General features: G+C 37.3%; 13 protein-coding genes and 4 long non-coding RNA genes across 24 annotated transcripts; 9 read left to right on the top strand and 8 right to left on the bottom strand.

Moving 5' to 3' along the window:
• Positions 1-4,649: 4,649 nt before the first annotated feature.
• Positions 4,650-7,284, top strand: LOC137708299 (SNARE-like superfamily protein). The gene is made up of 5 exons (XM_068447344.2): positions 4,650-4,931; positions 5,519-5,632; positions 5,974-6,053; positions 6,662-6,786; positions 7,029-7,284. Exons 1-5 carry the CDS (start codon positions 4,879-4,881, stop codon positions 7,098-7,100), a joined length of 444 nt encoding a protein of 147 aa, XP_068303445.1. The 5' UTR covers positions 4,650-4,878; the 3' UTR covers positions 7,101-7,284.
• A 2,251-nt stretch (positions 7,285-9,535) lies between these two features.
• LOC137749281 (embryo-specific protein ATS3A-like) lies at positions 9,536-12,902 on the top strand. Of its 2 annotated transcripts, XM_088689759.1 has the most exons (5): positions 9,536-10,650; positions 11,217-11,305; positions 11,884-11,997; positions 12,191-12,295; positions 12,548-12,902. In XM_088689759.1, exons 2-5 carry the CDS (start codon positions 11,228-11,230, stop codon positions 12,833-12,835), a joined length of 585 nt encoding a protein of 194 aa, XP_088545885.1. In that variant the 5' UTR covers positions 9,536-10,650; positions 11,217-11,227; the 3' UTR covers positions 12,836-12,902. The 2 variants fall into 2 exon arrangements, with proteins under 2 accessions (XP_088545885.1, XP_088545884.1); XM_088689758.1 differs by having other exon boundaries at positions 9,536-11,305.
• A 4,366-nt stretch (positions 12,903-17,268) lies between these two features.
• Positions 17,269-18,308, top strand: LOC137708368 (embryo-specific protein ATS3B). The gene is made up of 3 exons (XM_068447424.2): positions 17,269-17,483; positions 17,578-17,685; positions 17,844-18,308. The coding sequence occupies exons 1-3, from the start codon at positions 17,322-17,324 to the stop codon at positions 18,114-18,116; spliced, it is 543 nt and encodes a 180-aa protein (XP_068303525.2). The 5' UTR covers positions 17,269-17,321; the 3' UTR covers positions 18,117-18,308.
• A 1,732-nt stretch (positions 18,309-20,040) lies between these two features.
• On the top strand, positions 20,041-27,780 carry LOC137707439 (DEAD-box ATP-dependent RNA helicase 15). 2 transcript variants are annotated; one of them, XM_068446305.2, is made up of 12 exons: positions 20,041-20,359; positions 20,474-20,590; positions 21,327-21,427; positions 22,311-22,483; positions 22,667-22,898; positions 23,009-23,127; positions 23,475-23,531; positions 23,622-23,806; positions 26,760-26,904; positions 27,017-27,100; positions 27,220-27,283; positions 27,552-27,780. In XM_068446305.2, the coding sequence occupies exons 2-12, from the start codon at positions 20,475-20,477 to the stop codon at positions 27,560-27,562; spliced, it is 1,287 nt and encodes a 428-aa protein (XP_068302406.1). In that variant the 5' UTR covers positions 20,041-20,359; position 20,474; the 3' UTR covers positions 27,563-27,780. The 2 variants fall into 2 exon arrangements, with proteins under 2 accessions (XP_068302406.1, XP_088545459.1); XM_088689333.1 differs by having other exon boundaries at positions 20,111-20,359; positions 22,181-22,483.
• Positions 27,781-29,133: 1,353 nt separating this feature from the next.
• Positions 29,134-32,147, top strand: LOC137708948 (putative polygalacturonase At1g80170). Its single transcript, XM_088688513.1, has 8 exons — positions 29,134-29,196; positions 29,845-30,009; positions 30,260-30,283; positions 30,411-30,618; positions 30,818-30,899; positions 31,159-31,207; positions 31,318-31,437; positions 31,764-32,147. The coding sequence occupies exons 1-8, from the start codon at positions 29,134-29,136 to the stop codon at positions 31,989-31,991; spliced, it is 939 nt and encodes a 312-aa protein (XP_088544639.1). The 3' UTR covers positions 31,992-32,147.
• Positions 32,148-39,948: 7,801 nt separating this feature from the next.
• LOC137709484 (RHOMBOID-like protein 5) lies at positions 39,949-42,331 on the top strand. The gene is made up of 5 exons (XM_068448577.2): positions 39,949-40,396; positions 41,009-41,169; positions 41,270-41,451; positions 41,564-41,820; positions 41,957-42,331. Exons 1-5 carry the CDS (start codon positions 40,128-40,130, stop codon positions 42,033-42,035), a joined length of 948 nt encoding a protein of 315 aa, XP_068304678.1. The 5' UTR covers positions 39,949-40,127; the 3' UTR covers positions 42,036-42,331.
• Positions 42,332-46,413: 4,082 nt separating this feature from the next.
• On the top strand, positions 46,414-49,520 carry RBL5 (RHOMBOID-like protein 5). 5 transcript variants are annotated; one of them, XR_011064750.2, is made up of 6 exons: positions 46,414-47,094; positions 47,719-47,882; positions 47,969-48,144; positions 48,263-48,519; positions 48,631-48,745; positions 49,319-49,520. XR_011064750.2 is itself a non-coding variant. In XM_068446892.2 (5 exons), exons 1-5 carry the CDS (start codon positions 46,811-46,813, stop codon positions 48,686-48,688), a joined length of 939 nt encoding a protein of 312 aa, XP_068302993.2. In that variant the 5' UTR covers positions 46,642-46,810; the 3' UTR covers positions 48,689-49,008. The 5 variants fall into 5 exon arrangements, 1 of the variants encoding a protein (XP_068302993.2); XR_011064748.2 differs by having other exon boundaries at positions 46,659-47,094; positions 49,310-49,520; XR_015958158.1 differs by having other exon boundaries at positions 46,673-47,094; positions 49,290-49,520.
• A 59-nt stretch (positions 49,521-49,579) lies between these two features.
• Positions 49,580-51,453, bottom strand: LOC137707947 (Putative thiol-disulfide oxidoreductase DCC). Its single transcript, XM_068446893.2, has 5 exons — positions 51,190-51,453; positions 50,555-50,612; positions 50,241-50,348; positions 49,904-49,996; positions 49,580-49,781 (listed from the first exon to the last, which is right to left on the bottom strand). The coding sequence occupies exons 1-5, from the start codon at positions 51,389-51,391 to the stop codon at positions 49,700-49,702; spliced, it is 543 nt and encodes a 180-aa protein (XP_068302994.2). The 5' UTR covers positions 51,392-51,453; the 3' UTR covers positions 49,580-49,699.
• Positions 51,454-53,131: 1,678 nt separating this feature from the next.
• Positions 53,132-55,056, bottom strand: LOC148689622 (uncharacterized). The gene is made up of 2 exons (XR_015958744.1): positions 54,732-55,056; positions 53,132-54,081 (listed from the first exon to the last, which is right to left on the bottom strand). It is a non-coding gene; the product is annotated as an uncharacterized LOC148689622 (long non-coding RNA).
• A 2,509-nt stretch (positions 55,057-57,565) lies between these two features.
• LOC137749178 (B3 domain-containing protein LOC_Os12g40080-like) lies at positions 57,566-62,332 on the top strand. The gene is made up of 9 exons (XM_088688737.1): positions 57,566-58,404; positions 58,806-59,247; positions 59,455-59,651; positions 59,731-60,013; positions 60,108-60,472; positions 60,629-60,902; positions 60,995-61,359; positions 61,488-61,761; positions 61,870-62,332. Exons 1-9 carry the CDS (start codon positions 58,297-58,299, stop codon positions 61,935-61,937), a joined length of 2,376 nt encoding a protein of 791 aa, XP_088544863.1. The 5' UTR covers positions 57,566-58,296; the 3' UTR covers positions 61,938-62,332.
• A 6,312-nt stretch (positions 62,333-68,644) lies between these two features.
• On the bottom strand, positions 68,645-71,223 carry LOC137708693 (protein TPR3). Its single transcript, XM_088689768.1, is given in 9 exon segments — positions 68,645-68,950; positions 69,035-69,269; positions 69,373-69,500; positions 69,617-69,712; positions 69,800-69,895; positions 69,989-70,062; positions 70,171-70,230; positions 70,349-70,458; positions 70,560-71,223. Coding segments are annotated over 8 exon segments (816 nt in total). The 5' UTR covers positions 70,368-70,458; positions 70,560-71,223; the 3' UTR covers positions 68,645-68,842.
• A 315-nt stretch (positions 71,224-71,538) lies between these two features.
• Positions 71,539-76,310, bottom strand: LOC137708953 (disease resistance protein Roq1-like). The gene is made up of 7 exons (XM_088689767.1): positions 75,684-76,310; positions 74,451-75,546; positions 74,002-74,289; positions 72,559-73,910; positions 71,942-72,042; positions 71,870-71,900; positions 71,539-71,583 (listed from the first exon to the last, which is right to left on the bottom strand). The coding sequence occupies exons 1-5, from the start codon at positions 76,172-76,174 to the stop codon at positions 72,015-72,017; spliced, it is 3,255 nt and encodes a 1,084-aa protein (XP_088545893.1). The 5' UTR covers positions 76,175-76,310; the 3' UTR covers positions 71,539-71,583; positions 71,870-71,900; positions 71,942-72,014.
• On the bottom strand, positions 71,902-112,027 carry LOC137708690 (uncharacterized). Of its 2 annotated transcripts, XM_088689766.1 has the most exons (6): positions 111,340-112,027; positions 110,086-111,178; positions 109,638-109,925; positions 105,376-109,546; positions 72,149-72,169; positions 71,902-72,039 (listed from the first exon to the last, which is right to left on the bottom strand). In XM_088689766.1, the coding sequence occupies exons 1-5, from the start codon at positions 111,822-111,824 to the stop codon at positions 72,159-72,161; spliced, it is 6,048 nt and encodes a 2,015-aa protein (XP_088545892.1). In that variant the 5' UTR covers positions 111,825-112,027; the 3' UTR covers positions 71,902-72,039; positions 72,149-72,158. The 2 variants fall into 2 exon arrangements, with proteins under 2 accessions (XP_088545892.1, XP_088545891.1); XM_088689765.1 differs by lacking the exons at positions 71,902-72,039; positions 72,149-72,169 and adding an exon at positions 103,411-104,801 and having other exon boundaries at positions 105,005-109,546.
• LOC148689621 (uncharacterized) lies at positions 88,567-92,613 on the bottom strand. Its single transcript, XR_015958647.1, has 2 exons — positions 91,466-92,613; positions 88,567-89,346 (listed from the first exon to the last, which is right to left on the bottom strand). It is a non-coding gene; the product is annotated as an uncharacterized LOC148689621 (long non-coding RNA).
• LOC137735319 (uncharacterized) lies at positions 92,853-97,444 on the top strand. Its single transcript, XM_088689562.1, has 11 exons — positions 92,853-92,954; positions 93,027-93,215; positions 93,381-93,488; positions 93,641-93,739; positions 93,924-93,980; positions 94,165-94,294; positions 94,375-94,469; positions 95,406-95,489; positions 95,903-96,047; positions 96,146-96,270; positions 96,985-97,444. Exons 8-11 carry the CDS (start codon positions 95,468-95,470, stop codon positions 96,993-96,995), a joined length of 303 nt encoding a protein of 100 aa, XP_088545688.1. The 5' UTR covers positions 92,853-92,954; positions 93,027-93,215; positions 93,381-93,488; positions 93,641-93,739; positions 93,924-93,980; positions 94,165-94,294; positions 94,375-94,469; positions 95,406-95,467; the 3' UTR covers positions 96,996-97,444.
• A 1,282-nt stretch (positions 112,028-113,309) lies between the features above and the next one.
• On the bottom strand, positions 113,310-114,974 carry LOC148689620 (uncharacterized). The gene is made up of 4 exons (XR_015958748.1): positions 114,752-114,974; positions 114,327-114,426; positions 114,092-114,173; positions 113,310-113,575 (listed from the first exon to the last, which is right to left on the bottom strand). It is a non-coding gene; the product is annotated as an uncharacterized LOC148689620 (long non-coding RNA).
• Positions 114,975-127,020: 12,046 nt separating this feature from the next.
• LOC148689619 (uncharacterized) lies at positions 127,021-127,462 on the bottom strand. Its single transcript, XR_015958416.1, has 3 exons — positions 127,403-127,462; positions 127,192-127,289; positions 127,021-127,118 (listed from the first exon to the last, which is right to left on the bottom strand). It is a non-coding gene; the product is annotated as an uncharacterized LOC148689619 (long non-coding RNA).
• Between the last annotated feature and the right edge of the window lie 12,051 nt (positions 127,463-139,513).

Genomic DNA, 139,513 nt, shown 5'->3' with positions numbered 1-139,513 from the left:
ATGGTATCAGGGCAAACAATTTTACTTCGACATATTACATTGATTAATCCTCCCAAAACTTATGCTTTTGTCATATTTCTAAAGGCTCCTGTGAGTCTCGCACGTAGATTCTCGTAAAAATTTCAAGTAATTAATGAAGACTAAATCGTGTTGGCACTCAATGAGGATATGTATCTTTGGAGCTTTCAGCATTTCAGTGGAATTTTCTGGTTTTTGGAGTATCAAATCCCATGTGCTGGTGATCTACTAGGCTCTATAGGCATAGCCATTTGCATGTTTAACAGGAAAATCATGAGCCAATTAAGCTAGGAATAACCAAACCCTAGCCAGCTGGGTTGTTTTGTTCGTCGATCTTTCATCTGTACAGTGACACATAATTAAATAGCTTTAGCATTACAGTGTGGAAGGCGTTTGAATTTGTTAAAAGTTTAGGTATTTTGTTTCTGTAATAAGAAGTTGGCCTTTGTTGTGTTTTAGTTTGCCCTTTAGCAAAGGGTAAGTCTATTAAAAAGAGTTCCCTTCGATATGTAAAATTGGATCATTCCATTTTTTGAAAGTTATAACCACAAAATTTAAATGAACTGCTAGCTATAAATGGCAAAAGGCCTAACTATACAGCTCCATATATCCACATCCACAAAGTTCTTGCTTAGAGATAAGACCAGGCCTCCATTTAGATGAACAAATTTGAAAGAAAAAAAGGTCTTGATGACAAAGCTAAATTTTGTCTATACAGTAGCCACTTAATACTATGGTCTAGTGGTACTCTTCTTCACCGATAAGTAAGAGGTCTTAGGTTCGATTCTCACCAATGGTGAATTTGAACCACATTATTGCTAACTCATTGTGAGGCTTAGCTCACTTCCCCAACTCTCTAGTGCAAATAATATCGTTTGCTCAAAAAAAAAAAAAAAAAAAATTGTATGTACAGTAAACCCTCCCTACGTATAGTAATAACTAATAACGTTGGGACTAAACGATTTTTACTTAATAGAGGTGCAATTACAAAAAAAAAAAAAAAAAAAGTTTTGACTTATTTATTATTCTTAATTAAAGGTCTGTAGATACAAGGTACTGCATTAATAGTGAATATGTAATTAACAAGGTTCTAAAGGATGCTAGTTAAGCGGCGAGCTGAGGCCTAGCGTTTAGGCACTTAGGATGACTAGGTGAATTTAAGTAAATATATTATATTTTGTGTAAATAAGTGTTTGTTTATACTTAAAATATATATAATTTTATTATAAACTACAAAATAGAATGACATATAAATTAGGAAGTATTGGAACATAATGAAAACATGGGGACCATGCATATAATGTGTATTCATTTAAGTATTCAACAAGTCTCTTATAATTTATTGAAAAAAATAAAATGCAAAATGAAGGTTATCTATTTTCTGTCTAAGTAAGTCGCAACCTAGACGGGTGCCTAGGCGGGTTTGGATAAGCTAGGTGGGTGCCTAGGCGGGTGCCTTAGTAGGTCTAGGCACCCTTTTTTAATTTTCAAATGCCTAGGCATTAATCGGGGTGGTGGCCAACCGCCTAGCACCGCAGGTGCCTAGGCGGGCACCTTAAAAAGTCTAGGTGCCCTTTCTTAATTTTCAAATGCCTAAGCATTAATCGGGATGGTGGCCAACCGCCTATCGCCGCGAGTGGTGACCAATCGCCTAGCGCCTAGGCGGCGCTAGGCAGGAATTTTTAGAACAGTGTCAATTACTAAGACACTAGGAAAAATGAAACACCTAGTCTCAAATGTTAGTGCATGTATGTAGTGATTAGAACAATATTCTAAAAATCGGCCTAGGCAGCCTCTAGGCTCTAGGCGGTGGAGGACCGATGCGATTTAGGCCGAAACATGAAGAAAAATCAGGCAGGGGCTAGCTAGGCGGCCACCTAAGTAGGTTAGGCAAGCTAGGTGGTGGCTAGGCGGGCTAGGCAGTTCTATTATTTTTAAATTTTTTGATTAAGTGAAAGGGTTTTCTGAATAACCTATTTAATTAGTGAATTTTCAAATTTGGTTTTTGGTTTTTCTTATTTTTTGCTGCATTTGTTAGTGAGGATGTCAATATGACTTAGGTTTTAAATTTAACTTTCCTAAATTCTGAATACAGGTATACTTTTATTTTTAGAGTCTAAGTAGACCCTAGTCCGCTGCCCAACTAGCACCTAGTTTTTTTTAGAACCTTGAATTAGAAAGATTTGTAAAAGAGTTTTGTTAAAGATCATATTGACAATTATTATTAGGCAAGTTTTTGACAATGCAACTAAAAAAAATAACTTATTACAATGTAAAGTATATTCTTATATATAATTGGCCCAAGTTGGGATCAAAACTTTCTATGACTGCATGGAGGTTATTCTTATATTGCGTATCACTACAAAGAGGTTTTACTACATCAATACCTATTATTCTAAAAATCTCCACCAAGGCACTAGGTGGTTCCACCACCACGATTAATCTCTAAGCGTTTAAAAACATAAGAAAGGTCACCTAGACCTACCTAGGCACCTGCCTAAGTGCTCGCTTAGCCTGCCTAGGTTGCAAATCTTACATAGACAGAAAATCCCCACATAGGCACTAGGTGGTGGCCACCGCCATGATTAATCTCTAGGCGTATGAAAAATAAGAAGTGGCGTCTAGACTTGCCTAGGTAAGCTAACCTACCAAGGTCGCAACTCTCACATAAACAGAAAATAGATAATTTTTATTTTGCATTTTATTTTTTCAATCAATTGGATACTTGGATAAACACTCATTATATGCTTGTTTCTAATGTTTTCATATGTTTTAGTACTTTATAATTTATATGTCATTTTAGTACTTAATACAATATAAGTAGACATTTATTTATTTGTTATGTAATAAATTTAAAAAGAAAAAAAAAAAAAAAAAAAAAAAAAAAAAACCACCTAGGTCTCACCTAGATGCACCTGCGCGCTGCTCGACTAGAGCGTAGCATCTTTTGGAACCTTTTGAACACTAAATGCATTGGATTGAACGTATATATGAAATGGCTATAGATTGATCCTTTGTTTTCATCATTTTCTTATTATTCAAATCTTGTGATTATGTATTAATGTATCTATTAGATTCTAAATGGAGAATCCCTTGATTCGAATGACCCTAATGAAGGACGTTAATTAATATATGAGGAGTAGTCTAACTCTTTATAAGTCTAACTCTTTATAAGCATATACAAAATTTATTCTCTTCCTGATGTGAAATTCATATTCTCAATATCTAAATGTCGATTAGTACATGATTATACTCTCCAACTGCTCATCAAACTTTGACAACACAAAATCCCAAAGACCTATGAAAAACTTTGTTGCACTCTAAACAAAGAGTAGAGGTTAAGTACATAAGAAATGTGAAGCGTAGTATACTATATATGGATCGAAATACATATTTTCCTAATACGGGGAATAGAATGATACTGTATTGTAGATTGATCAATATTAAGTTTACCCATTTTGACTACGTAGCGTTATGACTTATGAGCTCCAACACGTCGATCTGAAACTTGACATGGATCAGCTAGAACCCTACCGGTTGGCCTCGAACTCAACCCTAATAGAAGCTCAAATTACAAATTTACATAATATCGAATCTAAGACCTTTTTCGAAACCATTTTTAGTTGCAGTTGCAGCATGAATTATTTGCGCAGGATCCTTCACTGTTGCACATATAGTTATATTTAAGGCAACTTTAACGAAAAACTTCAGGCACTGTTCACTTTAATGAAAAATCACATTTTTACACTAAAAAGTCAATCCTGGTACTATTCACTTTATCCTTTATTTTGTCCTTATCGTTAAAATTCAAAATTTTTAAATTATTTTTATTAATTTTTCTTCTATTTAATCAAATTTCCCATTATTGTTGTGCGGCCTATCATGACGGTTGTGCAGGCCTCGTATTAATTAAAATAATAATGCTGGTGTTCTTGCGCAACAACAATGGAAATTTAACCAATTGATGGAGTGTACTGCTAGGGCTAGGGCTAGGGATGGATACAAAACGAATAATTACCAAGGAAAATAATACACCTTCCATATAGAGATTAGAGATAGAAGATGGTGAAACCATCAATCTTATACGACAAATCTTCTCTTCTCTAGCAAAACCTTTAATGCTCAAATCAACAATAGGCCTTTGATTCTATTTTTTTAGGATCAAATGCTTACTATACATACACGTTCAATCCATTCGTCTCTTTTGTTAGAATTCAAGTTGAACACTAACAAGTAATCCTCGTTCAACAATAAAGTACGAAATTAGGATAAAAACTGTGTTTCAGTCCTATATCTTCTATGCACTAATTTGAATCAAATTAGTTGATTATTACATACATTTTCATGCTCGTATTCTAACATATGAATAGTGCTTGCATCCCCGTAAATATGTACTTTCACCCGCGTGAATACTCTCTCTCTCTCTCTCTCTCTCTCTCTCTCTACAATAACAAAATGTAAGCCGACAAAATCATAGAAATAAACCCATCTAGGCCCACAAAATCATAATCAACCCATAAACTCATAGAAATCTGTAGAAATAAACCCATCTAAGCCCACAAAATCATAAAATCAACCCATAAAATCACAGAAAGCTGCTCTGACCCAAATGGAGTCAGCCCAGATAATCAAACAAAGCCCAAAAGGGGTGGCCTTTGCTTCTTCTCTGAAGTCTGCAGATCTTTCTACCCAAAAGCAACCATACCAACTCCCACCGCAGCCTGAGGTGACCACAAGCAGTGAAAATTCCAATTTCGTATAGAAAATTTGACATTTTTTGTAAACAAGTTCATCGCATCGGTAATTGTTGGTGTTCCTCCTCGATCCTACCTTTTTACAACTCAACTCAGCGAGCGAGCTATGATACTGGCAGTGTTGTTCGCCAACTCGGAAGGCAACATCCTAGTTGAACGGTAAGCGCAGATCTCCGCCGTCCTTTCATATATCCTCATGGTTTTGAATTGCTTTGCGTTTTTGGCTTAGAATTGTTGATTATGTTATACCCTTTTGTGGGTTCGGTTAATCTAGCTTGGAAATATGATGGATTGGATCTGAATTGTGGTGTTGGGTTTTTCATTTCTGTGTAATATGTTGTTTTCTTTTTATGTATGCTCGGTTAAATCGGGTGGACTTTGATATGCTAGGATGGTTGCTTATTTGTATTATATGGGTTTACGGGGAAACGTCGAATTTTAAATGGTACCCTTCTTGTTTCTATCTTACGAGATCTTGTCAGATCAAGATGTGAACAGGGTAGGCAACAATTTACAACAAATCATGTTTTGTGTGTAGACATGGTATAGAGACGATTTTGCATTTACTATAGAAACCTCATCATTGTGCGTCGCTGTATGGTGTGTATGCAATTGCAATCTATATGGCGTATATCGAAAAGGACTGATGGTAGTGCAGTTTTGAGTTGATTGCTTTGATGTCTTTTTGTACTTTGGTTTGCTGTCTTCTTGAAGCATTGACGCATTGGTTTTATGTCTTATTGAAGTTTCAACGGAGTTCCTGCTGAGGAAAGGCTGCATTGGCGATCTTTCCTAGTCAAACTTGGGGCAGATAATCTTAGGGGCGTGAAGAATGAAGAGCTCCTTGTTGCTTGCCACAAGTATGTATATTAGTTTCTATTGTTTTTGTGCGGATATAATGCATAATCTCTACGTTTAGATTGCCTTAGTATTAGATGACTAGTGTAATGGCATATCGTGTAATTAGAACTGAGCTGGAGCCTGATTTTTGCCCCAGTGAGAATATAATGCTGGAATGTGATGAAAGATGTAAAATTTATAAGCTAGAGCTTGAAAATTGGTTTGTGAAGGGATTCCCTTTTTGGCATTGAGTATTCTGCAAAGAACTCCATTGTCATCTGTATTTATATTAATAATAGAAACGTGACTCAGAATCTGGTACCATTTTACATGATTTGACATGTGTTCATGTGTTTATCAGGTCAGTTTACATTGTTTACACTGTGCTTGGAGATGTCAGCATCTATGTTGTGGGCAAAGATGAGTATGATGAACTAGCTTGTAAGTATTCAGTGCTCCATTCAATAATATGATGCTGGTTTGTAAAAAACGACGGGATGAAATTAATCAATGAAAATCCAAAGTTGGACTTCACTGTTGTTGGGATTAAAGTTCTGGACCAGTTGTTTTGCACACCTCTTCAATACCTTTTCATCGGTAGTTTAGTTAGTTGCAAATATGGGCTTTTCCATTTTAGATGAGTAACTTTTACATGCCTTCCAAAGTAGTTTCATGTCATCAACCATGCACAAGGCTCTCACCTATTACAGTGGGTCAGTTCAGTATTAGGGAAGGTTGATGACTTTGCTTAGAAGAAACAAGCAAAAAAAGAGTGCTATATATTTCCCCCAAGATGTTTTAGTAGGACCGAATCTGATGTACTGCTTGGTGCAATTGGCCAAAGGTAGCAATTGTTTTATTTGTTTTTCGGTGGAAATTTGATGCCATCACCTATTGTCAAAAAATGCAAAATGATAACTTTTTTAGACTCTGATGTGGTGCTTGCTGTGGTTTCGCCATATTTTGTCAATTGCTTTTAAATGGGAGAGATGATGTACTTGATTTTATTACTGGTATTGCTTTGTTAACCCTGGATGGTTTCTTGCTAGTGTCGGAAGTCATCTTTGTTATAACATCAGCTGTGAAGGATGTATGCGGAAAGCCTCCAACCGAGCGCCTTTTCCTGGATAAGTACGGAAGAATTTGCTTGTGTCTGGATGAAATTGTTTGGAAGGTGAGCTGCTGGATAACTTTTTAAACAATTAGAGCGAAAAATTCTCATCATAATAACATCACAATCAAACCTTACATTTCCTTTTATTATTCGGGTTGATGGGAAGACTTGCTTTCATCCGTCGTTTCATCTCACATTTACTGGACTCCATATTGCACAACAGTTCTATGTTGCTGCCCAGCCTTTTTCTTTATAATGATGAATTTTATCTTCTTTGACATCTGTTTTCCTGTACTTTGAAGGGATTGCTGGAAAATACAGAAAAGGATAGAATCAAGAGACTGATAAGGTTGAAGCCTCCAACTGAGTTCTGAATCAAGCTTCCTACTGAATGTTGAACCGAAAGCAATGTTGAATTCATCTCCGGTGTATTTTCAGGCTTTGCGATAGCCAGTATGTTTTCAAACCTCACTTGCATTAGATAATATGAGAACAGGTAATATTTTTCTACACTCCATGAGATTATATTTTCTATACTCTCAAGATTATTCTTGTCAATACCTTGTAATATTTATACTGTCTTCCCAAAACAATGTGTAGCGTGTTCTTCTCAAAAAACAATGTGTAGCGTGTGTGTCGCCGTGGTAAATTTTTTGCCGGAGAAAGACACGGTGGTTCTTTAGGACGATTTGCGATATAAGTATGCCCTCCACTGAACTCCATGTAGCCCCGAGCTGTGAATGGATTAGGGATCATTAGATAGCTAGAATCAAGAATAACAGATAAAACTAGAGCGCTAAGAGTAGTTTTTACTCTCTACAATTTTATAATAGCAAAGTTTTAAAAAAAAATAATAATAAAATCAGATTGGTACCAAGCATAAAATCCAAAATTTACTATACAAATGTTAATAATAAGAGTTTTTACTCTCTACAATTTTAAAATAACAAAGTTAAAAAAAAAAAAAAAAAAAAAAATCGGTCATGAGTAGCCAAGTTGACTAGAGCTTAGGGTTCTCTCTTTGCAATTAAATTTAAATCCGTCTATGTATGGTTTAAACAAACGAGGAGTTGGTAAAGATTGTTCTCTTTACTAAAACAAGGCTTAGGTTCGAGTCTCATTGTCGATAATTTCTCTTGGTGGTTGATCTGTAAAAACCAATAAAGAGGTTAAGACCCCTTCTATAATTTCACAAAGAGGCTTGTGGTATATGCCCTGACCTTGGAATGGGATAGCCTTCCCTCCTTCAAAACTTTTTCTTACCAAAAAAGAAATTTAAATCCCTGAGAAAGTCATACATTGATCACAAAGGAGGCAAATTGTATAGAACAAAAGTGCTTGGTAATCGAACATCATTAAACTCATTATTTAAATGACATGTCACTTAAAATTTTTGGAAAGCCTTTAAGTCTTCGTACTCCCACGTTTACTATGTTCTGACAGGAATGCAACTCCGCCGAATTCTTGCAAAATTGGTGTACTTTGGCTCCGTAGAAAATTTTGAAATTTCGACACAATGATTTTAGCCTCTTAGGTCCCATTTGGAGGTATTTTTTCACCAAAAACTACTACTTCAAAGTTAAGCAATAAATGGTAAAACAAAACATCCCGCTTAGTTTTAAAACAACCACCTTCAGACAGCAGCTTTTAAAAGCAACATTCAAAAAAGACAAATTTGAGTTTGTACATGCATCAGCTTGCTAGTATTAGAATACACAGCAAGAACCTTATAGAGTTGCTATATGCAAGTGGAAAAACTAGTTATATACAGTGAGTGAGTAGGTGCATAATTGTTTGACCAAGACAACTTGAGAAGAACCAAGAGGACGGCGATGAAAGGAGAAGGCTTGTGGAGCAAGTGTAGGTACGGAGAAGCATGATGCCAATCAGAGTCTCTTCGGAGGCAGTCTCCAAGAACACGATGGTGTTCTTCTTAATTGCTGCTTCCATTGCTTCTAGCTGGTAACTGCAAACAATGACAAAATATAACAGCTTGACAAACCCAACCCTTCATATTGAATTCAAAATTGTTTATAATTTTAGCAACCAAATAATCAAGGAGATAAATGGGGAGTGAGAGTAGCAACCACAATCTGCTTATGAAGTGAATGAAATTGTATTTTGTAGTCTTTTTGGTTTTGTCAGCAACCAAACAATGAAATTATGTGAAAGGAGGAATGTCTCTAACCAAATAACATACATTTAAAAAGATTAAAAGAAGGAAAAACAAGACAATACCTTCTGGCAAATGGGAGAGGATCAAGGTCAGCATATAGTTGGGCTCCGTCAATCTCCATAGCAGCTGGTTTTGCATCAGCTTCTCCACTATTGGCATCACCATCATACTCTTACAATTATTGTTTCCATACCATCACCATCACCGGCTCCACAATTACCACCACTGCTATTACCGCCACCATTGCCATCGCCATCGCCACCACTGTCGTCGCCAGCACCTATGATTGCAACCACCAACATTATCCCACTGCCACTATCACCACCACTGTCTTTGCCATCGCCAACAACAATGCAATTGCCACCATCACCACCGCGACCACTATTGCCTCTACACCCCAACCACCACACCCTATTATTGGCACCACCATAACCCACCCACACCCCCCCCCCCCCGCCGCGGCGCTGTTGGCGCTGCCATCACTGCCACCACCCTGCCACTGCTGTTGTTGTGACCACGGCCATTACTACGTGTATTTTTGTCATAGTTTATCTTTTGAAAATATAGTTTATCAAACGCTCAACCCTTTTATTTTACAACTAGTTACTCTTTAAGCGCAACATAAGCGGTTTTAGAAGAAAAAAACGTCAATCCCAAAAACTGACCCTTAGTTCTATTCTCTAATTGGCTTTGCGTCAAAAAGCCTCCAAAAAAAAATTTCATCATTAAAGGCTTCTTTGTACATATTAGCCGAAATTAAAAATAAAATAAAATAAAGCTCTTTTAAAACCAATTATTTAACAAAATCTGGGGTGAAAATGATGTAAAATAATAAGATAGAATGCACTTATTACTAATGACACTAATCCTATTCGATTCCCAGCGGGGATTTGGTTCCCATCCGGATCCAAATTATAGGGATCCTCGCACCTTAATCATTTATTGTACATCGTACGGTCATAAATCATTTGAATTTTATTATTCAAAATTAAACACAAATAGTAATTAAAAAAAACTAACCATACGATGTATAATAAACGGTTAGGATGTGAGAATCTCTAAGATCCCCACAAAAAGGATCCGGAGAGGATCCTCATCCTCCAAGGGGTACTAAAGGTTAAAGTAAAAGCGTACAAATACGAATACAAAACAACCTTTTAAGCGTGATGGGTTCCTAAAATGTATTCTGAAATTGACTGAATTTGTGGTGGTTTTCATATTTAGTAATTGTTAACAACATGGGATAAAGAGATAATGGTACACCTAATCTCATAACCAGATACCACAATTATAGAGACCGATATATTTTTCTTTGCCTGATCTCTTCCTAATTAAGAAAAAGTAATTTTCACATATCACTTATTTCCTCTTAAGCACATTTATTTATTTTTGGCTTTCATATTACAGCAGTTAAAATAAAATTAATGAAAAAAAAATAAGCAGATATATATCAAAAAAGAAAAGGTGCGAGAAAATCATTTTCCCAAATTAATTTATGCTTGTCATGGTAAGCAATGCATCTCTATACATATAATATCCCACATATTTGTCTTCAGTTGTCCCTTTCTCTCCTCCTCAAAACTATAGTCTATTGAAAACTTGTTATGGCAATAGCAATGAAGGCTCGGGTGACTTTAATTAGCATTCCTCCATTTGGCTTTCATCCAAGCAACTTGAACCAGTCCACAGCTACAACACCAACCCCACCCCCAGCCTCTCACTTCCTTCAAGTTTCAACACACACACAGGTCCGTCTGTTAAGAGTGTTCACCTGTGTACGTTCAAAGTTCGATTTTCTCCCTCCTCCATATCACTTGTGTCAAAAATAAGCTTGCATTGCATTCATTATTTGATGATCGTAAAGTTCTATGTTTGTTAAATTGCAATTGTACATATGAAAATAATTAACTAGAAAATACTAGACAGACAAAAATTGCTTTGGTTTATACATAATTGTATGCTATATCTTACGCAAGAACATTGATAAGTATGGCTCTTGTAGAATGTAAATTTGTACGTTATGTAAATAAAGATTGTACTTCACCTCCATATATACTCGAGATCATATCGGAATTAAAAATTTGGTGATGCTAACGGCCATAATTAAGGTACTTATAATTACTTCCCTTCAAATAGTACTCGTGTTAAAGATTGTGAATCTGAATTACTCATTAAATAAAAGTATTTTTGTTTATTATTTTGGATATGTTGCCTAGATTGATACTTTGACATATTACAAAAAAAAATGGTGCCTTGCCAATGTAACATACTAAATTGTACGTCCGGGACATGCATGTTATGTGCATCTTTATAGGGTTGGAGACAATGGGTGGAATGAACAGAGCATGGCAAGACGGTATAAAGATTAAAGTGAAAGATGCAAATATGTGCACTACAACATTGGTTAGACTGAATGTGCTCTTCTATGCATTTGAGTTGGAATCCCCCTTTCGTAATTTAAAAAAAAAAAAAAACAATCATAATACCACTGGTTTAAGAAAGTAAAAAGATAGATTATTGTTATTTTTTACAAATGCTAGATATAATCTTTTCTAAACTCAACTAAATATAAGAAGAAAGATAGTTTGAACTTGGAACACGATGAATTAAAGAGGTATGTCCTATCTCATCAAGACAATCCATCACTTTCCAAAACAAAAGATCAAAGAATATAAAAATATAGACCTCTTAAAAATGGAAGGTGTCTAAAATAAATTCTAGAAATGCCTGCTCGCAGGGCTTTTCATACCTACTAATAGAATTTCTTGACAACATGACAAAGAGATAATGGTGTACACACTTAACCTAATGTCATAATCAAATATCACAACCATAGAGATAAAGTTTCTGACTGTAATCCACCCTTAGTTAAGCAAGTGATAAAGACTTGCACATGAACGACCGACTGTAGCATTCGTATACCCTATATAATGATATGTCCCCTCTCTCTTATTCAGACTATATTTTTTACTGAAATTAAGTTGAAGGTTATGTCAATAACAATGAAGGCAGCAGGGACTTTAGTGCTTATCTTCACCTTCATGCAAGCCACTTCAACCATTAATGCACAACCCCAACTCCTCCCATCCACTCAGGTATGAGAAAATTCCTCGATAAATAGTTAATCAACAAAGTTCTGTAAATTACTAATGAATATATGAAAATAAATAGAGAAAATATTACTTGTTTAAATTAATACATATGTTCTTTTTCTGAAAATTGTGTGTAATAATTTTTTACTATATATCCTGATGTATTAATAAAATTAATAGATATGGGTTTTTCCAGAATGTAGGTAACTGTTCTTACGTGGTGAAGATAAAGACTAGCTGTACTTCGGCCCATTACACACTAAATCAGATCAATATCACGTTTGGTGATACTTTGAATAAGGTACTTCTCTCCCAAATTACATTATACATATACAAACTCATATATCTATACAATACATATAGTCTAGCTCTATGTCGGAAATAATATGTTGCGTGACAGGCTTATACATGTTTGTAACTTTGCATAGCGTGAATCTAAAAATGTCGTCTAGATTGATGCCTGCCAACATAACATCATCTGCAATGTCACATGAGTGTGATATTTACAACTTGTATTATTGTCTTTTTAACATTATTTCCTGATGATGATCAGGTGTATTCAGGTAGAATTGATGATCCACAAAAAGGCAGATTCCGACGTTGTCGTATGGATACATTTGGTCATATTTTCGGGCCATGCACGTACCCTTGTTGTATGTTATTCTACAGGACGGGATACGATGGGTGGAAAGTAGATACAGCGACAATTTTCGTTGATGCTAAATCTGTCACATTTTTTTTCAACTCGATGTATATCCCACAAGGTGTTTGGTATGGGCTTAATAATTGTATTGGCGCTGATGCGGCATCATCCCCTGAAAACACACACAAAAAGATATAGGAGCTTGTCTTCTTGTTCTGACCGCAACTCTCTGGTTTCTAATAAAAGTGGTACTAGTGCTTTAGTATTCCCATTTTTCATCGATTCCGCACGTTATGTTGATGGTATATGTACAAAATAAATCAATAAAAATGGGTTTTGTTTACTTCGAAAGTTGGTTCCAGTTAAGCAGTTTCTCTCATTCTAAAGTCCTTATGACTATTTGCATGAGTTTATTTAGATTCTTAGGTATGGTGGTTAGAAAGCTTTAGATAAAGTTTAGTTCCAAAGAGTCTTTAAGAAAAACAGCATGTTGCTTTCCCCAGTCGTGGCATAGGTCTAGCTAGCAACGGCGACAGAGCTTATACGGCGGCGCCATAACCAACGGAGGTGGGAGCTGCAGCTAGCTGAAGATAAGGTGCAGAAGGAAATGTCGACGAAAGTGAATACTGATGTAATACAACAAAGTCAGTAGTTCATGCCTCTATCTATAGCAAATGAACATGATTTTGTAAATGAAAGAGAGGTATTTTGAGCTATAGGTCTCCAAAAACACTTAATATATAGTAGAGCTGCGAAGATATCTGTGAGAAATGAGAATAAGGGGCCTCATTTGTGTGTCATTTCGAATTGGGATTAGTCTATAATAAAATTCCACATCGGACATATTGGTCTTTTTATTCTCTACCCAACCACTATACAAGGAGGGTTTTGGAGAAGGAAGATATACATAGAAAATTGAGAAAAAAAATCTGTAGAGGATAATAAGGATAATACTTAGTTACTCACTCATATACTCATTTTTTTTTATTTGGTTCAATAAAAAGATATCACGTATCACGTGTTACTTGTTTTTAAAGTCCAAGAACAATTAAATAACATGTCTATTATTTGTTAAAGGCTTAAATGTAAAAAATGTCCTTGTCTTTTAACCTTTCAGTCAATTAATCCCCATATTTTGATTTTAGCCGATTTAGCCTTTGTGTTTTACACCGTTAGCCAATGCAATCCATTCCACCAAAAATAAGATTTTTGTCAAAAATAAATAAAAGTTCAAATATGAAACAATCCAAAAATTATCATACCCATGAGGGTACGGGGGAAGGGAGATCAGGGAAGTGGTGCAGATTGATGCTATGAAGATGGCACAGATGGGGGAGGGTGATCGACATCGTCTTGGGAGTTGTTGGGTGAAGAACTACGAGAGGGAGTGTGGGTGGTTGCTATGATAAGTCACGGTGATTAGGGTATTGCCTTGGGTGTGTTCGACGGTGGTGGTGCTGGGGGTTTCAAATTCTCCTTTTACTTTTGAATTCTTTTTATTTTCTTATCTTTTATTCTTATTTGTTAATCAATCCGAAACATACTTATAAAAAACTTAACAATAACTAGATGGAAAGTACTAAATTAAATAAGTGAGTGAAGCACGAAGATTAAATCGGTTAAATTGAAAATACACGGACCAAGTCAACCGAAGAGGTATAACACGGTTTAAGGTAATTACTAGATGCATGTAAGGTACATATAAAGTACTTATTGGTGAGTGCCTAAGTATTATCTGTTAAAAGAGCTCTACACTTTGGAGTCAAATGAGTTTTTATTAGGTGCCATGTGTCAAATTCTTATACGTGGGTAATTTTTTGGTACAGAAGATTTGAAGGCTTGCTAGATAACCATTTCAATTTAAGTAATGCTAGAGACACCAACTTTGTCCAACAAATGATGTAGAACATTCTACATCGTACAAATTTTTATTACAATTATTAATCAAATTTCAATTTGATTAAAACACAAATTTAATTGGTGCTACATCATTTTCCAATTTTCTGTATTTTTTTTTTCTTTTTATTTTGGGTAGCCCATGTTTAGTTAAAGTAACAATGATACCGAAAGGGTCCAAAGAATATTCTAAATTAAGGAATACGGAATGAAGAATTCGAACTTCGGATTAGACAAGAAACACACTCTAATCAACTTGGATTACACCTTGATTTGCAAAGACAAAGAAAAAGAACTTACTATTAGCTATGACCCTGTAATCTTCACCAAATCTCACTTTAGTCCTACATTCTATGTTGACTCAATTTATCACATGCATAATTTCTCCGTGTCCTACTTTACCTCTACACTTTATATTGTCTCACTTTAACACACGCACCATTCCTCAATCTCTCACTTTACTTTAATTCTTCAAATAGGTTAAAAGAATTGTTAATTGCTAATGTGGCATGAGCGATTTAGTCTTTTCAACTATGTTAGCTAAACTCAAACCAATGTTTGATTTCTCTAGAGTAAAAAATAAAAAATAAATAAATAAAAGTAAAGAAGAGGAGAGCGATAAAGGTAGAGATTCTCATGACAGAACTCTAAGATCTTTGTAAAAAAGTTTTCGAAAACATTGAAATTGATTTGCGAATTTTGAAATTCAATCTTTTCTTTTGATATTTTTCTCTTAATATGAAGAAATCAAACCCTAATTTAAGTTTAACCTACCTCACATTAGCCATGAGTTTCACTAACATGTCATTTCACATGCCACACAACCAGCGTAATTGAGAAGACTAAATCTTTCATGCCACATCAGCACATTTAAGGGTTGCTTAACTAATTGACGGAATATGATAAAGTGGAATATTAAAAAAAGAGGTATTCATCAATTTCCCCCTTAAACTTGTGACCATTGGCCAATTTTCCTCCTCAACTTTAATTTTGACCAATTTCCCCCCTCAACTCTAGTAATTAGTCAATTTCCCCCTTCAATTTTAATTTTGGCCAATTTCCCCCCTCAACTCTCATAATTAAAGTTGGCCAATTTCCCCCCTCAACTCTCATAATTAGTCAATTCCCCCCACCCTCAACTTTAATTTGGCCAATTTCCCCCCTCAACTCTCAAAATTAGTCAATTTGCACCCTACTGTTAATTTTTTTTTATTTTAAATTTTCCATTTATTCTTTTCTTAATTTTCAATCTTTCTAATAACTTCCAACAAAGTACTAAAATTAACATAAACTCACCTGCATAATATAGGCTAAAATGTACAAAAACATAATACAATTAGTATGTGATATGGGTTGATTATAAGAAAAAGTTATGAATCGGGTTTAAAGCATGTAGAAGAAGAAATAATAACAAAAAGAAATAATAATCCTAAACTCATGGATCAGACCTATTTCAATAAAATGGGTTATTCTTAATAAGGAGTTGAAAATTATGAATAGACTAGCCATTTTTTCACTAAAGCTCGATTCTCCGCAATTTACTTGAACTTAGCTTTCACTTTTATAAAGAAAATTGTATTCACATACAAAAATTTACACATCAATCATTTTCGTTATCAATTTTGTATAGTAAAAAATCAAATAAAATTACTCTATACTGATTTATCATGACTAATAATACTATCTATGATAAATTGTAAAATTCTAAATTTTAATCTATTTGTAATAGGATAAAGATATAGGAACATGATTAACATACATCTTATTTAGTTTCTTACACACACTTGTTTAATTATGATCAAATTAAAAAATTAACAGTAGAGTGTAAATTGACTAATTATGAAAGTTGAGGGGGGAAATTGGCCAAAATTAAAGTTGAGGGGGGAAATTGGCTAATTATCACAAATTCAAGAGGGAAATTGATGAATACCTTTAAAAAAAATCGTAGATGTTAAAGCGAAACAATATTAAGTATAGAGATAAAATGAAATTTGTTAAATAGTACAAGTGTGATAGCAAAGAAAAAAGAAAAAAATATACTGTGAAGTATATTCCTGCCCGATGCTTATTGCTTGAGGTCATGCCACGCTATACTGGCAGTGAGAGAGATACAGGTGGGGAAAGGACCAAAAGGAGGACAAGAAGTGCGGATAGACACATGGCAGCAGGTAGCCTGTGCTGGGATTCAGTGGGACATTAATTGTCGTTTCTTTGTTTGGATCTGTACTCATTAATTTGAGGGTTGGGAAAGGCCAGTCCTTCTAATCCATAAATTAAAGAATTCGTGTCGTTGAAATTTGATCCAACAGTTTGAATTATTATAATTTTTAAAGTGGATCTCTATTTATAACCGTTGATTCAAATTTCAGCCGCACGAATCACCTGATTTGATGAATTAAGAGAAAAGAATCAGAAGAAGATCTCTTTCCCACTAAATTTACTTTGATCAAAAAAATAAAAAACAATTAGTTTTACAACAACAATTCACTTTTTCGAGTGTCAACAAGAATTATAGTGGTATTTTAGCTTTTCTATGCCACCAAGAATTACAGTGGTATTTTAACTTCTTCTTGTCATCATTATGTGATTCATCAACGTTATGAATTAAACTAAAAATTTATTTAAAAAATACAAATCTAAAATTCCTACCCAACCATTATATCTCCCAGGTGAATTTACTGCGATTTCATCTGGTGCAAGTACAACTAATGATTTGTTGGCAACATGACAAGGAGATTAATGCCAAGGGTAAAGAGAGGGAACTCCAGTATATAGATCTTATTGCCTGATGAGACAGACAGTATTGAAAAGTAAAACAAGAACGATGAAGGCTGTGAGTTCTCTTCTTCATTTGGGCTTCCTCTTCCTCTTCACCTTCGCACAAGGCAGCAGCAGATCAATCATTCCACAGCCCCAACCTCTCACATCCTTCAATATCAACAAAACCCAGGTAATTAACATCAATTCTTCTCGATTAATACACAGATTATATTATTTACCGTATAGTCTTAAACTACAAATTAATTTATATGTCACTCTTGCAGAACGCAGGGAGCTGTTCTTACACTGTATCAGTACAGACCAGCTGTTCTTCGCCCCGCTATACACGGGATCAGATCAGTATTGCCTTTGGTGATGCTTATGGCAATCAGGTAATACTAATCTTAATCTGTACAACTTTTTGGATTTACCATCTGGATTAACGGTCTGACAACATACAGATGACTTTGTCGAGAAAAGTACTGCAATTACAACTAATAAAACTCATAAGTAAAGATTATATTGGATTTTTTGTTTATTGGATTATCAGGTGTATGCTCCGAGAATCGACGATCCGTATTCGAGGACATTCGAGAGCTGCTCCACGGATACGTTTAAGATTTCGGGGCCATGTACATACCAGATCTGTTATGTGTATCTGTACCGGAGCGGATACGATGGGTGGAAAACAGAGGCAGTGACAATCTATGGCCATTACACCAAGGCTGTTACGTTTTACTACAACTCTTTTATTCCAAATGGTGTTTGGTATGGATTTAATCAGTGTAACAGTGCTGCAGCATCCTCCACTTCGAGCATGTAGCTGGGAATGTAGAGGAGATTAGCAGTGCTGGATTCCTGGTTAATTTCAGGTCATTTAGGGCTCTGCTATGTAATGTGTATTGATGCTTTAGCATTATGTGTTTGTTGGGTTTTTGCTTGTGGTGAGGGTTGTTGATTGATGGTATCAAGAACATGGAATTTTAGAAATAAAAGTTGATTTTAGTAGAGCAAAGACACTTTTTACGGAATAGGACCCTCTTCGGATCTTTTTTGTGGGGATTCGGTCCGTTCATCGTATATTGTGCGTTTATAAATTATTTTGCACTTTTAATTTAAAATTGAATATAAATAGTCTTTAATGAAAATTGGCCGCACGATATATGATGTACGATGAACGGATATGATTGATTCATCCTCCATATTCCCACAAAGAGGATCAGAAGAGGATCCTTGTCCACTTTTTACTTCCTTTTGTTTTTAATTTGAGCAGAACAATTGTTGTTTGCTACACACTTATTAGAGGTGGGTGTATCTTGTTAATCTGAGGGCTGTGCTTTAATGTGACCTCAGCATTGAGGTGGTGATGAATCTCTCGCCTCCTCTACTTAGTTCTCTATACAAGCAATTGCTTTAATTCGCTGCTAAGTTACAATCCTATGATGGGCTTGTTGACACTTTGTACTTTTGATTCAAGTGAATTTACTATTTCTTTGGTTCATTTTAATTACCAACACAAACTAACTTTGGCTATGTTTGGATAAGGAACTTCCACCAATAGAATTTGGATAAATTGGTTAGAAACCAAATAAATAACATTACAACAAAGGCAAGAGAATAAAAAATGGACTCATTTTAAGTAGTCATTTAAAACTCCTTCACGAAATCATTGTTGCACAATTCTAAGTAGTTTATTTTAAATGCTTTAATACTCGCAAATCCAACGTCCGAGAACATTACATAGGAAGAAATAGAAATGCACTACAGGATCATTATAAATGTACCGATGTAAAAGAGAATTGTAGATAATTCATTCTAACTAGTTATTTGCAAATTGTCAAAGCCGACTTCCCATTAAAATATTGTCCGCTTTAGGCCCGTCCAATCCAGTTTTGTTTCTTGGGCTTCCATACCCAAAACGTGTCTTGCTAAGAGAGATGGGATGTGCACATATAAAGCACATCACCTTTCCTCACCCAAGCGATGCACATCACATAATCTCTCTCATGCCCCTTTATAATGCTCGTGTGATTCATTCTAATTTTTGTTGTTGAAATCAAATTTGTGCACATCCGCAAACGGATGTGATATCTTGTTGAAATCACCAAATGAGCGTCGACCATGGGGGAATGGGGTTGATTGGGAGAGTAGCAAATCTGATTTAAAACTGCCTACATATCTTTGGAGAGGAGAATCGAATAATGTGTAATTCTTAGAAAAGAGTGGTGTGATGAGAGTTACATCATGAGGCATCCTTAACGAATCAGTATATGTCGAGGCGTGGGAGAGATGAGCCTCCATGGATATGTATCACATAAACGATGATGTGTAAAAGAGGGAGATGAAGCTATATTAGGTGTGTATAGGATTCTTAGAGATATCAAATCCCCTAGATGGTGGTGGTAATTTCAATGCTTAGTTTATGTGGAAGAGAGTACTAATGTGAAAAGCTTTACTTAACAGGTTAAAACAAATTACCCATATTAGCACTCTCTTCTACATAATGATTGTCGATGTTTATGTGAGACTAGGTTTGTTTAGTAGTTGAAAATTACCGGATTAACATTTTTTTAAAAACAAATTGAAATGCGTTACTTGTGGGTAGATTTGTTAAAAACTCGATATTAACGTGTTGATTTGATAATGACTTAATTAGTTAATGTATTAATTGGAAATTGTTATTTTTTGTGTTATGATTTGACAATGACTTGATTAGTTAATGCATTAATCGGAAATTGTTATTTTTTGTATTATTTCATATTGTGTTAACGCGTTGTGAAAAATCTGCAGGTCTAGGTGAGTCCAACCCAACCGAGAGGGTGATTTCGTCCACTCACTGTCCCCCACACTCCTATATCTTCTGCACTCCATTCGAAACCCTAAGTCCTCTCTTCCCTCTCCCCGAACCCAAACCCTAGATCTAGGGCACCCCTTCTCTTCATTCTTCTCCCCCGAACTTTTTTCAATTTTTGTACTTCTTTTTTTTTTCAAATTTTCACAGAGGTCTCGGCACCCGCAGATTATCACTCCGTATCTCTCTCTCTCTTGCTCAGTGGAAGCTCAAAGGTATGCAATTCGGAAAACCCTATCTGAGCTGTTGAATGTGTTCTTGAAGTTTCTGATTCGCAATTCTTGGTGAAATTGTATTCGCTGAAAGTCTAATTTTGGGTGGGTGTATAGAATGGGTGAAGTCAGAGACAACGATGGTTACGAAGAGGAGCTCGTCGACTACGAAGAGGAGGACCAAAACGCCCCCAACTCCGTCTCTGCCAAGCCTTCTGGCGATACCGTCAAAAAGTTAGTGTCTTCAGTTTATTTTATTTATTGTAAATCTGTATTTATTAATTTTTGATATAAAAATCACCTGAAATTACTATCACCGATCAATTGGGTTCCTTGCTTATGTATGTAATAGATAAAAGTTGTATTTTTTTAAAATTTTGATTTTAGTTACACTTGCTTTTTTTATTTATTTATTTTTTTTCCGGTCGGTTTGTTCTTAGATTATTGGTATTGTTTGCATTTGATTGGTGAAACTGAGGAAACAAGTATATAAAGTATGGGTTCCTTCGGTTCATTAAATTCTTCAGGAAAAAATTTGATAGCATTTTTACTTAGGGTCTTGTGCTGGTTTGCCTCATGTGTTTTCGATGATTTAATCAACTGAATAAGGTTGACATTGTGAATAAGGTTGAGATATAGCAGCCCAAGTATAGTTATCTAATAATTGCGTGTCCGAATAAAAGAAATTAGACTGGAAAGTTAACCTTCCTCTAGGCATTACTGTGGTTAGTGTGGGAAAAACATGATACTGTAGTGATTTATGGAAATTGCAGTTTCTTAATTTCTCAGTGGAGGGTAATGCTTCTATGCGTCTATCTCTTTGTTATGGTTCGATGAATGACACCAAAAATTTGTTAAGATGTGCTGTATGTCTAGCTAATCTGTAATTCATATTTGCGATGATTTAATGTTCTTTTGGTTTTAGTCCCCAAATTCTGTTCTTTCTAACCTATTATATAATATGGTTCAGGGGATATGTTGGCATCCATAGTTCGGGATTCAGAGACTTCCTTTTGAAGCCGGAGCTTCTTCGAGCAATTGTGGATTCTGGATTCGAACATCCTTCGGAAGGCAAAGTTCTACTCTTTGTTTTCATTTGATATCATTGGTTATTCTTGAAATAAATTTCAAGAGGCATTAGGCTTTTGATCTTTTGGTTGGGAAAAGATTGTTAGATAATTATATATGGTTACATCTCATTTTGTATTCCTGGTTACAAAGTAAATGACTGAGTTCTTGGCATACAACTTGAGCACGCTATAGACTCCAAATCACTTTTAACTTCTTGTTAGTTTAGCTGGTCTGGGAATCACTTTTAACTTCTTGGGAGTTTAGTTGGTCTGGTATGAGATGGCGTTGATATATCAGTTCTTTGGATGAGTTTCTGTAAGTTTGAAATTTCAATAAAGCTGTTGATGTCAAGTATCTAATTGTTATCCATCTTAAATATTCGAATGCCTTGTGTTTTTTCCTCCATTGTTTTTATCTGTTAGATTAGATGTGCCATAGGAATTGCTAATTTAAAACATGCAACAATGCGTAGTGCTATCCACAAATCCATTTTTACTTCTCACATACCCCTCTCGATTTTCGGCCGTCGGATTGAATGAATTGAAGAAGATCAATGGCCAAAAATTAACAAGGGTGTGTGAAAGGTAAAAATGATTGTATGAATATCAATATCCTTTGCAATTAGAGATGTGAACACTCCCTCATCAACTTATTTTTGTTACATGGAATGTGAGAATGGAAAGATTGTTGTACTTGTTTAAGCATCTTCCATGTTTAACTGTTTCTGAATTTTTTTTTCTTTTTTCCATCCAGGTAATCACTAATTCCATATTCATGATTTCGGCAAGAAAACTGGTTTGGTAAACCTTTCCATTAAATGGATCTGGAAGGTCATTTATACTTACTGAGGTTTCGTCCGGTACGATTTTGTTTGCTTCATTAGTTCAACATGAGTGCATCCCTCAAGCTATCTTAGGAATGGATGTTATTTGTCAAGCAAAATCTGGGATGGGAAAAACTGCCGTCTTTGTTCTGTCAACCCTTCAGCAAATAGATCCAGTAGCTGGTCAGGTTGCTGCTCTTATTCTTTGCCACACAAGAGAATTGGCTTACCAGGTATGTTCTGTGAATTTAAGTATAGAGAAATCTATTTTTGAACTATTACAATGCTGATCTCTGCATGAGTGTGTGATGCATATATATATATGTGTGTTGGATATGATGCAAAAAATGTTTCCGTCGTACATTTCTATGTTCAGTTTCTGTTTCATGAACTAACCTCTGTGTTTCTTGGTACAGATTTGTCATGAATTCGAGAGGTTTAGTACTTATTTGCCGGACCTGAAGGTTGCAGTTTTCTATGGAGGTGTTAGTATCAAGGTTCACAAAGATTTGCTAAAAAATGAATGTCCTCACATTGTTGTTGGTACACCTGGGAGAGTATTAGCTTTGGCAAGAGACAAAGAGCTTGGACTGAAGAATGTCAGACATTTTATTCTTGATGAATGTGATAAGATGCTTGAGTCACTTGGTAAGTGTTTTGCGGCTAATTGTTAAAAGGACATTTCCTACAATTTCACTGTGGAAAAACTTGTTTTTGTTTTGTTTGATTTATTTCTCCATTTGTTCTATCTTTTTCAGACATGAGGAGAGATGTGCAGGAGATATTTAAGTTGACTCCTCATGACAAGCAAGTGATGATGTTTTCAGCAACACTAAGCAAGGAAATACGCCCTGTTTGCAAGAAGTTTATGCAAGATGTAATGTTCACTTTAATCCTTGACATGAATTTAGAATAATCACCTTATTTTGATTGTATATAGTTGGTATAATATTAATTAATGGTCTTACTCCTAATTTATGAGAATTTTGCTCAACCGATCTGCCTTTGACAGTGAATCTGATCCCAAGGTTTTTGAGCAATCATATAACAGTCTGCCTGTGTCAGGCAGCATACGAGATTTTTTCTTCGTCTTAAAGAGTATAATTATAATAATAGAATGTTATGGATACTGCTTCTTGGTCTTATTGTTCACATTTGCTTATTATGGAGCATTGGAGGCCATTGTGTTTTAATTCAACTTGTGATCATATTTGTTTGTTGCAGCCCATGGAAATTTATGTGGATGATGAGGCCAAATTGACTCTTCATGGTCTCGTACAGGTAAGTCTAACATGTGAATCTGATTGATGATTTCTTGTGTTGTTGGTTAAGTGTTTCTTGCTCGCTCACCCTTTTGCTTTCTTGCTGCAGCACTACATCAAATTGAGTGAGCCTGAGAAAAACCGCAAGTTGACTGACCTCCTTGATGCATTGGATTTCAACCAAGTTGTTATTTTTGTAAAGAGTGTAAGCAGGGCAGCTGAGCTGAACAAGTTACTTGCTGACTGTAACTTCCCCTCCATCTGCATTCACTCTGGAATGCCTCAGGAAGAAAGGTATGCCTTCCATCCCTTTTTGATGACATAGAATGTGTGAGTGTCAAGCCTTCTTCCATATATTATTTTCTCACACCCCATTTTACCTCTCACACACCCTTTTAATTGTTCAATGGTTTTTGAGGGTGTGAGAGGTAACATGGGGTGTGTGAAAATCACTACCCTATATATAATTACATAAAAAACTATAAAGCAAATAATAGGGTGTGCGTGAAGTAAATTGGGGGGGGTGTGAAAATCACCACTCTTACTGAAAACATATGCTAACAGTTGCTACCATTCATAGTAAGGGTTTAATAATGTACTTGGTTGTGTTATTCTACTATCCAAATGTTGCCCAATTTTTTTACGCTAAAAAAGTGATTCTTTTTTTTTTGTTTAAAGTTAAATTAGTATACTTTTGGCTTATTAGAGTATTATGAAATTGGTGCGTTGATTTGATTTCTTATGTACTATATTGTAAACTGTCAGACTTCTGTCCTAATAGATGCAATTATGGTTCTTTAATTCTTGATTGAGAAAGGGTAGTGCTATTCACACCCCCTTTTACCTCCCACAGACCCTTGTCAATTTATGTTCACTGATCTTCTTCATTTCATTCGATCAGAAGGTCGGAAATTGAGAGGGGGGGTATGAGAAGTAAAAATGAGTGTGGATAGCACCACCCTTGAGAAATTATAGGTCCCTGTAGTTCACTCTAGCCTCAAGCAGGCTTATGCGAGTCTGTGCCCCAGCTTATAATTTCGTATGCCTGTGCTCTTTTTTGGGATATATTGTTATGCCTGTGCTTTTTTGGGATATATTGTTGGTTTACTGTGTGAATGCATTATGATCTGCAAGTACAGATGTGTTAATTACTTTTTAGTCATTTTTATGAAGGAAAACTAATGGAAAGGGCTTGAAAACTTTGAGTTTTAATGATAAGGACAAAATAAAGGGTAAAGTAAATAGTACCAGAATTGACTTTTTAGTGTAAAAATGTGGTTTTTCGTTAAAGTGAACAATACCGTGGGCTTTTGGTTAAAACTCCCTTTTTATTATAACTATTCACTGTTGCTCCAGCTGACTATAAAGCTTAGATACGGTGGACGTAATTTTTTGAGAGTATCGTCATAATTAACATGTTTGTAAATTCTGTTTCATATCCTTAAGTTAAAAAGAAGTCAAATTTTCCCTCCATCTGAAGTTCATAGTTAAAAGGAAGTCACTGAGGCTTCTCTTTTTCTGCTGGTTACCTACAACTACCCATGAATGGATCACTCAAGATGTCCCTCAAGTATAATCAATTCTATAGATATTACAATGATCATAGTCCTTCCAAATAATACCCTCAGGCTTCGTTTGGCAGCTCGGACTGTACTGACTATTTCAATCGGATAGGATAAATAGCCACCGGATAGGACTGACTAAATTAGTCAGGCGTTTGGTGCAGTATCGGACTAAAGATCAATTCTTTAATACTGTGTTTGTTACTGTACCATATAAATCGTACTGTTATTATTTTTTATCAAAAACAATTTCCATATTAGTTTTAAGAAAAAATTTGTTAATAAAATGAATAAAAGGGAAAATAAATTGACAGAATAATCCACAAATGAGGTCCTTTTGATTTTGTTTGTGCACATTTCTCCATCTTGCTTGCCTTGAAGAGCTTGTACGAAGCCCTGATCTTGATCAGCTTCCCTCTCGCTGCCGAGTTCTTCAACTGCAGCGCTCCAGATGCAAAAAATTGAATCAGAAATCTCGATTTGAGCACCATAATTGAAAACCCAGAACCAAAAAATGGAGAAAATGAAGAATTGATATGAAATCGCAAATTAAAGTGCCTGAAAGTAGAAAACCCAGAAGCAAAATATGGAGAAAATGAAGAAACCGGGATCTAAAATCACGAATTAAAGTAACTGAAAGTATGGAGGTTGAGCGACGGTTTTAATATTAGGTGTTGGCTGTACAGACTTCCTCTCTTATGGAGTTCTGAGTTTCGTCGCTGGCTATCCTTCCTTCTTGGGCTCCTCCGTCACTGGAGCCTCTGCTAGCAGTTAGGATGGACGGAGGGAGAAAGAGCGGCAACAACTTGGTCGCAATGCGCAGAAGCAGAGAGGGTTAGAGAAAAGCGAACGCCTGACTAAATTATACCAGCGTATAGGAGAGGATAACTAAGCGGGTGTAGGGTGTATTAAAATTGTGGGACCGGATTGTTTTATCCGGTGGTTATTTTACACATTATGCACCAAACAACTAGGTTCGTATTATTAGTACTATCCGGTTCCTTATACGAGCTGCCAAAACGAGGCCTCATCTGACCTAACTCAGTGACTAATCTACCTACTTCCTTAGTTGGGACTCTCCTGTCGTTTAGCATCCATTAACTATGGTTCCTGTTCCTGTGATTGTCCACTAGATCTCTACTTGATACATTTGGCTCCAGAGGATGATGTGTAAATCATAAGGCGAAGCATTTAGAGGAAGTAATTGCATTGTTTTAGCATAATTATATTCGGGATTTCTGATTACCTATTTAGCTTTTTCTTATTTCTCCAGTATTTGTTGCATATGGCATGATTAGCACCCAATAATGTCACTGATTCTGGTCTGGTTTTAGAAATTGAAAATCAACAAAAAGGGCCATTGTTTCTTTTTTCTTTTCCTTATGAATAATAGGGGACCATTTACATGGTTTAGAAAATGTTTATGAATCTTATGTCAGTAATTGTATGGTTTGGTTGGTTTGACTTTACTATCATTTCCACATGATTGGAGGATGTTTTGAGCTTAGTTGTTTCTGAATTGCTTTTTTTTTTTATTGCTTGTTTTCTTTTGTTTATCTTGTTTGTGCATTAGACATTTAGATGAAGTTGTAAATTCAGTTTGGAGTGCAGATGGCTAAAAAGGAGTGCCAAAATTGTTGTGTGCGATTTAGCCTCATCTAATTTGCATGGTTTTCCGCTTGCAGGCTAAAACGTTACAAGAATTTCAAGGAGGGGCTTTCAAGAATTCTTGTGGCAACAGATTTAGTAGGAAGGGGAATTGACATTGAGCGTGTTAACATTGTTATCAATTATGACATGCCTGATTCTGCTGATACCTACTTGCATAGGGTATTGTTTCATTTGCATATCCGTGTTAACAGTTTTGTTGTTTTGCCTATGTTTGTCGGGGGCGTACACACTGTTCCTAAACTCTGGCTGATGGGTTTTCCTTCCTTCACAGGTTGGCAGAGCTGGTAGGTTTGGTACCAAGGGGCTAGCAATTACATTTGTATCTTCTGCTTCTGATTCAGAAGTTCTTAATCAGGTAAGTTGTGTGCGTACGTATGTACTGTATGTATATAATACATAACCATATAAACATAATTCAATACAGGTTCTTATGCTTCTGCTATTCCTTCTCTTAATCCAAATCGATCGTTTCAGGTCCAGTCAAGGTTTGAGGTGGACATAAAGGAGCTTCCCGAGCAAATTGATACTTCTACTTACAGTAAGATATCCTTTTTCATAAATTGTACATGATCTAGTATAAGCATTAACACAGTAACGAATAACGATGAATGAAGTAGCAGCAATAGTGAATGGGACAAGCATGAATCGAGAGACTTGTTCTTTTTTCTTTTTTTTTTTTTTTTTTTTTCCTGTTCAGGAAAAGAAAAAAGAAAAATCTTGAATCATGATGAAGTCTTGTGGCACTCTTGCCTTGTGCTAGTACTTTCTGATACAGATATACTCACAAATCGTTCTGGTTTACGCAGTGCAAGTGTAATCATTTTCCGAAAGGAACCCTGCAAAATTCGAGCGACGGTGGACTCTGGATCTAGTTGCCTTGTTCCGGTTCAGTTAGTAGCACATTTGTTTTGAATGTAGACTATTTTGTTGTAAGGGAAGAGGATTTAGGATGCTTTTGTTATAGGAAGCAGAGGATCTGTACGGTTGAGATTTAGCTGAATTGTTTATGATAATGTGATGGTAGTTTTAACTCAAGATTTCTTTTCACTAAAGTTTATGCTAATTTAATTTCCTGTATTTATTTACTTGATGGATGAAATGATTTTGGTATATTTTCCTCGCATCTTTTTGACATCAACAGTGCTTATTTATCAAAACATTCATAGTTGTAGGCCTTCTTTTCGAGTTTTTAATCGATTATAGCCAAAATTTTACCTGTTAAATGTCAGTTTCTATGAAAATTATCAAGCACAGCCAAAACTATAGACTATAATACCTTCAATTTAGACTGCAATTACCCAAAAAGCCAAAAGCGTTTTAGATAGGCCTTGAGGGAGGGCAATGGTTAACAATCGAGTTGTAGGCGCAATAGAACCGTCGGAGCAAATTTACAGTCCTCAACTATTGAGTCTCGTATACTTTGGAAATTGGACTCCGATGACAAAATTGTTATAACAAAAATACATATTTAAGCATAATATAAACCAATAGATTAATGGAAAACCGATTGCTTTCCAATTTCCGCGCCATTCATGGTGTATTGAGAAATTTGTGACAAACCACGGCAAGTATTTAAGTGAAAATGCGGTAGAATTTCAAGTCAAGTTTGATTCTTATTTTTGGGTTTGAGGCTCGAACTTGACAAAAATATGGATCATTCTCCGGTTAAAAGCTTTGAGATGATGTTTTCTATTTGACTAAGGCCATGAGTGTTAGATACCTCAGGTTCCGGCAAAAAACCAAACATTGTGGAACTGTAAGCCAAAAGTGCATCATTCAACTTCAAACTCAAGACTAGGAATATATGGGAGTGTCACATAATCTTTATGAACTTGTGTTCATAATAGTAATATTCACTATTCATGATTGAGTTAAGTAAATATTTCTGGCAGAAGTATTATGTTGTTCATAGTTACAATTGCTTCGTCAATACTTATGACTTACACTTATCTTAATGAACGTTGATATGTATTACCATATGTTGTTCATAGTTAGAAAACTTGAGAAGAACTATTTGAGTTGTGCGAGGCTTTGTCCGATTCTTTGAGCTTAGAAAAATCTGAAAGTTAATTAGTGATGTTCACGGTTAATTTAATTTTTAATATTATTTGTTTAGTTTGTCTTGATTAGCAGCCCTTCCACTCGCCAGAATAAAATGATCCTTGCTTGCTCTTACTATAATCACATTGATTGCAAGGATTAATTTGAGTGTTAGTTTTTACCACATCAATTTTTGGTGACATTGCCAAGGATTAGTAAATTTGCTAATCCCTATGTGTTTTCATTTGTTTTTCTTCTGATATTTGATTTTTTTTTAACTTTCTTTGATTTCAAGTACTAGAGAAGCAAGACATTGTAGTTGCCAATCTATCAAAACTTGAAGCTAAAATGGCTTCTCTTAATTCGCAAATTTTGAAAGGGCGAAAGATGCAAAGGGTGGTTACATTTGACGTGTGCTCTATGCAAGGATATCAAACTAATCAACATTCTCACTTAACTGAGAATGGATGGTGGGGAAGTGTCAATTTCATGAGTTATCAAGAACACAAAAAGAATGATTCCAAAAAAAGAAGTCGTAAGAGATTGTTTAGAATTCATCAATAAGGATGTTCTTGAGATAACTATCGCCATAGAATTGGAGTTGAATACACGGGACAAGCCACAGCTGTCAAACCGAATCTAGGCGAGAGCAAAAACTCTGCAAGTTTCGAAATCTTGGTTGCCCTTAAGTTTTTGTCGAAGCACACTGGTAAGCCCAGCTCCCCCAATTTCAATTCCCTTTTCTACTAATAAGAAGTTCAAGCTCGCTTACTTGTTGAAATGCTTCTTATGTCTAAAGGTACCCAGTCCGTTTATTTTTATTAACAACGGTTGTCTATAAAATTTGAATTCAGGACCTCCTCAAACTTTCATTATTGTGTTTTCAATAGTACATGCATTAACACAACAAAAGGACCCTTTTTTTATTCTAAACCATCTGAACGGAGGGAGTGGAAAATGGCTACTACTATTTTTTAGCGTATATTGTTCTACTATTGTAATATGTCTTTTGTTTTTAATAAATGACTTTGTTGTTCCACTTTCTTTCCATAAATATAGCTATCTGGGGTGATTGTAGCACCAAACACTGCCGATGGATGGAAGGGAGCTGACCTGCTCGCGTTTAGGGGTGTAAATGGCCTTACTTTGAATGGTTCGGGACTCATTGATGGACGTGGTAAAAGCTGGTGGGATGTCTCGTGCAGACATCATCCAGAATTAAGGGTAATCGATTATGACACTAATTATTTGTATTAAAATGTGTGGTTGATAAGATATATTGTAGAGGGTGAAGCACACTACTTCAATAAACTTGCTACATTTATGTCTCTATTATTTACGCATTTGTTTCTTTCTTTCAAAGAAAGATGTATTTTGAATAAATTTCTTATATATAAAGTTAACTTTGAGTTCCTTCAATTTTTTGAGTTTCTATCCTTATCTTTGCAACTGACCCGGTTTCCTTTTTCAACAGGGATGTATAGGCCGCGCACCTACAGTAAGCGCTCCTTTGTAATTTCATTTCAAAGTTTGTAATTATATACGTATCATTGAAGAAAAATTAGAAACGTATACATGCGTGTTATGCTTATGAAGTTCCATTCCATATATGCGCTGCATTGCAGGCACTTATGTCTCAAGGCTATAAAGAAGTTCATATGGACCACATCAACGTCGTAAATACTCCACAAACTCATATACTAGTATGGGGATCTGAGGGAGTTTATTTCTCATTCATCAAAACAGATTCACCTGGAACCAGCCCCAACACTGATGGCATTCACATTCAAGACTCCAAACATGCGGAAATCCATGGTGCAGAACTAAAATCCGGTAGAATTTTCATATCTAGAATTTTCGTGTACTTTGGCACTGTTGTTTATTTCGGATTGATCTAAATCAAAAGAGAATTAAGAGACAAAACATAAAAAAGACTGTAGAAATAAAAAAAGAACGTGGGGAAATAATTTACCTTTTCTATGTTAACAAAACTCAATTAATTTACCTATGCTATGTCAGTGTTGATCAATAGGTGATGATTGTGTATCCATCGGAGACTACTGTTCACACATTTATATAACTGACGTATCATGCGGACCTGGCCATGGCATTATGTAGGTCATTTATTTCCTTAACTTATTTTTTTTTTCATATCATTACGATACTTTTCTGAATCCAAATGTAGAAAGGAAAATTATGTTCAACACAACACTAGTAAGGTAGAATAGTATTAAACAGAACTTAGTAAACTGATCTGTAGAAGCCGAAAATGTTAATGTGTTATCTCGGTGGTGTTTCACTGGCAATATATAGCATTGGGAAGCTTAGGGAACAGCGGAATGAGACAAGGGTTGAGAATATCACCGTGCACAGGGCTCGGTTCTATGGGACACAGAATGGGGCGCGCATCAAGTCTTGGGAGGTAATTTCGTCCGCAGTACAATAATACTTTGGCCTTTTACTTTAGAAATGATACATTCGGGGACAAATTTTGTTATTATGATTACTTTTTTCTGTTCATATATGTAACAGAATGGAAAAGGATTGGTCCACGGAGTTTCATTCGTCAATTTAACTTTCAAGGAAGTCGGGAATCCAATTACCATCGACCAACACTATTTCTGTCACAAGCGAGAGGGTTGCCATGAACTGGTAAGAATAAAATTTTGACAAATTTAGAGTCGTTTGATTATCATTTCATTTTTTGTTTTCAATTTTAGTGTTAGAGATGAGAAGATAGTATAGGATACGAGAAAAATGAAGGATGTGAAAGGGTGGTGGGAGGGAGGGGAAGAATAAAAAAGATTGAATGAAAACAAAATCTTTATAAATCACTGATTTCTACGATGTCAATCTTCTCTGTCCTTAATACAAAAACGACTATTAAGTATAAGCTATAAACGAAATGGCAATCAAACGGAACTTTAATCTAACATAGTAATTGTTGTGTAATTAATACTGTATATGCCTGGTTGCAGAGCACTGCGGTTCAAATAAGCGACGTGAGCTACAGTGGGGCAGTTGGGACATCCATTTCGGAAGTAGCTATCAATCTGAATTGCAGCACACCAGTCCCATGTACTGGAATCACCTTAGAAAACTGTCAGTTGGCCTCGGCAGATCCAGACATGAAAATAACATCAAGCTGCCACAGTGTGCATGGAGTAATTAAGGGAATTGTAGAACCACCAGTTTCATGTCTCTAGCTAGTTTGGGGTTAACTTCTACAAATTAAACCATGCTTAAGTAGAGTAATTTTGTAATCTCTCTTCTTTTTCTATGGATAAGTTCTGTTTCAAGCTTTTGCATCAAGTGTCGAAATCTGTATCACTTCCATTTTGCATCTCTGTGTGTTAATCTTAGACTCTTGTTTAATTGGAACATACATGGTCTATGAAATTGACAACCCTCCTTAAATTACGATGTTTTTCACTAAGCATTTAACTAAAAAATAATTAATAGTTTGACCAAAAAAAAAAAAAAAATCTGACCAGATGAGCGTAGTATAACAAAGTCGTTATTCTCTATTTTTAAAATATCGCGCGGAACCAAATTGTTATATCACCTAAACATTAGGGCTCAAGTGTAATTGACTTATGAAGAAGAAATATGGGAAAAAAGAGAGAGGTTTTCTGTAGTTCAACTGTGTAATTCACTCTTACAAATGATACCTCAATAGTTATGGGAAGTGATTTTTACGTATTTTTTTTAGTTTCTCACACACCTCTCTTTGTTCCTAGCCATCAAATTAGATCAATCAAACGTAATCAAAGGATATGATTAAACAAGAATGTATGAGAAATCAAAAACAGAGCAATGACTTAGAGACTAAGTCATTCACTTAACTACTAACAAACTATTACATCAGATAGTGACACGTATCACTTGATAACATATTCTAAACTATTTCATTTGTTACATGTAATTATCTTTATGTTAAAACTTGAAGTTAAACTACTCACTTCCCAACAAATAGTTCTGACAAATATATGATGGAGGAGAAGCTCATATCCGTTTTCCACCCCTTATGGTGTTAAAAATATACACACCACACAATCTAATTAATTTTACGTACTAAAAATTTGACTTTAGTCCCTAAACTTAATTTTCTCCACATAAAATTAGACAAAAGTTTTTTATTGAATAATGACACATCCGACCCCAATGTTCAATTCACACAAAAATCTAGGCGTTTTGATCATCACCCGGATGAGTGACGAAGCTATGATATGCATGAAATCGTAACTAAAATTATCAAGTAATAAAATCTAAAAAAAAATTTGACAAAACTTTCCCTAAAATAGGGATAAGCCCGAATCAAAGCACTTGCAGGTAATCACATTTATTTCAACACATCCCTGAATGAGCACACTTAATAGGTCTCTGACCCTTTATTACATGCATGAGAATGGATTCAGAGCATAATTAACCAAATGCAAGTTCCATGAATATGTTAAGTAAATACCATACTCAGTGGAATATGTCAGAGTTGCTCAGAGTATCTCAACATCCGATGTTACCACTGCTATGGCTACTAAATCCTTTTTTTTTGGGTGTGGGGGCGGCGGGGACATAAACATGTGAGTGGATGAAAATAAAGTTTTAACCTTTACACATAAATATAACTGAAAATGTGACTTTACCCTTTCAAACTCAATTTTTTTTTACATAAAACCCACAATAATATATTTTTCTAACAAAAACCCAATGACTAGGCTCCACCTAATCGAGATTGTGCGTCGTATTTAATATTATTTGGATTCCCCAAATTACCCTTAGTTAAGTCATTATAGCAGTCTATGTTGATATCAAAATTAAAATGGAAAGCTTTTTTAATGTTCTTGTAACATGTGTACTGGCTTTGAAATTTTAGTTGACGTAGGAATAAAAATTCAAAACGTTTTGAATTCAACAATAAATTTTCAGATTAATGTACCCTATTGCGATTTAATAAAAACCATGCTTTTGTTTTCTTTAAAACAAAAGGGGTAAAAAATGATGTGTCTAGTATGTTTTGTTTTATTTTTCGAACATCAATGTACCTATTTTTTTTGTTTTGAAAAGATTAGTGTACCTACTTAGTACTAATAGTTTTGGTCATTTTGAAAAATAATGCACCTGTTATTAAATTTTTGAATCTGGAAAATATAGGTAAATTAATTTATGTAGGTAAATTAGTATAAGATTTCGTACATGTTTATCATGGATCCTAAGCCTCTATTAGGTGGCATATTCTTAATATTTCTCGTATAAAATATATTTATCATTTAAATTAGTGAATCTACAAAATATAGGTAAATTAATTTGTATAGGTAAATTAGTATAATATTTCATACATGTTTGTCATGCATCCCAAGCCTCTATTTGTAGGCATATTATTGGTATTTCTCATATAAATATACTTATTAGGCAAACTATTGATGTTTCTCGTATAAAATATATTTTATTATTTACATTAGTGAATCTACAAAATATAGGTAAATTAGTATAATATTTCATACATGTTTGTCATGCATTCTGAGCCTCAATTAGTAGGCATATTATCGATATTTCTCATATAAATACACTTATTAGGCATACTATTGATATTTCTTAGATAAATATACTTATTATTTAATCAACAAAATATAGGTAAATTTGTTGGTATAATATATTAACAGTATAGGAGCTTGTTGCTTATCATAATTAGGGTGAGTTATGATAACCTTTATTGACTTAATTAGGGAGTTGTGGCATAAGTTGTAAATATATTGTAACAATAGGTCACTTTTTTGCTTACATGTCAGTTTGTTTGAAAATTGGGTTTTATTTAGAGATTTAAATTTATATGGATTTTTGTTTATGAAATGTAATTTGTCAGGGCTTATATCTAAAGAATCCTAAATATAATTACAGGGTTAAAACCAATGCTACTTCTGCAATTTGCATTTTATTTATTTTTGTAAAAAGTAAGTGAATTGTACCAACAATTGTACCAACAATATCAACTTCATACTACTACATGTTGCAGTCGACATCGGCAGTTAAAGTAATTAAGTGACGTTTACTTCAGTGCAGTTCATGGCACAACAAGCACATATGAGGCAATCCAATTAAAAAGCAGCCAATTCTTTGCTTGCATCAACATTGTGCTTACTGATATAATATCATAAATATAGTTTCAGCATCTCCTAATAACTCTCATCCTGGCGCTTACTGTTTCAATGCACATGGAAGCTCTGGTCCAACAGTTCCCCTTGTCAATTATTTTTTACCGAACTGATCTGATAACGGCGGTTTTAATAGAACCAATCGGATCTATATACACGGGTTAACAGATACCGGTTTCTTGTTGGTTCTTCTTTAATCTTACTGTGATCCATCTTACTTGCAGATATATCCGATATTTCTTTAATTATTGTATATATAGTTTTTTTATCAGTCTTTACTTTCAATTTTTGTTTGTAGTTTTCTTAGTTTCATGTCATGTTACAAGCATCACATTCACATTCATTAGAGTGAAGTTCATGGTGCAATAATATGGCAGTTAAATTTTTTGGGCTAAAAATTTTAGGTTTTAACCTAAAAACAGCTTTTCTTCTCTACCCTTAGACCACCTCCAATGGTGGACTAAATGCTAAATTACCCCCCAAATTTTCCACTCACACCATCTCCAACCCATGCTAAAACATTGGGCTAAATGCAAAATGTTAAAGCTGGGCCAAATACCCCCCAGATTTCTCTCCCCCCCCCCCCACCCCGCGCGACTAGACTCGCTGGCCTTTGGGCCAGTCTCGGCCTGTTCATGCTCCAACGGACCCCACACAGAGTGTCTGCATTTCGTTCCCGACAGGGGTGGGCCCCGCTGACAGGGGTTTGTCGGCCACCCAACGGCTACATTTTCAATCTGATGGCTGATTTTCACAGACCGTTGGTTGATCCAACGATCCAGATTCAAATTTGATTTTTTTAACTATGTTATTTCAAAATACATTGAATCCAACGGCTGAGATCAAATATAATCAAATCTAATGGTAAAAAAAAGATCTAACGGCCCAAATTTAAATCCAACGGCTACAATAATTTTAAAAAATTATTTAACTCAAAATTCATCCAAAAAATCTATAAATACCTATGTATTTGTTCAAACATCCACACATCGTAATTGGACCTGTGAGGAAGATGTTGCTCTATGCTTGACATGGGTTTCTGTTAGCGATGATGCAGTTGACACAAATCAAAATAAGAAGGTTTTGTGGGATAAAATCATTGCAAAATTTCAAGAAAACTGCAATGGCGGTGGGCGGGATGGTGGTGGTGTTTATGATCGGTGGAAGACTATCAACAAAGCATGCACTTTATGGAAGGGAAGTTTGGAGAAAGCCATGGTTGGCATGGCTAGTGGGAGGAACGCCATAGAAATTGTAAGTTTTGTTCTTGATATTTTATTTGTCATGTACATAATATTATGTTGCAACTAATTATTTTTATGTATTTTTTGCATAGGGTGACAAAGCAATGGAAATTTACAAGACAAGAGTAACACCAAAAAATAAAGTTTTTAAGTTGCAACATGCTTGGGATGTCCTCAAGGATTGTCTAAGTTGGGGAATCGATGCGGACCAACAATTATTTCAACGTGAAGCTGCACAGACAAATGCTGGAGATGAAGGTGTCGATGAAATGACCCCATCTCCTTCTTTTGCAAGGCCCTCGGGAAGAGATAAGCAAAAGGAAGCAAAGATCCGATGAGTGGACACTTTGATACCGGAATTGCAAAATTGAACGAAACTCATAGCGCTCGCCAAAAAGAAACGGCCCGAATGCGTTTGCAAATGAAGGAAATCTCAGATAGGGAGGAAAATAGGTTTGAAATTGAATTCATGATGAAGGACCTCAGCAAATACACTCTAGAGAGGAAGAAGTTCTTATGTGGTAAGTAAAAGGAAATTATGTGAAAGTCTGCCTCAAGGAGTATGTTTCAAGATGATGAATCCACTGAACCCTATATCCCAACATTTCAACGAAGTCCATCATCAAGTGAAGATGGTGGATATGATTGTTAAGTTTATGTAGTGTATGAATTATGTGCTTTGTTAATTAAGTTTATTAATTGTCGTTTGTATTAAGTTTATGTAGTTTATTAATTATGTGGTTTATGAATTATCGGTTGTATTAAGTTTATGTGGTTTATGTACTTTATTGCCATCATTGGTATTGTGCCATCTGCATTGTCATGCTACGCCTTCTTCTATCACCCATTGATGAGATATTGAGGATTTTCAGGAAACAAAAACTCTTTGAAAGTTAAAATATTGGTGAATATAGAAGATGATTGAAGGTTGAAAGGTTGTGTGATCAACAAATATTGGACATATGTTTATATAGAGGATGATTGATAAAAGTTGAACGGTTGGTGAAAGTTAAAAGTTTGGTGTTGAACGGTTGGTGAATTGAAAATTTGGTGTTGAAAGGTTGGTAATTGAAAGTTAGCCTAGGGTTGAAAGATTGGTAAAAGTTGAAGGCTTGTTTTATGGAAAATTTAGTGATTTTTCAATATTTATTGAAATTTAAATTTTTTTAGATTAAAATATTCATAAAATTAATTTACGATAGTCTACATATTTATTTATTTATTTTTAAATTTAATTTAAGAAAAAAAATAGCCTAAGTTCATTCTTTAATAATCCTGGGCTAAAATTTTAGGCCAGAACGGTTGGAGCAGAAAAACTGTTTCTGGCCTAAAAGCTAAATTTTCCGGGCTCAAATATTTGGCTTTTAGCCCAACCATTGGAGATGGTCTTATGGGCTAAATTTTTACAACCCCCCCCCCCCCAAAAACAAAAAAAAATATTATTAAAGAATGAATTTAGGCTTTTTTCTTTTTTTAAAAAATAACATTTAAAAAAAATTATGTGGACTATCGTAAATTGATTTTATGAACATTTTAACATAAAATATTTAAATTCCAAAAAAAATTGAAAAATTACTAAACTGACATATGAAACTCATAAAACACTATAGAAAAATATGAAATACATGATAGAGATGCATAAACACAAGACACATGAGCAAACACATAGTTTTGGAAGATGGTAGAAAGAAAAATTGGAAGAATTGTAGGAGAAAAGTGAGTTTTGTGTGGATGTATATATATAGGTATTTATAGAGTTTTTGGGTGAATTTTGAGTTAAATAATTTTTTTATAATTATTTTAACCGTTGAATTTAAATTTGGGCCGTTAAATCTTTTTTTTACCGTTAGATTTGATCATATTTGATCTCAGTTGTTGGATTCAATAAATTTATAAATATAAAACAAAAATATCAACTAAATTAAATGTGGACCATTGGATAACCAACAACCCATTTGAATGTGAGCCGTTGATCAACCAAAAGAGCCGTTGGACTCAATTTTATTGGCAGACAAGTGGGAGGCACATCCATGTGGGTGGGGGCCGCAAGGGCTGCACTTAGTAGCTTTGAAGTTGGCTGAAGAGCGTACCTCAAGTGGCGCGGTTGAATTTGGGCGCTTGTCATCCAATTTCATCTATTCCACTCTCACATGTGGGCTCCATCACTAATCTTGCCTAAATCTTGGTTGGAATCTGGCTTTTTATTTTTTATTTTTTTTATTTTTTTAAGTTTTATGACTTAATCTCATTTTAGAACAAGGGTTGGAATGAAATTGGGGAGAGGGGGGAATAGAAGGGAAAATTTAGAACTTACTCCAATGTTGGAGTTGGTCTTATGAAGCTCACTCTGTATTTCTTTTTATTTTAATGAATTTCATTTTATCTTATATAATACTATACAATTACTTATTTCAACGATTCAAACAATCTATATTCTAATTCATTATGTATAAATCATCTTAGCAAATAATTAGGCAAATCCAAAATCACTAAGTGAAGAAAATAGAAGAATACGGTGTTTTAAAAAAACACTTAAATGACCAGCATTTAATTCAACGGTCATATAGCTTCTTATTTGGGTTTTTTTTTTTTTTTTTTTTTTGTAGTTATAATCTTTGAAAGAAGACTTCAAATATAATCGATTAGATCGCTAAATTATTTAATGTGGAATGATCGTGTAAGGTGTCCCTCAGATAAGGGGATATGATCCTTCAAGTGAAGCTCACTCACTATATATAGTCTCCGAATCTCCAGGAAACACCATAAACTCTTAGCTGTTTCAATGCCTACGGAAACGCGTGCAGGGTTCAGCAGTTCCCTTGTGGATTGTATGTTGCCAAAATTGGCTAGAATTTTCAACACAGTTGATTTCTATAATTAACAATACTGCATTCACTACCATTGAAAGTCTTATCCTTTTCTTCATAGCTTGAAATCCAATTACAACAAATTATCGGTGTCAATTGCGACCTTTAGATTCGCAGCTAATACCTAATTAAGGCACTGACTGCCCTTCAAAGGATTATTTGTCATTGAACAAAATATTTGAAACTTTTATTGGGGATAAAAAACACAGGACTGACTACAATATTTATATATATTTACTGCAATCATTATTTGACGGTTATATATAATTTATGTGTATAATACCGTCTTTATTTTACCTTTGAGTTGGTAACTGTATTAAACACATGTAAGTATATTGTGGCCAAATCCTTGAAGTATTCATGGGATTTCACCTTTTCTTTTCACCAATTTTGAGACTTAAAAGTCAAACTTTGTTCAAATAAGTAGAAAGTAAGTATCATTAAACAGAAATTTGATAAACGTATTTTTTTTCGTCAGAATATAATCATTTGAACAGTTCATTGTCGTAATCACTGTATTTTTGCAAACACTCAAGTCAAATTGGAGATTTTTGTTAGTGATTAATATGTGTTAAGTGGACAATTTATGATGAAGATGTTAATTATTGTTATCAAAACCAATTATTTATAATTGCAACTACGGTAATCAAACCCAAATGGACAAGGATGTGTACTCATACGGTGGATGAAAGTATTGTCCTGACATAATCCCTTCACCCTATGAAAGTGTTATCGTGACATATATCCCTTCACCCTAGAAATGTTTATTTATTTAATTTTAATTTTTTAATATTTGTGTTCTCATGAATGATAAAAGGACCATTAAGTATTATCCACACATCTATTAGCGGGAAAACACATACCTAATATAACTACCAACACGCCTAGGACTCGTTCCTTACCACCCAAAAACCTAGCTATATCTCTCTCTTCTCCCTCAACCCCCACAACCGTAGTGCACATTTGCATCTGCCACCCACGCCAACACTGCCGGTGCAGTGTGTACCTCTTCCGCCCCGGCACGGTAGCACACATATACAGAATTTCATAGAACATCTTTGAAAACAAAAAAAGAAACAAAAATGTATCCACCTCCGCCGCCATACTATGGCGCTCCACCTCCAGCAGCCTTCTATGCGCCACCACCAATGATGGCACCGCCAAGGCGGTACTCTCCATGGCTGGTGCCACTTATATTCTTGGTGAATCTCGGGATGTTCATATGGATAATGTATGAGAACAACTGCCCCTCTAGAATGTCAAAGGATCAGTGTATGGGAGGGCATTTTTTGGATAGGTTCTCATTCCAACCTTGGCGCGATAACCGCATGATTGGTCCTACCCCTGAAACGTAAGCTCTCTCGATCATGTATATTTGTCTTTTATCTTATTTATTTATCTATCTCTAATTACGGGATTACAAAAATTGTTTGATCAATGCTTTTCTCAATTGAGATGTATGAGGCTTGTCAATCCAATTTATTTAAGTTTAATGATCCAGGAATTGAAGTTTTCATAGCTAAAAGTGACATGGAAGGAAATGTACAGCATAATGTAGGGTTGATTTTACCTTTAATTATCGTAAATAAAGATTTGGTGGTAGTGAGAGGTTGAATTTTGATCAATCTCCGCTGAGGTCATATTAATCTGTTGTATTCTGTAGTTTTAGAATTCGAAACAAAAGCGAAATTTCGACATTGTAGATTGAACTTTTGGCATTCTGTTTAGCAGTTGCTCCTTGGAACCAACTTCAGCATAACTTTCTAGGGTAACAAAGAATGGAAAAGTAATACCGGCTAATAAGCTTTCTCCAATTACTTCGAAGGGAAATGATTTATGCACACCCGTTTTTTAGCCATTGGATTGAATAGAGTATAAGGGAATAAAGGGCCAGTATCTAAAGAGGGTGTGCACAGAACAATTCCCTACATCTAAAACCTAATCTAATTGCTAATATTTGCAGTCTCCAAAGACTAGGAGGCCTCGATAATAAACTAGTGCTGAATGGTGAAGCATGGCGCCTGTTCTCCGCAATGTGGCTACATGCTGGGCTGATTCATCTGTTCGTCAACATGCTCAGTCTTGATTTCGTAGGGCTCCGGCTTGAGCAGGATTTTGGATTTCGTAAGAACTTTGGGTTAAAGATTCACATTGAGTACTTTAGTTTTTACGTGATCAATGTTGAATGGCAGCTAACTGTTGTTTAACCGCTCGGATTTGGCAGACAGATTCGGATTCGTGTATGTGCTTGCTGGGTTAGGGGGAAGTTTAGGGTCTTGCCTTAATATTATCAAACAACAAAGGACAAGCAAGACTATATCAGTTGGCGCATCTGGGGCAATTTTTGGATTGTTGGGAGCCTCACTTTCTGAGCTGATCACAAACTGGACAGTCTATGACGATAAGGTAACGCTTATTTTCTCGTCTCCTTGTATCCAAGACTACGTCGTTTAGGTTTAACGCTGCGTTAAATAATCCATGAGGGGTCCATCTAACATCTAACTATCCTCCTATTCAGTGCTCGACAATCATGATACTCATCCTCAATGCTGCCCTGAACTTGCTCATTGGATTTCTACTTCATATGGACAATTCAGCTCATGTAGGAGGACTCGTCGCTGGATTTTTCCTTGGTTTTGTGTTTTTTGTTAAGCCTCAGTTGGGATATGTAAGCAGCAAATACATGCCAACACACAATCAGGTCAAGCGTACAGCAAGGCACAACTTCTGTCAATATTTTCTGGGTGTCGTTGGTTTGGTCGTGTCCATTATTCTGTAAGTGGATAATTTCTTTTTCTCTTTCGACAATTGATTCAAGGATGCCAAAAAAAAAAAAAAAAAAAAAAAAAAAAAAAAAAAAAACTATTCATCGATTATCTAACAAATTTATGTTTGTTTTCTAAATTTGCAGATTTGCAACGGCCTTCGGTAAGCTATTTAACATAAAGGAAATTAGACAGCATCTGCCTGATAGTGTAAACAAATATTGAGCCTGTGTAAGCTTTGCGTAATTAATGGACAAACAATACTTCCATGACGGTTCAACTGCATGTTCTTCAAGAGATGAAAGTATAACACCATAAACTGTACTTGCGTACGTACGCAAAACATATGTATGAAACACATGCATACGTATCATTGATGTGTATATATACCTGCCAATGTTCAGATGTAAGTGTGTATGACGGAGATGATTGTGGGGATTTAAGAGTGATAAGTATTTTGTGTACTGTGATCAGATAAGTATTTCAGGTTTCTTAGTAATCGAAACAATTTTTTGTCCGTAGTCTCTGGCTCACTTTCAGAAAATTTTCTGCATCTTTCGGAATAAACAACTTCGGGAAGTTTCATTACTCTGATGTCAATCTCAAAACTTATTAGGCTACAAAATCAAAATTCATCACATCTGCACTTGCAAATAAGCGTACCCTTAAGTAGGAGAAGATCGATGCGTATTTTTTGGCGAATCTGAGGGTGTTCATATTTATCGAGTATGTACAACCAAAAAATCTGTAACAGTCGTAACATGGCCTTTTATGTAATCTCGGACAAACCTGCAACCATTCTGAAGAAGAAAATCACAAAACAGTATGCCTTGTTCATATATTTTAAAAATCTGGGTAGGTCTGGGGCGGTTAATAACCATTTCATTTTTAGGATTTTTTTTTTTTTCTTTTCAAATTGAAATCTTTTTTGGTATCTATTTTTAGTTTTCAGTTTGCAGTTTTCCAAAAAATGAAAACTCAAAACCAATAACTGAAAGCTACTTTCTTGAGTTTTCAAAATTTAGCAATTGAGTTTTTACTATTTGGTTTTCAGAAGTAGTTACCAAACAAAATTTCAGGTTTCAATAAAAAAGTAAAAATTGAAAACCAAAAAGTAAATACAGAAAATTAGAAAGGAAATGGTTTTCAAACCGCCTTTGTAATTAATGATTGGCGAAGGACTTGCAAAGGTACAAACTGCAGAAATAATGCTAGGTATGGGCTGTGGGGTTATGTATTCCAAACTTCCAAAAATATATAATAATTATAAGCTCAATGAATTCCCTCAAACTATTTATAATACACATTCTCCAAATTCCATCATTCTTTTCTAACTAAAAGAACGGGAGACAAAGGGACGTTATTGCTTGGCCTTACTACTCCAGCTTCTAACAACTCCTTGACATGCTTCACAGTTCAGTTTACTGAAACTGGGAAAAATCGCAATAAGGCACAAAGCCAGTAATAAATGTGTAACTACGAGCTCATATGTTGACAATAAATCCAACATTGATGAGAGAATGGACCTTATATATGCTTATAAGTAGTTGGACTACTCCACGTATTGCCAATTGGTTGGGTAAATTACACAAAACTACCTCAATATACGTCGAACGACACTATCATACCTCACATTTTAAAAATGATAATATTATACCTCATCTTACGAATTTATGCCAAAGTTGGACATTCATCAGTTTTTCTGTTAATTTCTATGTTAAGAGCTGACGTGGCTAGAGACGGGGTCTACTCACTAATCCAGCTGGATTAAAAAATAATTAAATATATTTTTAATAATTAAATATTAAAAAATTAAAAATAAAATTATTTTTTTATATAAACTTCTGGGATCCACTCTCTCTCTCTCTCTCTCGCCTCTCTCGCCTCTTTCTCTTCCCTCTCTGGGCACCTGCATCCCGAAAATCCCAAAACCCATAAACCCCTTCCCACCCGTCACCCCCCCCCCCCCCCCCCCCCCAACCTTCCTCCACCATCCTCTCTCTCTCTCTCTAGCCTCTCTCTTCTCTCTCTCTCTCTCTCTGGGCAACCTGCATCCCCAAAATCCCATCAAACCTCCCAAAGCCAACACAACACTTTCTTGCCGAAGAATCTCGCAAATCCAATCCAACACAACACTTTCTCATTTCCTTGTCCTAACCCCCATATTTTCCACCAATTCTCCCCTAAAAATTCCCAACTATTTTCCCAGAAAATTCACAACTTTCCCAAGAAAACCAGCCCCAAGTTCCTAAATCCGAAAATGACGACAATCAACGACCCAAGTCTCGCAATTGACAAATCGGCTTGCACTATTGACTTCTCCGACTTCCCTGAGGACGTACAACTCTGCATTGTCTCCTTCTTCCCACCTCCCGAGGTCGCCAGCTTCGCCTGCACATCGAAACGGTTCGTTTCCCTCTGCAAATCCGACGGCAAGCTTTGGTTCAACATGTGCGATCCAAGGTGGGGATCTAAGACTCAGATCAAGAAATGGGGAAATGGGAAAAATCACGTACAGGAATCTCTACCAAACCCTCACCGATTGGGAGAATCTGATTAGGTTTTGGCGCCAGGGCGACGTTGTGACATCGTCGCAGTTGATTTTTTTTACGAGTGGGGCCCGTCGTTCGTGACTGGATTCCAAGAATCTCCGGCTAAGAACGGCATGTACATCGTCGTAAAGGCACCGTTTTTGTGGATGAGCTTCTCGCCGGAAGGGCAAGTCGTGAACTTTCTGGACCCGGAAAGCCGGGGATGGGTGGGAAGGGTTTCTGGGTTTTGGGGATGCAGGTCCCTAGAGAGAGAGAGAGAGAGAGAGAGAAGAGAGAGAGGCGTGAGAGAAAGATGAGAAATAGAGGGTGGTGGAGGAAGGTTGGGGGGGGGGACGAGTAGGAAGGGTTTCTGGGTTTTGGGGATGCAGGTGCCCAGAGAGAGAAGAGAGAGAGGGAGAGGAGAGATAAAGGATGGATCCTACAATTTTATATAAAAAATAATTTTATTTTTAATTTTTTAATTATTTAATTATTAAAAATATATTTAATTATTTTTAATCCAATTGGATTAGTGAGTGGGCCCCGTCTCTAACCACGTCAGCACTTAGTAGAGAAATTAACAGAAAAACTAATGGAGGTCTAACTTTGGCACAAATTCGTAAGATGAGGTATGACATTGTCATTTTTAAAAGATGAGGTATGATAGTGTTGTTCGACCCATAGTGTAATTTACCCCAATTGGTTTTATGGCGGAACCTTAACTTTCTTCATAGTATCAAAGCTTAACAAAATCTACAGCTGCATATGTTTGCTTGTCTGCTTGTAGGAGAGCCTGCCTATCTACTTAATTGAATCTGCATCCGCATTTACTTGTTGGCAAACTTATGTTGTGTACCGCCATGAGTTTGACAGTGGTACTAGAAAACATTAATAATTAGGTTTATTCTCCTATTTATTAGGGATTAGGTTCGTGTATTATAAAGTATATTATAAAGTAGGATTAGGGGTTAGGTTAGTATATTATAAAGTATGATTAGGGATTAGGTTAGTATATTATAAAGTAGGATGCTTTGTTATTCAATAGAGAACAACTTACTCACAATGTAATCCTCGGTTTATAGCCATCTTGACTCATGTTTATTTGATTTCAATTAATAAAATAGTCGTGTAGTTTTGTATTGGTTTGTTCATCGTGCATTCTGATATTCAACTTGGTATCAGAGCAGGTTATCCTAGGTGTGAAGCTCAACGACCACACATACTCTACGTCACCCGAGTTGTGTTATCCACGTGTTAGACTTGAAAATTCGTCACACGTGAGGGGACGTGTTGAGAATGAATCCCATATTAATGAGAGCAGGGACCTTGCATGTGCTTATAAGTAGTTGGACTACTCCTCAATTAATTTTATGATAGAACATCAACATTCTTCATCATAGAAGCTAACCAAATCCAAACACATTTCCGATCCCTATCATTTACTAACAACTCGAGCTATGCAATTTGGGAACACAAAAGTTTGTGGCAGAACCTTACGTAGAAGCAATGTTTAAAATTTCTTCGATACGATCGATACTCACATGGAAATATCCAAAAAAATAGAGAAAGATATGAAAATGGAGGTGAAGCCTAAACTTCACCTCATATCGGACAAACTCTTAAGTTTACGCTAAAATCGACATATATCGTCGATATTTCTGACATATCTGTTAAATATCGAAGAAACTCGTATATTTCGTCAAAACCAATGTTTACAGTACCTAAAGTTCCATTTTAATTTTTCATCATTTTAATTGAAAGCAATTGATATCGACATTGATATTCGATATATGCATCAATACGTCCACAAATTTGCGCTCAACATATCCACCAATACCAATATTTTAAACACTGTGTAGAAGCAATGGCTGATGAGCTGAGTCCTGTAACCTGTAACAAATACAAAACTACCACAGGCTGGTGTTTCTACCAGTTTCTAAATGTAACAAGAGAATCTGCAATGGGATAACTTCATTCTGTTGAGCCCCCAAAGTACTCATAGCCCCTAATGTTATTGCCTAATTATATCCCTACGTGTCTTGATCGTTATCAATATGTCATAATTCCAACTCGAACTATGTTTATTTTCTTAATTAGCAAACTAAACTAAAGCAACTTTCAACATCAATTGGTTATTAAGTCGAACCTTTTATTTAGTAATCCAATCTTATTTATTTTTGGCATAAAAATGAATTTTTATTTTTCTGTTTGTTTGTTTTTTTTGTTAAAGAATAGAGGTCAGAAGGGCCATAAAGTAATTTCCAGACATCTATAATCAAGGGAGAGTACCAAACTTAACTACCAACCTAGCCAAACTCGTTCCTTGCCACCCAGTGCCAATATTTCTCTCATTTTTCTCCTCCCTGGAACTTGGTGGTGCACATTAGCATCTGCCAAAAGCGCCGGTGCAGTGTGCGCCTCTACCTCTACCTCTTCCTCTTCCTCTACCACCCCCTGTGGCCGGAAAAAATGGGGGAGAGACCGCCATCCTCTGAAGACATGGAGAAGGGGCGCGAAAAGAGACAAAAGTCTCGGCATTCCATGCCCCCGCCCCATTTGTGCCCCCCTCCTCCAAAGCCATGGGTGCCGTGGCTCATGCCAATCGTGTTTGTCGTCAATGTTGCCATGTTCATGTACACAATGTACGTCAATGACTGTCCAACTACAGGGGAAAAGTGTCTTTTTCCTTTCTTGAAGAGGTTTTCTTTCCAACCCTTCAGAGAAAACCCTCTCCTTGGTCCTGCCGCACTTACGTAAGAATCTCCTCCTACCTCTCCCAATGATTTCTATTTTTTCTGTCTCTTATTTCTTATCTGTTTTGTTGCATAAAACTAATTCAACTCACCTGCGTCTAATCTTCTGCAATTGAGATAGTTTTGGATTACAGAAACAAGAACTAATTACAGAATTTGATTAAGACTAAAACATGATTAATTTGAACAAAGAAGATACCTTCAGTACTATTTTTTTTTCTGTATAGCATATACTTGCTCTAACCTCTTCCTTAAGTACCAATTGATATTCGGATTCTTATGTCTTGCTTAAGTACCCTAATCTATCAAGCGCCATAGCCAACGTAAGATTCCAGGGTTGTCGCATTCTCTCGTCCTCTATGTCTTAGCAACAATGTCCCTTCCTATGAATCTACGCTACCCCAAAAATGCTCTGGGTCTTAGCAACAATGTCTCTTCCTATGAATCTATGCTACCCCAAAATGCAGGGGGCAGTGTCTTTCGGGTCCCCCAAAGTCAAACAAAGGAAACATGTCTGATGGCTGTACCAACTTGGAAATCATTCTTAACTGAACTAGGCTTACGTTTGGCTATAACTTCTTGAACGGTCATGTTAAAACCTAATCTAATTGCTAATGTTTGCAGTCTAAAGAAACTAGGAGCCCTTGAACTGCAACTAGTGGTGGAAGGGGGCGAAGGATGGCGCCTCTTGTCTTGCATGTGGCTTCATGCTGGAGTCGTTCACTTGCTCTTCAACATGCTGAGCCTTCTATTCATAGGAATCCGGCTTGAGCAGGAATTCGGATTTAGTAAGAACTTAAGATTCAGGAGATGTTAACTCGGTTTTTACATGATTAATGCATGCTAACTATTCTTAACTGTTTTGATTTGGCAGTCAGAATAGGGTTCCTGTATCTGCTTGCTGGAATAGGAGGAAGTTTAGGATCGACTCTACATCGCATGAGAACCGCAAGCCCGACTATATCTGTTGGTGCATCTGGAGCACTTTTTGGATTGCTGGGAGCCATGCTTTCCGAGCTTCTAATAAACTGGACAATCTACGTGAATAAGGTAACCTTTCTTTTCTTTTAAAGAACCCCAGCTATGCCGGCATCTAAAATACAACAGCTTTTAATGCTGAGGATCAAATCGATGAGGGATACGTCTAAGATCTAACTTTGCTATTCAGTGCACAGCGCTCCTGATACTCATGGTTGTCATTGCCGTGAATATGGCTGTTGGGTTTATACCTAAAGTGGACAGTTCAGCTCATATAGGAGGATTCCTTGCAGGATTTTTCCTTGGTTTTGTTATTCTAGTTCGTCCACAGTATGGTTATATAAGCAGCAGGCACCTTCCATCAACCTACGAGGGAAGACGTAAATCTAGGCACAAGTTCTATCAGTATGTGCTAGGGATCACTGCTTTTGTTTTCTTAGTTCTTGGGTAAGTTAGTAAATTGTTTTCTTTCCTTTCAGAAATTTACTACTAAATACAAATCAAAATCAAGCAACCTTCAGTCCCTGATTAACATTTCTCCTTTCTCATTCATTGCAGATACACATATGGCTTTGGTAAGCTATACGGTCCTCTGGCACTGAAAAATCTACCTTAAGTTCTAGAAATCAAACGAATAATCTAGAGAGCTCAACTGCCTACTCAAGAATTGCAGGTATAACACCACCACCTCTACATGACGGAAAAACAAGGCACCATATACTATACTTCCTTATATCAGAAAAAGAAAGACATGCATATCTAAAGTGCATCTAATTAACTTGCTGACATTCGGATGTATATTTGTGAATGTTCAGATGTAAATGTATGTATGTATATGTACGAAATGAATATATCTCACAAGCCAGACTAGAAGCTACTACATTTCGAATATGGTTTGACATGTTATAACAAAAACACTAAATAATCGCTTTATAAGTTCATAAGGCTCAAACATTACAAATATATATATATACACACACACACACACATACTTTCTTATCTATAACAAATCATGACACTTTTGTTAGTAAGTATTTGCTTGAAATTGTTTTTGTCTGTGAATGAGCATAGTGAGTTTTACGCTAAATTTCAAGATGGTAACACAGGGCTGTCAGAGTGACTTAAATACCTATACGGTATCCCCACAAACATACATGATCATATACTCAAAACACACTTGCGGGTGTTCATGCTAGTGCACTTGACCTCAAAAACAGGATTAATGAAGTGATTTTAGCACATACAGGAGAGGAACGGAATATAAGCAAAGACAGCAGGGAGTCTTCTAGGATAAGGAGATGGAGATGAAGGCAATGCTATGTTATATTTTAATCGAGGTAGCAATGTAGATGAGTTCTGTAATTTCTATTTCAGAATTTTTCTGCATTTTGATTAATCAACCCAAGGATTGTGAAGGGAGACAGCTTAGCCTCCAATTCCCATGCAAACTGTACTTCTAGACGTCGTGTTAATATGAAGCTATATAGTAAGAAACTTGTAAAACAAATTAGATAAATTTTCATTCTATTAAAATGGAAGTGAAACTTACATTACAAAATCAAAATTCATCATATCCGTACTTTACAATACATACCTTCAGTAGGAAAACTTAAAAGTATTCAAATGCCTATATCTCACACGTGTCCGAGCGACCAAAGATTGTGTAACGGTTGTTTGCTACATTGTCGTATAGAAAATCCCTTACAAAACTGCATTCATCCGGAAGAAGAAATAAATATCAATTATGGAAACAGTGTATTACCATGGCATTGTCCATCAGTTTGAATCTTGACAGACAAAAATTATAAAAAAACAAAGAGGGATGACTTACAGAGGTACAAACTGGGCGAAAAACGCTAGCTGGGGGAAGGGCAAGTCTATATATTCCATTATCTTCACAACAGCTTCTGACTTGATGAATGATCTGAAATTCACGATGTCAGTTATCAATGATACTCGTATAATCCTTTATAGATATATCAGCTACATGCTGTGTAATTTAATATTTAAATTAGCAGTTGGAATCGTCAAATTGAGAGACCGTTGCACTTACGAGAAAGTAATTTATATGAAAAAATTCATTTGAATGAGAAAAATGTTATCATTCATCAAAACCTTGACAATTGTTAAAAACTGCTCCAGATTAGCAATGAGGTCATTGTATATACCTATCCTTTTCAACAAGAACAACACTTGAAATATCATCAGGAGCTCTTCCAGACCTTATGAGCAGTTTCTTCCCTGCTTCACTCTGGAGAGCTTCAAACCTTATGCTCCTGTCAGAAGTGAATTAACAAGAACAACGCATTGAGGAAAAGACTGAAGATAAGCCTCATAAGTTACCAAATAATTTGCACTCATCAAGCTTAAGGATTATATATATGAAGAAAAGAGATCATTCTTCCCCTATTAAATATAATCTTGCTGGCTTAATGATGATCATAATAGAGTCTAAACAATCAAAGGAAGAGGAGAATCGAACCTATTTCGATCATTATCCCGCACGAACTTTACACCTCCATTACACAAGTTACAAACACCTGTAAAAAAATCGAAAAAAATCGACGATCATGAGTATTCATTGTATCTGTAACGCAATTGCAGAATTTGCATTGTGCTCACGTTCTGCGCCAACGAATCCAACTAAACTCTAAAACATAGTAGTTTAGAACATAACCATATTAAGAATTACAGAAATACATAACATATTATGAAGTTCTAGCCTCATTCACTATCTTCCATGGAGTAAAACTACAAGATGGACAAAAGTATATTTGTATTTTCCTCTGCAACTTATTCGAAACATGACTTATTATACAGACGTGACGTAAGTTAGATCAGTTAGTCGTGACCCCACTCTGTTGCACCCAAGTTTGAATTCCGCTCCCCGCAAATTAGAATGGCTTACAATAACTCTTTACCAAGAAAAGAAAAAAGTTGACCGTTACATATAAAATATTTAACCTTGAAAACCAGTCTCAATTAGCTAATCCCATATTGCACAACCACAAACAAGATGGATTCTTTAACAAACACACAAGCCATAAAGTGCTGTTTTTACACCAAGCGCAAAGTAGCATGACGAGGAGGTTAAGTGCTAAAATGAACCGTTATTACCGTCGAACAACATGATGGGCCTCGTGTCATTTTCAAAGAAGCCTGAAGTTGCTTCCACCCAGTCCACTCTGTCGCCTTTGGTTGGGGTCTTTGGGGACACTGTAGCAAAGGTAATGAAGCTCGTTCTAACGTGCGCCGGCCGCGGCGAGTGGCCTACTCGTAGTCGTACGCACCCACCACCGCCAGGAACCAGAAGCGCCATGATTGACGAACTGTTAATTTAGCCTTCGTATCCCGGTGACTATTTCATGGGAATTACACGAGATGCCCTTTCGGCTAGTCTGGGATGTGGGGTGGGCTGGGCTGGGGATGTGAGAATGGCTTCTTTGTGAATATGGGCAGGCAAAGTTTTCAGAGGGGCAAAGTTTACGTGGCTTCGCATGTCAGGTGCAACGTGGAAGTTCAAATACCATTGAGCCTTTCGTCTTTTAACTCAATTTTTTATTTTTATTTTTTTTGAATTAGTAATTGCTCTTTTGGAAGTCAACCCGATTGTGAAAAGCAAGGGCAAGGCACTATTCAAAAATACATATTTTTATTTTTTATGCTTTGATGAGTGTTTCATGAAAATAAAATTATTGTCTGATTTCTATAATATATTTCAAATACAAGTAATGAAGATGATGGTTGGGTACTTACAGAAAAAAAAAAAAAAAAAAGGGTATTTTTTTAGTTTTTGGGGTATATTTTTTGAATTTTTTTACCTTTAGAACAATCTTGATGGATGCCCCAAATTGTGCCACTTGGCAGCTGCATAAAATTTTGCAACTTTTTTTACTGTTGGAAATCCAACGGCACAAGTTAGAGGAAACATGAGTCATTTGGCTCTGGGCTATGCATGTGGGTGGACCCCACTCTGTCATATCCTGTAGCCAGCAAGTGTAAGCCTATACATAAGTTGCAAGGACAGTTGAAAGAGCACAAGCCCTTGGTCCAATTGCCCTCCATTTTTTGCACCAGTGGACCACCTTTTTGCATCCAAAGGCAATTCAACCCAATTGCCTTGTCACTTGGGCAACCAGTGGACTTGCTCTTAAGAGGGCAAAGGCAAGGGCTAAGCAAGGACAAGGGCACGTAAATTGCCCTTTCAAAAGTGATTACCTTTGTGTAAGTCCACTCGTTGAGTTAAAGGCAAGGACAAGGACGATTCATATTTACAAATGTTTTTTTTTAATTTTAAAGCATAATTAAGTCATTTAATAACCAGCGGACGTGTTAGATTTTTGATATGGTGGTGAAGAAGATGGTTAGGTGTCTATAGAAAAATATATAATATATAATATTTTTGTATTTTTAAATACATTTATTTCTGAATTTTCATTAATTTCTCTAATTTTTTAAAACCTTTATTCAAAATTTTGAACAAGATTAATTTTGGCTATTGAATCTTAAGGCCGTTTCAAATCCAACTGCCCATAAAATGTCACGTGTATAGCTATTGGGGAGCTGAGTTACTTTGACAGCTTAGGGGCCCAGTCAGCCCATTATCTCCCATCACGCATCAAAAAAAAAAAAAAGAAAAAAAAATTGAATGTGGCTGACACCATGTTAACGTCAGCCTTGCCCATTAGCACAAGGCCGAGCTTAAGCTACTCGAGCTTTTGGACAGGCATGTGTTGGGCCACCAATTGCCCTTTACCAAATGGACTGCTGGAAGTGGTTTTTTTGGAGGACAAGGGCACTAAAGCTGTTTACAAATTTTATAATTATAAGATCGTGAAAAAAATATGATAGGCGAGTGCAGTGGCGAAGCCACGTGAGGGTGAGGAGTGGCGGCCACCACTCCCCTCACTAGAAAACACGACTAAAGCACTGGTTCAGCCCCTCCCCTTACCAAAAAACCTAGTTCTGACACGCCCCGATCCTGATGTCTAGGGGACATCGGGATAGCCACGTGCTGGCCGACACCCGAGGGTGACGCAAGCCATATAATGAATGCATATGCCAAGAACATGTAAAACATGCATATAAATTTCGCGCATTATTACGCAACGTAATATTCAAATATAAGTCTTACAAAATACAATAATAATTTCAAATGTCAACAATGAATATAATAATAATGCATGACATGTTCAGAGTATACAACTAATCTAGAGAACAAGCGGAAGGTAAAATAGAGAGGGGCTGTCATTACAATAGATGTCAAGCAAAGAGGATGACACAATATCACTGGTAGGGGAATGCCTCGTAGCGTGTATCGTAAGCCTCGTTCCTATGTCCTAAGGGGTCACAAAACAAACATGAGTGGACCAAGTTGATGTATATATAATACTGAAACAGTTATCAACATACTAACCCCTAAAGTTTTATGAAAACTCGATAGCATAATATGTAATAGGTTTTTCCGAACACCCTAGCATGCCATAAAACCTTTCATGAAACATATATCATATAGTGTGCTAACTAGCGGTATCATATATAAGTATCTTCCAGCCGAAGCCATCTACCAACGCACAGCCGAAGCCAATATAAGTATCATATACGCACAGAACAGTGCCCTACACATGCCCGGCCAAAGCCAACATAAGTATCATCGCCCGTAGGAAGAACATTGACCACTAGATACACACAAAACCATTGAATATAATTTTTCCAAACATAGGTACATATATCTCAAAATCATCTTCGTAGCATACAGTCATCCATCATATATACTACAAAGAACATAAGTTTTGATAAAGTATGGTATTCCAAAATATTCTTAGTAAAACATGATAATAATAAAGTGTAAATCTAATTTACTCATAAAACATAACCATTAAATCATGCTTTTCATGTATGCATTTCTACTATTAAAACATGCATTTTAGAAGGGGTCCACTCATAGATACTTCGTCGTCGAAGAGCCATACGAAATAGGAAGGACGAAATCGCCACTAATAATTGCACCTAAGCACATAAAGGGTCCAATTAATAAAATTATACTCAAACGATTGAATTTCGGAAAACTAACGTGATAAATGGATTCAAGACGTCGAAAAACATAAAGGGGGACCTCGAGTACCCTCAAGCGTCACCGCACGCGCTTTCACGCACTGCCGCAAGGTTGGCGGATCTAGCGGCCACACGCCACCGACGGTGGCGCTTGTACTCCACTCGTCGCCCATAAGCAGACTCACGTGCGGCTAAGCTTCTGGGTTGGACCAAGTTTGGGCTTGGGCCTAAAGGGTTTCTAGACCTGGGTTACTTGGGCCGAAGGCCCAATCTTGCATGGCCCAAAGGCCTGAGTCTGTAGGGTTTTGGGTTTTGGTTCTATCGAGCCTTGAGCTTAGAGGCCCAGCCCAAAGCAAAGGGTTTTGGGGTTTAAGCGGGCCAAGGCTCGAGTTGGTAAAGCCCAGAGGGCCAGGGTTAAATGGGTTTAAGGGCATTGGTTTTGGGCTTTCGAAGGGTTTGAACTTAATGGGTTAGTTTTAGCCGGCCCGTTTCTCGCTCGGGGAGAAGGCAGGAGCCTCCCAAGCTCTGGTCGACGCCAAAACACCACCCTAGTCTACGATTTAAGTACTAACACGAATGTAGAGATGAGAAGGAAAGATTAGTACCTATCTCAAGTCGTGAAGTGGTCGGAGGTGGCCGGAATCTTGCTCGATAGTCACGAGTTCGCAAGACCTGGGTTGGGTGTCCTCTGGGTGTCCCGACACTTCACGAAGAAGGAAGAGAGAAAGAAGGTCCTGGGTTTGAAGGTTGGTGTCTGTGGGGGGTATGGGTTCGAAGGTTCATGTGTGTGTCGATCAGAAATGGGAGATGGAAAGTGAGTTGAAGGAGATCCGAGAATGAAAGAGAGTGTATGAGCTGAGAGAGGGAGAGAGAGATAGGGTGAAGGTCTGCCACATGGCAGATAGAGAGAGGAGAGAAATTTAGAGGAATTATGAAAATGGGATCTGGATTGGGTAGAAATTCTGGGGTACAAATGTAATTTCATAAATGTTAAATAAAATGTGAAATTACATTTAGTTTTGGGGGTGGGGTTTAACAAGTTTGACCCACTGCTGATGTCCATGATTTGGTTTTGCTGCCGCGCAGCAAAGCTGTTTTGTTTTGTTTTGTTTTTTATTTTTTTTAAACATCCAGACTGTCGGAATCTGGGATGTTTTTGGTTCTGATTGTGTGATGCAGCGCTGCGCTGCTGGTTTGATTCTGTCTTTACAAAATCTGCGTTTTAATTTTTTCTTAAAATACCCAAACCAAATGATGTCGGTAGGACTTGGGGTTTGAAAAAAATAAATAAAACAGTGCGGTTTGTGGGAAAGTGTGGTGCTAATTAGAGACTGAGGTGGGCTGCAGGACTGGTGTCTCTAAATTTTGTGTCTCCTCAATGTCTCTTTTCTAATTGCTTGACACATGTCTTTCAACTTAACACTATTAACTTTATTATTTCTTTCATTAAAAGGAGAATTTCCAAAAATCCTCTAAGCACACCCACCGCAACCCCGCCGAAAAACATCTCTTTCCTCCAGTCTCACGACCGGAAAAACATCCTACTCCTCCAGTTTCACGGTTGGGAAAACATCATCCCCCTCCAGTCTCTCTGGGCACACGAATCGACTCAATTTCAACCATCGTTCGTAGATCTGTCGGGGAAACATCCAGTCGAATCCTCCGACTGTGAGCATCTGGCCTAATTAGAAACCAGACTATCCACCCCACAACAGCGGCTAGCTAGGCCACCACCAAGTCCCTCATTAGAATCCAACATCCTCCTCCTCCAGTCTCTCTCACTATCATTATAATGCAAAATCCCAGCCAAAACATCCTCCTCCTTTGATGGTTAAATCCATATGAAATCATGGGAGAGAAAGAGAGAGATAGGAGATTTGGTCGACGTCTATGAATATACGGAGTTGTTGTCGGCGAGGTGGGCTGGTTATGCGTTTGGGTGATTCGATGGCTATCGGTAGAACTGAAGAATTTGGCGTTTACTCTACCTTGGTATTTCTGGGTTTTTGGTTTTAATTTCCGATACAAAATAATCAAAATAATGAAATTAACAGTGTTAATCTTTTAGTAAGTTGGAAGACACGTGTCAAGTAATTAGAAAAGAGACACTAAAGAGACACAAAACTTAAGGTATCGTTTGGTATGCAGACGGGACAGGACGGAACGGAATGGGACGGGACGAGACGGGACAGGACGGAACGGAACAGAGCGGGAGCAAAGATGCCCTCGGATGGAAACAAGGAGGAAGAAGAAGGAGACGGAGATGTTATAATTTTGTGTTCCACGGATGTGGAACGAGTCGTTCCAGGGGGTGAGGTGGAACGAAAATTCACCCAAAACTCGTCCCGTGGAACATCTCGTTCCACCCGTTTTAGGCGCACCAAACGTGGGACGGAACGCCTTGTCCCATTCTGTTCCGTCCCGTCCCACGTACCAAACGGTACCTAAGGACACCGGACCTACGGCCATTGAGGTGTGGGATTGTGGGGACGACCTGATGAAATTCAAGCACCCCACAATTTTTATTTTGAATGAAGATAATCAATTTTTTATTCTGGTCTCATCTAAAAAGAAAACTATAAGAAAATAAATACAAAAAAGTTAACGTAAAATCAAATAGAAATTTACAAGACATCATTTTTATTTAAATCAGGAGAAAATATGAAATTTTATATTTCATTTGTAAATTTTCTATGCTAAGTGGCAAAGGTTTTCAATGAAAATTGACTATCCTATAAAATATGGGTGGAAGACTTGAGTGTTAGAGAAGGAGTCTTGTCAAAATCACTATAACTTCTAAGGATATAAATTAATATTGTAACTTGATTTTGATTGTATCTATATAGGATGGGATTCTTACTTATACACCAAGCATAAACGTTGTACAAATATAAGCTTTTGTGTTATGAATCATTCAGAGTATATTTTTTACAATTGAAAGTGAAATTTTTTTTAGTAAAGAAATTTAGTGGAAGATAACAATGCATTACAAGATGGTTGCAGTGTCATGCCTAAAGATATATAATTAACGACTAATCATTGTGATTTTTTTACATGGATACTATACCATGTTTGATCTTCAAGACCTCGGACTTATGGTGACCTCGAATTTTTTACATAGGTACTGCCACGTTTTCATGATATGAAACTTCATTGATAATAATTCAAATTTATTTGTTGATAGATTATGAACGAAATTAATATTGTCTATTATTTAAAAGGATTTAGTTGTCTACATTTTTTTTTAACCTTTTACACTTCTAAATTTCGCCCCTCCTTCCGACAATTCATAGCTTCATCACTGGGCGAGTGTGTATAGCCACACTCTTTCTAAAAGGTTGCTACTATTAACACTCTAGCCCGTCATATTCTGCACTACTTCCTATACAAATTTTCTCTTGTGTTTTTATAAATTTAAAGTGCAAATACTTTTTGGAGAGTCTAAAAATAGCTCTAAGTTTGCTGCTTTATCCCATAAAAAAACCTACAAAAAAGTGGAGGCGGAACAGTATAATTATCCACTATTTCTAGCTCCTGATTTTAGCAGCTTAGTTAACATTCGTAAGTATATTCACCAAAGGTGTCTATCTTGCAGAGTTTAGGTTGGCACACTCTAGCTTGCAAGACCAAAATGTGTTAATATGGAGAGCAACTTGCACAGGATGAGTTCAACGTCACATGAAGTCTCAATCCAATAATATCATGTCAAGAGAAAAAAGCTTATATTTGGTATGACATTATTGAACTAGGACGCTCGGTAGCGGTAATTCTGTTCCCAATTAATATTTCTCGTTAATAATGGGGGATTTGGATATGGTAAGACGTTATTGTACTAGGACGCCTCGGTAATCCTGTTCCCAATTAATATTTCTCATTAATATGAAGGATTTGGATTTGGATTTGGTAGTTAGAGTCAGAGTATACATGTACAGACACATCGATGCATTCATGTACCACTGCACTACAATGACTTCAAGAACAAGCATTAAGTTGTGAACTGAATTAATAACGATTGAGTTGGCGGACTGAGCATTTAATTCTTCAAGCACTTAATTAGTTTGCCAGTCTACCTTCTTCTTGCTAGTCCATAAACTGGAGCTGGGCTGAGTGATCTGCTGACAACTCTAAGGCTTTGAAGCAGATCTTCAAGCTTTTTACAAGCTTCAAAAAATGGCTTCTTTTCACCGGAAAATTCATGACTTCTCTTCAAAAACACATCTTAAAGCTCCCCATTTTCTAGTAGTTATTCCGAAGTCTATTTGTACACAGACCAAACTTGTGAGTATCTCTCTCTCTCTCTCTCTCTCTCTCTCTCTCTCTCTCTCTCTCTCTCTCTAACCGTAGTCTTTACCCGCTTACATTTATGCTTGTACTCGTATTTAATGTCCGTGCTTGATTTTGGAGATTAGTTTGAAACAAAAAACGAAATGGTTATCAAACGTTCCTTGTTTTTTTTAGTTCTCAAAATTTAGCTTTTAAGTTGTTAGTTTTTGGTTTTATGAAAGCTGAAAATGAAATGGTTATCAAACGGCACCAAAGTATTTAACCCCTCTCACAATGAAGAGTCTGACTTAATGGGATTTGATGCAGTTAATGTACCCATATATTTCATAGCCACAAAGATCAGATAATTGTTTTCACTGTACGAACAGTTTGGTGACAAGTTCTGTGTTGTGCAGAGGATTCCAAACAAATTTTTAAGGAAATATAGAGATGATCTTTCGAATCCAGTATTTCTTAAGCTACCAACTGGTTCAGAATGGAAAATAGAACTCAGAATATGGGAGGGTGAGGTCTGGTTCGGCGAGGGTTGGCCAAAGTTCTCGAAGTTTTACTCTCTAGACTGCTGTCATTCGTTAGTTTTCGGATATGAAGGGAATTCAACATTCTGCGTTCGTGTATTTGACAAGGATTTCACAGAGATCAACTATCCATTGACAATGCCCGAGATGGAAGAAACCGATGAAGATGATGATTCCGACAATAGTTCTTGGGATGCTGATGACGACTCTGATTGTGTTGAAGTCTTGGACAACATCATGTCCCGCTCAAGAAAAACAAGGGACAAATCTCCATTGTCATGTCCTCGGCCTCATAAGAAGCACAGAACAAGTTCAACTGGTAAAACCAGAAACCAAAAAAAAATAAAAAAAAAATACACTGATTACATTAGGAAATGATGTTTGAGAAGTCAATAAAATCTAAATCAGAAATAAAAATTGAACATTAATACGCAACATATGTTTCGCTTCGAATTTTTACCTTATTGTGCTTTCTGCCATTCTGTTATAACTTGTAATATCCTACTGTGTTCTTTGACATGCAAAGCTGAGTTTGCATACAAAAGACACGGTGAAGGCACGTCCAGCACTCCAAAACGAGCTCAAACAGTTCTTGGGAGTATGCATGCGTCGAATGCAAAAGGAAAAGCTGCTGTAGCTCTTTGGAGAGCTACAGCTTTCAAATCTGACAACCCTTATTTCATAGTTCCCATGAAGCGCACTTATATCAATGGACATTCTGTGGTAAGTTCCCTATAGACAACCATCCTGGACCGTCAAATTTGTTTGCTTATCGTCTTTTCCTTCAATTGATTATTTTCAGTGGCTGCCTTCAAAATTGTGTATCCACATGAGACGTCTTGGTAAGCATTCTGGTGCCGTTACCCTTCGGGCTTTTGATGGGAGAACTTGGTCTGTTGAAATGAAATGTGAAAAGGCAACCAGACCAAAACTCAGATTGCAATATGGTTGGACTGAATTTGTAAGAGGCAATAATTTGGAAGTTGGTGATGTGTGCGTACTTGTGTTGATCGATGACACTAAACTTGTGTTTGAAGTTGTCATTTTTCGCACCACAGAAACTGCACATACATTCTCACCTCCAGGTACGTTGTCTTTTAATTTCTGAACTGATTAATTGATGGAAGTGCCATAGTGATTAACTATCCATCACGTTCATCTTTCGTGATGTGCCTGCAGATGTTGACGGGGAACAAACAATGTCCCAAATGGAAGAAACTGATGAAGATGATGATTCCATTGAAATCTTGGACGATTTTCCAACATGCTCAAAAACAAAGACGAAATCACCAATAGCACCACAGCCTCACAAGAAAAACAGAACATGTTCAATTAGCACAGCAGAAAACCACAGAAAGAAATTTGGTGGCTCGTCTTTGACTAAAAAAATAATGAACCGAAGAACTCTTCAAGTTCTTAGGAAGATGAACCCAGTTACGGCACATGGTACAAATAGAGCCCTTCAGAGAGCAAGGGCTTTCGAATCTGAATACCCTTCTTGCACAGTTGTTATGAGTCCGTCGTATATCCATGCACATTATGTGGTAAGCTTTTTATAGAGAGAGATAATGTACAAGTTATGCTAACTTTATCTCTATATATGTGTGTATGTGTGTGTGTTAGTTTTGAAACTGAAAATTAAGCTCGAGCAAATTACAACGAAAATCCTCTCCAAATTACCTGTTTCTCTTTCTTTTCAGTATTTGGGAGCCAAGTTTACAAAGGAACACTTTCTTAAGCGGAATTATCATCAAATCATCCTTTGTGTATCGGATGGAAGAAATTGGCCTGTCAAATTAAGCAAACGTCAGAAAAACATGGTTCGACTCCAGAATGGTTGGATTACATTTGTGCAAGACAATCATTTGGAAATTGGTGATGTGTGTGTATTTGCGTTGATTAACAACATCAAAGGTTTAATGGATGTTGTTATTTTCCGCACTATAGAAGCTGCACGTTGCAACTTGTCACAAGGTAAGTTGTCTATTAATTTCTGAACTGAAGTTGATGGAATTTCCATAGAGATTAACTATCTGTCACCTTAATCTTTTGCGGTGTGCTTGCAGAAGTTGATGGGGAAAAAACAATTTCCCAAATGGAAGAAACTGATGAAGATGATGATTGTGTTGAAATCTTGGACGATTCTCCACCATGCCTGAAAGCAAAGAAAAAATCCCCAATTGCAACACAGCGTCACAAGAAAAACAGAGCAGGTTCCATTAGCACTTCAGAAAACCACATGAAGAAATTTGGTGGCTCGTCTTGGACTAAAGAATTAGTAAAACGAAGACCTGATCAGGTTCCTAGGATGATGAATCCACTTACGGTAAGCGGAACAAATAGAGCTCTTCAGAGAGCAAGGGCTTTCAAATCTGAATACCCTTGTTGCACGGTTGTTATGCATCCCTCGTATATCCAGGCAAATACTTTGGTAAGCTTTCTAGAGAGACAGATCATGTACAACTTCTGCTAGTATGAATTGAAAACTATTAAGCTAAATAAAATTACGTTCTAAATACTCCAAAAATTTAGTCTTACCTGCTTCTCTTTCTATTTCAGAATTTGGAAGCTAAGTTTGCCCGGGAACATCTTCTAAACAGGACTCATGATAATGTGATTCTTCGTGTTTCGGGTGGAAGAACTTGGCCTGTCAAATTACACCAATATAGCAAAAATGTACTGAAATTCCAGAGTGGCTGGATGAAATTTGTGCAAGACAATGGTCTGGAAATCGGTGATGTGTGTGTTTTCATGTTGATCAATAATACCGAACATTTAATTGATGTAGTCATTTTCCGCGGTAGAGAAACTGCTGATTGCACCTTTTCACCAGGTGAGCAAGTTTTCTGTTGGTTGTGAGTTTCTTTCTGCTCCATTAGGTCTGTCATCTGCATAACTTATACGAGTGTTATTCTTATCCCTTTTTCTGTCTTTGTTTTAGGGAAAGCTCGATCAATTTCCAAGGATCAGTTCAAGTCGAAAAATAAGAAAGTAGCCGGATGGATGTAGTTGTTGAAGCTGAGTATTTCAACACGAATACTACCCAACATTAATCTGAATAATGAAGGCAGAGGAAAAAAGGCCTGCAAATTTAATGATGTCCATGTCCTCCACTTGTTATTTTGATCACCCTTATAAAGGGCATCATCCTAAGAACCCCTTTTGTTGTTATGAATTTCAACTTCAACTTGAACCCTACATTTTGGATGTCATAGTTATGAGATATGTTGTCTTTGTGCTTAACCTTAGCTTAGGTGGAACGGGTTCAGTGTCACCTTGGACTTGCGAGCCACTTATATAAGGCAATGTAACGAGTCTTACACATGAACTTGAGTGACCACAGGCATCATGATGGTAGTAAACTTGTTTCATGATAGTCCCTATCCAACAATCAATATTCCGTACACTCTAATTTTCATCTTGGCTTACTTGAGTGTGTACCATTCTAGTTAGTTATTACTTGTTCGTGGTAAGGAAATTACACATTCTTCTACATAATGGATTACTGTGCGTTTGTTACATCGGATTATCTCGAACTGGACTAGCTTCAGGAACTAAGTTGGACTGGCTTAACATGGACTAAGCAGTATAAGAATAATGAAGCGTTTGGTGCAGTGCCGGATTAGAAAGCGGACTAAATATATTTTTGGAATTTGATTTTTTTATACCAACCTTTTCTCTCTCTCACCATTTATCATGGAGGCAGATTGTCTGCCCTCCTATTTGGGTGCCCTTCCCATCCCCTCCTATTTGTGTGGTTACAGTTAAGCCACGTCAACATTTTATATTCATATTGTTTTTTGTCTTATTATCTCTACAAAAAAATCAATATAAAATATTGACGTGACTTAACCGTAACCTCACAAAATAGGAGAGGATGGGAAGGGCACCCAAACAGGAGGGCAAACAATCTGCCTCCATTTGTCACACCTTCTTTCTATAGAATATCGAGCACAGAACCAAATAGTCTAACTTAAATCCAAAATCAAATAAAACACTGAATGTGGAAAAACCATAGTTGTGAGCTCGTCTCTCCAGTAAAATTCAGTTGTAAATATTCAAAATCAAAACATCTCTCTAATAAAACCAATTCTAAATATTCAAAACCAAAACACAAAAATCAAAATCCTAAAAATTATGTTTCTATAATCGAGTTCCATCGCCCTGCACCTCTCTTTCTTTGAAATTTGCAAATCGTGTTTCTTTTTTATCCAGAAAAAAGCCAAAGATATAAACCATTTCAATTTCATCAAAATATATTTCAACTCTGATAGATTTCATCTAGAACTAGAAATAACACACGCTCATATATTTAAACCTCAAAAACAAAAGAATTGCAAATGAGAGAGTCAGAGAGAGAATTTCAACTTCTTCCTTTTCTCTCTAGTTCAGTATTAATGAAAGCTCTACACACATCAATGGCGAATTTAGCAAAGAAACAATTTTGCAATCCAAAATTGACCAAACCACTCTCAAATTTAAGCTAAACAATCATCACATCATCAGAACTATAAAAAAATTAAACATTACCCATTAAAAATAAATCAAAACAATATTTGGATCCTCATCAGCTCACCCCGTCATAGCCTTTTTAGGCTTCCCAAGACCCAGATCCGGCCGACCCATATGACGTAAACGACGAGGTAATCGTCGAAGATGAAGTAGTTGACGAGTTCGGTGTCGGAGTTGAAGTTGTGCCCGAAGCTTTTGCAGTTGAAATCAAGGTCGAGGAGGTGAATTGAGCAGGATGATGCGATGTACTATCGCAATCGAGGTTGAGGAGATGAATCAAGCAGAATGAAGCGAAGTTCTTAGTTAATCCCGTGGTTTTTGGGGGGACTCGCGAAGACCGGTTAGTGACGTCTCTAGTGAAAGTGAGTCCTAGTTAATCTCATTAACACTAGTCCCGCAAGGAAACAAACACTAGACTAGATTAATATTAAATCTAGTCTAGGCCAATGAGAGCTAAAACGGGCAAACAAACACCCCTTAGTTGTCGTCTATGAAAAAGAAAGAACCTCGAACATAATGACATAACAGGAGAGAGGTGAAATGCTTTTCCCCCTCAAAGTGATCGAACTCAGTAGCTAAAGCACTCAAATGGCAATACCCAAATCGCAAGTACGTCTGATACTGAGCACGGCGGTTCAAGATATTAGTCACAGTTAATTTATCAAACAAGTGGCGTGCTAGGGAGCTATAGCGCAGACTCCATGTGAGTGACTTTAATATATGTGATATGGTGATTACCCATGAAATCCTCATGTTAGTAGATTTTGTAGATATGACATGGATTTATAAATGTGTTTTTCTACTAAATATTATTGCTTTCATATTTTTCCATCGATCTGTATTTTTCATGAAATGTGATTTGACTTGCATATTTGAAATGTTTATGAACTTGAGGGTTAGTAGAGAACCGATAACCTGTTGACATGGGGAATTGATGTATCGAAAGTGTCATGTCTTATTTCATTGAGCTGTTTGAAATTGTTTCCTTGGATTATGCTCGGTTCCGTTGAGTGCTCCAAAATCGGGTTTAGTTGGGGTTCTGTTGAGTGGTCTGGTTCCCTACTCTATTTGATTCTGTTGAGTGGTTCAGGATCCATCAATATGTTTTCGTTTGGATTCTGTTGAGTGGTTTAGAATCCCTCGTACTTAACAATTTTGTTGAGTGGTCCAGAATCGTATCCTATTCGGATTCTGTTGAGTGGTCAGGAATCCCTCCTACTGTGCGATTATGTTGAGTGGTTCGGAATTGTATCCATTTGGTTCTGTTGATTGATCCAGAACCCAATGTAATTTGGATTTCATTGAGTAGCCCGAAATCTCACATCCCTTGGCTTCGTTGGTTCTTTGAAACAAGTCTAGAATGTGAAAGCTTAGGAGATGTAGGTTTCGGCCTAACTATATCGCTCTAGCGCTAGTTTTCAGTGCATTTATGAATTAGAAATTTGAGGACCTTTGATTTAGAAAGGCCAATGAATGTTTGTGTGACTTCTTCATAACTTTTAGTGATTGGATTATGATTTATAAAGTAGGCTTTAATGATTGATGTTTATAAGCAGTGATCAATGAAAATATTTTATGATTATCACATATGTCGGATTATTGTCGCTCACACGAACTTCTCAGCTTATTCGAGTTGTTACTTTGTCCGGTGCACCATTTTCACGGTGTAGGGGCGATTGTGCAGGTGACAGAGCTTAGTTGATACAAGGAGTTCTTAGGTTAGCAGTCGAGTTCAAAGTTTGAAGTGCTCCCTATTTCTTACCTTGTATTTCCTTTGGACTTTCTTGTTGGAACCTGAGTTATTGTAAATGTTGTTAATCTCAGTCTCAGTATTTCAATTATTTTCCTTGCACCTCCTACAGGAGACCGTATGTCTAGATTGGGGTGTGACAATAAATGACTTGTAAGTCCTTATGCCAATTTCACCAAGCATTAATGTATGAAAGTCGATCGCACGAGAGCAACTATTCATAGCAGCACTCTTCTAGTTAACCTATACTAACTCAGTATATGGAGCAAGATCTGCCCCTTTGACCTTAGATTAAATGAACTATTAATAGAACAGTGGTTAGTCAAACAAATTCTATACATTTGGTTACATTTTGACTTTAAGCTAAGCATTATATTGCTAAAAAAAAAAAGTGCCTATATTGTTGTGAAGGTAAGAAAAAAGCGTTTGCACTGTCCACTGCTCATTTTGCTAAATGAGATGCCTAGAATCTATTCATTTCAAGTAAGTAAAAATCAAAACTGGGAGATGGAGATATCAAACATTGAAAAGTGATTAAATTGTCATCTTAACAATCAATTTAACCTATTGCACCTACATGTATCAAATTCGTTTCTAGATAAAAATGAAGCTGCTGATGAGATAATCAATTCCTAGTGAGTCATCACTTCTACTTTTTAAGGCAATTATTACTTAAACTTCTCATGAATACCAACTTTCAATAGACTCAACAACACGTGAAGGTAAGGCCCGATCTAGTAATCTGCAGAGAAGAGGATCCCTGAACTCTTAGAGCATCTCCAAAGGGGATGTCAAATTTTGAACATAAAATTTAAATTTGACAACCTATGTGGCATTTTGACATCTTTTAAAGTTTTATTGTCCACCCGATATGTCAAATTAAATTATTTTTTATTATAAAATAAATGATTAAATTAATAAAAACTTAATAAAAGACATTTAATAATTATGAAATCTAGACTGTTCACCATTTGTTTTTAACAAGAGGGGACCGTTCCTTTACCTCGATCAGAGAAATTTTTCAGTGTGACTGTCACACAAGGTGATACACCACATGTCCCTATGTAAATGTAAATGGTGAAATATGTGTGTTAAAAGGTTAATAACTTAAAAATTAAAATTTTTCACCACTTACATAAAAACACATGATGTATCATCCGTGTTCCTGTCACAACTAAAAATTTCTCACTCTATTGAACAAAAGGGAAAGGGGTCAACAACAACATTAATTGCAATGATGATTAAACCAATAAAAATTTAATAAAAATCATTAATAATTAATTTTGAAGTTGTTGTCAAATTTGACAGCAACTCTCTTGTTGCCAATCCATGTCATCGCCACATAAGATTTGACATTTCGGTTGGAGAACATTAGTGTGATTTTTTTTTACTGTTATAACTTATGTGGATATTTTGACATCTCCTTTGAAGATGCTCTTAAAACACACATACATCTTTTGGCAAGATAAGATGAGTCAAATTGCCAAAGCACAAAACAAAAAAATAATAAATTGGGACAATTATTTAAATCATGTCGATGAGCATTGTACTGCTATAATGATGACAATTATTTGTCAAATGCAAGTCAACTTTTTACCATTTTATCAAAAAACCTTGATATCATAGAAAAGTAAGTTTCTATGGAATAGCAATCGTTTAAAATCAATGACCATATTCAACACAGAAAAAATTCAGTAAATAATTGAATGTAAAACAATAGACAAAATCATTTTAACATAATAGATGTAACCTGTAGACATGTTGCTGCCTAATAACACAATATTAGATTCGATTGAATACCATTTTCTCAGGATCTAGAGCTCGGTGATGATTCCCTCCTCATTTTGCATCTTGTTGATTGAGATTGTAACCCTGGAAACCAAAATCAAACAAACATAGAAAAATATATTAGAACTTACACGAATCTGCAAGGATTTTGAAGATTCGGATTGTAATGAAGAGAGAAAAACATGATGAAACAGATATGAGAATTTACTGCGCTGCTCCGATAGCTGTGGCTGCTCCATTTGTATCTGTTGTTGCTTCCTTGCCTTAATTTCCTGTGCCTTCATTCCACAGTATATGAAATGAAAAAAATGTACATTCTCATATCACGAAAACATAGTCTTTCATCAACAAACAATTTTTTTTTTCTTTTCCTGAAAAAAAAAAAAAAAAAACATTTTAAATGATTGCAAAACCTTACATAAATTAGATCTTTCTACAATCACATCAATTCCTAAGGTTTTGTAACTAAAGCTATTATGATTCTACAACCAAAGCTACAGAGCATCCATTTAGGACTCCATAAAACCACACCCAGTCAATGTCATTCCATTAAATTGCACAGCCCTTTAAAACTTTGCCTTTGTCCATGCTCGTATTCTCATTCACCGCAGAGTTACAGAGACACTAAGATATTATTTATTACATCCTAAATTTTCTGTACTTTCATTTTTGTTATGTTCCTTTCATTGTGTAAACTTATACTAATTCTTTATAATTTTTAGCAATGTTCTAAAAGATGCAAGGCGCTAGTCGGGCGGCGGGCTGGGACCTAGCGTTTAAGCGGTTGAGCGGAGCCTGGGTGGGGGCATGAGTAGATTAGTTGGATTTAAAAAAAAAAAGATACATAATTTTATTGGGAGACACAGAACATATTTGATTTTAATGCTATTCTTAAAACAGCCATAGACGACTCGCCAAAAATAAAAAACTTTGGTCAACCGAATTATTTTTTTGGGCCAATAACCCATATTTAAATTAGATTTTAATTATCTTAATAAAAAATGAAAATTTGAATGGAAAATTTTCTTTCAACATGATTTGTCTCTCTGTTAGGGTCTGCGAAGAAAAACCTTAGAGAAGACCCACTGCCACACCCACAAAACCCCTATCATCGGTTTGATTTTTCGTACTTTTTTTTTAGTTAGCGATATATTTCATACTAGGGGAAGGAGAAATTCGGTTAAACAACACAAATGACAACTTAATATGGTATCAAATTCGTCATCCACGAAATTAAAACCTAAAACCTCTCACTTGTAAGTAAAGATCAATGACAAGTTCCTTGTGGTCACTAAGTCCAGTCATTTCTTGGTTTTCAATACTTAAGACTCCATTTCCTTGTTCATCCCTTATTCCCACTTTCTCTCTAAATTTTTCTGTTCTCTAACTTTACTTCTACATTGATCTGAAGGACTTCGTTGTGATGCACCCGTGTGCTTTTGGCCAACTTTGTCTGACGACGACTTTTAGTCGCTCATTAGCGACTCTTATTCGCTATTAGGCGCAGTTGGATCATTGAAAATTGATTCTTCTCCAGATGCCGATGGGACTTCAATTTCGTTCTCATCGCGCTCTGAATTGTAGAAAACCAGAAAACAGTAAATCCTTGTTCAGCAGCACTTGTGCCTGTGAAAATTGATTTTACATCATGGAGTTATGGCATAACTCAGTGAATTGAGGTTCTGATCTTCATTCATTATATAGGCTAATAAAGCCTCAATGTACAAGTTGACTTTGTATACAGAATATACATATACGGAAGGAATTCTAACAGATATGATTTGTGCAGGATATCAGTCAAAGGGGTTACAAACAAACAGGGATTACAGCAGGCAGTGATCACAGACAATCAGGAAGCAATTGATCACAACCACCGCATTCCATCTGCATTTGCCAAAACTTTAATCCCATTCTCATTGGCAGAAGTAGCCAAGAGAGTGCCATCCTTGTTGAGGGGGATACGAGGGCTTGCCTAGGAATTAGGAGGGGTAAAGAAGATAAGCAGCTGGTATTTAAGATTCTATTATTTCAATTTACTTAAAGGAAACGAACCTACTGGCAGGCCTCCATCAGCATCAGCAGTTGTCAGAAGTTGAATATTGTCCATGTCCCAAAATTTAATAGAAAAATCATCACCAGCAGCCAAAAACCGGTTTTTAGTAGTATTGAATTGCACAACACCAAAAGAACGCTTGCGAAAGCCTTGATAGGTCCTCTTCACAGCCCCTTCACTTTCATTCCATTCAACAATATATGACTCACCGTCTTTACTTGTCCCACATGAAAATAGCCTGCAACCCACCACCAAAGAAAAACTACGAAAAGAAATAAATAACTATATAGTTTGCCCATCCAGCAAAAGGAAAAAGGAAACTCTGAGCTAAGTATACTAACCTTGTACCATCAGCACTGTAAGCCATGGTTGTGCAGCAGCGACCAGGCGCATCATAATCAACTCGAGATCCCAAATTGTCATACTCCCAAGCCTTTATCTTTCCATCCAGTGCTATTGAAAAAATAAACTGAAGCATAGCAGCAAACAATGAGCACGAAAAGACAAGGACAGATGGGCACCAGAGACAGAAACACAAGGTGTAATTAGTAAGAAAGAAAAAATAAAAATAAAATGCCACAACACCTGAATGTTTTCCTTATAATGTGGGCAGACAGAATAAACTGGAGCCTCATGACCTTCAAAAGTATATTGTTTTGCACCGGTTGTAGCATCCCACACCTAAATTTATGAAGGAAATCAGCAAGGAACAGAAAATGCTCTTCCAATGGCAATGAGACAAGCAAACATGTTAGGCAACTAACGAACCTTGATGGTCTTGTCATCCCCACAGGTAATCACACAAAGCTGCTCATTGGGATGGGAGAATGCCAGATCATTTACTCCACCAACATGTGCATCAATCTACGACAGTAATTTCAGAGTCACCATTAATACAGAAAACTAAGAGAACCAAAAAAAGGTGTAAAAATTTGAAACAGCATCTTCTGTATATACCTCTAGGTGCTCTCGTACGTCATCACCCCTATGATAAGACTATATTTGAACAATGTGCCTCGAGTAAGCAATACCTATAATTGTATTGTAAATGATACAATAATTAGGATCTAATTCAATCCTCAAAAATTTATGAAGCCATATCACATTTGCCACAGTTACCTAAGTATGCTCAAGCTTACCAAATAAAGCACCATCAGGGCTCCGAATCACATGGTTAACAGACACACCAGGATCCTTAACTACAGCAGCCAGTTTCACAAAGACAAATTTACTTTTCAGTCAACCAACTCATACATCCACAAAGAAACAGTGCACACAATTTTTAAGTCACATGAACAAGTATAGAAAGGGAAAGACCTGCAGGAGCATTGAGCATGAATTAAGATCCCATACTTTGAAGTTCCTTACAACTAGTCGCTCCCTAGATCCAACTTCCCGCAGGCCTACGTCCCCCACATTGGTACCAAATGAAGCATCACATAGAGAACAATCAACAGTCAATTATGAATAGTCTCTTTGAAGTTTCCCTCATCGAGAAACTGCAAGATCAGGAACACAAGCTCCATACTCAGAGACAACATCTTGACCGCCCCCTGTTTGATTCCAAGAAGCGGGTTGTTTGCAGGTGATGGTACCCGCGCACAGTTCGGTTGTCCACATGGGTGATCCACATAAAGCGTTTTTATTAATGGATTTGGACTTGGGCTTTTACAAAGCCCGTGCTGCCAATTTAAGCTTCAATTTACAGGAGGAGAATTAGTTCTTTCTCAGCAGAACCAGAAAGGCCATAATTTGCACAAATAATAGTTCCTGGTGTGTGGAAACTTCTGACACTGGTCACGAACCAAAAAAACAAATCCTGACACCAGACGCTGGAATCAAGCAGTGATGTACAACTGTCACCAGGCCCCTGTGCTATGTAGCAATGAACCATATACTAAATTAAGATTCAGGCACATGATTTAGGCATTGCAACAATATTAATGACTTCTTTTTGTTTCCACAGAATTCAAGCCATAACCACCTTTTTATAGCCACATAGACAATGTATGTAAACGATGAACTCATTAGCTAGTGCTATCAACTTGATGAAATTGTCATTTGAGTGCAACGGAAGACAAAAGCACTCATTCCATGTGGAAAAATTAAAGCAAGACCAGTATTTGCAACATCCATAAGTTATGATGAAGTGCACATCTAATCTTATATAACTGAAGTCATGGTTTCAGAGTAATTACCCTTGGTTAATGAGAGTCCATAGCCTCGAACGCTTTAGGTTTGGGAACTGCAATTTATCACTGAATAAGGGATTCGGGTCAATCAGTTTCTTAAGTTCAACCGACATGATTGCCCTGGCAGACTTTGAATCTCCACACTTGGATAGTTGTTCATTCTCCCCCTATAATGCAAGAGACCATTTTTTAGTACATTTGCTACAACTGTTTTCTACAGATACTATTCATATAATGGAATTCTCATACCTAAAGTTCTCCAATGTTGAGAGCTGAGCGATTTCCTCCAAAAGTTCATCGAATGCGGCAAAAAAATTTAAATCCTTTACTAGAATATCCACGGCTTGGGACCGATCAGGCCTATAAAGTTCAGTCACATTACACGTAATTCAACCATATAATTCCTCAAGATCGGCCATGCAATCCAACCCACAAAAGTTAACAATGAATTGAAATTGAACCACTGTAAGCTTACTTGTCCAATGCCTCGAGGTACTTCTGCTTCCTTATCTCGAAAAAGATAAGGCCTATAAAGTTCACACAGTGACATTACACGTAATTCAACCATATAATTCCTCAAGACCGGCCATGCAATCCAACCCATGAAAGTTATCAATGAATTGAAATTGAACCACTGTAAGCTTACTTGTCCAATGCCTCGAGATACTTCTGCTTCCTTATCTCGAAAAAGATTTTCATGGAATAGCTGTTATCTTCCATTTTAGTGAACCCGGAGAGGTACTTCTCAACTTCATCCCAATTGCCATTATGCACCTCATCCTCAAAATATTTCATATTGAAGAAAACCCCAGATTCCTGCTCTAATATATATCACAAAAGCAATTAATGACGCAGTATATCAGTACATAATTAGCAATTGTGCCAACAAAAACGCATTAATTAAAAATACAGAAATCAGCCCTACCTGGTGAGATTTAAAATAGAACCGGGCAGCTCCAAATAAGCTCAGATAGATTATTCATAACCTCTGAAATTGCTAGAAACTTCTCAAGCTTAGAGCATCCAGAAACATTAAGGTATTTAAGAGATTTCATGTGAGAAATGCTGCTTGGAAGACTCTCAAGTTCTTTGCAATCATTCAGCCTCAAAGTAACAAGACTGGTGAGATTTAAAATAGAAGCAGGCAGCTCCTTAATTGCAGTGCCACCCAAATGAAGCTCAGATAGATTATTCATAACCTCTGAAATTTCTGGAAACTTCTCAAGCTTTGGGCATCCAGAAACATAAAGGTATTTAAGAGATTTCATGTGAGAAATGCTGCTTGGAAGACTCTCAAGTTCTCTGCAATCATTCAGCCTCAAAATAACAAGACTGGTGAGATTTAAAATAGAAGCAGGCAGCTCCTTAATTGCAGTGCCATCCAAATGAAGCTCAGATAGATTATTCATAACCTCTGAAATTTCTGGAAACTTCTCAAGCTTTGGGCATCCAGAAACATAAAGGTATTTAAGAGATTTCATGTGAGAAATGCTGCTTGGAAGACTCTCAAGTTCTCTGCAATCACTCAGCCTCAAAGTAACAAGACTGGTGAGATTTAAAATAGAAGCAGGCAGCTCCTTAATTGCAGTGCGACCCAAACGAAGCTCAGATAGATTATTCATAACCTCTGAAATTTCTGGAAACTTCTCAAGCTTTGGGCATCCAGAAACAAAAAGGTATTTAAGAGATTTCATGTGAGAAATGCTGCTTGGAAGACTCTCAAGTTCTCTGCAATCATTCAGACTCAAACAAACAAGACTGGTGAGATTTAAAATAGAAGCAGGCAGCTCCTTAATTGTAGTGCCATCCAAATAAAGCCCAAATAGATTATTCATAACCTCTGAAATTTCTGGAAACTTCTCAAGCTTTGGGCATCCAGAAACAGAAAGGTATTCAAGAGATTTCATGTGAGAAATGCTGCTTGGAAGACTTTCAAGTTCTCTGCAATCATTCAGACTCAAACTAACAAGACTGGTGAGATTTAAAATAGAAGCAGGCAGCTCCTTCATTGCAGTGCCACCCAAATAAAGCTCAGATAGAGATTTCATGTGAGAAATGCTGCTTGGAAGACTCTCAAGTTCTCTGCAATCATTCAGACTCAAAGTAACAAGACTGGTGAGATTTAAAATAGAGGCAGGCAGCTCCTTAATTGCAGTGTCATCCAAATAAAGCTCAGATAGCTTTTTCATAACCTCCGAAATTTCTGGAAACTTCTCAAGCTTTGAGCATCCAAAAACATCAAGGCATTCAAGAGATTTCATGTGAGAAATGCTGCTTGGAAGACTCACAAGTTCTTCGCAATCATTCAGCTTCAAAGTAACAAGACTGGTGAGATTTAAAATAGAAGCAGGCACCTCCTTAATTGCAGTGCCATCCAAATAAAGCTTAGATAGCTTCTTCATAACCTCTGAAATTTCTGGAAACTTCTCAAGGTTTGAGCATCCAGAAAGTTTAAGGGTTCTAAGAGATTTCATACCAATCTTGCTTGGAAAAATCTCAAGATTTCCGCAATATTCGAAATCCAAAAGAACCAGTTTTTTGAGAGATGAAATCGATGGGTGAACCTCAAATAAACTTGTACATCTTCCAAAAACTACTTTCTCAAGATTTTTCGCCTCTGTGAAGTCAGGAGTTATCTTCAGGTGACGAGAACCTGCTAAGTTGATAATTTTCAAATTTTCCAGAGGCTGGTATAACACATCAAGGAAAACAAGTTATATGGTAAGGCATCTAAGAATTAAACCATTTAGAAGAAACATATGCAAGTGAAGTTTTTACCTTGGCTCCTTCCCAAAGATGTTCAACGAGACTATTTTGCATGTCAAGCTCAACAAGATTCTTCGCAATAAAATTGGACGGTAAAGACTTTAGGGGGAAATGCTTCCATACGAGACTTCTTAACTCATGCAGAAGAAACTTTAAATTCTCACATGAATATCCATTGTGGCCGTGGATTTTGAGCAATCTTAATTTCGTCATTTTAACAAAAGCTTCGGAACAGAAGTATACCACTTCTGGTTTTGAGAATGAAAGGTCAAGGATTATGCTTTCAACAGCTTCCGTAGCCTGGATAACAAATAGTTCAAATTATGTGACTGTAGATATCCTGAATCTTATTTAACATTATAAAGTTAATGCATGTTTCTATGAATTGTATTTTGATCAAAGTTAAAGCTGTGTACTCTAAAGATTTGCATATGAAAAAGAAAGTCATGAACATATCGCACCGTATTTTGAGTTAGCACGTGATGAACATCTTCATAATTCCACAACCTACTGCGTTTCCCAGGCTCTTTAATAGATTCTTGGCGGACAATTTCCCGACCCATTTCCTCTAGTAAATCATGCATCTCCAATTTTTCCGATGAGACAGTTATAAGAGCTCGATCAATTAGAACTCTTAGCCCAGTATGGGGATAAAAGCCACAACTGTCCAGAACCTTTGTTGCGTTGTCTTTTTCTGCTCCTTTAAAGAAACATGCAATATCCAAAAATATGGCCTTCTCAGAATCATCTAGTCCATCGAAGCTTGTTCTTAGCACACCATGAATTCCGCTATGCGGGATTTTCTTTAATTTCTTTAGCACATCTTCCCACTCCTGTACAGATTTGTCAAAAAGCAAAGCCCCCAAGACTTTAAGTGCTAAAGGGAGACCTTGAGCATATTGTACAGCACGGGTTGAGAGACGGTCATAGTCTCTTTTGTGTTGCTTTGTTTTGAAGGCATACTGGCTAAAGAGTTCCAAAGCTCCATCACCAATTAGAACGTCGGGGCTGTAGATCGCATCAGCTGGACTTAGTGCTAGCTTATCTCTAGTTGTGATAATGATTCTACTCCCACCACCAAATGAACGTTCCCTTCCAATTAAGGTTTCAATTTGAAATACGTTGTCAACATCATCAAGAACAATCAAAACCTTTTTCATCTGTAGCTTTCTCAGTATCATTCTGTAACCTTGATCCAAAGTGCCTGAACTCTGCACCTTTTCGTTCAAGATTCCAGATAGAAGCTTTTCCCGCATACGTACGGCACCATCACAAGTGGAGAACCCTTCCTTGACATTGTAAAGAAAGCAACAAGCTTCAAATTGACAAGCAATTTTCTCATAAACAGCTCTAGCTATGGTGGTTTTGCCTATACCACCCATACCCCATATTCCAACAACACGAACGTCGTCCATTTCAGGAGAGGGTTGTAATAGCAAATCCATTTCATGCATGCGGGAATCCATTTCAACCAAGTTATCGTCTTTACTTGACGAGGTGCGGATCAATTTCTGAAAAATATCGTTTACAATTTCCTTAATGAGCTTGACATCATTCCTGTGGAATATGAAAAACATAATTGTAAGAGTAAGAGCAAGAGCAAGTGCAAACCGTATAGTAATACATTGGCTAGGAAAACAGGACAAAGAATTTAAAAAATCCCAGATTATGAAAGTGCAATAACTAAATATTACTCGTAATTTTTCGAAACCCAGCCGGATAATTCGGTGGCTCGACTAAGAGCGGACCTCCACCTCCGCACCTCTTCCATGTCGGTGTTAGAATGGCCTTCAAGCTCGGCAAAAGCTTCCTCAAAGCTCCTCTTTGCTTTGCGGACATCAGAAGGATCCACTTGGTAAAAAACGGGCACAACCATCTGGTTCTTTCGATCCATACAATCCAGTATTTGGACGAGCTCCTTCAAGCACCATTTGGAAGAAGCATATTTTTGAGAAAAAACTACGATTGAAACGCGCGAATCTTGGATCGCCGTCAGTAGCTGCGAAAGGTCGTTGCCCTTTCGGAGCCCTTCGGCATCAATGAAGGTGTGGATTGTTTTCTCATTCAGGGCTTCGTAGAGGTGGCTGACGAAGCTTCTACGAGTGTCCTCCCCTCTGAAATTGATGAACACGTCGTATTTCCAAGGAGAGCTAGAGGAAGAAGAAGATGCAGATGCAGCAGCCATTAATCGATCGAGTTCTAAGAGTAATTCCGTAAGAACTGAAACACTCAATTGATCTTCAAATTGGAGCTACAAAGGAAGTAACGAGTCAATGACGACCGGCTCACGCGTTTCTATCTGTTCAAGTCAATGGAGTCAATGACTTAATGATGACCAAATGACGTGTATTGGAAAATAGAAGAAACTGAAAAGCAAAAGCATAAAGGGCCCATCAGGGCCACTACACAAAGCAAAAGTACAAAAATTATAAAGTATCAGAAATTGGTGGACCCAAGATTTGCTCCGCATAAGCGTGGATGCAACGCGCAAAAAAAGGAAAAAACAGTGACAAGTGGGTACCAAGTTAATCCCCGAATTATCTTCCGTATATTCTATAGTATTCAATAGGGTTCTATAGTATTCTATAGGATGTAGTACCAACTTAATCCCTGAATTATCTTCTCATAAATTAGATTTTTAAATTATTTTTTTAATAAAATAAATTCCTAAATTCATTAAAAATTGCTAATTTCATCTATACAATTATATTCAAAACTATTTGATCCAATCTTTTGTCAATTTAAGTCACTTGACACATTTTAGAGTGTAATACCATCATTTTGTCATCTATAAGCTCTTAACATCTTAGGTAAGTTGTGAATTTAATGTCTAATTTAACCTTAAAAGTTAACTTACATTATATCTTTATGAAAAACTATCAATTTATCCTCCGAACTTAACTCCATACATTATTTATCTACCTTCTAATATGTATCACATACAAATGGGCACCAAGTCCCAACAGTACAATTGGGGCACACATTACAAGGGGTAATGTCACGGAATGCTTATCAAGAGTCTACAGAAATAGATCTCATGATGTTGGAGCGGTTCAATTTTCTTTGGGTGGGACCAGTGCCCATGTGTGATGTGACACTCCATGAGGCGGCGCAAACCAGGCGAGTTGGTTACATCTATCTTCTGTATATTCTATAGTATTCTATAGGACTCTATAGTATTCTAAAGGGTGAAGTGACTTAATTCTTGAATTATCATCTCAATAAAAATTAAGTTACTGAATTATTTTTTAGTAAAATAAGTCCCTAAATTCATTAAAAATTGCTATTCCGTCCCTACAATTATATTCAAAACTATTTTATCCAATCTTTCATCAACTCAAGTCACTTAACACACTTTAGAGTGTAATATCATCATTTTCTCATTTATAAGCCTTTAACATTTTATATAGGTTGCGAATTTAATGCCTAATTTACCCTTAAAAATTAACTTACACTATTTCTTTATGAAAAACTACTAATCTACCCTCCAATGTGTATCACATACAAGTAACGTAACTTAAATTCACAGAAAATTGAATATAGTAGCTTCGAATATAACATTAGAGATGTAATTGGCATATTTTTATAATTCAGGGACTGATTTTTTTGAAAAAAAAATAGTTTAGGAATCTGATTTTCACTAAGGTGATAATTCTTGGATTAAATTGATAGTTTACTCCATTCTGTATATAAAGTGCGAAGGCCCCATTTGGGGTCATGGGCTTCATAAATAATAATTTGACAAAAATGTTCTTCAAACAAAAAATATTCAAAATAATGCATCATATAATGTAAAGATAATTTTATCATATAAAAAGTATTTTTTTATAATTAATTTTTTTATTTAATCTCAGTTTACTATCTTGAAATTTTTTAGTTTTCAATATTTGGTATATGGATTTTTTTTATCCTAAAGTGATATCTAAAGTCATAATTTTGGAACATTTTCATATATCCGGTTGCTATTAAATTAATCGTTAACTGGTGATGTGACATTCACGTGAACAATAGCTAAGCGCCACGTGTCAATATGAACCCACCCAAATATTTAAAAAATTGATAAATTAATAAACTAATATAAAAAAAACTAAACTAAATAAATCTGGGCATCGTCTTCTACCTCACCTCACATGCGCTCCCACCCAAACCTCCCTCCATTCTTTCCTCTGAGCCCACCCAATTCCAACTCATCCCCCACAACTCCACCTTTGGAGAGGTAGTGGGCAAGGATGCACGGAGAGATCGACTGCAAGAACCGCTTAAGATTACTCAAGGGCTTCATAGTGGGCTTAAAAGCAGGCATGGCAACGGTCTTAGGTGGCTCATCAGACCTGGTCTAGTTCTACGACTTGCGGTTGGGGTTACCATTCAAGGAAGAGGATGGGCTGGGCGTGACATCGCTCTAAGCTATGTGAAGTTGCTCCACCTTCTGGTTACAAGCTCTTGCGCCAGGTTGTAAAATCGATCCTTTCTGCAATGGTATTTACTATTTAGGGTATCGATGCCTCTATAGTTTGCCAAAATTAGGGTTAATCGAGAACAATTGCGAGGGATGAGTCGGAATTGGATGGGCGCAGAGGAGAGAATGAAGGGAGGGTTGGGTGGGAGCGGTGGGTGAAGTGAGGTAGAAAACGACGCCAGATTTTTTAATTTTAATTTTAAATTTAATTAATTTTTTAATTTTTTTAATATATGGGTGGGCACATATTGACACGTTGCGCCTAGTTATTGTTCATGTTGGTGCCTTATCACCAGTTATCGGCTGAAACCTTAATGGATGTAGGAAAATGTCCCAAAATTATGACTTTAGGTACCATTATGGGATAGAAAAAAACTTCATTTACTAAATATTGAAAACCAAAAAATTTCAGGGTAGTAAACTGATATTAACCCTAATTTTTTTGTACATTATTTTTTTAATTAATACCTCACAATGGGCTAGCAATAATGTAATTCAATAAGTTGTTTATTAAATATTATTTTATCTATTTTTAAACACCTTCAAAACATCTTAAGAGACGCGTAGTGCTGGTTATAAAAAAACATTTCCACACGCATAATAATGTGATTCAATCAGTTGTTTATTAAATATTATTTTTTGTATTTTTAAACACATTTAAAACATCTTAAGAGGCGTATAGTGCAATAAAAAAAGTCTTTCGCATATGTGCGCATGAGTGTGCAGAAATGTTAGCTTTGTTAAAATGGTTTTGTCTATTGTTTTATGTTCAATTATTTACTGAAAAATTTCTATACTGAATATGATCGTTGATTTTAAAAGATTGTTATTCCATAGAAGCCAACCACCTCTGCAAAAATCTCGAATTTTCAGTGAAACCCACAAAAAACCCAAAAAATTCTCCAAAAAAAAAAAGTCAAAACAAAATTTCAATCTTTACCAGGAGCAACGATCGTCGCTGCAGAAGGCACAATCGACTCTCTCCACGTCGGTTGCGCATTCATCGAGCTCCGCCGCTGAAAAAACGTCGCAGCAGACAGATTCAAGAATAACCGCATTTTAGTGGTCTCATATCCATGTGGTGGAACTAACAAAAATCTCTACACAATTGACAAAAGATTGAAACTAAAATTGCAGTTCAACACACCAGCAACAAAATTACTACTTCGTATATGATCTTAACAAAAGACACTACGTTGCCAAGATACAAATAGTAAAGGAAGAAATGAAGCATCATCACATCGTGTAACAAGCCAAACATCAATGTAGGGATGTGATATCTACACATCTATTTTTATTTCTCACACACTGCTTATTAATTTATATCTTTTGATCTTTTTTCAATTCATTCGATCCAACTGCCAAAAATTAAGAGGATGTGTGAGAAGTAAAAATGGTGCGTGAATAGCACATCCCTAAATGTAATCACATAAGTTACTCCAGTGGTTTAGATTACTTAATATAAGAAAGGAGGACAAAATGATATCTTAATACTGAGTTGCCCTAATGAACCTACATTGGTGTTTTATATTCTTGGAAGCGTACAACAAATTCTTTGCATAAAATGGAAATATTATACTTCTCTTTTCTTATATTGAGATAAGTAGTATTGTAGTATGGAAGACAGTGAAACTAACGGATATATCGTTCTATGCAAAATACGACAACCATAGAACAAACAAACGTGGTTAGAGAATGGACCAAAATGTGAAAGGATAATTAAAAACTGTTATTCAAGATCAGCGGTAAATGATTCAGCCATTTACAAGATTCAAGCTTAGGACCATAATCTAGTAGATTGTTGTATAAACGATTAAGTGGTGCTCTAATATAATTCTTAGGAATTTCATGGAGGCATATTGATGAATCAATTTTATACAATATATTTTACCCTATTCTTAATTATAATTTATTGTTTATTTTGGTGAATTTTGATACTTGGATTTATATTTTCAATGTACATTTGATTTCCTCTTGAGCAAAACGTGATCAAGTGGATACATTTTGGAGTGATTCACATTGGAGGACGTTTGTGAGTCGATTAGTTTTATCGTGTCAAAAGATCTGATTCTTCCACCAAGCGTTTATTTTTTGACGATAAAATAAAGGAACAGTGTGGGAGTGACATCCCACATCGCCTAAGGGAGTGAGCCTTATATGTATATTCTCATCTCTAACTAGCACGAGGCTTTTTGGAGCTCACTGGCTTTGGGTTCCGTAGGTACTCCGAAGTTAAGTGAGTTCGTGCGAGAGCAATCCCATGATGGGTGACCCACTGGGACGTTGCTCGTGAGTTCCCTAAAACAAAACTGTGAGGGCATGGTCGGGGCCCAAAGTGGACAATATCGTGCTATGGTGGTGGAGCGGGCCCGGATTGTGGTGCCAGATATGTTTTACCTCACAGTTTATCACATCGATTGGTTTTTCTATCACAATTACATTGAAAGGAATTGACTTCAATTGCTTGGCATCACTTGCTTGTTGATCGTCTCACAAGTGTTCATGCCTATAGCAGAGTAAACTGCAATATCTTTATTACAACTTTCAATTTCTCTATAATTGTGATTTCATCGTATGCAATCACTGTTATCTTAGCAATCAAAAATATGGAAACATAAATTTTTCCAGATAATAATGTTCGCATATGGACTTGAGAAACGACATACAGCCGCCTGGGAAAGTGCAATGAAAGAGAGCAAAGAGAAAAGAAACAAACACGAAAGGACAAAGACAATAGATTATAACAATGACAATTCAATTATCAATAATGCATTATTTTAAGTTGAAATGTGAAAGCATCTGAGAAGTAGCATGGCAACTACCACAATAAACAAAAGTGATTGGAGAAAAAACCCAAATGTGAAAGGATAATTACAAACAGTTATTCAAGATCAGTGGTAAATAATTCAGCAATTTACAAAATTCAACTTTGGATCAAGATCTATTACATCATTGTATAAACTATTAAGTGGTGCTCTAATATAATTCTTAGGAATTTCACGGATGGGGGTGGAATTTTTTTTTTTTTTCCTTTTAAATTTGGCGGTACAAGGGAGCATTATTGACAACGAATAATGAAATTACATATGGAGGTAGAGCATATAATAGACCAAAACTGACCATCTTTAGGCTCCACTGCTAAAAACTACTGCAATGCGCATTAGGATTAAACTTGTAGCATAAAGTAATTACCCTGTAAACTCCGTCCTTCCATGCCAAGCCTTCAAACTCCGTCTGATATGTTGCAGCTGGTTTAGATACTTGTCCCCTGCATGTTCCAGAATTACAAGAGCGGGCTTACAAAACTACAGTTTTTACTCACAGTTATTGCAAATTGAAACTACAGGTTAGTGCCAGCAATTACCAATGGAATTATTGTGGCAACCGCTAGAAGAAGAAGATACAGCAGCAGTCATTAATCGATCGAATATCTAAGAGTAAAGTAAGAACTGAAACACTCAATTGATTAAGAGTAAAGTAAGAACTGAAACACTCAATTGATCTTCACATTGATCTCCGCATTGAGTCAATGACGACCAGACCACGCGTTTCTCTAGCTGAAATTTAATATTTATTTTTCTTATTTTGAATTTCAAGGTGCATTTTTTTATCCATTCCTTCTAATTCACCAAATTTAGAGATCCGAACTATTGAAATTTGATTCAACCGTTAAAGTTATTATAACTTTTAAAGTGAGTCCCTATTTATAACCGTTGGATCAAATTTCAATAACCCATATCCTCGAACTTAATGGATTAGAAGGAAATGATCCAGAAATGATCCCTCCTCCTTTCTTTATAACCTTTTAAAAGTCTCTTCAGAATAAATAAGAAACTAATGATCTAGAGAAGACCGGATCACGAGTTTCCCTAGCATAGACATTAAAATTAATACACACTACGATACATACACATTAATGCATCTTATTTTTTATTCAATGCTAGAATCGTGTACTATATTTTATATGTCAATTGGTGCCAGATATGCTTTACCTCACAGTTTATCATATCGATTGGTTTTTCTGTTACAATTACATTGAAAGGAATAAAGTTCAATTGCTTGGCATCACTTGCTTGTTGATCGTCTCACAAGTGTTTATACCTATAGCAGAGTAAACTGCAATATCTTGATTACAACTTTCAATTTCTCTATAATTGTGATTTCATTGTATGCAATCACTGTTATCTTAGCAATCAAAAATATGGAAACATAAATTTTTTCATATAATAATGTTCTCAGAAGGACTTGAGAAACAACATACCGCGGGCCGGGAAGGTGCAGTGAAAGAGAGGAAAAGAGAAAAGAAACAAACACGAAAGGACAAAGACTATCCATTAGATTATAACAATGACTATTCAATTGTCAATAATGCATTATTTTATATTGAAATGTAAAAGCATCTGAGAAGTAGCATAGCAACTACCACAATAAGCAAAAGTGATTGGAGAAAAGACCCAAATGTGAAAGGATAATTACAAACAATTATTCAAGATCAGTGGTAAATAATTCAGTAATTTACAATATTCAACTTAGGACCAAGATCTATTAGATCGTCGTATAAACTATTAAGTGGTGCTCTAATATAATTCTTAGGAATTTCACGGAAGCAAATAGGGGTGGATCTTTTTTTTTTTTTTTCTTAAATACGACGTTACAAAGAAACATTATTGATAACGAAAAAAGAAATTATATATGGAGGTGGAGCATATAATAGACCAAAATTGACCATTTTTTGGCTCCACTGCTAAAAACTATTGCAAAATTGAGTCAATGACGACCAGATCACGCGTTTCTCTAGCCGAATTTATTATTTATTTTTCTTATTTTGAATTTCTAGGTGCATTTCTTTATAACCTTTTTTGAGTCTCTCCAGAATAAAGAAGAAACTAATGAAAAGCAAAAGATAAAAGTTATAAAGTATCAGAAATTGGTGGACCAAAATTTGCTCCGCATGGGCGAGTGGTGCAACGCCCGAGAAGAAAGCAGTAACAAGTGGGTCCCAACAGTACAATTGGGGCACAATCACAAGGGGTAAGGTAACGGGATGCTCATCAGGGGTCTACTAAAATAGGAAATGGATCCTCTTTGGATTTTTTTTTTAATCCATCAAGTTTAGAGATCCGAAATATTAAAACTTGATTCGACGGTTAAAGTTATTATAACTTTAAATGGTTCTCTGTTTGTAGCAGTTGGATCAAATTTCAATAATCCGGATCTCCGAACTTACTGGATTAGGTGGAAGGGACCAAGATAGGATCATTTTCCACATAAATAGGTCTCTTGATGTTGGAGCTATTCAATTACCTTTGGTAGTTGAACCAGCACTTTTAAGTTAGTGGCCCTTTACTACAATGGCAGAAAAATGTTGAGTCATTGTATGACAGGCAAACCGGGCAGAAAAGTGGCCTTTACCACTTTATCGTTTGACAAAAAAAAATATCTTTGGCGAGACCAGTACCCATGTGACATAGATGGATGAGGATTCTCTCCTTTCCTAATCTCTCCCCTCTCATCCCCTCCTATTTGAATGGTTACCATTTATAGGGGTGCAACTTGGGTGGGTTGGGCGGGTTGGAAGGTCAATCCAATCCTAACCCAACTTTTACAATTTGGGATCGGGTTTGGGTTGGGTTTCATTCAAGTTCATTTGGGCTCGAGTTTAATTGAGTTAGGGTTTACTTGGGTTGAGTTTGGGTTGCCCACTTTTTCAAGTTTAATCTTGTAACAACTTAGTTTCCAAGAATTTAAAAAAAAAAATAAAGCTAAGTAGCATCAAAGCTAGCTAACTCTAATTTCATAAGTCAATCTACCATAAAGCTTTAGGATTTAAAGACTACAAATATGAGCTGATTAATCAAAGTCTCTTATTCCCTAAAAGCTTAAGTAAATTATAGAGGGTAATTTATTAAAAAATCATTAGAAAGGGCATTGGTATTTTTGACTTGGCACACTTGTGTGTAGTATGAACATTAATTGATATGAGTTACAATCTGGTTGAATTGGGTTTGGTTAGTCAGATTAGGTTGGGTTGAGTTGGGGATGGACAGGCAAATGATCAACCCAATTCAACCCAATCAATGAACGGGTTGAAATTGGGTTGGGTTCGAACGCGTTATAACTAAAAAAAAAACCCGCTTGGTCGGGTTTAAAGTCGGGTTGCATCCTAACGGTTTAGCCACATTAACATTTTATATTAATTTTTTTATAAAGACAATATGTGAGAGGAATGGATGGAAGGAGATGATAATAGGAAATGAGAGAATCCTACTCCGACACAGACACACCATGAGGCGGTGCAAACCAGGCCATTTGGCAACCGACATCTTCAATCCTTTGGGCCTCAACACAATTGGGCCCAGACGGGTTTAGAATGGCCTTCATTCACAAGTAAGAGCGGACCTCCAGCTCTGCACCTCTTCCATGTCGGCGTTAGAATGGCCTTCATGCTTGGCAAAAGCTTTCGCAAAGCTGCTCTCTGCTTTGCGGACATGAGAAGGATCCACATCGTAAAAAAGGGGCACCACTATCTGGTTCATTCGATCCATACAATCCAGTATTTGGACGAGCTCCTTCAAGCACCATGTGGAAGAAGCATAGTTTTGAGAAAAAACTATGACTGAAACGCGCGAATCTTGGATCGCCGTCAGTAGCTGCGAAAGGTCGTTGCCCTTTCGGAGCCCTTCGGCATCAATGTAGGTGTTGATTGCTTTCTGATCCAGGGCTTTGTAGAGGTGGCTGACGAAGCCCCCTGCGAGTGTCTTCCCCTCTGAAATTGATGAACACGTCGTATTTCCAACGGGAGCCAGAGGACGAAGAAGATGCAGCAGCAGCAGCTATTAATCGATCGAGGATGCAAGAGTAATGTAATAATTGAAACACTTGACTGATCTTCACATTGATCTACAAAGGAAGTAATGAGTCAATGACGAGCAGATCACACGTTTCTCTACCTGTTAAAGTCAATGAGTCAATGACGACCGGATCACGAGTTTCCCTAGCCGTATTTTATTACTTAATTAAAATTAATACACACTACGATGCATACACATTAATGCATCTTATTTTTTATTCAACGCTAGAATCGTGTATTATACTTTATATGTCAATTGGTGTCAGATATGTTTTACCTCACAATTTATCACATCGATTGATTTCTCTGTCACAGTTACATTGAAAGGAATATACTTCAATTGCTTGGCATCACTTGCTTGCTAATCGTCTCACAAGTGTTCATACCTATAGCAGAGTAAACTGCAATATCTTGATTACAACTTTCAATTTCTCTATAATTGTGATTTCATTGTATGCAATCATTGTTATCTTAGCAATCAAAAATATGGAAACATAAATTTTTCCATATAATAATGTTCACATATGGACTTGAGAAACGACACACTGCCGCCCGTGAAGGTGCAGTGAAAGAGAGGAAAAGAGAAAAGAAACAAACACGAAAGGACAAAGACTATTCAATTATCAATAATGCATTATTTTAGGTTGAAATGTGAAAGCATCTATGAAGTAGCACGGCAACTACCACAATAAACAAAAGTGATTGGAGAAAAGACCCAAATGTGAAAGGATAATTACAAATAATTATTCAAGATCAGTGGTAAATAATTTAGCAATTTACAAAATTCAACTGAGGACCAACATCTATTACATCGTCGTATAAACTATTAAGTGGCGCTCTAATATAACTCTTAAGAATTTCACAGAGGCAGAAGGGGGTGGATTTTTTTTTCCTTTTAAATTTGGCGGTACAAGGGAACATTATTGATAACGAAAAATGAAATTATATATGGAGGCAGAGCATATAATAGACCAAAACGGACCATCTTTAGGCTCCACTGCTAAAAACTACTGCAAAATGCGCATTAGGATTAAACTTGCAGCATAAAGTAATTACCCTGTAAACTCTGTCCTTCCATGCCAAGCCTCCAAACTCCGTCTGATATGTTGCAGCTGGTTTAGATACTTGTCCCATGCATGTTCCAGAATCACAAGAGCGAGCTTACAAAACTGCAGTTTTTACTCACATTTATTGCAAATTGAAACTACAAGTTAGTGCCAGCAATTACCAATGTAATTATTGTGGCAACCGCTAGAAGAAGAAGATACAGCAGCAGTCATTAATCGATCGAGTATCTTAAGAGTAAAGTAAGAACTGAAACACTCAATTGATCTTCACATTGATCTCCACATTGAGTCAACGACGACCAGACCACGCGTTTGTCTAGTTGGAATTTATTATTTATTTTTCTTATTTTGAATTTCAAGTTGCATTTTTTTATCCCTTCTTTCTAATCCACCAAATTTGGAGATCCGAATCATTGAAATTTGATCCAACAATTAAAGTTATTATAACTTTTAAATTGATACCCTATTTATAACTATTGAATCAAATTTTAATGACCTATATCCTCAAACTTAATGGATTAGGAAGAAATGATCCAGAGATGATCCCTCTCCTTTCTTTATAACCTTTTAAAAGTCTCTCTAGAATAAATTATATATACTAAAATTCAGTTGATGAACACTGTTCATTAACAGTGATTTGACGGATTTGCCCTTCAGTTGTTAGGCATATTCAGCCTTTTTCCTTCCGTTGTACAGTACATTTACTAATTTACCCCTCCTGTACACGTGTTGGTCATCGTGGGAATGTAAAAGCTCGGCCCTTCTATTTGTTTCGAGAACGAAGCTTTTCCATTTGTTTGCAGATGAACCTCTCCGGTTCACTCTCTCAGAACTGCGAACCACAACATCCTCCTCCGTTCGACAGCATCTCATCCCCTCTCCTCCGTTGGACAACTTCTCCCCCTCCAGGCTCTTCCCTTATTCCTTCTCATCTGCTCTTTCTCCTGGGTATTTTTTTATCTCTATATTTCCTCAGATCCCTCTTGCCTTTACCAATTATTGTCTAACGAGTTGACCATGTGTTTTCAATTTTGCAACCAAACCCAGGTCTGAAAAGAAAAGAGATGCAGATTACGGTGGCTCAGTTATCTCCTCCCCGATGTCCGTCGTGCCAACATCACCTTTGAAGAACAGTTTCTAGTTCTTGAGCTTCACCCTCGCTGGGGCAACAGGTAATTATACATAATCATCATCAAAACATATGATAAATAATTATTGTAATTGCATGCACGAACATTCGAGCTTTGCAAGTACCACCGCCGCTCTTCCCCTTACTCAATCTACTGTTGTTGCTTTATCTCTGTTCCTCTGCCTAGAGAGATCGGAAATTGGAAACCCCAAAGTTGAAATAAAAGCCTAATGTTCTTTTCTCTTCTTTTAATTTTCTCTTTTTCTTCACTGAAAAAAATCCCTAATTTGGTTTTTTTTTTCCTTTTTCGACGGAATAACGTCGTCTTAAGGATGATTTGGAGTCAGAAAAAAAAATCCCTAATTTTCTGTGCTTCTTGAGATTGACATGGCTTCCTCGAGGATTTTCACTGAGATTTCTCGCTTCAAATCGGTATGTTCTATACCTCTGTTCGAATTCATATGAAAAAGTAGTGAGTTATTTGTTGTTTGTAGGTTTTTTTAAGTAGATTTTTTTTTTTGTGTGGGTTTTATTCGAATATTTTGGGTTTGTTGGGTTTTGTTGCTCTGAGCTTGCTGATGAGCGGTCATGTAAGCTGATTAAAACTTTTTGAGTTTTGGGTTTTGCTATAATTAATTGAAGATTTGATAAAGACATTTTTTTTACAATTCTAGAGTTGCCCATTTGGGGAATTTGTGGAATTCCATTTAAACCTTAGAATATGTTTTTTCTCGCATTTGATGATTTGGGTGTTGAGCAGCAATGCATTGATGGATACTCTATAAAAAAGGAGCAATTTTGGATGATGAGAGCAGAGGAGTTGCCACAATGCTTGAGGTCACCAACCCCAAGATTGGAGCTGCTTCAACTTGAAAAGGTTAATTGTTTTACAAAAAAAGTTCCAATTTCTTGGTAGTTTGGCTTAACAGTAAATTCCAAGTGAATTTTCCGTTTGGTAGATTTTTTTAATGGAATTTATGAGAATTGTGAACTTGGTAAAGTTATGTTGGTTATAGAATGCATATCAGCTTTCATGGGTATCAGTCCTCCAATACCTCTATTTGGTTACAAAGGATTCTTCCCTGGTTGATTATAGTAGGCATAATTCACATAGCTTATGCAGCTTCAACATCTCCCAGTCACCGTAATTTAACAGAAGAATTTGTAATTACAGAATTGCTGTAAAAAGTAAGCCATCAATTCACCACAAGTTAATTTAGTTTTTCGTTATATTGGAGTTGAATTTGGTATTTTGTTTAGGTTTTATTATATTAATTATCATCAGCTTCTTTGAGATTACAAGATGTTCTTGGACACGCAATACAAGAGTTAGAACAAAAAGTGGCTGATTAGAAGGCTTGAAAACAAGTGTAAATCTACATTCAAAATATTAGATAAAAGCATGTTGACAAATCATCTCCAAATGTTGTAAATACAATACTTCTTACTAACTTTTTTTTGTTTATGTCTATTGATTCAAGAGAAAAAAAAAAAAAAGAGTTACACTATGGATTGATGTTGCAAAGAACTTCAGTTCTATTGTGTTGCAACAATTAGTCCCGCCAACATTTGTGGTTATCGCAAGTCTCAAGGTTAAACAATTTACATATCAACGACTCTACACTTTCTAATTGGATAAATATTGGTTTCAAATTAACATAGATACATTTGAAAATTAGTTGGGGAAAGCATGGTCTAATGTTCTTTTTCATTTTATGCGTTCCAAGCTCCAACTATGTGTTTAATATAAGACAATTTTGCTCATTTGTCTTGATTTGATTAAATTATTGAATTTCGTAGATTGAACTAAGTTCATTTTGAATTTCCAATTCAAAACTACTGCATTGTAAAACTGTGACATCCCGTCCCGAAACTAACGAAACGTACGTGTGAATTTACGATTTTACCCCCTAGTTCGTTACTTTACGTGTAGTTTTGTGTTGTGTGGTGTTGTAGGACCACATACACTCACACACTCTCTTTCCCTCCCGGGATTCCCTCATTTCCTGTCTCTTCTCTGTCTCTCTCTCTCTATCCCCGAGTTCTTCTTCTTCTTTCTTCTACATACGGACACACACACAAACATACTCAAACCTTCACGAATCAAGAAACCAAGACCACCCTCGTGCTCGTGAGGCTGAGAGGAGTTCAGAGGTGCCATTTTCAGGTAAGAACTTCGATGATTTCACGTCAATATCGCCATGGCCGATTTGAGCACTATTCATGCAAACCTAATCTAGCAGGTTTTTGGACTTTTTAAGTTTATAGTTGTGTTTGTGAGGTTCCCAGGAGCTTGGGAGTAGCTCGTTGGGTGGATTTGGACGTCGGGAAAGCTTGGTACGAGGTTGGCCGAACTGGGATTGTTGTTGCAGGTATAATTCCTTAATTTTTAGGCCTTAAAAGTAGTCTAACGTGATTCTACTAGTCTTAAGCTTCATTTTGGTATAAAGATCATGAAAAATGGTTGAAAAACGAGTGAGAAAACTAAGTTTGAAATTTTCCCAGTTTTAACGGAATATTCCTGACGGCGTCAGTTGACACCGTCAGTGTGCAGTGCACGTGGCCGCGCGTGGGGGGCGCGTAGGGCCGTGGCTTGGCCGGCGCGTGGGGGCGCGTGCGGCGGAGAAAAATTATTTTAAAAATATGGTTGTGATCCTGAGGTTGTGTAGAGCACGTTGATATATTCAATTGTCCATTTTGAGCAATGTATGAGAAGTTTTTACGAGAAGTTGGTTATGTGCTTTTAAATTAACGTTTTCGTAGCTTTTTCGCGTATAGGTGATTCGTATTCCGAGGACGAGCGTACACACTCGAGGCAGGGGGGGCTACGACCCTTCCACTTATCAGTGAGTGGGCTTTTGTTTTCCGTATATACCTATATACATTTAAATTCCCAGAAATAGATTAAAAAGAGTAATTGATTTATGCTATGCACTTTATTATTATCGCTTATGCATCATCACATGCATTAGTAGCGGCATACATTTATATATGTGTATTTGGTGCTGTGGACGCACGGGTAAGTGCCAGGTAAGTGGTATTCATGTTTATATTCAGTAGTAGCTTGAGATGATTAGAGAGCTCATAATCTGCACCCCTGGTGTTAGTGCTCCCGCCCGTGGCCAGGGCACAGTCCTTCACGTGATGTTCACCCGCACCACACGCTCAGCTTGGATCCAAGTTAGGTGCACAGTCTTGTCGTACAGACCACATTAGGTGGTTCCGACTCGTAGGTGACCCGCGATTATTCGCACAGTCTTCACATGATCGTAGCACTAGAGCGTATATATTACACCCAGTCCTGTCGTACAGACCACGTTAGGTGGTTCCGACTCGTGTGCAGATTCAGTTATTGAGTTGAGATTGGAGCTCTATATGCAGCCGTACAGGTCACGTTAGGTGACTCCCAGATGCCAGATTATATGTTATTGATGTGAATTACGTTTGAGCACTTACATTTGATTATGAGATTCCGTTGTGGCATATTTTGGAGCGTGAATGGCATATTTTGGAGTATGATTGGCATAACTATACATACGTATATATATGTTCACTTTCTGGGAAGTATACAGGTTTTACGGCGAGGGGTTAGAATGTATTTTGCTAAAGAGTTTTCAAAGAGCCTTGATTTTGCCCACTCACGCTTTTGTTTTTGCGCCCCTCCAGGTTCTAGTGGTCTAGCGGGTTCGGTGGTTTTCCCAGAGGGCGTCCCGGCATTTCTGACAGACACTCACCATTGTAGGGTCACCTTCGGGTGTATTTATGTCGCATCTTTCCTTTTTGACTGCTGTAGACTTGCTCTGAAAGTGTGTCTCACATACGCTAGCACTTGTTTTAGTACTTTGTATGCTAGTTTTTAATTATTCGTACTTTTATATTACTATCTTAATAGCTTCCGCACGTGCACATGGCTACGTCACCTTCGTGTGACGGCCAGCACTCCCTGATCTCGGTCGGGGTGTGTCAAAAACTGTTCTACAAAGAAATCGTGCGTTGTTCATGTGCATTCTTCATTGTTTACGCTTTCAATTTAAGAGAATGCCATATATTGTCAACGGTAACCAACGATATCTTTTTAGATAATCATGGGAGTATGCCCATGACGTGTTATTAGGGTAGTTCGAGTGCAATAATTTTGTGACAGATATTCGTTTGAAACATTGATATTTTTGGGTTCTTTGACTACCTTCACATGTCTCTTCCATTTAAATACTCGATTGGGAGCTTACTATATTTGTAACCTTATCTTAATGCCCTGTTTCAAATCCTGCTTAAATATTGAAGAATGACTATTTTTGCAGGGTTGTATTGGACATAAGCTATTCTTAAAGTAGCTGTAGCACCTTAGAATTTTAGAGTTGATCCAATCAAAGGCCGTTTGCAGATAATGATTCTCAATTTCTCGAGTACACCAGTAAAGGTTCTTTATCTTCATTTCTCATTGACATTTGTTTTTCCTTGATAACATAGTTGACAGTTCTTTTAGCCTGTTATTATATAATTACTGTTAACAATGACTTTTAGGGAGAGAGAGAGAGAGAGAGAGAGAGAGAGAGAGAGAGATGGATATACCAAATGGTGCATGTTCAAGGAGTACTCGAACAACATTATTGGAATTGTATAACAATACTTGCCATAATTTTGGTAAGGAATCAGTTGACAGTGTGGGGTTCGTGGATTTGGATTTGGCATTCTCTGATATTAACCAAGGAGTGGAAATTTTGATTGGTTTCATTGGTAATTTGGGTATGTTGTTTGCATTCAACATTCTATAATTATGAGAGAAACCGAGATCATCGTATCATATATTTTATCAGCATTTAGCATTTATAATTGTGAACTATCTTTGTGGGTTTATCAATTTATTTTTATGGTTTTCAGTTTGCTAAATGAAGTTTGACATGTATGGAATTTGACAATTTATCTTCATTTGCATTCTTGCATTTGAGTTTGCAAGTCAGTTTGTGCTAAATGCTATTTATTAATTTAGAGAAAACGTTTCAATTGTTTCAATTGATTGTCATGCATCGCAGTTGGAAACTTGATGATTTAGAATCAGCTTATCAATTTTCCATACAATTTCTAATCCCGCAGCAACGCGAGGACAGCAATTTCTAGTTATATATACTAAAACTCAGTTGATGAACACTGTTCATTAACAGTGATTTGACGTTTTAGCCCCTGTATTGCTGTTTGTTTGCCCTTTTATTTTTCAATCTTAACAGTAAAATGGCAGTTTTATCCCTGTGGTACACATGTGGGTATAATGGTCCTTGAGTTCCAGCTGTCGTTATCCCTTTTCGAAAGCATAAGGCCACGTGTTGGTCATCGCGGTAAGCTTTTCTATTGCTTCCAGTACAGATCTCTCGATCTCTCCAGCTCTCTCTCTCAAGAACCAAAAATCTCTTTGGTTCTCTCTCATTTCCAGCGTCCACCGCCACCACTCAGACGTCCCCAAAGGTAGATTTCTTTTCTCTTCCTTAGATTCGGAATCTTGAAAATCCTCGCCGATATCGATTGATTTCTGCACAGCTATGGGCCAACCAAGCTCGCCCATTTGGGCTTCCACGCCCACCCAACAAAACCCCCATTAACATTCACAACAATCCACAGATGGGTTATGGACACCACCATCGTGGGTCGTCTTAGAATCCGAGCAGAAAAACCCAGAAGTTTAAAAAACGAAAAAAAGACAAAAACCCTTGATTGAATCGGATACTGGTATGGTCCCTTACAGGAGGAAAAAACATCATTTTTCTTGCTTGAAATTTTAGTTTTTGTTATTTTTTGGTCACAGATTGTAGTTTTTCTTTGTTGCATTTTTCAGTTGCCCTCAACAATGAACCACTTGCTAAACGTAATGTTTGTTTATTTGGGCATGTTTAGAGGTTTTGCTGCACTGTTTTTGTCATGAGCGCAAATGAGTCTTTCCATCAGGATGGCGTCCACTAAAAGTCTGCAACTTGAACGCAAACGGGCGGAAAACAAGTAGAGGTTGGTTGCCTGAAATCTAAATTCCCAATAGTTAGGGTTTAAATTTTATAAGTTTTGGATTTTTTAATTAAGCCGACCCCAAGTGGATAAAGCTTGGTTGTTGTTGTTGTTGATGGTTTTTTTAGTTAATTGTTTGGTTTGGTTGGTACTAGATAATGTGTGATTCTGATGAAAGGATTAACAAGTTACCAGATGAGGTTGTCGAGAAGGTTGCTCCGATTTCAATACTCACCCTGTTCTCCTCTTGCAAGGTAATAATTGCATTATTTGTTATGGATATTGGGTTTTCAAATTTGTGTTTTTAATATTATTTCTGTTGGAATATAATTTTTTTTTAACTGAATTTGTTGAGATATCTGAATACATCATAAATCTCATTGCTTAGTCTGCAATTCATAAGACTCACCTGAAGGCTGCTTTTAACGATGTTCACAGTTTCGGTTCCATCAGCACTAGGCGGGTCATAAAGTGAATCCTCTGTGAATTCTGTTGGTAACGACTTCCAGCATATTCTATATCTTCTTGAACCTGAGTTTGATTTTGGTACATTTACGCGCAAACGCACATACACACAATTAGAAGTACTGCTCATACGAATTTGACACAAATATCAAATATGTAACTCATTATAAAGTGAATTACTAAAGTCTTTGAATGCATTATCCCTCCTATGCAGTCTCCAGGTAGGATTTGTATATCCATGTACCTTGGGAAGACCTGGCTCTAAAACCAACAGAGCACTCCTTGAGTTCCAACCAACATATCCTCGCACCAGTACGTCAGCCATTATGCCCATAAAGATTACGGTCAGTAATGCCATTAACATGGAACTTTATCTAGGACATGAAAATGTATGGCCTATTTTATAAGCATTTCATATCTTTAGTTTTTATTTTTCATTTTTGCGTTACAAAGGAAGTAGAAATACATGGGAGAAATCTAGAAGAAGAAATGTAATAGAAGGACTGCACAAAATGAAGGGTAAAAACATTTTATTTAAGTTGTTTTCATTCCTTTATTTCTTGCTCCCATCATCCTTCTTCATCCCTTATTTTAGACGACCATGGTAGATATGCCTAAAAGGATTGAATATACCACATGGTTTGAGCCAACAAGGAGATTAGCATTAGAAGTGCTTTTCATCATGGATAAAAGACAATTACAGTAAAAAGTTAACCATGAAAGTAAAGAGACCCTTGAAGGAGGAGAAGGGAAAAGTAAATATAAATTGGGAAAAAGAAAAGGAGATATGTATAGTATGTTCGTTCTTCCAATTATCATTGTTGCTTTTTGCTTCTGCCATCTCTCTCTCTCTCTCTCTCTCTCTCTCTATATATATATATATATATATTTATATATAATTTCTTTTTTTTCTCACTGTTTTTAGTATAATTTGCATTCATTTTGCTGACAGTGTTTGACTTTTAGTTTTCATACACAGAAAAAGAAGCATGTAAGAAAACCCTCACATGAATATCTCAAAATCTGGGTCATAATTCATGAATTTTGATGAATCGTGGGTCCGGAACCAATTATTATTTTAGTGTGAATTTGAACATGTCTTGATTAATTGAGGAGTTCTGGTAATTATTAGGCTACAATTTATTCATCAGATTTTAATAGGACAGAGAGGAAGCATACGAGTTTTTCCACCATCTTCTACTTCATTGATAAACCCACAATCCTCAATACAAAACTTTCTAGGTTTAACTAGAATTTTCTTTTGAATATGTTCATGTGCCTATTACAACAAACTATGTATTAATTGAAGTTGTTGTTATTGATTGACTCTTACAAGTTTTAACAGCCTCTTCACAGCATATACTATTCCTTTGTTTAAGTTTTGTTCTCTCATTTGCACTAAGACTGTTATTCACGTACATTAACAACTTTCTGTTTTTTCCAATTATGTAACAGACAAAACAAAACCGACATGTGAGAAGAAAGGAGAAAGCTCTACCTAATGCAGAACCCTGCCCATGGACACATTTTGTTACTCATGTAAATATTACTCCACCCTTGGTCAATTTTGTTCCTCATTGTAAATAAGATTATAAATAAATTTTCACATTTATATAAAAAGTACTCCATCCCTGGAAACCTATGTTGTTCCTCATTATAAGTATATGTTTCCATTTAGGATTTTGACACGTTTTATACAGCTTTGAAACCCACAGCATCGCGCGGGCAATCTTCCTAGTTATATATACTAAAATTCAGTTAATGAACACTGTTCATTAACAGTGATTTGACGGATTTGCCCTTCAGTTGTTAGGCATATTCAGACTTTTTCCTCCAGTTGTACAGTACATTTACTAATTTACCCCTCATGTACACGAGTTGGTCATCGTGGGAATGTAAAAGTTCGGCTTTTCCATTTGTTTCGAGAACGAAGCTTTTCCATTTGTTTGCAGATGAACCTCTCCAGTTCACTCTCTCAGAACTGCGAACCACAACATCCTCCTCCATTCGACGGCATCTCCTCCCTTCTCCTCCGTTGGACAACTTCTCCCCCTCCAGGCTCCTCCCTCATTCCTTCTCCTCTGCTCCTTCACCTGGGTATTTTTTTATCTCTATATTTCCTCAGATCCCTCTTGCCTTTACCAATTATTGCCTAACGAGTTGACCATTGTTTTCAATTTTGCAACCAAACCCAGGTCTGAAAAGAAAAGAGCTGCAGATTACGGTGGCTCAGTTATCTCCTCCCCGATGTCCGTCGTGCCAACATCACCTTTGAAGAACAGGTTCTGGTTCTTGAGCTTCACCCTCGCTGGGGTAACAGGTAATTATACATAATCATCATCAAAACATATGATAAATAATTATTGTAATTGCATGCACTAACATTCGAGCTTTGCAAGTACCACCGCCGCTCTTCCCCTTACTCAATCTACTGTTGTTGCTTTATCTCTGTTCCTCTGCCTAGAGAGATCGGAAATTGGAAACCCCAAAGTTGAAATAAAAGCCTAATGTTCTTTTCTCTTCTTTTAATTTTCTCTTTTTCTTCACTGAAAAAAATCCCTAATTTGGTTTTTTTTTCTTTTTCGACGGAATAACACCGTCTTAAGGATGATTTGGAGTCAGAGAAAAAAAAATCCCTAATTTTCTCTGCTTCTTGAGATCGACGTGGCTTCCTCGAGGATTTTCACTGAGATTTCTCGCTTCAAATCGGTATGTTCTATGCCTCTGTTCGAATTCGTATGAAAAAGTAGTGAGTTATTTGTTGTTTGTAGGTTTTTTTAAGTAGATTTTTTTTGTGTGGGTTTTATTCGAATATTTTGGGTTTGTTGGGTTTTGTTGCTCTGATCTTGCTGATGAGTGGTCATGTAAGCTGATTAAAACTTTTTGAGTTTTGGGTTTTGCTATAATTAATTGAAGATTTGATAAAGACAGTTTCTTTACAATTCTAGAGTTGCCCATTTGGGGAATTTGTGGAATTCCATTTAAACCTTAGAATATGTTTTTTCTCGCATTTGATGATTTGGGTGTTGAGCAGCAATGCATTGATGGATACTCTATAAAAAAGGAGCAATTTTGGATGATGAGAACAGAGGAGTTGCCACAATGCTTGAGGTCGCCAACCCCAAGATTGGAGCTGCTTCAACTTGAAAAGGTTAATTATTTTACAAAAAAAAGTTCCAATTTCTTGGTAGTTTGGCTTAACAGTAAATTCCAAGTGAATTTTCCGTTTGGTAGATTTTTTTAATGGAATTTATGAGAATTGTGAACTTGGTAGAGTTATGTTGGTTATAGAATGCATATCAGCTTTCATGGGTATCAGTCCTCCAATACCTCTATTTGGTTACAAAGGATTCTTCCCTGGTTGATTATAGTAGGCATAATTCAAATAGCTTATGCAGCTTCAACATCTCCCAGTCACCGTAATTTAACAGAAGAATTTGTAATTACAGAATTGCTGTAAAAAGTAAGCCATCAATTCACCACAAGTTAATTTAGTTTTTTCGTTATATTGGAGTTGAATTTGGTATTTTGTTTAGGTTTTATTATATTAATTATCATAAGCTTCTTTGAGATTACAAGATGTTCTTGGACACGCAATACAAGAGTTAGAACAAAAAGTGGCTGATTAGAAGGCTTGAAAACAAGTGTAAATCTACATTCAAAATATTAGATAAAAGCATGTTGACAAATCATCTCCAAATGTTGTAAATACAATACTTCGTACTAACTTTTTTTTGTTTATGTCTATTGATTCAAGAGAAAGAAATTAAAAAAAAAAAGAGTTACACTATGGATTGATGTTGCGAAGAACTTTAGTTCCATTGTGTTGCAACAATTAGTCCCGCCAACATTTGTGGTTATCGCAAGCCTCAAGGTTAAACAATTTACATATCAACGACTCTACACTTTCTAATTGGATAAATATTGGTTTCAAATTAACACAGATACATTTGAAAATTAGTTGGGGAAAGCATGGTCTAATGTTCTTTTTCATTTTATGCGTTCCAAGCTCCAACTATGTGTTTAATATAAGACAATTTTGCTCATTTGTCTTGATTTGATTAAATTATTGAATTTCGTAGATTGAACTAAGTTCATTTTGAATTTCCAATTCAAAACTACTACATTGTAAAACTGTTCTGCAAAGAAATTGTGCGTTGTTCATATGCATTCTTCATTGTTTACGCTTTCAATTTAAGAGAATGCCATATATTGTCAACGGTAACCAACGATATCTTTTCAGATAATCATGGGAGTATGCCCATGACGTGTTATTAGGGTAGTTCAAGTGCAATAATTTTGTGACAGATATTCGTTTGAAACATTGATATTTTTGGGTTCTTTGACTGCCTTCACATGTCTCTTCCATTTAAATACTCGATTGGGAGCTTACTATATTTGTAACCTTATCTTAATGCCCTGTTTCAAATCCTGCTTAAATATTGAAGAATGACTATTTTGGCAGGGTTGTATTGGACATAAGCTATTCTTAAAGTAGCTGTAGCACCTTAGAATTTTAGAGTTGATCCGATTGGAGGCCGTTTGCAGATAATGATTCTCAATTTCTCGAGTACACCAGTAAAGGTGTACCAAATGATGATTCTCAATTATCTTCATTTCTCATTGACATTTGTTTTTCCTTGATAACATAGTTGGCAGTTCTTTTAGCCTGTTATTATATAATTACTGTTAACAATGACTTAGAGAGAGAGAGAGAGAGAGAGAGAGGGATGGATATACCAAATGATGCATGTTCAAGGAGTAGTCGAACAACATTATTGGAATTGTATAACAATACTTGCCATAATTTTGGTAAGGAATCAGTTGACAGTGTGGGTTTCGTGGATTTGGATTTGGCATTCTCTGATATTAACCAAGGAGTGGAAATTTTGATTGGTTTCATTGGTAATTTGGGTATGTTGTTTGCATTCAACATTCTATAATTATGAGAGAAACCGAGATCATCGTATTATATATTTTATCAGCATTCAGCATTTATAATTGTGAACTATCTTTGTGGGTTTATCAATTTATTTTTATGGTTTTCAGTTTCCTAAATGAAGTTTGACATGTATGGAATTTGACAATTTATCTTCATTTGCATTCTTGCATTTGAATTTGCAAGTCAGTTTGTGCTAAATGCTATTTAATAATTTAGAGAAAACGTTTCAATTGTTTCAATTGATTGTCATGCAACGCAGTTGGAAACTTGATGATTTAGAATCAGCTTATCAATCTTCCATACAATTTCTAATCCCGCAGCAACGTGCGGGCAACAATTTCTAGTAAGAAACTAATGATCCAGAGACGACCGGATCACGAGTTTCCCTAGCATACACATTAAAATTAATACACACTACGATACATACACATTAATGCATCTTATTTTTTATTCAATGCTAGAATCGGGTATTATACTTTATATGTCAATTGGTGCCAAATATGCTTTACCTCACAGTTTATCACATTGATTGGTTTCTGTTACAATTACATTGAAAGGAATAGAGTTCAATTGCTTGGCATCACTTGCTTGCTGATCATCTCACAAGTGTTCATACCTATGGCAGAGTAAACTGCAATATCTTGATTACAACTTTCAATTTCTCTATAATTGTGATTTCATTGTATGCAATCACCGTAATCTTAGCAGTCAAAAATATGGAAACATAAATTTTTTCATATAATAATGTTCTCATATGGACTTGAGAAACAACATACCGCGGGCCGGGAAGGTGCAGTGAAAGAGAGGAAAAGAGAAAAGAAACAAACACAAAGGACAAAGACTATCCATTAGATTATAACAATGACTATTCAATTATCAATAATGCATTATTTTGGAGTAAAATGTGAAAGCATCTGAGAAGTAGCATAACAACTACCACAATAAACAAAAGTGATTGGAGAAAAGACCCAAATGTGAAAGGATAATTACAAACAGTTATTCAAGATCAGTGGTAAATAATTAAGTAATTTACAAGATTTAACTTAGGACCAAGATCTATTAGATTGTCGTATAAACTATTAAGTGGTGCTCTAATATAATTCTTAAGAATTTCACGGAAACAAATAGGGATGGATCTTTTTTTTTTTTTTTTTTTTTTTTTTTTTTTTTAAATACGACGGTACAAAGAAACATTATTGATAACGAACAAAAAAATTACGTATGGAGGTGGAGCATATAATAGACCAAAACTGACCATTTTTAGGCTCCACTGCTAAAAACTATTGCAAAATTGAGTCAATGACGACCAGATCACGCATTTCTCTAGCCGAATTTATTATTTATTTTTCTTATTTTGAATTTCTAGATGCATTTCCTTATAACCTTTTTAAAGTCTCTCCAAAATAAAGAAGAAACTAATGAAAAGCAAAAGATAAAAGTTATAAAGTATCAGAAATGGGTGGACCAAAATTTGCTCCGCATGGGCGAGTGGTGCAATGCCCGAGAAGAAAGCAGTAACAAGTGGGTCCCAACAGTACCATTGGGGCACAATCACAAGGGGTAAGGTAACGGGATGCTCATCAGGGGTCTACTAAAATAGGAAATTGATCCTCTTCGGATTTTTTTTTTTTTTTTTAAACCATCAAGTTTGGAGATCTGAACTATTAAAATTTGATCCAATGGCTAAAGTTATTATAACTTTAAAATGGATCTCTGTTTGTAGCAGTTGGATCAGATTTCAATAGTCCAAATCTCCGAACTTACAGGATTAGGTGGAAGGGACCCGAAGAGGATCATTTTCCACATAAATAGGTCTCTTGATGTTGGAGCTGTTCAATTACCTTTGGTGAGACCAGTTGAACCATCACTTTTAAGTTAGTGGCCCTTTACTACAGTGGCAGAAAAGTGTTGAGTCTTTGTATGATAGGCAAACCAGGCAGAAAAGTGGCCCTTTACCACTTTAACATTTGACAAAAATAAAAATTTTGGCGGGATCAGTGCCCATGTGACACAGACGGATGAGGATTTTTCCCTTCCTAATCTCTCCCCTCCCATTCCCTCCTATTTGAATGGTTACCATTTATAGGGGTGCAACTCGAGTGGGTTGGACGGGTTGGAAGGTCAACCTAACTTTTACAATTCAAGATCGGGTTCGGATTGGGTTTCATTCAAGTTGATTTGGGCTCGGGTTTAATTGGGTTAGGGTTTACTTGGGTTGAGTTTGGGATGCTCACTTTTTCAAGTTTAATCTTGTAACAACTTAGTATCCAAGAATTTTAAAAAAAATTAAGCTAAGTAGCATCAAAGCTAGCTAACTCTAATTTCATAAGTCAATCTACCATAAAGCTTTAGGATTTAAAGACTACAAATATGGGTTAACTAATCAAAGTATTTTATTCCCTAAAAGCTGAAGTAAATTATAAAGGGTCATTTCTTAAAAAATTATTAGAAAGGGAGTTGGTTTTTTTGACTTGGCACACTTGGGTGTAGTATGAACATTAATTGATATGGGTTACAATCTGGTTGGATTGAGTTTGGTTAATCATATTAGGTTGGGTTGGGGATGGACAAACAAATGATCAACCCAACTCAACCCAATCAATGAACGGGTTGAAATTGGGTTGGGTTCGAAAGGGTTATAACTAAAAAAAAAAAAACCTGCTTGGTTGGGTTTAAAGTCAGGTTGCATCCTAACGGTTTAGCCACATTAACATCTTATATTGATTTTTTTTATAGAGACAATATGTGAGAGGAATGGATGGAAGGAGATGATAATAGGAGATGAGAGAATCCTACTCCGACACAGACACACCATGAGGCGGTGCAAACCAGGCCATTTGGCAACCGACTTCTTCAATCCTTTGGGCCCCAACACAATTAGGCCCAGCCGGGTTTAGTTGTATATACTAGAGAGTTAACGTGGTTATTTCTTTGCAAATACAATACTGACCGTATTGCAAGAAGTTCAATACATTTGTCATTGTCATTAGGCAGCAACATGCCAACAGGTTACATCTACTATGATATCTTAATACTGAGTGGCCCTAATAAACCTATATTGGTGGTTTATATTCTTGGTAGCGTACAACAAATTCTTTGCATAAAATGGAAATATCATACTTCTCTTTTCTTATATTGAGATAAGTAGTGTTGTCATATGGAAGACAATGAAACTAACGGATTTATTGTTCTATGCAAAATACGACATGTACAATGAAACTAACGGATTTATTGTTCCATGCAAAATACGAGATGTACATACCATGCCACAGAAAAAAGTAAACTTCAAGTTGCAGACAGTTTGACTTGAAGGGCTTCAGCTGGAGCTAAGTAGGATTACAGTGGGTGAATCAAAAGGACAAAGACACTGCAATTTTCAGCTTATACCAAAGGATAGACAAAGCACGATAGCATGCTGTGAACAAATTGTTCAATTGAGCTGAAAGGAAAAGTTGCAGGACAAAGATATTCACCTATTAATTTAGATTAAATAACCATATATCTTCACATCATCACCAGAAGAGTTATTAAAGGAATGAACCATGAAAAGTCATAGGCATTCTATCAACAACATAAAGTTACCAAGTTCACAACTCTGATCAAATCCGTTAAGAAAATCTACCAAATCAAAAGTTCATACAACGAAATCTGACTTCAAGCCCAATTCTTTATTTTGAAAATTGAATGCATATGAGTTTTCTAAGAAATTCAAATTTTGGTTTTGTTTTAATCAGTAGATTCATGCCAAGCTTGCAAAATTACCTGGGCTACAAATTCTTGTTCTACACCTGTGCCCACAGCAGCTTCTTGCTCTGCTGTAGCTTTCCATCTTGCAATTTCTTCTTCAGCAGAGCAATTGTACATGGTCAGCACCTTACTTCAGTTGACTAAAACAAAAACAAAATATGGTAGAAACTGATATAATTATTGTGGCCAGGTAATTTTACAAATTGACATAATTATTGCAAATTGAAAATACAGGTTGGTGGCAGCAATTACCAATGTAGTTATTGTGGCAACAGCTAGAAAATATGAATGAAACTGATTCTCGGTGATCTGCAAGTATGGACTTGGCATGCCAACACATGAAGAACTTACGTGTATTGGGGATGCCAGGGTGATCGGTGTCCTAAACTCAATAACGCGACATCCATGTGGAAATTAAAAATTAAAAACACAACGCAACACATTATAAGTTTTGTGCACCGCTACATTAACATCCAGTTGCATGTAACTTTCTCTTCACTAGCACAGTTAACCATTGTCATCAAAATTCAGAAAGCACTCTTCATTATCATGGTATTGACATGTGTATTTTCAGCTCAGGGAGTTCATCATGGTGTTGAAAGTTGTACCTGTTTCCAAAGATGTGAAATCAGGCGCATGTAAGTTACACTTGGTGAAAGCTCTTGTATCAATTGCAGTTTCCTGCAAGCTTCCAATTTGAGATTTGTTATTCATTTGTGCAAGAAGGCTCTCAAAATTGTTTCTGTATAGTAATTATTTTCTCCAGAAGAATTTATGAGCAAGACAGTCCTCTACTCCAAGAAATTCAAGACACATCAAGGAAGCAGAGCACAACAAGAGAACAGAGAACATTGTGAAAACAGTGCCCACATTTCTCTATATCCGCTGCGTTAAACATCTGAAGCGTGTCCAAAAGTAAAACAGGGATTGGGAGTATGTATATTACGTATAACAATTTACAAGTTAAAAGAATAGAATAGGATCCCTGTGCTCAACCATTTCTACTCCAGCATCCCACAAGGATTCTAAATTCTCCAAGTTCACAGCCAACTTAGAAAGGTTTGAGCACCCACAGAGATTGAGATCTCTCAGGCATCCCAAATTACAGATATTGTCTGGAAGATGAACAAGGTTTTTGCAGTTTCTCAGATTTAATAACACCAGCCATTGAAGATGTTCAATTGACAGGGAAAGTTCTTTGATAGATGTTCCATCCAAGTGAAGCTCTCTTAATCCTTCCATAATTTCTAAGGGACTAGAGTCGACAGATGCTGCTTGGCAGAATCTTGAGATTTGTGCATCCTGAAATTTCTGAATACTTCTGGAAACTTCTCAAGATTTAAGCACCCAGAAACATCAACGTATTGAAGAGATTTCATGTGAGAAATGCTGCTTGGAAGACTCTCAAGTTCTCTGCAATCATTCAGCTTCAAAGTAACAAGACTGGTGAGATTTAAAATAGAGGCAGGCAACACCTTAATTGCAGTGCCATCCAAATAAAGGAAAGACAGCTTCTTCAAAACCTCTGAAATTCCTGGAAACTTCTCAAGCTTTGAGCATCCAGAAACATCAAGGTATTCAAGAGATTTCATGTGAGAAATGATGCTTGGAAGACTCTCAAGTTCTCTGCAATCATTCAGATTCAAAGTATCAAGACTGATGAGATTTAAAATAGAAGCAGGCAGCTCCTTAATTGCAGTGCCACCCAAATAAAGCCCAGATAGCTTCTTCATAACCTCTGAAATTTCTGGAAACTTCTCAAGCTTTGAGCATCCAGAAACATCAAGGTATTCAAGAGATTTCATGTGAGAAATGCTGCTTGGAAGACTCTCAAGTTCTCTGCAATCATTCAGCTTCAAAGTAACAAGACTGGTGAGATTTAAAATAGAGGCAGGCAACTCCTTAATTGCAGTGCCACCCAAATAAAGCCCAAATATCTTCTTCATAACCTCTGAAATTTCTGGAAACTTCTCAAGCTTTGAGCATCCAAAAACATAAAGGTATTTAAGAGATTTCATGTGAGAAATGCTGCTTAGAAGACTCTCAAGTTCTCTGCAATCATTTAGCTTCAAAATAACAAGACTGGTGAGATTTAAAATAGAAGCAGGCAGCTCCTTAATTGCAGTGCCATCCAAACAAAGCTCAGACAGCTTCTTCATAACCTCTGAAACTTCTCAAGCTTTGAGCATCCAGAAACATCAAGGTCTTCAAGAGATTTCATGTAAGAAATGTTGCTTGGAAGACTCTCAAGTTCTCTGCAATCATTCAGCTTCAAAGTAACAAGACTGGTGAGATTTAAAATAGAGGCAGGCAACTCCTTAATTGCAGTGCCACCCAAATAAAGCCCAGATAGCATCTTCATAACCTCTGAAATTTCTGGAAACTTCTCAAGCTTTGAGCATCCAGAAACAACAAGGTATTCAAGAGATTTCATGTGAGAAATGTTGCTTGGAAGACTCTCAAGTTCTCTGCAATCATTCAGCTTCAAAGTAACAAGACTGGTGAGATTTAAAATAGAGACAGGCAGCTCCGTAATTGCAGTGCCATCCAAATAAAGCTTAGATAGCTTCTTCATAACCTCTGAAATTTCTGGAAACTTCTCAAGCTTTGGGCATCCAGAAACATTAAGGTATTCAAGAGATTTCATGTGAGAAATGTTGCTTGGAAGACTCTCAAGTTCTCTGCAATCATTCAGCTTCAAAGTAACAAGACTGGTGAGATTTAAAATAGAGGCAGGCAGCTCCTTAATTGCAGTGCCATCCAAATAAAGCCCAGATAGCTTCTTCATAACCTTTGAAATTTCTGGAAACTTCTCAAGCTTTGAGCATCCAGAAACATCAAGGTATTCAAGAGATTTCATGTGAGAAATGTTGCTTGGAAGACTCTCAAGTTCTCTACAATCATTCAGCTTCAAAGTAACAAGACTGGTGAGATTTAAAATAGAGGCAGGCAACTCCTTAATTGCAGTGCCACCCAAATAAAGCCAAGATGGCTTCTTCATAACCTCTGAAATTTCTGGAAACTTCTCAAGCTTTGAGCATCCAGAAACAACAAGGTATTCAAGAGATTTCATGTGAGAAATGTTGCTTGGAAGACTCTCAAGTTCTCTGCAATCATTCAGCTTCAAAGTAACAAGACTGGTGAGATTTAAAATAGAGGCAGGCAGCTCCTTAATTGCAGTGCCATCCAAATAAAGCCCAGATAGCTTCTTCATAACCTTTGAAATTTCTGGAAACTTCTCAAGCTTTGAGCATCCAGAAACATCAAGGTATTCAAGAGATTTCATGTGAGAAATGTTGCTTGGAAGACTCTCAAGTTCTCTGCAATCATTCAGCTTCAAAGTAACAAGACTGGTGAGATTTAAAATAGAGGCAGGCAACTCCGTAATTGCAGTGCCATCCAAATAAAGCTTAGATAGCTTCTTCATAACCTCTGAAATTTCTGGAAACTTCTCAAGCTTTGGGCATCCAGAAACATTAAGGTATTCAAGAGATTTCATGTGAGAAATGTTGCTTGGAAGACTCTCAAGTTCTCTGCAATCATTCAGCTTCAAAGTAACAAGACTGGTGAGATTTAAAATAGAGGCAGGCAGCTCCTTAATTGCAGTGCCATCCAAATAAAGCCCAGATAGCTTCTTCATAACCTTTGAAATTTCTGGAAACTTCTCAAGCTTTGAGCATCCAGAAACATCAAGGTATTCAAGAGATTTCATGTGAGAAATGTTGCTTGGAAGACTCTCAAGTTCTCTGCAATCATTCAGCTTCAAAGTAACAAGACTGGTGAGATTTAAAATAGAGGCAGGCAGCTCCGTAATTGCAGTGCCATCCAAATAAAGCTTAGATAGCTTCTTCATAACCTCTGAAATTTCTAGAAACTTCTCAAGCTTTGGGCATCCAGAAACATTAAGGTATTCAAGAGATTTCATGTGAGAAATGTTGCTTGGAAGACTCTCAAGTTCTCTGCAATCATTCAGCTTCAAAGTAACAAGACTGGTGAGATTTAAAATAGAGGCAGGCAGCTCCTTAATTGCAGTGCCATCCAAATAAAGCCCAGATAGCTTCTTCATAACCTTTGAAATTTCTGGAAACTTCTCAAGCTTTGAGCATCCAGAAACATCAAGGTATTCAAGAGATTTCATGTGAGAAATGTTGCTTGGAAGACTCTCAAGTTCTCTGCAATCATTCAGCTTCAAAGTAACAAGACTGGTGAGATTTAAAATAGAGGCAGGCAGCTCCGTAATTGCAGTGCCATCCAAATAAAGCTTAGATAGCTTCTTCATAACCTCTGAAATTTCTGGAAACTTCTCAAGCTTTGGGCATCCAGAAACATTAAGGTATTCAAGAGATTTCATGTGAGAAATGTTGCTTGGAAGACTCTCAAGTTCTCTGCAATCATTCAGCTTCAAAGTAACAAGACTGGTGAGATTTAAAATAGAGGCAGGCAGCTCCTTAATTGCAGTGCCATCCAAATAAAGCCCAGATAGCTTCTTCATAACCTTTGAAATTTCTGGAAACTTCTCAAGCTTTGAGCATCCAGAAACATCAAGGTATTCAAGAGATTTCATGTGAGAAATGTTGCTTGGAAGACTCTCAAGTACTCTGCAATCATTCAGCTTCAAAGTAACAAGACTGGTGAGATTTAAAATAGAGGCAGGCAGCTCCGTAATTGCAGTGTCATCCAAATAAAGCTTAGATAGCTTCTTCATAACCTCTGAAATTTCTGGAAACTTCTCAAGCTTTGGGCATCCAGAAACATTAAGGTATTCAAGAGATTTCATGTGAGAAATGTTGCTTGGAAGACTCTCAAGTTCTCTGCAATCATTCAGCTTCAAAGTAACAAGACTGGTGAGATTTAAAATAGAGGCAGGCAGCTCCTTAATTGCAGTGCCATCCAAATAAAGCCCAGATAGCTTCTTCATAACCTTTGAAATTTCTGGAAACTTCTCAAGCTTTGAGCATCCAGAAACATCAAGGTATTCAAGAGATTTCATGTGAGAAATGTTGCTTGGAAGACTCTCAAGTTCTCTGCAATCATTCAGCTTCAAAGTAACAAGACTGGTGAGATTTAAAATAGAGGCAGGCAGCTCCGTAATTGCAGTGTCATCCAAATAAAGCTTAGATAGCTTCTTCATAACCTCTGAAATTTCTGGAAACTTCTCAAGCTTTGGGCATCCAGAAACATTAAGGTATTCAAGAGATTTCATGTGAGAAATGTTGCTTGGAAGACTCTCAAGTTCTCTGCAATCATTCAGCTTCAAAGTAACAAGACTGGTGAGATTTAAAATAGAGGCAGGCAGCTCCTTAATTGCAGTGCCATCCAAATAAAGCCCAGATACCTTCTTCATAACCTTTGAAATTTCTGGAAACTTCTCAAGCTTTGAGCATCCAGAAACATCAAGGTATTCAAGAGATTTCATGTGAGAAATGTTGCTTGGAAGACTCTCAAGTTCTCTGCAATCATTCAGCTTCAAAGTAACAAGACTGGTGAGATTTAAAATAGAGGCAGGCAGCTCCGTAATTGCAGTGCCATCCAAATAAAGCTTAGATAGCTTCTTCATAACCTCTGAAATTTCTGGAAACTTCTCAAGCTTTGGGCATCCAGAAACATTAAGGTATTCAAGAGATTTCATGTGAGAAATGTTGCTTGGAAGACTCTCAAGTTCTCTGCAATCATTCAGCTTCAAAGTAACAAGACTGGTGAGATTTAAAATAGAGGCAGGCAGCTCCTTAATTGCAGTGCCATCCAAATAAAGCTTAGATAGCTTCTTCATAACCTTTGAAATTTCTGGAAACTTCTCAAGCTTTGAGCATCCAGAAACATCAAGGTATTCAAGAGATTTCATGTGAGAAATGTTGCTTGGAAGACTCTCAAGTTCTCTGCAATCATTCAGCTTCAAAGTAACAAGACTGGTGAGATTTAAAATAGAGGCAGGCAGCTCCGTAATTGCAGTGCCATCCAAATAAAGCTTAGATAGCTTCTTCATAACCTCTGAAATTTCTGGAAACTTCTCAAGCTTTGGGCATCCAGAAACATTAAGGTATTCAAGAGATGTCATGTGAGAAATGTTGCTTGGAAGACTCTCAAGTTCTCTGCAATCATGCAGCTTCAAAGTAACAAGACTGGTGAGATTTAAAACAGAGGCAGGCAGCTCCTTAATTGCAGTGCCATCCAAATAAAGCCTAGATAGCTTCTTCATAACCTTTGAAATTTCTGGAAACTTCTCAAGCTTTGAGCATCCAGAAACATCAAGGTATTCAAGAGATTTCATGTGAGAAATGTTGCTTGGAAGACTCTCAAGTTCTCTGCAATCATTCAGCTTCAAATGAACAAGACTGGTGAGATTTAAAATAGAGGCAGGCAGCTCCTTAATTGCAGTGTCATCCAAATAAAGCTTAGATAGCTTCTTCATAACCTCTGAAATTTCTGGAAACTTCTCAAGCTTTGGGCATCCAGAAACATTAAGGTATTCAAGAGATTTCATATGAGAAATGCTGATTGGAAGACTCTTAAATTTTTTGCAACCTTGTAGATTCAAGGTAACAAGCCCCGTAAGATTACTAATTGATGAGGGCAGTTCTTTAATTTTAGTATGATATAAATAAAGCACTGGTAGATCCTGCATAACATCTGAAACTTCGGGAAACTTATCGAGGTTTATGCAGCAAGAAAGTTTAAGGGTTCTAAGAGATTTCATACAAATCTTGCTTGGAAAAATCTTAAGATTTATGCAATATTCGAAATCCAAAAGAACCAGGTTTTTGAGAGATGAAATGGATGGGTGAACCTCAAATAAACTTTTACAACTTCCAAAAACTACTTTCTCAAGATTTTTTGCCTCCGTGAAGTCAGGAGTTTTCTTCAGGTGAGGAGAACTTGTTAAGTTGATGATTTTCAAATTTTCCAGAGGCTGGTATAACACATCAAGGAAAACAAGTTATATGGTAAGGCATCTAAGAATTAAACCATTTAAAAGAAACATACGCAAGTGAAGTTTTTACCTTGGCTCCTTCCCAAAGATGTTCAACGAGACTATTTTGCATGTCAAGCTCAACAAGATTCTTCGCAATAAAATTGGACGGTAAAGACTTTAGGGGGAAATGCTTCCATACGAGACTTCTTAACTCATGCAGAACAAACTTTAAATTCTCACATGAATATCCATTGTCGCCGTGGATTTTGAGCAATCTTAATTTCGTCATTTTAGCAAAAGCTTCGGGACTGAAGTATACCACTTCTGGTTTTGAGAATGAAAGGTCAAGGATTATGCTTTCAACAGCTTCCGTAGCCTGGATAACAAATAGTTCAAATTATGTGACTGTAGATATCCTGAATCTTATTTAACATTATAAAGTTAATGCATGTTTCTATGAATTGTATTTTGATCAAGTTAAAGCTGTTTACTCTAAAGATTTACATATGAAAAAGAAGGTCATGAACATATCGCACCGTATTTTGAGTTAGCACGTGATGAACATCTTCATAATTCCACAACCTACTGCGTTTCCCAGGCTCTTTAATAGATTCTTGGCGGACGATTTCACGACCCATTTCCTCTAGTAAATCATGCATCTCCAGTGTTTCCCGTGAGACAGTTATAAGAGCTCGATCAATTAGAACTCTTAGCCCTGTATGGGGATAAAAGCCACAACTGTCCAGAACCTTTGTTACGTTGTCTTTTTCCGCTCCTTTAAAGAAACATGCAATATCCAGAAATATGTCCTTCTCAGAATCATCTAGTCCATCGAAGCTTGTTCTTAACACATCATGAATTCCCCTTTGCGGGATTTTCTTTAATTTCTCTAGCACCTCCTCCCACTCCTGCACAGATTTGTTATAAAGAAATGCCCCCAAGACTTTAAGTGCTAAAGGGAGACCTTGAGCATATCGTACAGCACGGCTTGAGAGAGGGTCATAGTCTCTTTTGGGTTGCTTTGTTCTAAAGGCATACTGGCTAAAGAGTTCCAAAGCTCCATCACCACTTAGAACCTTGGGGCTGTAGATCGCATCAGCTCGACTTAGTACCAGCTTATCTCTAGTGGTGATAATGATTCTACTCCCACCACCAAATGAATGTTGCTTTCCAAGTAAGGTTTCAATTTGAAATAAGTCGTCAACATCATCAAGAACAATCAAAACATTTTTCATCTGTAGCCTTTTCAAAATCATTCTGTAACCTCGATCCAATGTGCCTAAACTCTGCACCTTTTCATTCAAGATTCTAGATAGAAGTTTTTCCTGCATATGTACGGCACCACAAGCGGAGAACTCTTCCTTGACATTGTCAAGAAAGCAACAAGATTCAAATTGACAAGCAATTTTCTCATAAACAGCTCTAGCTATGGTTGTTTTGCCTATACCACCCATACCCCATATTCCAACAACACGAACGTCGTCCATTTCAGGAGCAGGATGTAATAGCAAGTCCATTTCATGCATGTGGGAATCCATTTCAACCAAGTCATCGTCTTTACTCGATGAGATGCGGATCAATTTCTGAAAAATATCTTCTACAATTTCCTCAATGAGCTTGGCATCATCCCTGTGGAATAAGAAAAACATTATTGTAAGAGTAAGATCAAGAACAAGTGCAAACCGTATACATAGTCATACATTTGCTAGGAAAACATGACAAAGAATTAAAACTAAACGTTAAAATAAAAAAAAATCCCAAATTATGAAACTACTATAGCTAAAAATTACTCGCAATTTTTCGAATCCCAGCCGGTTAAATTGGTGGCTCGAGTAAGAGCGGACCTCCAGCTCCGCACCTCTTCCATGTCGGCGTTAGAATGGCCTTCATGCTTGGCAAAAGCTTCCGCAAAGCTGCTCTCTGCTTTGCGGACATGAGAAGGATCCACTTCGTAAAAAACGGGCACCACCATCTGGTTCTTTCTATCCATACAATCCAGTATTTGGACGAGCTCCTTCAAGCACCATGTGGAAGAAGCATAGTTTTGAGAAAAAACTACGATTGAAACGCGCGAATCTTGGATCGCCGTCAGTAGCTGCGAAAGGTCGTTGCCCTTTCGCAGCTCTTCGGCATCAATGAAGGTGCTGATTGCTTTCTGCTTCAGGGCTTTGTAGAGGTGGCTGACGAAGCACCTGCGAGTGTCTTCCCCTCTGAAATTGAGGAACACGTCGTATTTCCAAGGAGAGCCAGAGGAAGAAGATGCAGCGGCAGCCATTAATCGATGGAGTATCTAAGAGTAATGTATGAACTGAAACACTCAATTGATCTTCACACTGATCTTCACATTGAGCTACAAAGGAAGTAATGAGTCAATGACGACCACATCACGCGTTTCTAGCTGTTGAAGTCAATGACGACCACATCACGCGTTTCTATTTTCTAGGTGCAGTTTCTATTTTCTAGGTGCATGTCTTTATCACCTTTTAGAAAAATGAAGAGACTAATGAAAAGCAAAAGCAAGGGACCATCAGGTAGGAAAGAATCCAAATGACTAATCCTTCAAGTTTTTTAGAATATAGGTTATTGAAATTTAATTCGACTTACTTGGAAAGGTTTATTTTAACAATTATAATAAATTTAACCGTTTCACCAAATTTTAATGATTCAGATTCTTGGACTTGATAGATTAAAATGAAAGAATTCGAAAATGATCTAACAAAGGAAAAGTATAAAAATTATAAAGTATCAAAAATTGGTGGACAAAGATTTGCTCCACATGGGCGAGTGGATGCAACGCGCAAAAGAAAACAACAAGTGGGTCCCAAGTCTTAACAGTTCAACTGGGGCACACATCACAAGGGATAATGTCCCGGAATGCTTTTCAAGAGTCTAAATAAATGTCATGATGTTGGAGCTCTTCAATTATCTTTGGTGGGACCAGTGCCCATGTGACACACCGTGAGGCAGTGCAAACCAGGCCAGTTGGAAACCAACTTCTTCAATCCTTTGGGCCTAAATACAATTGGGCCTAGATGGACTTAGTTGTGTCTGAAGAGGAGACTAACGCAATAAATTTCACAGACATATATACTTGAGAGTTAACATGGTTATTTCTTGGCAAATACCATACTGACCATATTGTAAGAAGTTCAATACTTTTGTCGTTGTCATTAGGCAGCAACATGCCTACAGTTACATCTATTATGATATCTTAAGGAAACTGTTATTAGCACTCTAAGAATCTTATTTTACAGTCCCTACAAGTCTATTCTTCTTTCTAATTATAAAAAGTTCGGAGTGCAAAATAAAACTTTTAAAAAGCCTATAACAATTCCCTATCTTAATACTGAGTGGCCCTAATGAACCTATATTGGTGTTTTATATTCTTGGAAGCTTACAACAAATTCTTTGCATAAAATGGAAATATTATACTTCTTCTTTCTTATATTGAGATAAGTAGTATTGTCATATGGAAGACAATGAAACCAACAGATTTATGTTCTATGCAAAATACAAGATGTATATACCATGCCACAAATAATGTATCTTCTATTTTCTTGTGTAAATCGAGCTGATATGATATTTAGTGTGAGAAATGTAGATTGTATTGTGTCATCAATATTATACTCATAGTTTCAACTGATCAGCTTACTGCATGGGTAAAAACACAAAAAAAAAAAAGGAAAATAGAAAAGTAGAAGACATAATATTTGAGCATGTAACAGGAATAGTAAGTTTTTGAAAAAAATTGCTAGACCGAGAAATTAAATCGTTAAACATTACACTTTGACCCAATATAAAGATATAGTTTGTTTACAAATCAAAACGAAGTGGTATCAAAGGAAAATGTTTAAGATGTTGAAAATACAAAACTGGACTACGCAACCATATCTTTTTTCCGTAACTAAACGAATAATTTATAATGATACAAACCCCGATCCTGGCTCACCTAGCTCCTCCCATCCTCAACTCTGTATGTCAAAGGCTGAGTAGCCATGTGTGCAAAAGTTGTGAAATGATCACCATCTGAAGATTGAGAATAACCCACATTCACATTGCTCAAAATTTTATAGAAAATAGGACAAATTAACATATTTAAAGTATGTATTAGGATGCAAACGTTCTTAAGATAAATTAAGCAGAAAGGAAAGCAGGCAGGCCGCCAATGGCATTTCTAATCACCAAGACAAACTTCTGGGCACCATGTGGTTGAACCCAAAATCGTTATGAAAACAATAATATAATACAAAAGATACTCATCTAGCTGTTTCTTAATTTCTTGAATTTCCTAAGTAAGTTTTCCTTGTTGATTCTATTTCTCTATCAATAGGAAAAAAAGAAAGAAAAGTAACTTGATTCTTGGTAATGAGCACATACAGTTGCTTAATAACATTTAACAATTAGAGTAGGGTAAAGACACTCCAATCAGGTCCACGATGCTTCAATCTATCAAATCCATTCGTACAGATTGATTATCTGATTGGTATTGAAAAGGAACCACCCCCCAAATTTTTGAAATTTCGGGTAGGATGAATCGCTTACCTTCAGAAAAGCAGGGAACGCAGGTGGTGGGACGTGATTCGCTAGATTTGAGAGCAAGAGAAGGCTCTCCCCCACATTTTCCCTGCATTCCATCTCCATCATCAAATTGAAGTTCATTTCTATTTATTTTAGCTGAAAATAATAAAAATGAATAAACATTTCTAAAAATTAAAGTAAACTTCAAGTTGTAGACAGTTTGACTTGAAGAGCTTCAGCTGAAGCTAAGTAGGCTTACAGTGGGTGAATCAAAAGGATAAAGACACTGCAATTTTCAGCTTCATACCAAAGGATAGACAAAGCACGATAGCATGCTGCGAACGAATTGTTTAATCCAGCTGAAAGAAAAAGTTGCAGGACAAAGATGTTCACCTATTAATTTAGATCAAATAACCATATATCTTCACATCATCACCAAAAGAGTTATTAAAGGAATGATAACCATGAAATGTCATAGGCATTCTATCAACAACATAAATTTACCAAGTTCACAACTCTGGTCAAATCCGTTAAGAAAATTTACCAAATCAAAAGTTCATACAACGAAATCTGACTTCAAGCCCAATTCTTCATTTTGAAAATTGAATGCATATGAGTTTTCTAAGAAACACAAATTTCGTTTTTGTTTTAATCAGTAGATTCGTGCCAAGCTTGCAAAATTACCTGTGCCACAAATTCTTGTTCTACACCGGTGCCCACAGCAGCTTCTTACTCTGTTGTAGCTTTCCATCTTGCAATTTCTTCTTCACCAGAGCAATTGTGCATCATTAGCCTTCCAAGCTACACACAAAATGCCATGAGTCTTCCAATTGTTTCGATTTAATTTAAAATAAATCAATTTAATTTCTTAGTATAACATATCCATGCTATGCGATCAGCACCTTATTTTAGTAAAACAAAAACAAAAGATGGTAGAAATTGATATAATTATTGTGGCCAGCTAATTTTGCAAATTGACATAATTATTGCAAATTGGAAAAACAGGTTGGTGCCAGCAATTACTAATGCAATAGTTGTGGCAACCGCTAGAAAATGTGAATGAAATTTCTCAACATTTGAGCATCCAGAATCATCAAGATTTTCAAGAGATTTCATGTGAGAAATGTTGCTTGGAAAACTCTCAAGTTCTCTGCAGATAGTTTATTCATGACCTCTGAATTTTCTGGAAACGTCTCAACATTTGAGCATCCAGAAATATCAAGGTATTGAAGAGATTTCATTTGACAAATGTTGCTTGGAAGACTCTCAAGTTCTCTGCAATCATCTAGCCTCAGACTAACAAGATTGGTGAGATTTAAAACTGACGTAGGCAGTTCCTTAATTGCAGTGCCACCCAAATAAAGCTCAGATAGCTTATTCATATCCTTGGAAATTTCTAGAAACTTCTCAAGGTTTGAGCATCCAAAAACATCAAGGTCTTGAAGAGATTTCATGTGACAAATGCTGCTTGGAAGACTCTCAAGTTCTCTACAATCATTCAGCTTCAAAGTAACAAGTCCATTTCATGCATGTGGGAATCCATTTAAACCAAGTCATCGTCTTTACTTGACGAGGTGCAGATCAATTTCTGAAAAATATCTTTTACAATTTCCTCAATGAGCTTGGCATCATCCCTGTGGAATAAGAAAAACATTATTGTAAGAGTAAGATCAAGAGCAAGTGCAAACCGTATACATGGTCATACATTTGCTAGGAAAACATGACAAAGAATTAATAATAAACGTTAAAAAAAAAATCTCAAATTACGAAACTACAATAACTAAATATTACTCTTAATTTTTCGATTCCCAGCCGGATAAATTGGTGGCTCGACTAAGAGCGGACCTCCACCTCCGCACCTCTTTCATGTCGGTGTTAGAATGGCCTTCATGCGCGGCAAAAGCTTCCTCAAAGCTCCTCTTTGCTTTGCGAACATCAAAAGGATCCACTGGTAAAAAACGGGCTCAACCATCTGGTTCTTTCCATCCATACATTCCAGTATTTGGACGAGCTCCTTCAAGCACCATGTGGAAGAAGCATAGTTTTGAGAAAAAAACTACAATAGAAACGCGCAAATCTTGGATCGCCGTCAGGAGCTGCGAAAGGTGGCTGCAGAAGAGAATGCTTGAATGGAATAATTGTATGTTTCATTGATACGTGAAAAAGAAATATATACAGTTGATATGCACAATCGACTCCATAGAAATTGGAGTTGACTTCCTAACTAGGCAAATACATAAAAAAGCTAAGTAAACAAATAATTAGGGATTTGTTTTGATTGAGGTGTTCTGACTGAGATCTCATTGATTTGTCAACATTCCCTCTCAAGTTGGTGCATATATGTCACTCTTGCACAACTTGTCTAAGAAACTTGAAAGCTTATGACTTGAAACAGTTTTCATGAGAATATCTGCCAACTGATCCTTCGTTCTAATTGATGGTACTTCAATTATTTTTCCTTGCAATTTTTCCTTGATAAAGAATCTATCAACTTCAACATGCTTCGTTCTATCGTGTTGTACCGGATTATGTGCAATGTCACGGGCAGCTTTATTATCACAAAATAATTTCATAGGTTGATCATTTTTAATCCCCAAATCCTGCAATAGAAGTGTTAGCCACAAAATTTCACAAATTCCAAGGGCCATTCCTCTATATTCGGCTTCTGCACTCGAACGGGCAACCACATTTTGCTTTTTACTCCTCCATGTAACCAAGTTACCCCCAACAAATGTAAAGTAGGCTAATGTTAAGCGCCTATCATCAACTGAACCTGCCCAATCTGCATCAGTATAACCTTCAACTCCAAGATGGTTATTTCTTTTAAACAAAATCCCTTTCCTTGGACTTCCCTTCAAATATTGCAAAATCCTCATCACTGCATTCATATGTTGTTCTCCGGGATCATGCATGTATTGACTCACTACACTCAAGGCATAAGCAAGGTCCGGTCTTGTGTGTGCTAAGTACATTAAACGGCCTACTAACCTCTGGTATCTCCTTTTGTCAACTGATACTTGATTTGGATCAACACAAAGCTTTAATCCTTCCTCTAATGGTGTAGATACTGGCTGAGAAGTTGACACGCCGGTTTCATGCAACAAATCGATAATGTACTTTCTCTGAGACAAGAAAATTCCCGAATTGCTTCTCGATACCTCAATCCTTAAAAAATATTTCAAGGATCCAAGGTCTTTCATCTCAAATTCAGTAGACAAGTACCTCTGTAAGGTCGCACGTTCTTCCGGGTCATTTCATGTTACCACCATATCATCTACATACACAATAAGTGCAGTAAGCTTCCCATTTCGTCTTTTCAAGAACAAAGTATGATCAAAGTTACTTTGCCTATAACCAAATGCTTTCATTGATTTTGTGAATCTTCCAAACCATGCTCGAGGAGGCTGCTTCAAACCATACAAAGATTTCTTCAACCTACACACCTTTCTTTTGTATTTATCTGGAGTATTACATCATGGTGGAAGATCCATATAAATCTCTTCTGTCAAATCTCCATGTAAGAAAGCATTCTTCACATCGAACTGTTGTAAGGGCCAATTGAGATTTGCAGCCAAGGACAACAAAACTCGAACTGTGTTAATCTTGGCCACAGGTGCAAATGTATCTGTATAGTTTATTCCATATTTTTGAGTGTACCCCTTTGCTACTAGTCTTGCCTTGAAGCGATCCACCGTCCCATCAGCTTTATACTTCACAATATAAACCCATTTGCATCCCACAGGTTTCTTACCAGTTGGCAAGTCTGTGATCTCCTAGGTAGCATTCTTCTTCAAAGACTTCAACTCTTCATTCATTACTGCTTACCAATGTGGATCGGCTAAAGCCTCCTGCACATTGTTAGGAATAGATACAGTAGATAATTGATACACAAGTGACTTATTTGAGTTTGACATGTGACTAGTAGACACATAATTACTTAATAGATATAACACATTAGACTCAGGGTTGGGCTTATTCACCAAATACCTAGTTTTTCACTTAAGATCAGCTTCGTAAGTGGGTTTAGGAATACCTCGGTTGACACGGTGATGCGAGTTTTATACGCGCACAAATTAAACCCTCTTTTTGTCAAATTGTAGTATAGGTGCAAGTAGGGATCGTTCTGGACCGGGGATTATGAGGGATTGTTAATCTCTTGGAAACTGACTTAAAAACGTAAAAACAATATAAAACACTAAACTAGACTCAAAGAATTCAAAAATACTTTAAAACATAAACTAAACAGATTCTAACAAGTTCAAAAGACTCAAAACTCTTAAAAACACAAACTAAATTGATTTCTAACTAATTTGACATTAAAGTAAAGGGGGATTTAGGTTTTGACAAAATTAAACTAAATGAACAAATTGCAATTAAAACAGAATGTAAATATGAATGTGAATAAAATATGGATGATGGAATAGCCAAGGGGTTCTTCTCCACACATGTTACACTTGCATACAAGATTGATTCTCAGTTGGTCTTTCGATAAATTATGAAACTCAACGCCCCGGGTTAATTAGGTCCGCTTAAATTAACCGTCAAGTTTTCCTTAAGTTAATGAATTGGATGGGTTAGCGCAACGCAATTCACCACATTCTCCAAAAGTCCTTTACGTGAACAGCACAATAAAGATACAATCAAAGATCATTAAGCATTATGAAAACTATAAGTGTTGACGAGGCATTCGTTACTATGATGAGCATGAAACTCGTGCCAAGAATTCATTTAACGCGATTGTTTATAAGCAACCTCCACTACTTGTGAATATAAGTTCATAACGATTAGGTGAAATTCACTTATATTCTAGCGTCATATTTATGCATGAAAATTAAGCGCGCATTCTTAATAAACATTCATAAATAAGTTATCAATCAAACGGTTAAACAAATTGAATCCACAACTTATGAAATTCCAACGAAAGTTAATCAATTCATATTGCAAATATAAACATAGTTTCGAATCACCCCCTAGCTAAAGGGGGATTAGTTCCTCATTACTTTGAAATCAAAGAAACACCTAAACATTCCAACAACTCAAACTTGAATTGTATGAACGTTTAGGCATTCTTCTCTTCCATTCCTCATACGTACAAAACAAAGAGAATTGAATTTAAACTTTGAAATCAAAGAAACACCTAAACATTCCAACAACTCAAACTTGAATTGTATGAACGTTTAGGCCCTCTTATCTTCCTCGTTGTTGTAGCACAAGGTCTAAGGTGAGGTTTGTGGAATTATGGAAATGGATGAGGAATGGTGGAATGGGGACTCACGGTTTTGGATTCTAAGGGAGACTCACGGCTAAGAGAGAAAGGGATGTGTTTGTGGTGTGTTGTGTATGAAATGAGATGTTCATGAATGAATGAATGCAAGGGTATTTATAGGAGTAGTGGAGGGAACATATGGCTATGTCATTTGTAGGTGAAGTAGGTGGATGTTGTAGGTGAAGTAGGTGGATGTTGTAGATGATTATGAGTGATAAGTGATAAGTGTATGATATGTTAAGTGATAAGTGAATGATTATGATAAGTGATAAATGAATGTATGATATGATAAGTGGTGAATGATAAGTGATAAGTGGTGATGATATGTGATAAGTAATGAGTGGTGATGATAAGTATGGAGCATGTGAATTAACTAATGAAGGAAATGCATGTGCAATGACAATGTGTTAGAATGGATGTGTGTTATGCATGGCATGATTAGGATTAGGAAAGGTTTTAAATGTCCTAAAACTAAAGAGAACAAGGTTCCAACACTTTGGTCTTCAATTAGGTCTTCAATTTCGTCCAACACTTTGGCTCCAAGCATAAGCTATCCATCCTTAGCCCAAAAGTGCTCCAAAAGTCTCCAAAATGCATCTTTTTGCTCCTTTAGCCCTTTGGACCTATAAACACACGAAAATAGCTTAAAGTACTAAAATAACTAAAGAAACATAACGTAAATGCACGAGAACAAGCCATTTAAGTCGCATGAATATGCTCCTATCAAATACCCCCATACTTAGCTTTTGCTAGTCCTCGAGCAAAACAAAACAAAAGAAACCAAAAACAAAACAAAACGAACAAAACACAACCTACACCTTCCAACAATCGTCTCAGATTTCCAATGCACATGACAAGTTAAAAATCATTAGTCCCATAGATTTTTAGCCATCTTTACAGTTAAGTACATTTTTAATCATAGTCACCACATACTAGTTCACAATTAAGCATTTAAAACACATTTCGAAAGTAGTAACATGCTTTTAGAGAATTTGCTCAAATCCTTACAAGATATGCACTCGTTTTTCACACAGATTTTCTGACTACACACCCTACACTAGTTATATGTGAGAAGATTGATGTAAATATGAATTCTAACACTCACATATGTTATAATAAAGAAAGCATTTTCTGGATTTACGATAATGACATGAATATGATCTCATGAATGGAATGCTACTACTTAGAATGAGAACCAGTGATTCCATAAGCTCATATCAATTCCAAACTCCACATATTGAATACATAACATCAAGATAGAAGTTGAGGGTTGTAACGGGGCTAAGGGTAATGGTTTAACAAAGAAAGGTAAAGTAAAACAAAGGTTCTTAAAGTAATAGGAAGCGAAGTAATGAAATTGACACTTAAACTCACTTTTAATGGCAGAAATCAACTTTTAAACACAAGGGAAGATTCATGCAACAACTAGGGTCAAATTCACTCTTTTGGACCCTTCCTTCAATAACCAATGCTTGTGAGATCATTCTCACTTATTTTTCAACTCTTTTTTTTTTTTTTTTTTTTTCTTTCTTTTCAACAATTTTTTTTTTCTTTATTTCATTCTTTGGCCGTGCCCTATTATCTTCCCCCACACTTATTTTCTGCAGTATATTGATCAAAAGGAGTTCATTCTAAGTCATGCTTCACTATCCTTTAAGAACAAGGGGTTAACAAAGAAAATAAGCTTGAAAAGGCTCAAAAGGGGTAATCCTACAATACATGTGAAAAGGGATAGGCTTTTTGGCTTTGGCTTGACTAACAGCTTCATCTTATTGTATGTTATGCAATCAATATCATGCTTTGAATGAAACGGATATAAGTTCTAGCATTTAGTTCTATCATGATACAATTGCATTCTAAGTAGCAACCAAGCAAGGAATAATGAGATCATGCAACAACTTTAGAAAACAAAGAATCACAGAAAATAACTCTCCAAAGAAGGTAATGGCTCGAGTCTCACAGGGATGTAGCGTTTGTTTGAGTTCCTTCCTTCAAGCATGTTACAAAAAAAAACGAATTTTTCTTTTATGATTGCATGTGAAGTCATACATTATAACCATAACCAAGCATATACCAAGAGTAAATCAAACTTTCATCTATGTTTATAACTCTTTTTAACAGTCATGCAACTATAAACCAAATCCTTATCATTGTGTTGGAAGGTACCCTAAGACACAAACACACAAAAACAACTCAAAACACTCTTTTTAGGCTTTTTTTTTAAAACATATTTTTCAAATTTTTATGTGATTTTCGGAGTTATAAAAACAAAACATACTAAAACACTCTAAAACAACTTAAAAACACCTTAAAACAGCAAGGAACAACATTTGAAGTTATGGGTGATAAAATCCCACGAATTTGCATTAAATATACTTAGTTTAGTTACCCCCCACACTTAAATCAAACATTGTCCTCAATGTTTTAAGCATAGATTCACACAAAACATAAGTAAACACACAAAAAGCAACTAAACATATTAAACATGGCATAATGTAATTAACAAAGAGAAGGAACAACAAGTATGAAATCAAGATTAAGGGTATCGGAAAGGGAGACAGTGCCTTCCCCAATAATGGGGACAACATAACCATTGGCAACATTCACGACAGTTTGGTGGATGGTTTTAGGGTTTAAGGGTTTGTATCTGTCTAGAATCACAAGTCATATGTTCAGTAGCACCATAATCAATTATCCATGTATTATTCGTAACAAATGCAGAAACTTTTAAAGCATTACCATAGTTATATGTACGTTCAGAAGCTACCTTGTTTTTTGCAGTCAATGCACGAGTCTGGACTACCATTGCTCTGTATGAATTTGGTGCAACGTGTTCGTGTGATTGATAAGGTCGAAACTTCCAAACAAAGGTCCTATAAGACAAACAGAGACCAAAAAGTCAACAAATTTCTTTTTTTATTTTTCCTTTTTTTCCTGTTTTCTTCCTTCTTCCCCTTTTTCTATTATTTTTTTCTTTTTTTACTTCTTTCTTTTCTTCTTCACCCGTCCATCCTCATTTTCTTTTCTTCAAACAGCAAGTCTTTTTTTCCCTTTTTTCCGCAACAGCACATCAACCCTTTTTTCCTATTTTGCAACAGCAAGCTTTTTTCTGCTGTTCTTCAAACAGCAACAAGTGGTCATAGTCTGGGTTCAATCGAATCTGGGCACGCAAAACAGATTCACAGGTCGAAATGTGGGACAAATTTCAGGCAGCGGGTTGAATCTCGGTTCGTGGTGGTGGATGCAGGGAGCGGCTCGGTGAACTCGGATCAGCAACGACGGCGTCGATTGCTGGTCGGATGGCGCACTGCACAACTGGGTGCTTGGCTGGTAGTTCGGGTTCTCGGGTCAGCAACGACGGCGTCATTCGCTCGTCCAACGGTGCTGCACAATTGGCTGCGCGGCTGGTAGTTATGGTTTTCCGTACAGAGCACGGTCTCGTCTCCTTTTTGTATTTTTTATGTGTTTTTTCTCAAAACCTAGGCTCTAATACCAAAAAGAGAATGCTTGAATGGAATAATTGTATGTTTCATTGATACGTGAAGGAGAAATATGTACAGTTGATACGCACAATCGACTCCATAGAAATTAGAGTTGACTTCCCAACTAGGCAAATACAAAAAAAAAAGCTAAGTAAACAAATAATTAGGGATTTGTTCTGATTGAGATCTCATTGATTTGTCAACAGCTGCCTTTTCGGAGCTCTTGGGCATCGATGAAGGTGCTGATTGCTTTCTGATTCAGGGCTTTGTAGAGGTGGCTGACGGAGCACCTGCGAGTGTCTTCCCCTCTGAAATTGATGAACACGTCGTATTTCCAAGGAGAGCCAGAGCAAGAATAAGATGCAGCAGCAGCAGTAGCAGCCATTAATCGATCGATTATCTAAAGAGTAACGTAATGGATCAATGACGACCAGATCACGCGTTGCTATTTTCTAGGTGCACGTCTTTAGCAAAAAGAAGAAACAAATGAAAGGCAAAAGCATATAGGGAACATCAGGGCCACTACTCAAAGCAAAAGCATAAAAATTCTAGAGTATCACATATTGGTGGACCAAAGATTTGCTCCGCATGGGCGAGCGGATGCAACGCGCGCGCGAAGAAAGCAGTGACAAGTGGGTCCCAACAGTACATTTGGGGCACACATCACAAGGGGTAATGTAACGGGATGCTTATCAGAGCATTCACAGCGTTGGGTTTTGCTCGGGGGACGGGCTCCAAAACAAGGGCCCGAGGGCCGGTGGCGTCGCTCCAGCGTGGGCTGGCCAGATGGAAGGGGGAGGCCCGAGCTCAGGGCCCGTGAGGGATTGCCAGCCCTTGAGCCCGAGGTGGGCGTGACGTCAGGCTGACGCCAGGGTGGCGTCAGCGTAATATTTTATTTTTTTTGTGTCAGGCGCGTGCACCCCACCCGCGCGTGGGGGCGCGTCGCCGACACAAAAGTCAGGAAAAAAAAGCAGCAGTCAGTTACCGTTGGGAAGCCACGTGGCTTCCCACGGTACGTTAGATCCTAACGGTCACTTAATGTGGACCGTTCGATCTCAACGGTAAAAAAAAAAAAAATTAAGTCAGCTTTAATATCCACCGTTCGATCTGAGATCAACGGTGGATATTAAAATGCTTTATAAATTAAAAAATAAATGAAAAAATAGTTTTAAAAATCTGAAAAGTTACCGTTGTGACACGTGGCACAATCTGGAGTGTTGGAATTCAAATTTTTTTATATCCAACGGCAGAGATTAATTAATTGAATAAAAATTAAAAAAAAATTGTAAAAAATTCAAAAAAATATCTGAAAAATTTGAAAAAAATTGTAAAAAAAATTGTTTTTACTTTTCTATAAATACATTCTCATTATCATCTACCTTACACAACAATTTCATATTTTCTCAAAAGATGCCACCGCCTCCAGAATGATACTTTTTGCTCCTTTTCTGTCCCCGTAAGCGCCTTGCCATGCACTTGGACAGTTTTTCCACGTCCAGTGCATACAATCAATGCTTTCAATCATCCCAGGAAAGCCACGCATCTTCGCCTTCTTCAACAGCCGCTCCAAGTCCATGTGTGTAGGTTTGCAGAGGTACTCAGCGGTGTAGATAGATTCGATTGCTCCGCAAAACCTCATCAGGGACTCAAGAATGGTTGATTGCCCCATCCTCGTTATCTCATCCACTTGGTCTGCAGATGCTCCATATGCAAGCATCCGCAAGGCAGCAGTAATTTTTTGCTCAGGCAGTAGACCCATAGCACCAAAAGCATCTTTTTTTTGCACAAAATAAGAATCATGGTTGCAAACAGCAATCATGATTTTGTTGAACAAATGTCGTTCCATTCTAAAATGACGTCTAAAGTACGTATCAGGGAATGCACTATTAGGAACAAAATAATCATCCAAGAGTTCCATACCTCGTCGTTGCCTGCTTCTATCAAGGTTTCCGGAACGGCTGGGCCTGCAGATCTGAGCCGCAGCTTGGATGACTCGACGGGAATGTGAGGCTCTGCCCCTTCTTACTTCGTCATCTCTCATTTGACGCTCCTCATCCTCTTCCCTCTCATTTCTTACCCCCTGGTGATTGAACATTGCTTCTGATTCGTTAAACAATTATTCCTCTTCCTGATTGAATTCCCACATCATCCTTGAGGAAGAAGAAGAAGACATTGAAAGAAAGAAACAGAAACTATGAATAATGATACAGATTTTTGTGAATAAGGAAGCAGAAACTATGAATAATGATAGAGATCTTGAGAATTTTGGTGTGAGATTTGTGAGGATGGATGGTGGATTATATAGAGGATTCAGAAAGGATTAGGTTGTGCATAATGCCACGTGGCATGCCGTCATTCGTTACAAATCTGATGGAAATCTATCCTCAAAGATTGTGAACAGATTATGACACGTGGCATGCCGTCATTCGTTAAAAATCTGATGGAAATCTATCCTCAAAGATTGTGAACCGATTATGACATGTGGCGCGACATGATTGGTTAATAATCTTATCAGAAATCCATCACCAATAATTGTATTATTTTGTAATATTTTGTATTATTTAATAATACTTCCGATAATGACACGTGGCGCAACGAGAACGATTAAAAATCTTATCCGATATTACAATTAAAATTATTTTGTATTATTTTATAAATAAAAAAAATACTAATATTTTATTGCCTATTGCCAGGGCTATTGAAGTGTAACGGTAGAGATGCAAATTCTATTGCCAGGGCTACTTACTGTTCATTAATGGCAGTTACTGTTCATTAGGTGGATTGAATAGTGTATTGCCAGGGGGAGGGCTCCAACGCTGGAGTTGCTCTCAAGAGTCCACATAAACAGATTTCATTAGAAAATGTGTCTGCGCTTTGTTCCGGGAAATTGAATGTACTAATCACAACAGTCTAGGAGCAGAATCACAATGCAGATAACACGCATTAATGCCCCCTTATATAAACTGCATGCCAAAATGCACAAAAAAACATTTGCATATTCCTTCAAAGAAAATTTCTAGGCCTTTGTTATATTATGTATTAAAGAGAACCAAACTCTATCCCTCAAACACTAAATTTGTTCACTTTAGTTACAATCCCCGTGCAAGGATTGTAAAACTCAAAAGCTTACTGTTCAAAACCAAAAACAATTTGTACCATTTACATGCTTGTGCAACATATGTCTTACACTGGAAAAACGTCTAAAATCGAATACAAATTTGTAAATCATAGATAGATTTTGTTCTCATTTTTATAATCAATTAGCAAGTAAAATTACAAACTTGCAGCAACCAGAGAGAGCAGAAATTAAGATGTAGAGATATCCCCAAACATACAACATATTGTATGGAAGCTAACTATAGAGGTTTGTGAAAGCAAGCTACACCAAGCCTCTTGAACAAATTGGAGATACTTTAGCCTCGGTTCCTCCTCCTCAGTCTAAAAAATTACAAAAACATAGCACCTTAACTAAAAAAATGCATGATGAAATGGATTCATAGTTTTCATGCATCAATTGGTAACAAAACTGTACAAGAGATGGGCATATTAAGTAGTTTTCGGTTGTGTTCGTAATACTGTGCTTATTATTTTATTCATTGTACTGTGATTGCGTTAGAATATTGCTACTCACTCTTCATACCTAAAACTTTGACCAATACATCACTCAAAAAGATTTTAAGAATTTTAGAGATGTATATATCTGTCAGCCGGCTCACATCAAATTTCCAGATGTTGTTTACCATCAGCTAAAGTTCTATCTTTTATCTGTAATGCCACCTCATTTTACATTATATATTAATCTTGCACAGTAATTTCGAGAGTTAAAACGAAAAATTCTTAAATCCATACCATGACGTACATGTACATCCGCATTCGATAAGATACTTAATCATCTATATAATGACAACATCCCAGAGGCATTCATTTAATTTACAAACAATAATTCTTAGGAGTTTAAATTGACAATATATTATGACTCTTAAACAATTTCCACCCTCAATGCATAATTCCCTCATCACCATATGACTCATTGAACACTCTTCCCAAAGAGAAATATTAGCATATTCGTTATGCAATTGTCACACTCTCCAACAGCCACTTAACTAAAACATTATTTGATTAAGTAAAAGATACTAACAATTAACTAATAATAATCAAAATTAAGCAGTAAAGGTAAAACAAAACTGGAGAGGGAGGACTACCTGAAAGCAATGGCGATATAATTTCTCAAGCACCTTGTCCATAATCTCAAGAGGGGAAGCATTCTCGAGCTCTTTAGCCAATTGCGCATATTCCCCCACCTCTGCAAAAATCTCGAATTTTCAGTAAAACCCAAAAAATTCTCCAAAAAAGTCGATCAAATTTTCAATCTTTACCAGGAGCAACGATCGTCGCTGCGGAAGGCACAATCGATTCGCTCCACTTCGGTTGCGCATTCATCCAGCTCCGCCGCTGAGAAAACTTCGCATCATGGCTGCAGATTCAAGAATAACCACATTTCAATGGTTTCATATCCATGTGGTGGAACTAACAAAAATCTTTACACAATTTACAAAGGATTGAAACTAAAATTGCAGTTCAACATACCGGCAACAAAATTACTGTTTCATATCCTGTAGCCAATACGTTGACAGTAACAAATAGTAAAGGAAGGTATGGAGCACCATCAGATCATGTAGCCAGCCAAATATCAATGGGACAAATTAACATATTGGGTAAATGATAAAAAACCACCTTAATTATTGGAGTCAAGACAGTATCATACTTTATCTTATAAAATTGACAATTTCATACCTCATATTTAGAATTTGGTCCAATGTTATACCTCCGTTAGCTTGACTGTGAATTTATCAGTTAAATGCTGACCTGGCTTGATCTGAGGCCCAGTTCCTCGCCAGATGGATTCGAAACCACACCAAATGTTTTCCCACCAAATGGCATCCAGCTGAGATTCCTAATACACGTGGCTTTCTCACAGGACGACACGTAGATATTCCTTTCAAATTAAAAAAAAAAAAATTTAAAAAGGTAAGGGAACGTTGTAAAGTGTGCCTTTTGAATTGGTTTTCCCCTTGATACACCCAAATCCTGTTGATCTAATTCCATTCCCAATTCCAAAAAAGAAAAAAGAACCCTAACCGTAGTTCTCATGGCTCCAAATCTTGAACAATTGGATTAGAAATTTAGCGAAAAACCCAAATCGTTTTGTCGACTCGCTTCCCTGACTTCGTTGGTGTTGGACGGGGGTTTTTTTTGGGTTCCATTGGCTTCGAAGAAAAATCAAAGGATTCGACATAGGGTGGTACGCACACGACGATCCCGACGAAACGACGCCTACGCTGAGGGAAAAGTGTCATATATAGATAACTGTGATAAAGACGTCATGTTACTGCTGGTGATAGAAGATATGGTGGAGGCACTTGGATACAGTGAGCGGTTCATGAACTACTATTACAAGATTCCCAACATGGACCTTTACAATGGTTTGAAGTCGATTCAAAGTGATTCCTATGTTCAATCTATGTGCAATTTTGTTCCAAAAGATAAAATGATTGAGATGTACATCGAAGAATTGATGACAGAAGAAGTTGTAACCCAAGAGCAACAGTTTTTGAAGTCCATGGAAGTCACTGGTCCAAGTAAATTGGTTATTGAGGAGATAAGTAGTTCAAAGGGGATGTTGGGCCAACAGTAGTTAAACCAATCAGATCTAGGGGCTTGCTAGCTATTGAAGGGCCAGAAGTGGATGATTGTTGCACATCTCAACTAATGCAAACATGTGTGAGGTAGGAGAAATAAATGTTGATTCTGGGAAGGTCAGAAAGAGAGAAATTGTGAAAGGCCAAAGGAGAATAAGGGGAAATCTGTGGCTGAGGTAGGAGAAGAGGATACTTAGGTATAAGAAGGGGATACTGAGGTAGGAGATAGGGATGTAGGAGGGGGATGCTAAATTATTCTTTGTTGTACCTATTAGTTTTGAGGGGAATGTTGAAGAGGAGAATGAAGAAGCTGATCAAGAAGATAATAGTGACTTCAAAGAGAGTGAATATGGGAGTGATGATGATAACTAGTGTTTTCTACGTTTGATGGTATTGTGGAAGAAAGGGAATCTGAGCATAGAAAGAAAAAAAAAAAGGAACTCTGAGCAAACAGACGAAAGGGATTCTGAGGAAAGAAGTGCAAGGCAATCTGAGCAAAGCTGGGAAAGAGAACAAGAGCAAAAGGAACTTAATATTGCAAATGTGGAACAAAATGTGGTTGATGATCCAAACTATAACTCTGATGCTCTTGAGAGTGTACACTCTTCAGATGATTAAGGAGGCAAAAAACATAAGCGATTTCCAGAGTTCAATGAGAAAACAGACATGAAGAATCTCATTCTTACACTCGGGCTTGTTTTCAGGGATCATGTGCAATTCAAGTGAGCTGTCATCATGTACTCCCTATTGAATGGATATGGGGAAATCCATTTTCCTAAGAATGAGAAATTGAAAGTCACAGCAAAGTGTGCAAAAGGGTGCCCTTGGAAATGTTGTGCTGGAAAAATGTATGATTCAAATAGCATACAGATCAAGACCATACTTGATGAATATACATATGGGAGAACTTGGGCAAACAAGAACATGAAGTCCCATTTGCTGACCGATTTGTACATGGACAGGATAAAACTGAATCCCACATGGCCTGTGGATTCCTTTTTAGAAACTGTCGAATCAGAGTGGAATCACGGTTGTGGAAAGAGGAAAGCTTACAGGGCTTTAGATAGGGCTTTGAAGATCATTGAGGGAAAACATGCAGAGCAATACATAAAGTTGTGGGACCTTGCTGAGAAAGTGAGAAAGACATTTGTATACCAACTTCATAAATTTGTTCAAAAGGAAAACATTGAAGGATGCTTTGTGATTAGTAGCCAGAACAACAACAGTTCCCTACTTCAAAAAAAGTAATGGAGGATATGAATAAGCTCAATGAAAAGGCCTACAATTGGTTGGTGAAGAAGCCTGCACATCATTGGAGCAAGTCCCATTTTAAAACATATCCCAAGTGTGACATGTTGCTGAATAATCTTGGTGAAAGTTTCAATGATGTCATACTTGTGCTGAGACAAAAACCTATTGTCACCATGCTACTCCTTATTCACACACTTTTGATGAAGAGAATTTAGATGAGAAGGGATATAATGGTGAACAAAGTTGGAGATTTCTATCCTAAAATCAAGAAGAAGTTGGAGGAAGCCAAAATTCAAAGTGGCAGGTGCATTGCGCAATGGTCAGGGGGCGTTAAATTTCAAGTTGATGTTAGAGGGGGGAGCAATATATGGTTGACTTGGTTGAGAAGACCTATTCTTGTAGAAAATTTGGCTTGACAAGAATCCCCCATGCAACCATTCAATAACGGCCATAAATTTCAAGAGAGAAAAACCAGAGGACTATGTCGATGGTTATTATTCGAATGCACGATACTTAGAGGTGTATTCTCATTTAGTAATGCCAATGAATGAGATGTCTTTGTGGGAGGAAACTAATAACCAACCAATATTGCCTTCTACATATACAAGACAACCTGGAAGGCCAAGAAGGAGGAGAAACAAGGAAGCAGCTGAGAGGGACAATGAGGGTGAACAAACTACCACAAACCCAACCAATAATCCTCAAGGTCCTCCTCAGCCACTTAAGCTAGGAAGGAAAGGGCAAGGTACTTTGAAATGTACCATATGCAAAAAGTAAGTGTAGACATCGAAATTTCGGTGAAATGAATGTTAACCAATAATTAAAATTTCAACGCTTACGTGTCACATAAATTTTACATGTAGCGTGTGACTCAACGAAAAATCGAAATAAATTGGAAAGGTCATCAAATAGGACACGTGTCAATATCTGGCAGAAATGATTTATTTCATCTGATTATTTAAATCCAAAAATCAAGTTTTGGAATTCTATAAATAAGAGGCCAAGGCATTCATTTCAGGGGAAGAAGGAAGAAGAGAAAGAAAGAAGGGAATTCACATCACACCAAAACCTTGAAGCCTTGAAACTCTAAAGCTCTCAAGCAAATCCCGAAGGATCAAGAAAGCACTCTTCGTTCTTCGTCAAATCCTCCTTCAAAGGTCAAGCCCCAACGGCCCTTGAAGAACTTCCACCGACTCAAGATCAAGCCCCGACGGCCCCTTGAAGAAAGTGTTCATCATCCGTTCATCCTAAGATCAAGCCCCAACGGCCCTTTGGATCAACAACCTCAACAAATCCACACATCCAATCGTTCTTCAAGATTAAGCCCAAAAGCCCTTGAAGATCCGCTCATCCATCAACCTTCAAGATCAAGCCCAAAAGCCCTTGAAGAAATCCATACATCCAGTCTTCAAGATCAAGCCCAAAAGCCCTCGAAGATCCGTTCATCAACTGTTCATCCCTAGATCAAGCCCCGACGGCCCTTTGGATCAACAACTCATCCACAAACCTTCACCCTACGAAGATAGAATCAGAGGATCAAATTACAAAGAGATTGTAACCCCAAAAATCATTAACACAAAAAATATATTTTGTGCACGTATTCTTGTCTCTTGTTTCAGGAATCTTTCGTGTTTACAAATTTGGCACGCCCGGTGGGACCTCTCTACCTCTCATCTCTATCCTCCAATCATCGAAAAACGCAAATGGCATCAAGAAATGATCAAGCTGTTCCTGCAATCAAAGCAAAGAACAAGAACATCATCGCCGCAAGTGGTGATATTTCAGGCATCATAACTCGAAGTAAGGCAATAGCTCTTTTTGTTGCGGCTTCCGCCCCTGCATTGACTCTGTCAAAGGAACAAGAGCACCTGAGCTACGAGCTTGTGATCACCCTAGCCTCGCTAAGGGCATCAAGGGGGGAAAACCCGAAGAAATACTCAGAGTCCCTACTCTCCGACGCTGATTCGAGCGGCAGTACAACCATGCAAGTCATGACCACTGGAGCAACTTCAATCGAGGAGCAGCTAGCTCAGATGAATGAAGCAATCGCAAGGCTCACACGGACTGTGGAAGAGAAGGACTTGCAGATTGCCGCACTTGTCAACCAACTAGATGCGCTGCCCGAGGTGAAAGTCGACCCAAATATTGGCCTATTAAAGAAAGAAGACGACGAAGAAGAGGAGCCACCAGTGGAGAAATTTGAAGAAAAGCCGAAGCTAGACCAAGCAACGGCATTCATGGGATCTCTATCTATCCAGCAGCTACAGGAGATGATCGCAAGCACTGTCAAGACACAGTACGAAGGAAGCTCACATGACTCCGTACTGTACTCAAAGCCTTACTCCAAGAAGATTGATGCTTTGAAGATGCCAAGGGGTTATCAGCCCCCAAAATTCATGCAGTTCGATGGAAAAGGCAACCCGAAGCAACATGTCGCCCATTTCATTGAAACTTGCAACAATGCTGGGACAGAGGGAGACTACCTCGTCAAACAGTTCGTGCGTTCGTTGAAAAGTAACGCTTTTGACTGGTACACTGACCTCGAACCTGAGTCTATCAACAGTTGGGACCAGCTAGAAAGGGAATTCCTCAACCGTTTCTACAGCACTCGTCGTACTGTAAGCATGCTAGAGCTGACCAGTACGAAACAGTGGAGAGATGAACCTGTCGTCAACTACATAAATAGATGGCGCTCCTTAAGTCTGGATTGCAAAGATCGGCTTTCTGAAACCTCTGCCATTGAGATGTGCGTTCAAGGCATGCACTGGGGGTTACATTACATCCTCCAAGGCATAAAACCAAGAACATTCGAAGAGCTAGCAACTCGTTCCCACGACATGGAGCTGAGTATCGCTAATCACGGGAAAAAGGAGCCGATTACTAACTTCAATAAGGAAAAAGTATTCGCCCCAAATGTAGACAAGACCGGGAAGAAGCCTGCTAAGGAAGCTTTCACCGTCAACACTACCCCCATCAAGACCTCCTCAGCGCCCATCAAGACCTCCTCAGCGCCCATCAAGACCTCATCAGCGCCCATCAAGATCTCCTCCAAGAAGAAAGCGAAAGAGATAAAGACAAGTGAGCCTTCTCGCACCCAAGACAGATACAAGAGCACCTTGAGAGAGTTGGAACAGAAAACGTACCCTTTTCTTGACTCTGACATGGCTGCCATGTTAGATGACTTGCTGGAAAAAAAGGTGATTGAGCTACCCGAATGCAAGCGTCCTGAAGAAATGAATCGCACAAACGATCCTAGGTACTGCAAGTACCATCGTATTGTGAGTCATCTTGTTGGCAAGTGCTTCGTTCTCAAAGAACTCATCATGAAGCTAGCACAACAAGGGCAAATTGAGCTCGACCTTGAGGACACGGCCGCAACGCATACCACTACAATTGCGTTTGGATCATTTAATCCTGTGCTTCTCCAAACGACACCTGACCGTTCCCGTGAATGCTCAAGTTGCACGGCACCTCCTACACAACCATCACTGGAGAGAAGCTACCAAGATGCACATGCTGATGATGAAGAAGGATGGATATTAGTAACCTACAAAAAGACAAGGAAACCAAGACCACGAGTCATACAGCCAAAGGCGGAACAAAGAAGAAATCACCACGGCCGCAACAATGCGAAGCCTAAAAGAAACATAAAGCATGATAAGACAACATATGCTGGGGAACCTACGGAGCAGGGGCTACGCATTCCCGTTTCCTTACATGAATACTTCCCGAATGACTTTTTCCAACAGAGCACTACTGTGGCCTGTCACATGATTGAAGTAGAAATAGAAAAGCCCTCAAAAGGCAAAGTTATCGCCACTGAGGTAGAAAAGGCCCTTACACCTGGAGAAGGTCTGCCAACACACTTTAGCATCGAGGAAGCGCTACCATTACCAAAAAAGATGCGAAGAGCACTAGCAGCAGTCTTGGCAGGTCCCGACGACCACGAAGTGCAAGAAAGTAATGACGAAGGCTCGAAGCTTCCGCCACATGAATGTGCTACATGTTGTGCCACCCATGACGTAATTAACTTCACTGACGAAGACCTACTGTTGGGATCAAAGCCTCACAACCGTCCTCTCTTCGTCTCCGGGTACATAAGGGAATACAAAGTCAACCGCATGCTTGTGGATGGTGGGTCGGCCATAAACATCATGCCAAAATCAACAATGACCGTAATCGGCATCAAGGTGAATGAACTATCCCTGAGCCGTCTGCTGATCCAGGGTTTTAACCAAGGAGGACAAAGGGCGATGGGCATGATCCGAGTAGAGATGACCACGGGTGAGCTCAAATCAAGCACGATATTCCACGTGATCGATGCAAGAACTTCCTACAGCTTGCTCTTAGGAAGACCTTGGATCCACGCAAATGGGGTAGTGCCGTCCACCCTTCACCAATGCCTAAAATTTTACCAAGAAGGGGTGAAGGTGATCCAAGGTGATACCAAGTCATTCACCGAAGCCGAATCACACTTTGCAGACGCCAAGTTCTACATGGATGAAGACATGGTACCCGAAGCCCTTCCGGAAGACATCAGATCCACGGGCAAAGCAGCACCTAAAAAGCAGGAGTGGCAAGTCATGCCTAAAAAGCAAAAAGAGCAGGCTGTGCCATCTTCAAGCAAAGACGATGACGAGTTTGCTAAACCTGCAACAACCAAAGGGAGTAGGATGCCGTCAGAAGGACCAAATGCACCCATATTTCGATATATCCCGATGTCAAGAAGAAAGAATGGTCAATCTCCATTCGAAACTGGAACAAGAGAAGCCGACACACAGTGGCCCGCGGATAATCTGAAGTTGCTCAAGACAAATGCAGTTTTGCCTTTGACACAGCTAGGGGGTGCTAAGGTCGCAAGACTACCACAAGGCTTCATAAAAGCTCTACCAAAGAAGGTGGAATCAAGCTTTCTTCCAACCAAGAGGACCAAGGAAGGTTTCGACCCTAACGCCTACAAACTCATGTCAAGGGCCGGGTACGACTTCGCTTCTTCTGCGGTGGCTGGAAAGAAGGTTTCAAATACTGTCAATGACGAAGAACGTAACCTCACCAAAACTCAAAAGAAGTTGAAGGAGCATGGTTACGGAATTGACAACAACAAAGCCGGACTTGGTTTCACACCAAATGCACCTGTGATGATTTCAAACAAAGCGAAAAACACTAGCGCTCAACATATCAGCGTGAGCATTGAACGAGACCAAGAAGAGCCTAAACCCTCCCCTCGGACGTCGGTCTTCGATAGGATGAGCCATTCAAGCTCCAGAACTGCAGTGCTTAATCGCATTGGTGGTCAAGACCGAACCTCTGTCTTCAAGAGGCTTAACGACACCAGACAATCCTTATGCCAACAAGCTCGAGAAGACAGCACTGAAGAGGAGATCCAAGATGTTTTCCACATCACGGTTCAAGAAGGTAAAGAAGACGAAATCCCCGAGGAAGATGTCACTGCTGCACCACCACAGCTCGAAGATGGGGGGCAAGCCACGATCGATGATCTCAAGGAACTCAACTTAGGTACAAGCAAGGAACCAAAGCCTATCTTCGTAAGTGCATTATTAAGTACAGACGAGATAGAGGAGTATTATCAGCTGTTGTTAGATTACAAAGACGTCTTTGCCTGGACCTACAAAGAAATACCCGGCCTGGACCCTATCATCGTTGTTCATCATCTTGCGGTCAGGCCTGGAACACGGCCGATAAAGCAAACTCAAAGACGCTATCGATCTGAGCTTATCCCACAAATCGAGGTCGAGATTGACAAGCTAATCGAAGCAGGCTTTATTCGAGAAGTACAATACCCCAAGTGGATCTCCAACATCGTCATTGTCCTTAAGAAATCAGGACAAATACGTGTTTGCGTAGACTTCCGGGACCTCAACGATGCTTGCCCAAAGGATGACTTCCCCTTGCCAATCATTGAAATCATGGTGGATGCAACCACTGGCCATGAGGCATTATCATTCATGGATGGCTCTTCTGGGTACAATCAAATTCGCATGGCCCTCGAAGACGAGGAACTAACAGCCTTTCGTACTCCAAAAGGTATCTACTGCTACAAGGTGATGCCCTTTGGTCTAAAGAACGCTGGAGCTACGTATCAACGCGCAATGCAGAAAATCTTCAATGACATGCTACACAAAAACGTAGAATGTTACGTAGATGATGTGGTGGTTAAGACGAAGAAAAGATCAGACCACTTGAAGGATCTACGAATAGTGTTCGAAAGGCTGCGAAAATACAACCTCAAGATGAACCCGTTAAAGTGTGCGTTTGGCGTCACCTCTGGAAAATTCCTCGGCTTCATCGTCAAGCACCGTGGTATTGAAGTAGACCAATCAAAAATCAAGGCCATTCAAAGCATGCCCGAGCCAAGAAACCTGCACGAGCTGAAAAGTCTACAAGGACGGCTAGCCTTCATCAGACGCTTCATCTCCAACCTCGCAGGGCGTTGTCAACCGTTTAGTCGCCTTATGAAGAAAGATGTTCCATTCGTATGGGACAAAGCATGCCATAATGCTTTTGAAAGCATAAAGAAATATTTGTCAAGTCCACCTATCCTGGGGGCACCTGTGCCCGGGAAACCACTCATATTGTATATTGCTGCTCAGGAAAGTTCAATTGGAGCGCTCTTGGCGCAAGAGAATGAATCCCAAAAAGAAGGAGCACTTTACTACCTCAGTTGAACTATCACCGGCGCTGAGTTGAACTATTCCCCAATAGAAAAGATGTGCCTCGCTTTGGTGTTTGCCATCCAGAAACTCAGACATTACATGCATGCTTACACCATCCACTTGGTTGCTAAAGCCGACCCTGTCAAATACGTTATGACTAAGCCAGTCTTGACAGGGCGACTCGCTAAATGGGCTTTGCTTCTTAATCAATATGAGATCATCTACGTCCCAGTTAAAGCCGTCAAGGGACAAGCGCTAGCAGACTTCCTTGCCGATCATCCAATCCCGGCTGATTGGAAAATCTCAGACGACTTGCCTGACGAGGAGGTGTTCTACATCGACATCTTCCCGACATGGACGATGTTCTTCGACGGATCCGCACGAGCAGACGGAGCGGGGGCAGGAGTAGTATTCATGTCACCACAAAGGCACATACTACCTTACTCCTTCCAGCTGAATGAGCTATGCTCCAACAATGTTGCTGAGTACCAAGCATTGATCATCGGGCTCCAAATGGCGATCAACATGGAGATCACAGCTCTTGAGGTATATGGCGATTCCAAGCTCATAATCAATCAACTCTTAACTGAGTACGAGGTGAGGAAGGATGATCTCGTCCCATACTTCCGGCTAGCAACCCAACTGCTACAAAAGTTCGAAGCTGTGACACTAGAACATGTGCCAAGAAAGGAAAATCAAATGGCGGACGCTCTCGCCAATCTAGCCTCGAGTATGACACTAGGAAAAGATGAAGTTGCAGACGTGCCAGTTTGCCAAAGATGGGTGATTCCGCTCGTTAATGAAATGTCACTAGATGATACAAATGTCATCTCAGTACTTCCAGTCGATGCTGAAGAGTGGAGACAGCCGCTGATCGACTACTTAGAGCACGGAAAGCTTCCAGATGATCTTAGACACCGTTCCGAAATACGTCGACGAGCACCTCGCTTCCTTTACTACAAAGGAACACTCTACCGACGCTCTTTTGAAGGAGTGCTCCTGAGATGCCTAGGTGAGGAAGAAGTTAATCAAGCCATGGAAGAAGCACATTCAGGTGTGTGTGGGGCACATCAGTCTGGACCAAAGCTACATTTCCAGCTTAAAAGAATGGGTTACTACTGGCCGAGCATGGTGAAGGACTGCCTGGAACACGCCAAAAGGTGCCAAGCCTGCCAATTCCACGCCAACTTCATACATCAACCGCCTGAACCATTACACCCTACAGTTGCTTCATGGCCGTTCGACGCATGGGGATTGGACGTTGTAGGACCAATTACGCCAAAGTCATCTGCAGGGGAAGCTTACATCCTAGCTGCAACAGATTACTTCTCCAAGTGGGCTGAAGCCATACCTTTAAGGGAAGTAAAAAAGGAAACTGTTGTTCGTTTCATCAAGGAGCATATCATCCACCGATATGGGGTGCCTCGCTACATTATCACTGACAACGGAAAGCAGTTCTCCAACCGACTCGTAGACGAGCTTTGCGACAAATACAAGTTCAAGCAGCACAAGTCTTCCATGTATCATGCGCCAGCCAACGGCCTCGCGGAAGCATTCAACAAGACGCTGTGCAACCTCCTGAAAAAGGTAATCGGCCGAACAAAGAGAGACTGGCATGAAAGAATAAGTGAAGCACTTTGGGCATATAGGACTACACATAGGACTCCTACCCAAGCTACACCTTATTCTCTCGTATATGGCGTAGAAGTTGTTCTACCGCTCGAAAGTCAAATTCCCTCACTAAGGATGGCTATACAAGAAGGCTTGACTGATGAAGAAAATGCAAAGTTGCGCCTTCAGGAGTTGGAAGCACTGGATGAGAGGAGGCTCGAAGCTCAACAACACTTGGAATGCTACCAAGCACGGTTATCCAAGGCATTCAACAAGAAAGTCCGCCCAAGGTCTTTCCAAGCCGGAGATCTCGTGCTGGCATTGCGTAGGCCTATCATTACAACTCATAAGACAAAAAGCAAGTTCACATCAAAATGGGATGGACCCTACGTAATACAAGAGATCTACACCAATGGCGCCTACTTAATCATGGCAGAAGACGGGTTGGAGATCGGCCCCATCAACGGCAGATTTTTGAAGCGCTACTACCCCTAAAGCAAACGCACTACGCTCCTGGCCCGCAAGAGCATAAACTGTGTACGGCAAAATCATCATCAAAACCATCACTCATTTGAACTACGTTATGACTTGATCTCTTTTTTGGAAGAGTACGTAGGCAACTTGAAACTTCAAAACTTCAAGTACAGTCACATCAAATAAATAAATAAATGTTTCATTAAAAGAAATTCAATTTTATTACAAAAGAAAAGAGAAGAAAAAAAAAAAAAAAAAAAAAAAAAGGTACATACGTTGTTATGTGTTAAAAAAAAAAACAGCCACAAAACTTGAACAGCAGGACAACAGACAGTGCAATGGTGTGGAGCGAACAGTGCAGCGATGACGGTGCAGCAAGCAGCAGCAAGAGGCACAACAACGTCACCACCGAGGAAAATTATGATCAAAAGGCACTACACAGCATAAACTCGCTGCAGTCTTTTGCATAACCCCACACGGTAAAAGTGACACACTGCAACAAGCTCCAAGCAGCAGCAAGAGGCACAACAACGTCACCACCGAGGAAAATTATGATCAAAAGGCACTACACAGCATAAACTCGCTGCAGTCTTTTGCATAACCCCACACGGTAAAAGTGACACACTGCAACAAGCTCCAAGCAGCAGCAAGAGGCACAACAACGTCACCACCGAGGAAAATTATGATCAAAAGGCACTACACAACATAAACTCGCTACAGTCTTTTGCATAACCCCACACGGTAAAAGTGACACACTGCAACAAGCTCCAAGCAGCGGCAAGAGGCACGGCAACGTCACTACCAGGGGAAGACTGTGACCAAAAGGCATTACACAGCAAAATCCCTTTGCAATCTTTGCACAACACCACTCTTTCTACACCACCAATTTATGAGTTCCTGGGTTCTTCGTCGGTTTGACAGCCTCAACCTTGCAGCCTCAACCTTCAGCCTCAACCTTCTTATAAAGAAAAAAAAAACTGACGATGTAG

This window comes from Pyrus communis, chromosome 17 (assembly GCF_041283825.1).
Source record: "Pyrus communis isolate YQ-2024b chromosome 17, ASM4128382v1, whole genome shotgun sequence".
NCBI lineage: Eukaryota > Viridiplantae > Streptophyta > Magnoliopsida > Rosales > Rosaceae > Pyrus > Pyrus communis.
The sequence above is the reverse complement of the archived record's forward strand: the minus strand, read 5'-3'. Positions and strand labels throughout refer to the sequence as shown.

What these genes read in the sequence shown, in the direction of transcription:
- LOC137708299 (XM_068447344.2), top strand. Translation starts at nt 4,879, where the DNA reads ATGATACTGGCAGTGTTGTTCGCCAACTCGGAAGGCAACATCCTAGTT. An exon ending in TGAGTATGATGAACTAGCTT is followed by an intron (nt 6,054 to 6,661) that starts GTAAGTATTCAG and finishes GTTTCTTGCTAG; the next exon opens with TGTCGGAAGTCATCTTTGTT. An exon ending in TGGATGAAATTGTTTGGAAG is followed by an intron (nt 6,787 to 7,028) that starts GTGAGCTGCTGG and finishes TGTACTTTGAAG; the next exon opens with GGATTGCTGGAAAATACAGA.
- LOC137749281 (XM_088689758.1), top strand. Translation starts at nt 11,192, where the DNA reads ATGCATGTTATGTGCATCTTTATAGGGTTGGAGACAATGGGTGGAATG. An exon ending in AACTCCTCCCATCCACTCAG is followed by an intron (nt 11,998 to 12,190) that starts GTATGAGAAAAT and finishes GGGTTTTTCCAG; the next exon opens with AATGTAGGTAACTGTTCTTA. An exon ending in TTGGTGATACTTTGAATAAG is followed by an intron (nt 12,296 to 12,547) that starts GTACTTCTCTCC and finishes GATGATGATCAG; the next exon opens with GTGTATTCAGGTAGAATTGA.
- LOC137708368 (XM_068447424.2), top strand. Translation starts at nt 17,322, where the DNA reads ATGAGACAGACAGTATTGAAAAGTAAAACAAGAACGATGAAGGCTGTG. An exon ending in TCAATATCAACAAAACCCAG is followed by an intron (nt 17,484 to 17,577) that starts GTAATTAACATC and finishes TCACTCTTGCAG; the next exon opens with AACGCAGGGAGCTGTTCTTA. An exon ending in GTGATGCTTATGGCAATCAG is followed by an intron (nt 17,686 to 17,843) that starts GTAATACTAATC and finishes TTGGATTATCAG; the next exon opens with GTGTATGCTCCGAGAATCGA.
- LOC137707439 (XM_068446305.2), top strand. Translation starts at nt 20,475, where the DNA reads ATGGGTGAAGTCAGAGACAACGATGGTTACGAAGAGGAGCTCGTCGAC. An exon ending in TCTGGCGATACCGTCAAAAA is followed by an intron (nt 20,591 to 21,326) that starts GTTAGTGTCTTC and finishes AATATGGTTCAG; the next exon opens with GGGATATGTTGGCATCCATA. An exon ending in ATTCGAACATCCTTCGGAAG is followed by an intron (nt 21,428 to 22,310) that starts GCAAAGTTCTAC and finishes TTGCTTCATTAG; the next exon opens with TTCAACATGAGTGCATCCCT.
- LOC137708948 (XM_088688513.1), top strand. Translation starts at nt 29,134, where the DNA reads ATGGCTTCTCTTAATTCGCAAATTTTGAAAGGGCGAAAGATGCAAAGG. An exon ending in GGACCTGGCCATGGCATTAT is followed by an intron (nt 30,900 to 31,158) that starts GTAGGTCATTTA and finishes CACCGTGCACAG; the next exon opens with GGCTCGGTTCTATGGGACAC. An exon ending in CGCGCATCAAGTCTTGGGAG is followed by an intron (nt 31,208 to 31,317) that starts GTAATTTCGTCC and finishes TATATGTAACAG; the next exon opens with AATGGAAAAGGATTGGTCCA.
- LOC137709484 (XM_068448577.2), top strand. Translation starts at nt 40,128, where the DNA reads ATGTATCCACCTCCGCCGCCATACTATGGCGCTCCACCTCCAGCAGCC. An exon ending in GGACAGTCTATGACGATAAG is followed by an intron (nt 41,452 to 41,563) that starts GTAACGCTTATT and finishes CCTCCTATTCAG; the next exon opens with TGCTCGACAATCATGATACT. An exon ending in TTGGTCGTGTCCATTATTCT is followed by an intron (nt 41,821 to 41,956) that starts GTAAGTGGATAA and finishes CTAAATTTGCAG; the next exon opens with ATTTGCAACGGCCTTCGGTA.
- RBL5 (XM_068446892.2), top strand. Translation starts at nt 46,811, where the DNA reads ATGGGGGAGAGACCGCCATCCTCTGAAGACATGGAGAAGGGGCGCGAA. An exon ending in CTTGGTCCTGCCGCACTTAC is followed by an intron (nt 47,095 to 47,718) that starts GTAAGAATCTCC and finishes TAATGTTTGCAG; the next exon opens with TCTAAAGAAACTAGGAGCCC. An exon ending in GGACAATCTACGTGAATAAG is followed by an intron (nt 48,145 to 48,262) that starts GTAACCTTTCTT and finishes TTTGCTATTCAG; the next exon opens with TGCACAGCGCTCCTGATACT.
- LOC137707947 (XM_068446893.2), bottom strand. Translation starts at nt 51,391, where the DNA reads ATGGCGCTTCTGGTTCCTGGCGGTGGTGGGTGCGTACGACTACGAGTA. An exon ending in GCCCATCATGTTGTTCGACG is followed by an intron (nt 50,613 to 51,189) that starts GTAATAACGGTT and finishes ATTTTTTTACAG; the next exon opens with GTGTTTGTAACTTGTGTAAT. An exon ending in CGGGATAATGATCGAAATAG is followed by an intron (nt 50,349 to 50,554) that starts GTTCGATTCTCC and finishes CACTTCTGACAG; the next exon opens with GAGCATAAGGTTTGAAGCTC.
- LOC137749178 (XM_088688737.1), top strand. Translation starts at nt 58,297, where the DNA reads ATGGCTTCTTTTCACCGGAAAATTCATGACTTCTCTTCAAAAACACAT. An exon ending in ATATCAATGGACATTCTGTG is followed by an intron (nt 59,652 to 59,730) that starts GTAAGTTCCCTA and finishes GATTATTTTCAG; the next exon opens with TGGCTGCCTTCAAAATTGTG. An exon ending in ACGTTGCAACTTGTCACAAG is followed by an intron (nt 60,903 to 60,994) that starts GTAAGTTGTCTA and finishes GTGTGCTTGCAG; the next exon opens with AAGTTGATGGGGAAAAAACA.
- LOC137708953 (XM_088689767.1), bottom strand. Translation starts at nt 76,174, where the DNA reads ATGGCTGCTGCATCTGCATCTTCTTCTTCCTCTAGCTCTCCTTGGAAA. An exon ending in TGGGTTTCGAAAAATTACGA is followed by an intron (nt 75,547 to 75,683) that starts GTAATATTTAGT and finishes CATATTCCACAG; the next exon opens with GAATGATGTCAAGCTCATTA. An exon ending in ATCTTTGGGAAGGAGCCAAG is followed by an intron (nt 73,911 to 74,001) that starts GTAAAAACTTCA and finishes GTGTTATACCAG; the next exon opens with CCTCTGGAAAATTTGAAAAT.
- LOC137735319 (XM_088689562.1), top strand. Translation starts at nt 95,468, where the DNA reads ATGGACACATTTTGTTACTCAT. An exon ending in GGACACATTTTGTTACTCAT is followed by an intron (nt 95,490 to 95,902) that starts GTAAATATTACT and finishes ATTTGTTTGCAG; the next exon opens with ATGAACCTCTCCAGTTCACT. An exon ending in TCCTCTGCTCCTTCACCTGG is followed by an intron (nt 96,048 to 96,145) that starts GTATTTTTTTAT and finishes AACCAAACCCAG; the next exon opens with GTCTGAAAAGAAAAGAGCTG.
- LOC137708690 (XM_088689765.1), bottom strand. Translation starts at nt 111,824, where the DNA reads ATGGCTGCCGCTGCATCTTCTTCCTCTGGCTCTCCTTGGAAATACGAC. An exon ending in ACGTGCTAACTCAAAATACG is followed by an intron (nt 109,926 to 110,085) that starts GTGCGATATGTT and finishes TTTGTTATCCAG; the next exon opens with GCTACGGAAGCTGTTGAAAG. An exon ending in AGTTTCCAGAAATTTCAGAG is followed by an intron (nt 104,802 to 105,004) that starts GTTATGAAGATG and finishes GAAGTTTCAGAG; the next exon opens with GTTATGAAGAAGCTGTCTGA.